At 38.0% G+C, this 144,179-nt stretch overlaps 2 protein-coding genes, 1 non-coding gene and 1 pseudogene across 13 annotated transcripts in view; 3 read left to right on the forward strand and 1 right to left on the reverse strand.

Moving 5' to 3' along the window:
* FAM168B (family with sequence similarity 168 member B) overlaps window positions 1-18,899 on the reverse strand; it is a 57,458-nt gene extending 38,559 nt beyond the window's left edge. The window contains exon 1 of one of the 4 annotated variants that reach the window (XM_039869298.1): window positions 18,780-18,899. The gene's annotated coding sequence lies outside the window, so the exon portion shown is untranslated. The other 3 variants (XM_039869296.1, XM_039869299.1, XM_039869295.1) reach the window with 3 other exon arrangements.
* Window positions 18,900-40,612: 21,713 nt separating this feature from the next.
* Window positions 40,613-109,645, forward strand: PLEKHB2 (pleckstrin homology domain containing B2). 7 transcript variants are annotated; one of them, XM_039869290.1, is made up of 9 exons: window positions 40,658-40,736; window positions 41,955-42,016; window positions 51,491-51,535; window positions 54,698-54,850; window positions 56,679-56,781; window positions 66,253-66,292; window positions 67,555-67,644; window positions 84,206-84,311; window positions 84,787-86,397. In XM_039869290.1, the coding sequence occupies exons 2-9, from the start codon at window positions 41,956-41,958 to the stop codon at window positions 84,852-84,854; spliced, it is 666 nt and encodes a 221-aa protein (XP_039725224.1). In that variant the 5' UTR covers window positions 40,658-40,736; window position 41,955; the 3' UTR covers window positions 84,855-86,397. The 7 variants fall into 7 exon arrangements, with proteins under 7 accessions (XP_039725227.1, XP_039725224.1, XP_039725225.1 ...); XM_039869292.1 differs by lacking the exon at window positions 84,787-86,397 and adding an exon at window positions 108,223-109,645 and having other exon boundaries at window positions 40,659-40,736; XM_039869288.1 differs by lacking the exon at window positions 84,787-86,397 and adding an exon at window positions 88,757-92,147 and having other exon boundaries at window positions 40,660-40,736.
* LOC120607380 (10 kDa heat shock protein, mitochondrial-like) lies at window positions 56,792-63,374 on the forward strand (annotated as a pseudogene). The gene has a single exon (XR_005654149.1). The product of XR_005654149.1 is annotated as a 10 kDa heat shock protein, mitochondrial-like (transcript).
* Window positions 75,195-75,313, forward strand: LOC120607454 (5S ribosomal RNA). Its single transcript, XR_005654160.1, has one exon. It is a non-coding gene; the product is annotated as a 5S ribosomal RNA (ribosomal RNA).
* Window positions 109,646-144,179: the final 34,534 nt, after the last annotated feature.

The raw sequence follows: 144,179 nt of genomic DNA on the forward strand, positions 1-144,179 counted from the left end.
AACAAGGATAGGAAGGCATATTACAAGTAAGCAAGAGAATCAATTGTGTATTTTTATCTCACAATTTAAGAATAAGCAAATTGGCAACTGCCAATCCCTATTATCCTGCCCTTTAACTCATTCTTGGTGGATCTACAACATAAGAATTGTGGAGTCCCTCACATATTTCATCTACTTTTCTGGTTCAACTGTCACCTCCCTGAACTCAGCCAGGGAGGAGGTCAAACTGGGAGATTCACCTTTTCACTGGTGACCTGCCAGTGCACATTGGTCACTTAATTTTCAGGCGAGTGGTTATCTACCTCTTCACGGGTCTTCATCTCTCTTGTTCTCTAACAAATCCTAGCACTAGGTCAGAAGACTCCTCCACCTCCTGGCCTCGGGTATTTCTATACTAGGGACACCCAGCTCTGAAAAGACCCCTCTCCTCTATTAGATGGATTCCTTGTCAGTGGGGACCACAAGGAGCTGTTCCCTCCCTAGAGGTTTTCCACTCGCCCTCCTCACTTTCCCTGCCGTTCTTATCCTCTTCATCATAGGGAATACACACCCCCTACACCCTCCAAAATCACCCCCCTTGGCTGCCTTTTAAGGAACCTAGAAACCTCATAAGTGTCTCATTTTCTATTATAACACTGCTTGACCATGACACAAATTAGATTATGGATCTCAATGACCTGAGAATGGCACCTTTGATTTTTAACACATTAAGACCTTGACAACTTTTGTCACTGCAACGGAAAGTGTCTGAAGTTCCCTATGTCCAGGTTTTTACTCTCCACTCCAGACTCTCTCTGTAAATCCTGCTCTACTTAAGATTTTACTTCTTCATCCCAATCCTCTTCTATTAACTCTGAAACTGACACTTCTTTCCATCCCACTGACCATGGTCCATCACCCTCTAGGCCCTCCTCATCCCCCACCCCCATATGCTCCTCTTTCAGCAGACCTCCCAGATGACTCCCCCACTCCCTCTTACCTTAACCCTTCGGCTCTCAACTTCCTCACCCCTTCCTTTAACTCCCCCCGCTCACAATGAGTCCAGCTTAGATCCCTCAGAACCCTCCTTCTCCACCGCTCAAACAAGTTCTTGGACTCACCCCCAGGAAGCTGCTACTGTTTTCCCTTTAAGGGAAGTTGCAGGAGCCTAGAGTATAGTCCACATTCATGTCCCTTCCTCTCTGGCTGATCTCTCTCAAGTTGAGAAAAAGTTAGCGTCCTTTTCCACTGACCCCACCACTTAAGTCAAAGAATCTGAATACCTAACTCAATCCTAGGATCTTACCTGGCATGAGCTCCACATAATCATTTCCTCCTCTCTTTCCACCGAAGAAAAAGAGAGTCTGGCTAGCCACTCATGGTCAGGCTGATATCCTACACTGGCAAAATAATCAACAGCTGGTTGGGGGCAGTAGCAGTCCCAACGGGATCCCAACTGGAACTATCAGACTCCCCAGGCCGCCGACACTGAAATCATATGGTACTTGACTCATAGCAGGGCTTCAAAAAGCGGCACACAAGGCAATTAACTATGAAAATCTCAAAGGAATCAGCCAAGGTCCAGATGAAAATCCTGCCCTTTTTCTGTCTCCTCTAACAGAGGCTCTCCAAAAATACACTAAACTAGACCCTTCCTCAATGGAAGGCCTCCTCTTCCAACACACTCATTTCATTTCTCAATTGGCTTCTGAAATCAGATGCAAATTACAGAGGCTGGAAGATGGCCCTCAAATCCCACAAAGGGAACTCTTAAGTGCTGCCTTTAAAGTTTTCAATAATAGAGATGAGGAAACAAAAAAAATGAACAACTTAAAAGGGATCAGGCTAAATGCCAGATGCTGGCAGCAGCTATTCAGAGCTTCCACAGAAATATACAAAGCCCTAAGGGCAAAACCTTTGAAGCCCCTCCAGAACCCTGCTTAAGTGTGGCAAGGAGGGACACTAGGCCAAAGGTTGCCCTAATCCTCGCCCTCCTCCAGGCCCTTGTCCAAGTTTCGGCAAGAAAGTTCACTGGAAAATCAACTGGAACTCAAGGGAGGGTCACATTTCTTCCTTCCAAAGTCAGAACAACTGGACCTCAACCTGCCCAGCCTTCTAGGGTTCGCCACTGAAGATTGAGGTTGCCCGGGCCCCACGGCCCCCACTCCTATCACTCCTTTGGAGCCCAGGGCAACTCTACTAGTAGCAGGTAAGCCAATCTCCTTTCTTATTGATACAGGAGCCACTTACTCTGCCATACCTGAATTTGCAGGTCCTATCTGGCCCTCCCAAATCTACACTGTCAGGGGTTGATGGTCTAATCTCCAAGTCTTTAGCTACACCCTCCTTACAATGTCTCTTCCTGGGAATATCTTTCAGTCACTCGTTTCTAGTCCTTCCTAAATGCCCAATCTCAATCCTTGGTAAAGACATTTTATCAAAATTCAGAGCCTCCTTTAGGCTTCACTCTCCCACTTCTAATTCAGACCCACCCCTCCTCCCTCTCCCTAAACCAGAACCGGATAAATTCCCCCTCTCAACTTCTCTAGTCACACTCAAAGTGTGGGATACCTCTACCCCTTCCATAGCCCAATGCCACTTTCCTATCCACATAAAACTAAAAGACCCTTCAACATACCCCTGTCAACCCCAACACTCCGTATCTTTAGAAAGCAGACAAGGCTTCCAATCCATTATATAACACCTTCTATCCCAAAACCTCCTGAGACCCACTCACTCTCCATTCAACACCCCAATCCTGCCTGTCAAGAAGCCAGATGGCTCATATTGCTTAGTTCAAAATCTCTGCATCATAAACCAGGTAATTCTCCCAACTCATCTGGTAGTACCCAACCCTGACACCCTCCTATCCCTTATTCCCCCGGACACTTCCCATTTCACTGTAACTGACCTAAAAGATGCATTCTTCACCATTCCTCTACACCCAGACTCCCAAAATCCCTTTGTTTTCACCTGGACAGATCCTGTCACCCATCAGCCCCAACTTACCTGCACTGTCCTTCCCCAAGGTGTCCAGGATAGTCCCTATTTCTTTGGACAAGCCTTAGCATCAAGTCTAGCAAAACTAGATCTCTACCCCAGCATTATTCTCCAACATGGAGATGATCTACTCCTTTGTAGTCTATTTATTCTCTCTCTTATGAACATGCAGCTAGCCTCTCAAATCATTTAGATAAAAACAGATATTGAGTCTCTCCAAAGAAGGCCTAACTTTATTACCCTCAAGTCATTTATCTCAGTCACTCTATTATCCCACAACCTGGAGCCATTACTTTAGACAGAAAAGACCTCATCGCCTCCCTCTTACCTCCCACCACAAAACACAAGCTTCTATCTTACCTTGGTTTAGCAAGATTTCTCCGTATTTGGGTTCCTAACTTCAGCATTCTAGCTCATCCTTTATGCCTAGCTTCTAAAGGTCTTTTGACCGAACCACTAGATCCCACCATTATTAGCTCTTACTTCAGGAAATTACAGCAGGCCCTTATATAGGCCCCAGCTCTTTCCTTTCCGACTTCTCCAAACTTTTTACATTTTATACTATGGAAAAGGAAGGAATAGCACTTGGACTCTTAAAACAAGTCCAGAGACCCAGACTATCAAACCAATTAGATACTAGTCAGGGGTTGGCCAGACTGCCTTAGAGCCCTGGCCGCAGCCACTTTTCTAACTCCTGAAAGTCAGAAACTCACATTCGGACAACTCATCACAGTTTATTCTTCATATAACATCTCTGACCTCACTACCCCAAATCTCCCTCCCTCTAGAATACAAACTTTTCACATAATCTTTATTGAATCTCCCTATGTTACCCTAGACAAATACCCTCTACTCAATCCTGCCACTCCTTTACCCATGCCCAACAAAGAGACTTCACACTCTTGTATAGAAATCCTCAACCTTACGACTCTCTGTTTCTCAAACATAACAGACTCTTCTTTATCCAATGCCTCACACACTTGGTTTATTGATGGTAGTGCTTTCTGCCAGATGGGAAAAAATGTTGGCAAGCTACGCAGTAGTCTCCCTCACAGAAATCATAGAATCTAGGCCCCTTCCTGTAGGGACTTCTCAAAAGGCAGAATTAACTGCCCTCACCAGAGCGTCAGTTAACCTTAGCATTTGGACAAGGGGTTAACATCTATACAGATTCCAAATATGCCTTCCATATTCTCCACTCACTACAAAAGGCTCTATTACCAATGCTCCCTTAATTCTTAAACTTCTTCAGGCTGCTCATCTTCCCAAGGCAGCAGGAGTACTTCACTGTAAGAGAACCAGGCAGGAAACAACCCCATCATAGAGGGCAATAATAAGGCAGATACAGAGGCCAAAAGGGCAGTGCAGCAATCAACCCTTTCCTCCCAACTCTTAGCTTTTCTTCATTTCGCACCACAATACTCTCCTAAAGAGTATCATTCTCTCCTCAGGCTTGGAGCAGATAAGAAAGACTTCACTAAAGATGCAAGTAAGGTATATTTTACCACAGGGTCAAGCTCAAAATATCCTGCAAGATATTCATAACTCCTTACACACTGGATTTAAACTGCTCTTACAACTCCTTAAACCCCTGATTACCTGTAATAACTTTAATACTCTCCTTCGAGATATAATGAAAAATTGCTGTATCTGCTTCATAGTCTCTCCTTACAGGTATACACACCCTCCTTCCTTTCCCACCCATCTGGCTAGGAGCAGCATCCCTGAACAGGATTGGCAAATTGACTTTACACACAAGCCTCCATCAGGAAATCCAATACTTACTAACCCTCATAGACACCTTCTCAGGATGGATTGAGGCTTTCCCCACCACCTGAGAAGTCTGCTGAAGTTACCCAGACACTACCAAAAGACATTATTCCTTGCTTTGGATTACCCACCTCATTACGATCAGATAATGGCCCAGCCTTCATATCTCAAATAACACAGGAAGTCAGCTCCACCTTAGGTGTTCGATGGAATCTACATACTTCTTCTAGACCTCAGCTCTCAGGAAAAGCTGAAAAAGCTAACTCTTTAATAAAAACCCTGTTAACTAAGCTTAGTTTAGCAATTCAGGAACCCTGGATTTCTCTCTTACCTCTTGCCCTCATGTGCATTAGGGCCTTCCTTAGAGTCCCCTCTTTCCTCAGTCCCACTGAACTCATGTACCGAAGACCTTTCCTTCTAGGGAACTTCCCAACCACAACATCCCTCTTAGGAGATTATACATCCGTACTAAATCTAGTTAGACAAATACTAAGAGAACATGCAGACCAAGTCCTGCCAAAGCCATACACAGTCACAGATCTTCCACCTACTCCTGTAATCCCAGGTGATTAGGTCCTACCTTAAGAATCTCCACTCAGATCATCTTAAACCTGGACAGCAAGGCCCTTACCGGGTACTTTTAACTACCCCAACTGCTGCTAAGATTACTGGACACCCAACATGGTTCCATCTTTCCAGGCTAAAACGAGTCTCCAATAGTTCACCAAGGGACAAAGTATGGCCAAACACCACAAAATTCCACAGCTATTCCATCAGACCTACAAAGCTTCAGCTAATCCACATTCCTGACAAAGAGGACAAATGAATAACCTTTACTGTCCCTGTCCCTTCTGTTCAGGCTCTCCTCTTCTTCCAGAAAAGATAACAAACACCACTACCCCCAACAAATTCCTTCAGCCTTAGCACAATCTCCCCTTCCTCTCCATCTCGAGATTTTAACTCTTTTTATGGGATTCACTTGTACAGATATCCTTTGATTTCTCACAGACAAGTATTACCTAATAGGCCCATGTGGTGAGATTCCTCATTATGTAGATCAGAACACCTCCCCTTGCCACCCTCTTAATTCTACTTACTTAGATCTCCCACCAATCACCTACTTCCTCTTCTGCTTCCCTACGGAGCTTTCTCAATACCATTCATCTTGAGCCTTCTCTCAATCTCACCCATTCTCTCTTAAATAAATCCAACCCTATGTTAGCCAAAGACTGCTGGCTCTGCCTTTCCCTCTCTTCCTCAGCATACTCTGCTCTCCCTGTTCCCCTCACCAATGGGACCATGTACAAATGATCTTTTCATATCGAAAAGAAAAGGGCTCCATTTTCCTTGAAAGGGCAGATACTCTCCTTGAAAGCACAGGCTAATCAAGATTCTAATCCCTTCCACAACTATACCCAATCCCTTGAAAAGGTAGCACATCCCTCCATACCAGTAATAGGACCCAATACTCTTCATACCCCTTTGATTTCCAAGGCTCCTCTTTGTTTCACAAGAACCAGTAGCAACCTATCTATAGAATGCCTACCTTCCAATCTATACAATCAGTCACAATCCAACTGCTCAGTGGATACTGGACTCAACAGATAGACTACCAAGTCTCTCCAGAAGCTAATGGCCTCTTTCTATAACCCGTCCACTCTACAGTCCTTACAATCTCTTAAAAACGTCTTTTACCACCCCCATCCCCCGTTCTTTCCTTAGATTACGACTGTCTCTGCAGTTCCTCAACACTTTTATTACAGACCTACTAATACCCTTACTCATCTATCTCCCTTTACTGGAGCTGCTGTAGCTACAACTCTTATGGCCTGGAGTTCCGAGCCTCAGAAGGGATACACTGGAACAATCTATCCTCTTACACATTTGTTCTCCATACATGTTTTCACTTGTATACCTGAATAAGGGGTCTTCTTTCCATGTGGAACTAGCACTTATCTCTGCCTTCCCACTAAGTGGACCAGAAATTGGACTCTAGTCTCTCTCTCTCCAAATATAGATACAGCCCCCAATAACCAATCTTTACCAATTCCCATTCACACACTATATAAAATATAAAAGAGGTATTCAGGTCATCCCACTATTAGTTACACTGGAGGTCCCTACCAGACTAAGCACAGGCATGGGGGACTTGCCATCACTATTTACCTATCTACCCTACTTCAAAACATTGTCCAATGATCTCCAAGAAAGCCTAGATGAGATTGCAAAAAATATAGCTCAATTATAGGATCAAACTGACTCCCTAGCAGCCATCACTTTACAAAAAACAAAGGCTAGATTTATTTAAAGTTGAAAAAGGAGGTCTCTGCCTCTTTCTAAAAGAATGTTGTTTCTATGTTAACCAATTAGAACTAGTAAGAGATGCAGCTAAAAAGCTGAAGGATAAGGTCTACGTCCATGATACCCTAAACAAGCTAAGCAGGGTCGGGCCTGGTTAGTTCTTGGATGGGAGACCACCTAGAAAGACCAGGTGCCGTAGGCATAAAAAATTTTTAAAAATAAGGGATTGTAAGCTGACAAGGTCCTTGCAATTTGTAAGGTCAACCAAGGGTTGCCTCGCCTAAAAAAAAAATAACTAAATATTAATTAATTAATTAATTAGTTAAAATAAAAATTAAAAGCTGAAGGACAAAGCCAATAAGATAAGAGAGCGCCAAACAAATTCTTGAGATACCTGGATAAAAACCAACTGAGTTACCTGGTTCTTACCCTTCATAAGGCCTCTAACCTTCATTTTTCTCATTTTGGACCTTTGGGACTTGCATACCATGCCAGATTTCTTCCCTCCTCCAGGACCATTTTTGCACGTTTTAGTCTATAGCTGAAGTCACAATACTTCACTCCGTGCCACACTATCAAGCCCTCCGGCCAGCAGAATCTACCAGTCAAAGCCACACCCCAGTTGACTATCCACTACTAAATCCCTTTCCAATAGATCTTGCAACCTCTATTCAGCAGGAAGCAGCTACAGAAAACCAAGTTGCCATCCCTATTCCATAAAACAAAAAAGGCTGGATTGTTAGGTCTAAAAGGGCCCTATCTCTACCCCTATAGCCTGGGGATTAGACTCCTTCCTTATCGTTGTATGGGAATTGCACCTTGCAACATCTGGATTGGCAATGCTACATGCTCACCTCCCATTTCACTTGACTTTCCTCCCTTCACCACCAATTTACCCACCTGAAATACGCCCACTGAAAAAGCTCACCTCGAGCCCCATGTAAGTTTCAAGTCCCCTCGCATTCAGCGCTGACGCCATCTTTGGCTCAGCCCAACTGTCACTCTGCTACAATAAACCACGCTTAAACCCCTTCCATCTTGTGCATTCATCCTTCGGCGAACCTAACAGCATTATTCATAATGGTCAAAAATTGTGAACAACTCAAATAAAGCACTAAACACAGGTTTTCCTTCCATAATGACTTGACTTAGAGTCTAAACCAATCATAAAATTCCATTCTACATGTACCACTAAAAAATTTACTGAATTGCATTTGAATTCTAAACACCATTAGTTCCAAAGTACCCAGAGGTTATCTTTCGTGAAAACACTTTTACTTCCCCAGAGACTAATAAATAGTAAATATTTCCTAAAGTGATTAAAAAGTCTTACTAAATTAAAAGTTACAGATAAAAAAATTTGGTAAAAGCATTGATGAAAAAAAATGTTGTGGTTCCCTCTTGAATTCAACAAAAGGGTTTACATTGGGAAATACAAAGACAAGGTCTCTAAACTAATGTCAAACAGCTCATTAAGTTACTTGTTCAAATGATCACAGATTCCCCCAAGATTGTGTGGCTCAAGGGCAAAGAAAACAGCTTATTCAGCCCTGTCTCCCTGCATCTCACTATTGCTTGGCACAGAGGTGGCTCATAAATATCTTCTGAATGTTCTTGAACAAAAGAACTATCCAACAGAGAACACAGGACTTTTCAAACATGATGTTAAGACATTTATTTAAAACCTAATTCAGAATTGTTGAAACATCTGTTTATTGGTTAGTGAATGTGAAAACTGACCAATCTTAAAATCCACTGATCAATCTTAACATCACTAAGAGTCAAACTACTTAACATTACGTGCATCCTCAGTTAAGGGAATTACTCTGTGTTATCCAGTGTACTGCTACAAAACACTAAAATCTGAATCTAATGGAGTCTATACATCTAACTTCTAGACAGGAGTTAGAGGAATAAGCTGAACAATACTGTGAAGCAATGAGACAAACCCAAAAGGTGGGGCTTTCTGGGACAAATGACCCAGTTTCTTCAGTAAGTCAACAGTCTGAAAAAAAGGTGGAGGGGTGGGGAGAAGGACCGTTCTAGATTAAATAAATTTACACATAAAGGCTACAGGTGGATTTTTTTTTGGATCTTAATTTACATTGAAAACATGTAAAAAGGTATTTAAATATTTGGGGATATAACTGAAAATGGGTATTAAACAACTGTTGTTAATTTTGTTGAGTGTGATAACAGTATTTTGGTTATGAAAAGATATGTCATTTTTTAGAAATACATACTAAAGCATGTAAGGATAGAAATGACATGATGTCTATAATTTAAAACATTGCTACAAAAATGGGATACTACAGGAAAATGCTAATAATTGTTACATCGAGATGTTGGGTACGGCTATACTGACTGTATTGCTATACTTTTTAAATTTATCCAAAAAAAAAAAACCACCATCGCTACTCTGCCTGAGATTCAAGCACCAGTAGGCACTCAGAAACCTCCAATTTCTCAGTCTGATTTGCTTTGGACAAAGGATCTCATTCCAGGGCTGGATCCATAGGGTTATCCCTTTAAAAAAAAAAAAAAAAAAAAGTTTCTCATTTGAAATGACTCAACTGTCAGAATTCCTACGAGTGGTTTGACACCTGCATCAGAAGACAAATCTCAGATTTACCTTTCAAAAAGATGACAGCAAAAGTCTTCAATTTGAAAATCCAATAATAATCAAAAAGAAAGTATATTTAAGACCAATCACTGAACTACTTCCCCTAGTTTCAAAACACATCATGACCAGGTTGAGCATCAGGAGGAATATCTTGGCTCTGGAGGTGCCCCTTTAAAAAGCGAGGGAACTCGGCCCACACCAGGGCTCCCCAACATACGGATTCAGTGCCGGGAAGAGGAGTTCCCACAAAATTGCTATAAAAATCAGTGAAGATTCCGACCGTCTGGGTGAGATGGAAGACTGCTAGAAGCTCAGACATCTCCTTAAAGGGCCCACACACAGACTCACAAGCACTCGCTCTGGGCTCCTGTGGAGGGACAGCAGCTGGGGGGGGGTGGTGCCAGAGACCTCGCTCAGGGCAAGGGCTAGAGGAACGGCTGCCATTATCCCTCTGTTGAGCCCTTCTCCTATGCAGCCTACAGGTAGGGGCCATCTTGCCTGTGGTGAGTCCTCCCTCTACACGGCTGAATTTAAATGCAAGCTGGCCTGGTGAAATCCTCTTCTCTACCCCTGTGACTCTTTGGGATCCTGCCCCACCCAATTAGATAATTGCCAGAGGCATATTAAAGGATGGGCCACCAGCCCCACCTAGTCCTCTGGCATGAAGCTCTTTTAGCAGCAATCAAGAGGCCTCTCCACTCACGTACTTCCTGATATAATTCAGGTGGTGGGCAACCAGCCCCAAACCAAGCCGCAGTATTTCCTGAACAAATCTGAGGAATTTGGGAGCCCAAGAAAGGCTGCAGTTAGCTCCCCTGTGATCTGAGACTTTTGTGAATAGCCACAGGCTCAGCTCTGGAACAAAATCTTAACCTGCACCAATATGGGGAAGGCTACTTGCCCCACCCTGGTGACTTCCCGGGACCTCATCTCACCCAACTCGTGTACCACCCAAGACTTCTTCAGCTGCTGGCCCTTCTAGGCACCTAGCAGGTACCCTCAGGCCTTGAAGTGTCCCCAGACTTTTTGGAAACCTGCTCTAGGCCAAGTACTGGAGGCAGCCGGCCTCAGTTAGGAGTGTAGGCTCTCCCATGTACCTCCAGGTCCAGTTCAGGCAGCAACCAACCATGGATCACTTTGTAGGTGGATTGCTTTGTAGGTAGCCCTAGGAAGTCACAGGCAGCATCAGACCTTGGCCTGAATGGGAGACCCCCCACACCCCAAAAGAACCCTAGAACCAACATAATTAGAAGCTGGCGTCAGACCGCAAAAGCGTGCCACCTGATTAGGACCACTAGCAGCATACGCAAAAGTTGTTCTCAACAGTCACAGGAACTGCTTGCACAAACCCCCACAAAACAACTCATACCCTGTGGGTGTGGCCAGTCTTCACAGCCAGTCAGCCTGAGAGTCAGTCCCACCCACTGACATGCCAAAAGCAATCAAGGCTCCATTACAGCAAGGAGTGTTGTGGCACGGATAATTCTGAGACCCACGGAGCCAATTGAGATTAATTATGAGCCTTTATTAGCCGGCCGGCGACTGACTCTCTACCACGCAGGGTTAGAGGAAATCAGCCCTGAGCTTCCCGAGCAGGCTGCTTATAAGGTTTTTCTTACTACATCTTTGAATGAACAGATTACAAGAAGCAGAAGTTAGTTGTAACTCTTTGTACACAGATAAACATATTCAGGGGAACTCCCAGCAAACAGGGCCTAACAGACAGTTTTATCATCTTTTCCTTGGAATGTTGCGCTTCTCCCTGGGGCTGGCACCCGGGGATATCACTTCCCTGAAACTGGAGAATTTCCACTTTTACGGGAGGGCACACACAACCCCACTAATGGATACTCCTGGAGCACCCAGCACAGTTGACCAGGAAGACTGAACCACTGGGTCAAACATAACACCTACTACATAAAGCCCCCCAGCCAAGACTGGAAGATGTACCAAATCTACCTAATACTAGAAACGAACACAGAGAGGCAGCCAAAATGAGAAAATAAACATGTCCTAAATGAAGGAACAGGAGAAAACTCCAGAAATACAACTAAACAAAATAAAGGAAACCTACCAGATACAAAGTTCAAAACATTAGTAATAAGGATGCTCAATAAACTTACTGAGGGGAAGAATAGATGATCTCATTTAGAATTAAGTGATAGTAAGCATTAAAAAGAACATAAAAATAAGTAAAAATAAAAATAAAACAAAAAAATAAAGAGCACATAAAAACTAAATAAGAACCAGTAAGAAATGAAGAATACAACAACTGAAATGAAGAATACACTAGAAAGAATCAATAATGGGGTAGATGAAGCAGGAGATCAAACTAGTGATTTGCAAGACAAGGTAGCAGAAAACACCCAATTAGAACGGCAAAAAAAGAATACAAAAAAATGAGGAAAGTAAGGGACCTCTGGGGCATCAAGCTTAACAACGTTTGCATCACAGAGGTATCAGAAGGAGAACAAGGGATTGAGAACTGATTTGAAGAAATAATGACGGAAAACTCCCCCACCCTGGAAACACAAACAGTCTCAAACAAGATGAATCCAAGCAGGCCCAGATCAAAACACATCATAATTAAAATGCCAAAAGTTAAAGACAAAAAGAATTCTAAAAGCAGCAATGAAAGACAACTAGTTACTTACAAGGGAGCTCCCATAAGGCCGTCAGCTGATTTCTCAATAGAAATTTGCAGGCCAGAAGAAATTGGCACAAAATATTTAAAGTGATGTAAAGCAAGGAACAACCACCAAGGTTACTCTACCCATCAAGGCTATCCATTAAAATTGAAGGTGAGATAAAGAGCTTCCCAAACAAAAAAAAAAGCTTAAAGAATTCATAACAACCAAGCCAGTATTACAAGATGTTAAAAGGACTTCATTCAGTAAATGAAAAGGGAACAAAATATGATTAATAAAATGGCAATAACTATGTACCTATCAATAATAAATTTAAATGTAAATGGAGTAAATGCTCCAATAAAAAGACATAGGGCAGCTAGATGGATAAGAAAACAAGACCCATACATATGCTGTCTACAACAGACCCACTTCAGATCAAAGACACGCGTAGAATGTAAAGGAATGGGACAGGAAAAGATATTTCAGGCAAACAAAAACAAAACAAAAAACTGGTATAGCAATACTCATATTACAAAACAGACTTTAAAACAAAGGCTATAATGAGACAAATGATATTATATAATAATAAAGGGACCAATCTAACAAGAGGATATAACTCTAGTAAACATTTATGTACCCAACATGGGAGTACCTAACTATATAAAGGAAACGCTGACAAGACACAAAAGGAGAGATCGACAGTAATATAGTAGAGGACCTGAACACCACATTGACACCAACAGACAGATCTTCCAGACAGAAAATCCAGAAAACAGTGGCCTTAAGTGACACATTAGATCGCATAGATTTATTGTTATTTTTAAGCATTTCACCCCGAAGCAGCAGAATATACATTCTTCTCAAGTGCACATGGAACATTTTCCAAGACAGACCACACGTTAGGCCACAAAACAAGTCTCAGTAAATTCCAGAAGACCGAAATTATATCAAACGTCTTATCTGGCCAAAATATGAAACTAGAAATCAATTACCAAAAAAAACCACCTCTGAAAAACATACAAACACATGGATACCAAATAACATGCTACTGAACAATGAATGGGTTAACAATGAGATCAAGAAAGAAATCAAAAGATACCTTGAGACAAATGAAAATGAAAACACAACGATTCAAAATCAAGACATAGCAGAAGCCTTCCAAGAGGGAAATTCATAGCAATACAAGCCTACTTCAAGAAACAAGAAAAAAGAAAAATCTCAATCTAATCTTACAACTAAAAGAACTAGAAAAATAAGAGCAAACAAGGCCCAAAGTGACTAGAGGGAAGGAAATAATAAAGATCAAAGCAGAAATGAATGAAATACAGGCTAAAAAAAAACCAATACAAAAGATCAATGAAAACTAAGAGCTGGTTCTTTGAAAGGATATAACAAAATTGGTAAATCTTTAACAAGACTCATCAAGAAAAAAGAGAGGACCTAAATAAATAAAATCAGAAAAGAGACGTGACAACTGACTCAACAGAAATACCAAGAATTATAAGAAAATACTATGAGCAATTGCATGACAACATACTGGAAAATCTGGATGAAATTCCTAAAAACATACTATCTCCCAAGACTAGTCAAGAAGAAACGCAAAATCTGAACTAACAGATTACTATCAAAATCAAATCAGTAATCAAATTCCCAAAAAAACAAAAGTCCTAAACTTAATGGCTTCACAGGTGAATTCTACCAAACATTCCAAGAAGAGTTAACATCTATTCTTCTCAAACCGTTCCAAAAAAAATCAAAAGGAGAAAAGGTTCCCAAGCTCATTTTACAAGGCCACCATTATTAACCTGATTCCAAAATCAAACAAAGAATTTACAAAAAAAATTATAGGCAAATATCTTTGATAAACATACATGCAAAAATCCTTAACAAAATATTAGCAAACTAAATTCAGCACTACATTAAAAAGATTATACATTATGATCATGTCAAATTTATTACTGGGATGCCAGGTTGCTTCACTAACCTTAAATCAATTAACATGATATACCAATTGAAAGATAAAAATCATATGATCATATCAATAGATGAAGAAAAAGCATTTAGGACAAAATCCAGCATATAATAAAACCTCTCAGCAAAGTGTGAACAGAGGAAACACACCTCGGCATAATAAAATGCATACATGACAAACCCACAGCTAACTCTACACTCACTAGGGAAAAGCTAAAAACATTTTCCTGAAGATTAGGAACAAGACAAGGATGTCCACTTTCACCATTTTATTCAACATAGTATTGAAAATCCTAGGCACAGCAGTTGGACAACAAAAAGAAATAAAAGACATCCAAATTGGAAATGAAGAAGTAAAACTGTCACTACTTGCAGATGACATGACACTACATATAGAGAACCCTAAAGATTCCACCACAAAACTGTTAGAACTGATCAATGAACTCAGTAAAGTAGCAAGATACAAAATTAATATTCAGAAATCAATTGTATTTTACACACCAATAATGAACTATCAAAAACAGAAATTAAAAGAATCCCATTTACAAGTGCATCAAAAACAATAAAATATTTAGGAATAAGTTTAACCAAGGACGTATAAAACCTATACTAAGAAAATTATAAGTCATTAAATAAATTGAAGCTACAAATAAATGGAAACATATACCGTGCTCAGAGATATGAAGAGTTAACATCATTAAAAAGTCCATAATACCCAAAACAATCTATAGATTCACTGTAATCCCTATCAAAATATCAATGGCATTTTTCACAGAACTAGAATAGTCTAAAAATGTATATGGAACCATAAAAGAGCCTGAATAGCCATGGCCATCTTGGGAAAGAAGAACAAAGTTGGAGGATCATGCTACCTAATATCAAACTATACTACAAGGCTATAGTAATCAAAACAGCATGGTACTGGCATAAAAACAGACACATAGATCAATGGAACAGAATACGGAGTGCTGAACTAAATCCACACCTATATGGTCATTTAATCAATGACAAAGGAGGCAGGAATATACAATGGGGTTAAAGCTAGTCTCTTCAATAAATGTTTGGAAAACTGGACAGATACACACACAAAAATGAAATTGGACCACCTTCTTACACCCTATACAAGAAAAAACTCAAAATGGATCAAAGACTTAAATGTAAAACCTGAAACCATAAAACTCCTAGATGAAAACACAGGCAGTAAACGCTGCTGTTGCTCTTAGTAATTTTTTCCTGATATATATCCTCTTGGGCAAGGGATACAAAAGAAAAAATAAATGGGACTACTTCGAACTAAAAAGGTTTTGCACAGCGAAGGAAACCAATAACAATACGAAAAGACAGCCTAGAATGGGAGAAGAAAAGTGCCTATGATATACCTAATAAGGAGTTAATATTCAAATTTATAAAGAACTCACACAACTTAATACCAAAAAAGTAACAATCCAATTAAAAATGGGCAGAGGACATGAATAGACATTTCTCCAAAAAGGACATACAGATGGCCAATAGACATATGAAAAGATGCTCAATATTACTAATCAGAGAAATGAGAATTAAAACCACAATAAGATACCATCTCACACCTGTCTAAATGGCTATCATCAATAAATCAACAAACAAGTGTTGGTGAAGATGTGGAGAAAAGGGAACTCTCATACACTGTCATTAGGACTGTATATTGGTACAGCCATTATGGAAAACAGTCTGGAGGTTTCTCAAAAAATTAAAAATAGAACTACCTTATGATGCAGCAATTGCACTTCTGGGTATTTATCCAAAGAAAACCAAAACACTTATCTAAAAAGATATATGCACCCCTGTGTTCACTGCAGTGGTATTTACAATAGCCAAGATATGGAAGCAACCTAAGTGCCCATCAATAAATGATTAAGGAAGTTATGCTGTGTGTGTATATATATACTGTGTATGTATGTATGTGTGTGTGCGCGCACACACACATACATACATACATACACAATGGAAATATTAGCCATAAAAAAATGACATCTTACCATTTGCAACAACATGGATGAACTTCGAGGGTATTATGCTAAGTAAAAGAAGTGAGAGTAAGACAAACACCATATGATTTCAGTTATACGTGGAATCTAAAGAACAAAATAAACGAACAAACGACAAAAATAGACGCACAGATACAGAGAACTGCTGGGAGGAGGGTTTGGAGGCTGAGTGAAAAAGATGAAGGGATTAAAAAGTATAAATTGGTAGTTACAAAACAGTTATGGGAAGTACAACATAGGGAATATAGTCGATAATATTGTAATAAATGTGTATGGCGCCAGGTGGATTCTAGACTAATTGGGAGACCACTCTGTAAATTATGTAAGAATCTAACTACTATACTGTACAATGTCAATTCTAATTGAAAAATAAAAATTAAAAAAGTCATGACAAAGTTCCACACAAAAGAACAATTATAAAATTTTAAAGGCCTTATATATTAGCATTTCATATCAATAAAACTAATCTCAAGGGGCTTAAATTCTATCTCTGAGACACCAATATACAAGATACAATACCCTTTAGTACAACCAACATTGGGTATTAGTAATGTCTGATATCATCAAGAAGAGCATATAAAAGGAGAAAGAGCTCAATTCCCCCAAATTTTATCTTCACTACCAAGGCTGGCCATCTATTTGGAAAAATTCATATTTCTGCATCGTACAACTGGAGAGACGTCAAAGGTATAGAACACAGACATCAGAAAAGTAACTTATTATTTCATTATACTGGTGTACTGTGTTTTAAAATTGTTCTCAACTGATCCAGGAAAAGAAGCTATTTACATAAGTCAAGTATGTACGCAAAAAGTTCCCTTTAAACTACAGAATCTATAAAAAGATATGTTTTAAATGCACTTAAGATTTTTTGTTTTTTGAATTCTAATCCTCTACTGCTGTGGCATTACAAAACTTACTGTCCCAGTGTTTGATAATTCAAACAATTTTGGCATTACAATTCCATCTAACCTTAAAATGGAAATGAGTTGAAAGGCAATTATAGAGCAGAGTAATAACTAAAAATCCTAATATAACAAGGCCTGATAAGAGGGCAAGAGCAGCAAGAGTATCATATGGTGCTTCCTCCTTCCGCCTGGGTTGCAGGCACTTACCCTACACACATAGCCCAATTCTTCCACTATTCAGAAGGGCAAGCAGCAAAAAGAGGGATGCTACCTGCTTGGCATTTCTAATCACTGCTACAAAAGTAACACCTAGCATAACACAAGGAAGCAGGCTGTCCCTAATTCTTAAAGCCTTAGGGAATCTCTACCAGATCTTAGTTTCACAGCACAACTAAACCTAGGAAACATATGCAAACATTAGCTGCAAGCCCACTTAGTTTAAGAAAAACAAAAAACATCACAATGTGCACCACGGCAGCCTCAACATTAGAAAAAATAGGCTTGAATTGTTCGACTCTTGGCTGTCACTGAAAAAATATGCCACTACTTCTTTACTTACCAATGTTTAAAAATGTGTCCCTATTTTCTGTCAAAAAACAAAAGCTTTTAATCTAGTTTTCCATATACTATTTTGGGAAATAATCTCAAAGTATTTTATTCAACGGTGACTTGAAAATATAAGGAATGAGAACTAAACAAACCTTTTCATTCTCAAAATTTTCTTGCATGCCAAAACACTGCAAAATATTTTTATGCATGACTTTAATGAAACATTAATTCATGCAATCCTTTAAATGCACTACACTTATATACACTGTAAAAGAGAAATACCGTTTTGTGGACACGTTGTAAAGGTGCACCTCTCTATTCCAAATTTAACCAAGACTGGGCCACGAAACGTCCTTTCTGAAGAAAACATTAAAAGTCTTTTAAACCAGAAAAACGAACACTAAGTTTCTGCCAGGAAAATGGAATAATCTTTACTTTGTTGGTAGACAAAGTAAATAGTTTACACATTTGAAATGATTAAAATCATAAGGACCTAAATTACAGAAACAATCGCTGCTTCCCCATTTTTCATCCATTTTCCTGATCTGATCTAATTTGAACCTTAAAAAGGCCCAGAGGACATTCTTGAGCAATGATTCCACCTGGATAGCAACACCCGCCGCCCACCGCACCGGCACGAACCCAGCTCCGCCTCTCAGGCTCCGCGTCCCAGGGCCCCATACCCTGCCCGGCCCTGAGGGACAAAGCTCAGCGGGTCCCTTCCGGGACGTGGGACCACCCCAGCGGCGGGTTCGACCTTGGCACCGCCCCAGGCCACCAGCACAAAGCACCGCACTTCCGGCCCGGCAGCAGCGCGAGCCCCCGCCCCACCCGGGGCTCCAGCCGGCACTCACCACGCCGCGATCGTTGCGCCGGCCTCGGCCACGGGGACCAGCGCTCGCTGGCCCGGGGCGGGCTTGGCGGTGGGACTTTGCGAGGGGCGAGCGCCTCGGAGGCCTGCTCCGATACGGGACTGAGTCGCGATGCCCCAGTGTTCTACGCACCCTCGGACCCGCCGGCCTACCTTCCTGTCTGCAGCCGGCGCTGCTCACCGAAGTTGCGCAGCCACGACCGCCAACCTCACTTCCGCTTGGAGCGCGCTGCTGCGGGTGCGCACGGGCACGTGACTCGACGGCGCTTTCCGGGCTCAGGTGGCGACGTGCGCGCTCCCGTCTGCGTCCGGAAAGCCCCCGGATCTAGGGATCGAGACGGCCTGGGTGCGTTGAGGAACCCTAGGGTGAGGAGCATGGAAGGCAGATATCTATAGAGGTCTATTGCGCCTGCGAGGATATCTCTGTTACCCTTTTCCAATAAACGCTCGTAGGGAATGTTTTTCTTAAAACTATTTTTGCATTCCTACTGATGCAGTAAGGAAAGAAGAACATAATGGAACATAATTATAGCGTTTTATTAACGTCTTATGAGAAAAATGTATTTGAGTACGTATTTTAAAACAGCCGCTGCCCTTCAGGAACCTTCGTGTAAACACAGATGCAAGGGCGCGATGCTGATTGGTGACCCACTTCTGGCTGTGATGCTCAATGATGACAGCTGAGCACCAGGCTCAACTCCTGCAGCCAGGGCTGATCTAGTAGGGGTGAGGGTAAATGCTGCCCCACTAAGAGCACGCTTCAGGGATGATGTGCAGGTACCACACAATGGCCACCAGCATGGACACAGTGCTCACTCTACCCATCACTTTTCAATGTAATGTATTCGTTAAGTCATAACCATTTTACAAATGAAGACATCAAGGCACAAAGAAATTGACAAACTTCTTCAAGAACACACAACTAGGAAGCTGACCCCGGATTCAAACTCCTGGCTTCAGAGTGCTTGCTCTTAAAGAATTTCTGGCTTTTAGCTTTCTCATGTTGACCACAAGAAGGAATGTATCTTCCCGAAAGGACTCCTCATGGTTAACTAGGCACAAATGCATAATCGGAGTCTAGCAGCCATTATGTACAGAAGCCTCTCGTGCACACTGCATATCAGGGAAAAGCCACAGACTGAGCTACCAAACTGCCTGCATTGCAAGCCTTCCTTCCAAGCTCAATTTTACAAAGCAGGGGTCCCCAACCCCTGGGCTGCGGACTGTTACCAGTCAGTGGCCTATTAGGAAATGGGCCTCACAGCAGTGAGTGGCAAGTGAGCACAGATTCATCTCTAGTTGCAGTTGCCCCCCAGCGCTAACATCACCACCTCAGCTCCACTTCAGATCACCAGGCATTAAATTTTCAGGAGCACAAATCCCTGATGTCAAAAAGGTTGAGGACCACTGTTATAAAGGAGTTCCTGAAATTGTATTTTGTCTAATGATCTGAGACCTTCCCTGCCAATCCAAGGGGAGGTGTGCAGCTATATTCTCATTTGCATCTTTACCGACTAATCAAAATAGCTCCATAATGACTACGAAAAACTGCTTTGGCCAAATGCACCATAAGCATAGTTAAAAGACAAATGATTAAAAAGGAGGAAATAGTTCCAACACATATTATAGACAAAAGGCTAATTTCCCTAATGTTCAAAGAGCGTCTAGAAGTCAAGAAAAATTCCTACATCTCAATAGAAAAAAAATAATTCACAGAAAAGAAAGTAAATGGCTCTTACTCAAGTGAAAAAAATTACAACCTCACTAGTAAAAAGAAAAATACAAGTTAAAACTCATTGAGATAGCATTTTTCGCTTATTTGATTGGTAAGCATCAAAAAATTGACAGTACACTCTTGATGAGGCTATGGGGAAGCAGGCACATTGCAGGATTGGAGAGGAGCCATTCGATGATGTGTATTAAGACAATTTTACACAAAACTTTTGACCCAATATTTCCACCTCTGGGATTTTGTCTACAGAGATTCTTGCTGATATGTAAAATGGAACTACTTCAAACTCATTTATCGCAGCATTGCTGAGAATAGCAAAATATTGGAAACAACCCTAGTGTGCATCGCTAAGGGATGAACTTAATAAACTGGCTCATCTATACTGTGTATTACTCTATAATTCAAAAGAGAAATGAGCAACCTTTCTGTATACTGAAATGAAAATAGTTTCAAGATAGACTGTTAAAACAACAAAGCAAAAGGTAAAACTGTTGTTATGGACCAAATTGTGTTCTCCCACCTCCAAATTCATATGGTGAAGCCCCAGACCCCAGCACCTTGGAATGTAACTGTATTTGTGGATACGGCCTTTTAACAAGGTGATTAAGGTTAAAAGAGCTCAGTAGGGTGGGCCCTAATTCAACCTGACTGGTGTCTTCATAAAAAGAGATTAGGATTCAGACAATGCAGACCCATGGACAACCATGTGAGGACGCAGAAGGTGACTATCTGCAAACAGAGGTTTCAAGAGAAAACAAACCTGTTGGTACCTTGACCAGGGACCTTCAGCCTCCAGGACTATGAGAAATTTCTGTTGTTTAAGCTGTCTTGTCTGTGATATTTGTTAGGGCAGCCCTAACCAACTAATATAACTGTGTTAAAGAACAATGTATAAAAAAGAAAACATATGTTTATATTTACTCATATACAAATACAGAAATAGTTTTAAAAATCCAAGGAACTAACAGCAGTGATTACCTGTGGTGACATTAGGTAAAGAATGGGCCCTGAGCAAGTGAGAGACAGGGGTGAGAGGATAGTTTTCTTTTTACCTAAATTTTTTAAAATAAAAAAAAGTTTTACAATTTAAGTTTCAATTTCAGTTGGCATAAAATATTGTATCAGAGTCAAGTGTACAACACAGTGATTACACATTTATATAACTTACAAAGTGATCACCTAAATAAGTCTAATACCCACCGATACCACATATAGTTATTATAATATTATTAACTATATTTCCTATGCTATACTTTACATCCCCGTGACTATTTTTTTCAACTGGCAATTTGTACTTCTTAATCTCTTTCCCACCCATCCCCCCAACCAGCCTTCCATCTGGTGACTATCAATTTTTTCTCTGTATCTTACGTTTGTTTCTGTTTTGTTCATTTATTTTGTTGTTTAGATTCCACATATAAGTGAAATCATATGGTATTTATATTTCTCTGACTTATTTAACTTAGTATAATACCTTTTAGGCCTATCCATATTGTTGCAAATGTCAAGATTTCTTATTTTGTGTGTGGCTGAGTAATAGTCTGTTGTACTTATATACCACTTCTTTATCCATTCATCTATCAATGAACACCTAGGTTGCTTCCATTTTGTGGCTATTGTAAATAATGCTGCAATGAATATGAGGATGCATATGTATTTTTAAGTTAATGTTTTGAATTTCTTCAAATAAATAGCCAGAAATGGAATTGCTGGGTCATATGATAGTTCTAGTTTTAATTTTTTGAAGCTTCAAACTATTTTCCATAGTGGCTACACCAATTTACATTTCTAGAAATAGTGAAAGAGGGTTCCCTTTTCTCCACACCCTCACCAACACTTGTTGTTTGTTAACTTATTCATGATAGTCATTCTGATAGGTGTGAAGTGATATCTCATCAGTGGCTTTAATTTGTATTTCACTGGTGATTAGTGATGTTGAGCTATCTTTTCATATGTTTGTTGGTCATCTGTATGTCATCATTGGAGAAATGTCAATTCAGATCCTCTGCCCATTTTTTAAATAGATTAGTTTTTGGTACTAAGTTGTATGAGCTCCTTATATATTTTGGATATTAACAATTATCAAATGTATCATTGGAGAATGTGCACTTCTATTCAGTAGGTTGTCGTTTCATTTTGTTGATGGTTTCCTTTACTGTACAATAACTTTAGCTTGATGTAGTCCTATTTGTTTGTTTTTTCTTTTGTTACCCTGCCCAAGGAGACATATTACAAATATATGTATATATATGTATATATATACATGCATATGTATATATATATTTATAGCTAAAGCAATGTCAAAGAGTTTACTGCCTATAATTTCTTCTAAAAGATGGTTTCAGGTCTTACATTTTTGTCTTGCATTCACTTTTAGTTTATTTTTGTATAAGGTGTAAGAAAGTGATCCACTTTCACTTTTTTTGCATGTATCTGTCCAGTTTTCCAAACACCATATACTGAAGTGACTGTCTTTACCTCATTGTATATTTTTGCCTCTTTTGTCACAGATTATTGGCCATCTATGCATTGGTTTATTTCTGGGCTCCCTATTATGTTCCTTTGATCAATGTGTCTGTTTTTATGCCAGTACCATGCTGTTTTGATTTCTATAGGTTTGCAATAGAGTTTGATATTAAGTAGCGTGATACCTCCAGCTTTGTCCTTCTTTCTCAAGATTGCTTGGGCTATTTCAAGTCTTTTGTGGTTCCATATAAATTTTAGAATTATTTTTTCTAGTTCTGTGAAAAACGCGATTGATATTTTGATAGGAATTGAATCTTTAGACTGCTTGGATGGTGCAAATATTTTAATGATGTTAATTCTTTTAATTTATGAGAATGATATATGAGAAGGATAATTTTCAGGGTTTGTTTATCTTTTTAACTATGTGAATATATCACACATTCTAAAATTAAATTACAAGTAAATAAGAATCTCACGATTTGGTTGGAATCTAAAACAACATAACCATTTTGGGAAAGTCTTGTCATTTCTTTAAAAAACTAAACTTATAGGTATCTTATCACCCAACAAAGTTAGGTATCTGCCAAAGAAAAATATAAACATATATTTATGCAAAGAACTATACAGTAATGTCCATAACAGTTTTATCGATAATAGGAAAAATTGGAATAACTCTAACCATCTATCATCAGAAGAGCAACCAAACAAGTTCAGCGATGTACCAGTGCTGCTTACAATATCTTGCTCTGGCTCCTTCCTGAAAGCCAAAAGACATGTTATCAGAAATTTAGTAAGCCATTTCTCAAGTATTGCCATTATTAAACATTAAATTATAGAGACTTCATGTTAAAAATGAAAGGAACAAATACTCAAAACTCATCTCTTCCTAATTATTTTATTTTTTGCCTGTGCCCTGAGTATCTTTGCTATACTTTGACCTGCCAATGAAAATATCCTATGACAATGAGCTGCAGGGCTCCCCTCCCATCCACTTTCAGTGACATCACATTGGTAGCCTTAAACCACCACCTTAGGAATATTACACCATGCAACTCATTAACTAATACTAATCAGGGCTTGATTTACTGTTTAGTTAACTTTACAGATGTCAACCAAAGGTTGCTGCCACCAACTCATTGCCAAAAGGAGTTCCCCAATCTGGGATGCGGTAAGAATCCAAAGGTTACCGAAAGTGTGCTTCACAAGACAAAGAGAGGTCCTCTAACATAAAGCACCCACCATAGTCCCTGATTGATTCATTTTTATGCAAATAAGGAATGCATATTTGCAGATTCGGTTGTCTAAATAATACTGTCCTAATTGGTCAGAATCATGTGTTTCGATCAATTGTTATGGAGCCACTCTGACTGGTCAGTAAAGATGCAAATGAGAATATAGCTGGCACCTCTGATTGAACAGGGCAGGTCTCAATTCACTCGTCAAAATATGTTTCCAGGAATTCTTTTGAAAGATTGGGCTCAAAAGACAGGAATGCAATGCAAGAGTCTTAACAGTTCAGTCTGTGGCTTTTTCTGGACTGGCAGTGTGCATGAGAGGCCTCTGTAAACAATGGTTGCTAGACTCTGATTATGCATTTGTGCCCAGTTAACCATGAAGAGCTCTTCTTGGCAAATATATTCTTTCTCAGGGTCCACATTTCCCCCTCTTGGATCAAAACCTGTTGACAGACAGCACTGATGATTGATCAGGTCAGTTTGTCCTGTGTCAGTGCCAGAGTGGTTTGGCCATCAGCTCTTTGTTCATCTTATCCCTTGGTGGGACTCCCATGGTTGGGCAGTAGCCAATAAAGTAACCAGGCCATTTACTTTCAAGAAGTTTCTCAGACACCTGACAAATTCAAAAGACTTTAGAGTCTCTTATAAAAGCAGCAAGAACAAGTTGGAAAAGGTTAGAAAACAAATAGACACTTAGAAAATCAAGAAAAATCAGGAGTAATTGGCCAAAGGTATTTAGCATCGAGTAAAGGTTTTAACCACCATAAATTATATAAACACAAAGGAGATGCAGTGCCTTGATAGATCATTTCTATCCTTCTTGCAAAGCTTGCTCAAGTCTTTATAGGGGGCTTAGACACCTGGTTATATAGCACATCAATAGTTTGACAGTGAAGTACATTAAACAAGTTATAACAACAATGAGTAGAACAATTCATAACCTGGACCTTAAAATAGCCCTGAGTCCAGTTGGGCACTAGCTGAAGATATCAGAAAATTTAAATCTCAACCAGCCAGTGGTACTAGAGGTGAACCTGGAATGCCCCTTAAGAGATTTGGCAGGTCTAAGACATTTGGTTATTTCTAATTCCACTTGGGATGAAGTATGTACCTAGGGACAGCAGGAATTATTAGCTATGACACAAACTCCCCGTTGGACTACAATCAAATAATCAAGAGCAACTCTATTGTTGAGAATCACTCAAACTAGAGTCTAATGATATTTGTTGAGCCTGAATGGCTCTAGTGGCTGAAATGAAAAGGGGACAATTTAATTTCTTGAACAATTTTACCCATTCTTATGAATATATTAGTTTCATTGCAGTGTTTAGGATTAGATAGGTGCTCTAAACTATCCAATGAATTAATTTCTATGTTCTAGAATATTGCTGGTATTGTACGATTAGCCTGTTTTCCTAGATTAATGATTGAGAAGTTAAGACCAGCTGCCAATGAAGTCAGATTATTCCCTAATAGTCAGATAATGGTTTAATCTTATCTACCAAATTAGAATTTCTATTGAATAGGACAAGGCTCCATTCTTTTCATGTATCCTCTACAGCACCTACTAAAATGTTGTGGACATGAAATGAAAGTCAGTGACATCAGAGGCACAGTGGAATGAGAAATGTCCCCGGATCTCTCCCCTCGAAATAACAATATTCTAAAATTCAGCGAATAACACCTAACCTGCACATGAGCATGTCTGAGCAAGTGATCTGCGCATAAGAGCTTCCAGAGGTGTGCTGTACCCGCCCTCCATGTAGTTACTACAGAGGTGGACTTTCGGGCGCTACATCCTGAAATACCTGTATGAGAAAATGGTCCAGCTGATAAATCATCATGACCTCCCAGGAGGCTATGAGATCCTGCCTCAGGTATATGAGGACTGTCTCAATGTGTTGCTCTCTAGTCCTAGTCCTTCTGGAATCATCCCTCCCCAGAGCACCACTCACACACCTCTGGCCTTGGAAACCTAGGTCACTGGGGAACACAGGTCTACAGTTTATATCTCGACCTTCAGAAGCCAGGACCCCCTTACGGTATATCACTTAAGGAGCATCGGGGAGGCCCAGTTATCTACATACATCCCACTCAAGTTGATTTTAGCAATATTTATGTCCTAAAGAATTCCTCCAGGATTCTTAACCTATATAACCAGTCCTTCACCCTGCATTATTTCAGGCACACCAGGTGTGTAGCTTGTGGGACTGTCATGTGATGAAAGTACAGCTTTGCCTAAGTCATATAGGCAGTGGCCCTATTTTCGTAACATACCTTTGAAATGATCATCAGAAGCAAAGATTTACATGGTTCAACTGCATTAAGCTGTTATTCTCATCCCCAATTCCTTTTGTTGACTAAGAAACACAATATGCAGGTAGTTTGGTAAACAAGCAACTATATTTACTATAATATCAGTTCAGGAAGATGCTTCAGGGATCTTACTGAATTGTACCTAAGCCAAGCCCCACACCTCCAGAAAACACCTTTCAAATGTCTCTGTAATTGAAAAATGTCTCTTTATATTTAATTTTAACACTTTTGGCTACAAAAAAAAATCAATAAAAAATAAAGTGTTGTGGACATGATTACCATTTGGTGGATAATATCTAAAAAAGGGGTTTTTTCTTCTGCTTTAAAGAAAACACCAATCCATCAAAGGACACACTTTAACTACAATTAAAGAACTATAAACTTTTAAAATTACATAAAATGTTATTTATACTAATAGAGATTTAAAAGGTTAAGTTTATTCTCTCCGACATCACTTGAAAGGAATTCAAATTTTGTAAACACTATTATGAGGTAGATGATAAGAAATCACAAAAGGAAGTAATCTTTAAAATACTGAACTCTATATAACTAAATTCAAGAGAAAAGTAATAAAAGATAAACCTTAAGATATTAAGGAAAAAGCAACACATACTTGAAAATATTCGTATGCAACGGTTTTTCTTAGCCATCAATTTTCTGATGTTTTTCTAAATCACCTCAATTGAGATAAAGGTCTTTTTCAATTGAATAAATGATTACATATCAATACAGGAGTTAAAATTTTTTCTAGCAAGGTAAAGTGAATGATTCACATTTGAAATTATTTATTTTTATTAAAAAATAGCAGCACTTCATTCTACCAGGATATACAAGTTTGACTTCAATGACTGGTCAGACAATGCATATAGGTCCAAAACAGCTCCTTGTACAAGGATAACGTGAGGTTATAATTTTTCCTTAATAGCTCATTATTTTCCCATTAGGTGATGGGTGAAATTATGGCAGCCTGACTCTGCGTGGCCATTTCCTGCTTGAACAAGTTCGTTCCTGACTGCCCACCACCTTCCAAGGACTCTGGCTAACATCGGTTTTCTCATAGCTTGCCGACCAATCAATATTCTTCTTTATATCTGTAGCTGTGTGGGAATGACAAGGCTGTATAAAACTGCCCATTATGTTACAATCGGGGCTCAGCCTTTGGATAAGAATCTTCTGAGCCGGTGCCGGCATCAATAAACGCTGCTTCCTGCTTATAGCCTCAGTGTCCCATCTCTCCATTTGAGAAGCCTGCAGCAAAATTACTGGAATGTCAACTTCAATGATAGAGAGGCAGGAACGTACTAAATATGGCTGTTTCCTGCCATAGTGGCTTTACAGAGAGGTATTTTGTAAAATTAAGAGTAAAGCTATAGATGGTTGAGAAATTGCTAAGCTATAGATTCACCAGAGGTAGAGGCAACCAATGAATGGCAATCCAGAATTCAGATAGGTTCCCCGAGGAGGCTAAGGCTTGAGAGTACTGTGTCAGAGTATTTATGCCAAGGTTTCCTATTTACAAGGTTTAAAATAAAAATCAGGAAGTACTGTTAATGATATGAGATGATCAAAATATACAATCTAGAACACAGGGAAAGTGACCAGCATGATGTAAGAGAATTAAGATCACTATTATACCCAGGAATATAATCATTATGACAACAACAAAATAAACATAAGGATTATGCAGAGCAGAAGTTGCCTTTACTGGCCTGGTCTTAGGTCTTGGGAAAGGCTGTCTGCTTCAAATTCTATCTGTTCTGGATAATTCTAACTTGAGGTCTCCTATAGGCTGGGAAGTGCAGTCAGGCAAGTGAGGTGCAAATGTGGAAACCTTTTTAAATGAGAAACATAAATCCAAAAATCAATACCTTTTACCTTTGTGGTGCAGGGATTGGTTAACAATGCCCTTTCAGCTAGGCTGGGGAAAATCTTTGTCAAGATGTCTTTTCAGCAGACCATATGTACGGGCTGCAGGCCATGAAGTTTGAGGTCTTCATCTTTTGAGACTGTGTTGTGAAAACATTGTTCTACAAACTTGTGTTTTTTTTGAGGGCTTTCACAAGTTCCTTACAATAGGTTATAAGATTTTCTTAATAGGGCAGGTCTGTGCATTTCCTCATCTAGTCTTATACGTTTTTCAGTAATGATGTTAAAAAGAAACCATTGATATTTACCAAAGGGAGTAGCTTTAGGTTAAGCAATACCAAGGGAAAGGCTCTAGGCCAAAGTAGATGAAAATATTCAAGTTTCACCAATTGAATTTTGACTACCTCATTAGTTCTATAAAACTAGGAGACTGAGGATGATAAGCTCAATACAAATGCTACAATATCGGCCAAATTTTGTATCCTTGGTATAGAATTTGTAAACTGGGTCCCCAATTGCTATGGAGCTCTGTGGGGATTTTCCAGCAGGAAAAATCCATTCTAGAAATATTTTACTAATTGCTTCTGTTGTAGCCCTCTGACATTTGTATGTATTCTACCCAATGAGAATACATGCAAATCATTACTAGTACATTTTTATCATCGAGGAGGAGAAAATTGGATTACAATATACTTTTCAATCCTTAGAACTCCAGCATTTCAAATAGCACTAATTACTTTAATTTCCTCTCTTTGTAAGGAGAGTCCCTTACTTTAATTATCCATTTAATCATGCTGACGATTAAAGACTTCCCAAGAAATATGGAAAGTTAAATTGATAGAAGCAAAATTTAATTATTTTAATATTACAGACTTGGTTTACTTAAGCAATCAAAGACCCAACAAATAGAATGCAGGAATAATTTTAATAAGATCTACGATCTTTAATTTCCCTTAATAATTTCTCATGAATAGAGTACCAATAGTAGAGGAAATCTTTGTCCTTTTAAAAGAGAGAGAAACCCAATTCCAATTCTGAATCAGGATACTTTTGATATTACAAGAAATTAACTTAAATATTTCAATCTTAGTTTGCTTGACCATACATAAAGTTTCTTTTTCAATATTCCTTTTTCATAACTTTCTGTAACTTCCATAACCCTTTTGCAACTTTTATAAACCTTTCAGCTTTTTATACTAACATTTCCCTTTCTCGTTCTGGAACAATCATTTTACTTTAGGACAAAATTACTTCCTTATCCTTTAACTAGAATGCATTTACTTTCCTTATACCTTCTTTAATCAACCACACATACCTTATTTTCCATATGCAATCATTTTCAATCACCATAACAACCAAATCAGGGTTTGTCAGAAGTTTCTGGATCTTAATATGAGGTAACTCATGCCCTTCTAGTCTTGCAAATGGTACACTGAGATCTCCAAATTTATTATCCTGCTTTTCCATCTGATTTGTTAGTCCCAAAGCTAGCAGAGCAATGGACAACTATATGTCTTTTGAAATTAAATCAACAACCGTAAGCTAGTTTTTATTCACTAAAAATTAATCCTAGATCACACGCACTTAAAAGCAATTGAGTTACTTTCTGTGATTCATATAAGTGCTCATTTGTTTTAAGCCAATTGGATAAGGCTCCTTTGCAATCTAATTTGAGTTTACAAATTTTGGCCATACCAGTCAGCAGTAGAAATATAACATATCTAAAACATATATACATATACATACATAAAAATAGAAATAAACACAGGCGGAGATCTCATATCTTTTATTTTACAAACATTAGTTATGTCTCAGGCACAATAATATAAAACTCAAAAAAAAAAAAAGTGGATCCAAATTATGTTCCTGGCAAATGGACTAAGTTAAGGTTTTGCTCAAATGGCTAAAGTTTTTGCATGCTGTAAGAATTACTTTGAATCTGTTTTTTAAATCAGTTTATAATCAGTTACAGAATACATTCCATTGTATCTGAGAGTGTTGAGATTCTCTCCTTTAATGGTGCTTTTAAGGTGGACTATAGACAAACATAAACAAAAGAAATAGAAAGCAAGCATGCGCAATGAAGTTGGAAAGCTCAGAAAGTATAAACGGTGGCCCCAGAAGGTCTGAATTTAAAGGCGGCAGAGAGTGCAAAACTCTGTTTTGGTTCAGCAAATAGGCCCTATTAAGGTAAAAGAAAATGTATTTTTAAAAGAATGAATCCCAAATAATCCTGGGACACATTTAAGGGTGCTATCAGCTAAGCAGACACCTTGAGACAGTTGAATACGAACGATAGAAAGCAATTTGGATGGAGCTTTCTGATTCAAGATGATACACTAAAAACACACTTCTGTCTTTTATTCTCTCCTTAGACTTCTATGAAATAGAAGCAGCACAGCCAACTTAAGCAGTAGTTAGAGGCCTTGGTGGGTTTGGGAGAGTAGGAACTCACTTTCATGTGGATAGTTCAAAAGGCAGAAAAAGCTGCAACCCAGAGCAGGTATGATTGTGGGCGTGGGGGGACAGGGAGGGAACGGGAGGGCAATTTGAGAAGAAAAAAATTCTAAGATGTTCTAAATTAAATTACAGCAAGCTAGAGGGTGTGAAGAAGAGAAAAGGAGAGCTAATCAGTTAAGAGAGCCATGGTCAGAAAAGACTGCTCACATTCCTGAATGCATGTTGAAACTTCCGATCAATTTCCAGGCCTTTATCTAGAGAGAATAGCCAACCACTAGGCACCACTGCATCCTGATTGTGCATGAACTTTCTAGACTGTTACCCACAACTAATCCAAAATAAACACACACTGCTTCCTTATGGACTATACACCTATCCCAGAACTAGCCCCACTTCACTTTTTATCGCCCCCTTTATCTTTAGCCAACGTAAATTCTTTCAAAACAACTTACATTTTTCTTCTCAAAATTCATTGCATAAAAGAGTCCCATCAATCTCAGTATGGCAGTTTGTCTTCTTTTTCTAGCCCTGCTGCTGGTGATTTAGATTGCATGCCCCAAAACCTGATTTTTTTTTTTCTGGCTGGCATATAGCTCAATAAACCCTTTCTTTAAAAAAAACTTTTCAGTCTCAAAAGTTAATTTTTAATAGGGGAAAGGAGAAAGGTATTGAGAACCAGGCCTGTAAAACGGGGGCAGTAACTGCATGGCTGCCTGTGTCACCTGAATAAAGCATCTCCTTTTTTCACACCTCTTTGGGAATTTTTGTTGACATGACTTTGGTGGCAGTGGATCTGAAGTGATACCCAACTTTCCTCCCAGTGCAATCCTGAAACAATGCATTGGTCCCTGCATGAGTCCATTAAGCTTTGTTGTTTTCTCAGCAGTGCCTGATGGTCTCAGGTAAGTCCTCTTGGATCCAAGGTGTCCTACATTTTCAGTTGAGGTCTCAGAGACTTATCTCACTTTAGGTACGGGACCCTTATCCAGTTTTAGCCTTAGTCTATATGTTTTTGGACTGAGAGGGATTCCCCCTGCCCCATATGATTTGTGTTTAGTCCATAGGTTGGCAAACCAAGGAAAGGAAACTTCATCTAGTTGTGTATTTGGCATATGTGGTGGCAGGCCTTCAGGTTTAGACTTAGCCCTTTCCAGGTTTGTGACGACACTCACGCTAAAGGCACTCAAGGGCACAATCTTCAGGAGTAATCTAAAAACAATTATTTAAAAAAAGATGGTTAACCTAGAGATAAATGGGATGAGAGTTTCTAGGTGTACTATTCGGTAAGTAGTATTCCAAAGTTCTTTGGTTACTTGAAACCTTAAAGTTTTCTAAGTTACGTTAAATGATGAATTAAATTAAACTTTAAAGAAGAGCTGAAGTTAGAAAAGGGCATCTGAAAAAAAAAAAGGGAAAAAGAAAAGGGCATCTGATTGCCCACTGATCTGCTAGCTTTTGGACTGGCAGACAGTGGAAAGGTTTAAACCTTTCACTACTTTCATAAAACTTTCAGCTTTGTCCTACTTTTTCCTCTCTTATTCTGGAACAATTATTTTACCTTAGGACAAAATTATCTTTTCCTTTAATTAAAATGCATTTCCATTTTCTCATACTTTCTTTTACCAAGCACACATATCTTATTTTTCATATGCAATTATTTTCAATCACCATTATATCCTACTCAGGCTTTGTCATAGTGTCTGGATCTTAATCTGAGGCATCTTGTGCCCTTCCAGCCTTGCAAAATTGCACACTAAGTCTCCAATCTTACATTTTTGAAAAGGAAATCTTATGTATAGTTAAATTAGCTAATATTTGAATGGATTCATTTAACTTAACTTTCTTTTAATATTGTCAAAAAATAATAAATGGAGCCACTTTAAAATGGAGCCGATGCTGCCGTGCCAGAGGAACTTCCTTGCACAACCTATGCCTCAAACTTTTGAAATGTTAAAACAGGGCAAAATTGCCTTTAGACTGGGATTAAAGCAACCTTGCGCCCCACAGAAGTGTTTGCAAGGAGAGATAACAAGAGAGCAGTGATTATGACTACTGGACTGAAGATTAAAAACATTCTTTAGAATTAGTGTCACTTTGCTATGTTGTCTGCACCAATGGAAATTCCTTTCTTCTATTGATGCAATTGTTTCTCTTCCCCTTCTCATAAATACCCCTTGCCTTTGTGTTCTAATAGGAACATCATTTGGGTATCTGCCTGAATTAGTGTTTCCCACCAGCTATTTTTTTAATCTCAAATAAATGCTTGTTGCCTCTCATTTTGAAAGGCCTTTTATTTTTAAGTTAATATCAAAAATACCTAATACAGAATTAGAATTTGGTTTTATCTCTTTGTTACAAGGATAAAGTTTTTCAGTATTACTGGTATGCTCTTAATAAGAGATTATAAAAGGAAAAACAAAGATTTTATGTTTCATTAAAATTATTTCCTGTGCTCTGCATCATCAGGCTTCTGATCGCTTGGTAACCAAAATAGTCTTAATATTAAAAGGGCCAAATTTCCTTCTAAACATTAAACTTTCTCTAATCGCCTACGATGATTTCAGTATTATTTACAGTGACCTATGATCCTTATTACCTAAGTAGATGTTTAACAAACTCACCAAATTTCATAATTTAAATAGAAACTTGATCTTTAAAGATAACTTTGAAATTCTTCACAAGGATTCCTAAAGCATTATTTCTCACTCTCTCTTTACAAAAGTGAGAAATTAAACTAATTAGACCTATTTGATATATTAGAATTTTGAATTTTGGGAAGTGGATTTTAATCCAATCAGCCCTCCTCAAGAATAAAAATGTACAAATGATGATTTGTATGTATTCTCATTGAGTAGAAGCCTTCACATACCAGAGAGCTACAGCTGCAGCCGTTACTAAAATACTTCTAAAATAGATTTTTCCTGCTGGGAAAATCTCCACAGAGCTCCATAACAATCAGGGAACCCACTTTACAAGACAAATTATCACCAGGTATTCAAAATTTGGCCGATATTGCACCATTTACATGGCACTTATCATCCCCAGTCCTCTGGTTTTATAGACTAAACTGATGAGACAATCAAAATTCAATTGGCAAAACTTGTTGAATCTTTTTAACCTGCCTTGGCCTTAAACCCTTCCCTTGGTATTTTTAACCTAAGATCTACTCTCTTTGGTAAATATCAATTGTCTCCTTTTAAAAGCATTACCAGGAGACCTATAAGACTAGATCAGGGAATGCACAAACCTGCCTTAATAAGGAAACATTCTGACTTATCATAAAAGCTTTTGAAATTAATTCCAAATGCATAGAGCAATTTTTCCACAGCACAATCCTGGAAGAAGAAAACATCAATCCTCATGGCCTATAAACCTGGAGAGGAATCTCCAGCCTTGCTGAAAAGGACTGTAGTAGGCATTGTTAACTATTTCCTGTGCTGCGAAGTTACAAGGTATTGATTCATGGATTTATGTTTTTCATTTAAAAAGGCTCCCACAGTTGCACCTCATTTGCCTGACTGCACATTCCAGCCTATAGGAGACCTCAAATTAGAGTTATCCAGAGCAGACAGAACTTGAAGTAGATGGTTTTTCCCAAGATCTGGGACTAGACCAGTAAAGTTGACTCCTGCTATGCATAATACTTATGTTTATTTCATAATTGCCATAATTATATTCCAGGATATACTGATGAGCTTAATTCTCTTGTGACAAGCTGGTTGGTCACCTTTTCTATGTTCTAGATCAGCGGTCCCCAACCTTTTTGGCACCAAGGACCAGTGCTCCTATGAGAATCTAATGCCTGATGATCTGAGGTGGAACTGAGGTGGTGATGCTAGTGCTGGGGAGTGGCTGCAGATGAAGCTTCACTGGCTCCCCTGCGGCTCACCTCCTGCTGGGTGACCCGGTTCCTAACAGACCACAGACTGGTACTGGTTCGTGGCTCAGGGGTTGGGGACCCCAATTCTAGATTGTACATTTTGATCACCTCATATCATTAACCTTTGACTATACAGTACTTTCTGATTATTGCTGTTTTAATCATTGTAAATGGAAAAACTTGGCATAAAAATATCATGATACAATACTCTCAAACTTTAGCTGTCTAGAGAAGTTGTTTAAATGCTGGATTGTCATTTAACATCTATCTCTACCTTGGAAGAACTGATGATCTCATAGTTTTTCCTGTTAGTAATTACTTGATCATTCCTACCTAACTTTCCTGTTGATTTTACAAAATCTCCCCTCTAAAGCCACCATAGCAGGAAACAGTCCTATTCAGCATGTTCTGTCTCTGTGCCATGGGAACTGACAATCCAGTAGTTTTACATACCACTTAATGGGGAAATAGTTATTAAGGAAGAATTGTAGCCTCACATTCAAATATAAGACACTTCTTTTAGATAAAGGTAATAATTTGACAGTAGCTAATCTACCAGCTTAAGGCTGTAACTTACTTTTCTAATTGTATTGAATTCAGTATTTTGAAGATGACTTCCTTGTGAGTTTTTGATCTTTTACCTCATGCCAGTGTTAAAAAATAAAATATATTTTAAGAGGTGTCATAAAGAATAAGCCTAACATTTTAAATATTTATCAGTATGGATAACATTTAATGTAATTTTAAAAGTTAGTGGTTCTATAAATTGTATTATTTAAATTAAAGTGTGCCATAAGATGAATTGGTACTTCCTCTGAGACCAAAATTTTTTCCAGCTATCATCCACTAAGTGGTACTCATGCCCATGTATATTCTCTTAGTGACTAAGAGAAAGAAATGAAGAGGCCCATTGTCTCTATTAGATGATGGTAGGAGACAAATATCTGTTCTTCAATGACAGAATCAGAGATTTACTCTGGGGACTGCCGTTGAGTGATGGATAGAACAAGGCTTCACCATCACATTCATCCCTGATTCAGTTCAAGCCTCCATCATCTATTATTTCCTTGAGTAGATATTTTTTCTTTTTTAAATGCCAGTTTATTTATTTACTTTTTCATACTATATGTACATAATTTTTTTAACATTTTATTTTTTTATTTTCCCCTCCCCGCTCCGTTCTGGTAACCACTAGTCCATTGTCCATATCCATAAGTCTCCGTTTGTTTGTCCTGTTCATTTGTTGCTTTTAGGTTTATATCCCACATATAAGTGATATCATGTGATTTTCAACTTTTTCTGTCTGGCTTATTTTGCTTAGTATGATTATTTCAAGGTCCATCCATGTTGTTGTAAATGGCAGTATATCATCTCTTTTATGGCTGAGTAACATTCCATTGTATATATGTACCACAACTTCTTAGCCAATCATCTATCATCGTAGGAGACTTCCATTGCTTCCATGTCCTGGCCACTGTGAATAATGCTGCTATGAACATTGGTGTGCAAATATCTTTTCGAATATGAGTTTTCAAGTCTTTGGGGTAAATACCTAGTAGAAGGATTGCTGGATCATATGGTAGGTCAATTCTTAGTATTTTGAGGAACCTCCATACTGTTTTCCGTAGTGGCTGGACCAATTTGCAGTTCTACCAGCAGTATATGAGGGTTCCTATTTCTCCACATCCTTTGAGCATATATTTTTGACCAACACTTAGGTGGTTCCTATAGAGGATACATTAAAAAAATGAGACTGGTCCTATTCACTAAGAAATGTAATAGAGAAGGTCAAACTTATCTGACAATTAGGGAAAAGTCTAACTTCATTGGCAGCCAGTCTTAATTTCTCATTAATACAGGAATATATTTCAACTAGAGACATGGTTTTCTGGAAGACAGGCTTATTGTACAACATCATCAATACTTTAGATTCTAGAAATTCAATTTATTGAATCCTTCAGATCACTTACCTTAGTATGCACTAAAACATATCAGATTCATGAGAATGGGTAATATTGGATAAAATTTCATCTCTTGAGAGTATGATGATGTATTGGAAAGGGAAGATAATTTAAAACATCTCTTGTAATGGGATAATTTTTAGATGAAATCATGTTAATGTTGAGATGAATGCTTAAAAATTCAGGGATATTGGATTTTTATCCTTATAAATTTGAGCTTCTTACTAATTGGTGTAATTTGCTACAGCTTGGTACTATGTTCATAAAGATTTTGTTCTATTAACTATTAAAAATTTCACAGGGGTGGCTTCATAGTGTAGTGGTTAGCATGTCTGCTTTACACACAGAAGGTCCTGGGTTTGCGCTCCCGGTGGAGCCACGGACCATACCCCCGGTGGGAGATCCAGTTCTTAAGGGGAAATGGCAACATCCATAGGTCAGGGATGGGGGAGAGGTAGAATTAAAGAGGGAGAAAAAAAATTCACAAACAGCTATTTACATGGTAAACAGATTATTATTTCTATTTGTAATTCCTGTATGATTCTGGGCCTGCATGTGTAAATGGTAATTTCCCTAAATTCCAACACTAATTTATGTATGTAGTATATAAATCTAGGTGTACAATTTTTGAATATCATCAGTAGAAAACATATAAAAGTATGTAAGACTATGATTCTAGTTTAGCTCCTTTTACTCTTCTCAGATGTAGCTGAACCTTGATTAGAAAATTTGAGATCAATAAATTTTGATCCTTAGAATTGTAGACTCATGAACTGGCTTTGGCACTGCTCAATTAGATATAATGATGTCAAATCTACCCAGAACAGTTATCAGAATAGCCCATTTAATTACTAGAGTCATCAGAGTTCAAGGAAGATTCCTTAGCTCAAGTAGTCCTTGACAACAGGAGCGCTTTAGATTATTTACTTGCAGCCCAATGAAGAGTTTTTGCGTAGCTGATACCTCTTCCTGAACCTGGATAAATACCTTTTTTTCCAGGTAGAATTAGAAAGAACTAAGCTTCCTAAACTTGCAAAATCCCTTAAGGGAAATTCCAGTTTCATTGCAAGTGACACTAACTGATTAGGCTTTAGATTTTCTGATCTTTTCAGCTGGCTCCCAACTGGGCTCAGCATTAAGGTCTGGACTACCTATGTTCTACTCATTGTTGTTCTAATTTGTTTAATTTGCTTCATTGTCAAGCCATTTGATGTTCTGTATAACCAGGTGCCTAAAACCTTCTGTAAAGACTTGCACAATGGTTGCAAGCATAGAAACCATCTATCAAGCCATTGCATCCTCCTTTGCGTTTATAATCCATGATGGTTAAAACCTTTACTCCCAAACCAAATACCTTTCACCAATTGCCCCTAGCTTTCTTGAAGTTACAAATTGAGTACCTCTATTTGTTCAAGTTCTCTCGAATTGTTCTAGCTGTTTTATAGGAAATCATAAAGAAATCCTATTCACACCGTGCTAACTCTGCATAAACCCAACTTCAGATGATTTCTTTGCGTTTAACAGATGCCTGGGAGACCTCTTGTAAGCAAATGGCCCTAGTTATTCTATTAGCTACTGCCCAACCTCAGGAGTACCACCGAGGCACTGGATGGACCTGAAGCAGGTAGCCAATCCACTCTGGCGCCCACATGGGATTGATCATCAACGCTGACTGCTAACAGGTTTTGATGACAAAGTGGGAAACTTGAATCTCGAGAAGGGGTATATCTGCCAACAAGTTCTTTTCATGGTTAACTGGGCCCAATTCATAACCAGAGTCTAGTGGCCATTACTGATGTTGTGGAAAAATCCCAAACCCAGTCCAGTGAAAAACCAAGCAGTAACTCGAAGAGAAGGAGAACTCAGGTTTATTACTCACAGTCCTAGAGGAGCTAGTGCTCTGAAGATCTGGGCAGTGTGCTCATTTGCAACATTCCTTATATACAAGAATTTTACACACGCTTATTGGTCAGTTTGAACTTGAATTGTTACAAACCTCAGTAGTTGCTATATGCAGATAGCAAGTAGTAACATTGGAGAAGGGCCTGGTTGCTAAGGGTTACCGATATTTGCAAATTGTTACAGGAAGCGGGGGATCTGCCAGGGTACAAGGTGCTATAAGAGGCGGGGGGCTGCTATGGGTACAAACAGTTACATTTACAAGTTGAGCAAGGTGCAAGTGAGCTCTTGCATGAGCTCCTGCATACAGCAAGCATATTTACAGAAGCTGAAGAAAAAGCTGATTAGTTTTTTGATGTAAATTCCTCAAATTTCCTCTTCACTGACAGAGGATTTTCACACACTGCATTTCAGGAAAAACCATAGATTGAGCTTTCAACATCCTGTACTATGCTTCTGCTCTGTGAGTCAATCATTACAGGGGAGTTCATGGTTTTATATTTTGACCATTGAACTGAGACCTGCCCTATCCAACCAAAACTAAACATTATATCCCCATTTATATCTAAATCAACCAATCAGAACTACTCTATAACAGCCAATCAGAACTGTACAAATTTGGAAAACTCATTTGCATAAAATTGAATCAATTGGGACCCTGGTTGGGGACTTTCTCTATAAAATGTGGCCTTCCCTTTGTCTTGGTGGAGTACACTTTTGGTTTCCACCGGAGGCTGATTTGCAAACTCTTCACCTGCATAAAGTCCCCTGCCACCACACCTCTTTAGGAATTTTTTTGAATATAATATATATATATTTGAAGTACATATATATATATGTGTGTGTGTGTGTGTATATATATATATATATATATAGAGAGAGAGAGAGAGAGAGAGACAGAGAGAGACAGAGAGAGACAGAGTTAGTTTACATATAGAAAAGATACCAAACCTTAAATGTTCAGGATTAGGGTTGCAGGAAGTTCCCTCAGGTCACTTCTGAGGAGGTATCCTTACCGCACCCCCAGAGGTCCCATAGGGACTTAATAGCATCTTAAAAGTTTGGCAGCCATGATAATTAAATTTCCCTTTTCCCTGTATTTTAAAAAATAAACTTTTTATGTTGGAATACTTTTAGATTTGAAGTTACAAAGATATTATACTCTTCAGTTTCCCCTAAAGCTAACATCTTACATAATCATGGCACAATTGTCAAAACAAAAAATTATTAATCATGACTATTAACTTAAATCAAGAGTTTTTGGAACTTAAAATTTTTTTCACTAACATCCTTGTTTTGGGGTTCCAGAATTTCATCTAAGATACCACATTACTTGTAGCAGTTTCTCAGTCTTTCCTTGTTTTTGATGATCTTGATAGTTTTGAGCACTACTGGTGAGGCATTTTGTGGAATATTCCTCAATTGGTATTTGTCTGATGGTTTCCTCATGGTCAGACTGGAGCTATGCTTTTTGGGGGAGAGGAAGGCCCAAGAAGACCCAGGAAAAGTGCCATTTTCATTATATCACATCAAGGGTAAATACTATCAACATGAATTATCATTGTTGATGCCAACCACGAGTGGTGTTTGTCAGGTTTCTCCATTGCAGTTATTTTTCCTCCTTTCCATAATGTACTCTTTGTACTCTACTCACAGCCGACACTCAGAGGCGTGTGGTTGGAGATTAATAGCCTCTCTGGATGGGGTATGATTAATTAGAATTCTTCTATAAGGAAGATGTATCTCTTCTCCCCATTAATTTATTTAATCATTTATTACAGAAGAATGGACTCGTATTTATTTTATATTCTGTTATAATCTAATACTATGCAACTTATTTTGTGGCTCAAAATGTTCTAGGTTTGTCCTTTAGAGAGCTCTTTCAGGTTGATGCCTGTGTCCTCTCACATGCCTCCACGCTTGTATTTTCTGAGCATTCTTCACTTCTGGTGCTCTTGGATGCTCCAGACTCAGCTCATACTTTTCCCTGCTAAGTCCTCTTTTAGTTGAAGATTATGCCTGTACTGCAGCAGGGCTGAGGCTGGCCAGGATCCTCCCCTCCGCTCCCCCCCGCTCCCCCCTCCCACCTCAGATACTCCAAAATCTACCTGCCACCACCTCAATTCCAGGGCTGCGCGCGCAGGCCGGTCTTGCGCATGCGCACTAGCGGAGGGACGCGGGCCGGCGGCCAAAGCGCAGGCGCATGGCGGGCGGAGTCGAGGATTCCGTGACGACCTTGCGCTGGTTCCGCGGTTTGGTGCGCAGCCGCAGCGGCCACCACGTCTGTACTCACAGGTGAAGGTCTCTTCTGATCCGGATGACCCCCCCCCCAGACTTCCTTGGGGTGTCCCCCGGCCTCCCGTGCCCCTTCCGCTCTTCTGAACTGGCATCGACCCCCTCCGGAACCTCCTCTGGAGCTTCCCACTTCTCCACGCCCCTCCTAGAGGTCCAACCGTCTGCTCCCGGCTTGCGCCTTCTCCTCCCGGCTCCCAAAGCCAGTTCCCCCACCCCCTCCGTCTCGCGCGTGCTCCCCGCCGGTCGCTGTTTTCCCAGGCTTGGGCCTACGGTCGTGGGATTCAGGCTCCTTTTCGGCTCTCCTCTCGCCCGTGTTTGCAGCCTCCTTTAGGATTTTGGAGTAGCGGGGCAGCTTTGCGCTCGTTGGTGGGCACGTCCCGCTTCGTTCCCCCTACTCTTGGTTTTGCAGTGTCCTTAGCTTTAGATGCATGGTTGTACATTGTTTATAGTGAATCTTTTTTTCACGTTCGATGCTCTCACCCGACTAGATTGGAACTCTGGGGGAGGTCAGAAATTTTTTATTTCGCGTCGGCACAGGTTTTTTTTTTTTAAATCAAATGTATCCTTATTTACATAGAAGAGGCTTCATAAATGAGCTTCATAATAAAGTTTCAGTTTTTCAAGCTGGAGGGAAAGGAGTGAGTTGGGACGTTTACAGTGACAAAAAATCTGAGAGAATATAGTTAATTTCAAAAGCCTTTGACCGCTGGCCTTGGAGAATCTTTGATCCTCCTCTGACTGGGACTAGGTAGAGCCACTGTCAGAGAGAAGAGCATTTATATCTAAAGGGAGGAAAGTTCCTGGGTCTCATAGTCTTGAGGAAACCACTGGTTTAATGCCAGTGCAGGAAGTGACTTGTCTTAAGTTACACAGGGACTTACAGCCCGAGCTGGAACTGTTAACTGCCTGTTTACTTTTGGCCCTCAATATTTGTCGAGCAAATCAACGTCCAAACTCTCTGTGTATACGTGCTGTGCAGTGGGAGCGCCTAAGGGCCAGACTGTGGGAATGAATGCTCCTGCTACTGGTTCATTTGTGCTCGGTTCCCTGGGTCCTGGAAGTTCCTAACCCAAGGCTGCCAGTTATTGATAAGAGGTAGGATATTGGAAATAGACCCTTTGACTGGGCAGGTGCTTGTCTGGGCTGCTCTTGTGCCTGCGGTTTGGTAGTGATTTCCTTACATGACTCCCCACCTCCACCCCCAATTTCTAAGGACAGAATGAAGCATAATTTGCAGGATCATCCTGGCACACATGATAGTGTCTGGCATGTTGTAGGTGGTAAGTAAATGCTTAACTGATGACACCAAACCGAAGAGGGTGGGCCCACTGGACCTTGCAGCAGAGCCAAACACTGGACACCAAGTTTTACAGTAGAGAAATTAGAGCTGTTTATTGGCAGGGCGCCAAGCCAGGAGAATGGGAAGCTATTGCTTAAAACTTGAACTCCCGGGTGGTTTTTAATCAAGGGTCTTTAAAGGCAGAAATTGAGGGTTAGGGGTCACGAGTCGGGTGAAGCTGATTGGTTGATTCTTGAGCTTTCCTTAGTCTGACTAATTTAGTTCCAGCCTTCATCTTGTCTGAAGCCTTTTTAACTTTCTGACCTAACAGGGTTGAGGAACCAAGATTCTACAAAGTATCTCATGATTATGTGTTAGTGATGTTATCTTTAAAGCAATTGAAACATTTAGTTAAAACTGGTACAGGTATCCCTATACTCTACGAGGTAATACCTAAACATGTTTACTGTTAACTGTCAGTTTCACTGAAGGAGGCTGCTGAAAAGAATTCAGAACCCGACAACAGTTCTTTACTAGCATTGTATTTTTAATGGTGTTAGCACATTCTGTGTATTTCCTGATAAGCTCAAGGACCGAATTTACGAAATGTGTACATCAGTGGTAGAGAAAGAACAGGTACCTCTCTTATACTCATATTTATTATTCCCTGGGAAGATAGAGGTTTTTCTTGACTCCCTCTGGAAGCTTTGCTATGCTTCCCAGCTTGCCATCCTATATTAATACTTAGTTTCTTTCTCCTTTCTTCTGACTTTTTCGTACTGGATGTCTAAATTAAAGAATTACGTTATTAGTATCAGTAACTACCCCAAACTGCACAGTACAATAATCTTTAAAAAATGTTATAAAAAGTGGACCAGTCGTACCAGTCATGTCTTATGTATTGGTTGTGTATTCTGAATTTGATCATGGTTACAGAAATTTGAACTTTTTTGCCTTTGTCTGCCCTTTGATGAGTGTTTGTTTTGGGCTTATTAAGAAGCAGTTGTTACTTGGAAATGGCCAACACCACATATGAACTGACCTCTAAATGATGATGCGTTACCCAGTCTTTTTGTCTTCTTTTTTGGAGTATACCTGGGACTTTTTGTTGCCTTTACATTACCATCCTTGAAGGAGTTTTCCTCTTTGATAAGGAAGTAACTTTTATAGCTCAAGTACAGAGAGCACTAACTAGAGGAACCAGGATATTGTGAATGAGTCAGGTGTGACCAGGTAATCCTGAATTGCAGTTCCTAGAACAAAATAGTAATGTAATTATAGCACATCTCACTTTTGAAGCATCTTCTATAGGACTCTTTGGACATATTATCTCATTTAATTCTCAATAACCCATAAAATAACTCATAATGTCTTGTCATAGAGGTAAAAAAAAAAGAGACTTAGAGACGTTTAGTATCTTGACCAGAATCATAGTAAAAGGTAAAGTGGGCTTCAAACTCAGAACCACCAGATTCCAAAGGCAATATTCTTTCCATCTGTTAAATTGGTTCTTTTTGGATTCAGTGCTTTTAAAATGATCTCAGTTCACATTTCAGATAATTTGAATTATTGAATATGGTTTATATTTTAAAACTTCTCATAGGTTTTCTTGGCATGTGAGTGCTGTGGCTATTTTACAACTAGCCTGCTAGCATTTTATTCTCTAGAGACCAAAAGTAAGACTTAGACTTCATCTGATGAGTTTTAGTTTATGTATTAGAGATCCTGCTCTAGAATATAATAGTGAAAAGTTGAGGTACGTTATGAAGAGGTGTGGAATTCAGTAAGGTAAGGCAAAGAGCCATTCCTGTGCCTTCAGAGTCTAATTGGTTATGCGTTCTGGGAAGGTTTTTGGTTTGATATTTTATTATTATTTTGCGTCTAGAGTATATATGTTTAAATTTTGACCCTCAAGAGCATCTTAACTTACTGTCTTCCAAGCCATTTGAGAAGCAGCCTGATGTACATCTGTCTTCTAGAATATTTTGGGCAAATTTTAGGTAGATAGTGAGGAAATAATAGCGGTAATAGTAGTAATAATTGCTATGGTAGCAACTACCATTTATTGAGTTTTAGTGACTGTCAGGCAGTATGCCAAGCACTTACAAATTATTTCACTCAGTTTTCCAAACATCCTGTTAAGTAGATGTTGATATTCTCCTTTTACAGATCAAGAAACTAAGGCTTGGAAAAATTAAGTAACTTGCTCAAGGTAATTTATAAGTGATCGAGCCAGGATTTAAATGCACGCCTTTTGACTCCAAAGCTGTATGTACTCTAAAGCATTAGTATCTAGAATTGAAAAAAGCATATTATCAAAGTTATACTTTATAATTTTTGGTTGCTAAAGATATACTAAATCCGCCCCTCCCCCGACCCCAGTTTAAAACAAAAACAGAGAATGTTGAAGGGTGGATTAAGTAGGTGTTAAGTAGGTGGATTTCATCTAGGGTTTTTAAAACATATTTGAGGATAATATAAATTATTGCTTACATGTTCACATATCACAATAATGCATATACATAGATTGAAAAGCCAAACAATACTTTAAACCTCAGCATAAAAAATATCAGTCTCTTGCCCATTCCCTTTCCATTAACTAGAGACAACCATTTTCACCTTTTTTAGCTGCTTTTTTAAGAGTATTTTTGTATTTCAATATATAATATTGCTATTGATTTGATGTAATCTTTAACTTCCCATCATATATGACTTTTGCCACCTTGTAAACACTTTTCAATCTACTAGAAACTTTTAGACGAAGTCAGTACTCATTTTTCTCCCTGGAGCCTGTGTCCCGCACCAATCTGGGCTGGTTTCTTTGCACAGCAGTATTTCTGGGACCTTCCTTCATCTGTGTCGGCATTTTCTTTCTCTTGGTCCCGTATTGGATCCCCTAGTTCCTCTTGGCTTATTCTCTCATTTTGGTGGAATACATTCCTTACTAGGTCCTGGAATTTACGGACAGTAAATCATTCAGCATGTGTGTAAATATCTTTATTTTATCTACTCGATTGATAATTTGGGTATGGAATTCTGGCTTGGAAATAAATTTCTCTCAGCATTTTGAACATAGCAATCCATTAGCTTCCAACCCTGTTGATAAAGATGCACTTTCCTTTCTTTCTCGATCCTTTATATATGACCTCTTCTTTTGCTCTGGGAAGTTTTTAGGTTCTATTCTTTATTGCTAGAGTTCTGAAATTTCATTCATATACGTAACCAAAGATCTTTTTAAATTCATCCTGCTGGACCCTCACTGAAGCATTTGTGTCTAAAAATCTGTCCTGTTCTGGGAAATGTTGTATAGTATTTCTTCTCCACTGTTTTCTCTGGTTTATATCTGAAACTTTCCTATAAGCAGACAATTTTATATTCCAGGCTCATCTGCTAATTTTTTTCACCTCTTAGACTTTTCTTTGATAGATATTTCCTCTATCTTGATCTTTACAATGCTCCTATTGAATTTTAAATTTTGGCTATCATTTTTACCTGAGCTCTTGTTTTCTGGATCCAGTATTGTATATCATTTCTCTGATAATAGTATTTTTTTGAAGTCATCTTTTGCTCCCTATATTGTCTCTGATTCCTGTGAGGTTTTGTTTTTAGGTTTTTAAATTTTTTTATTTCTTTAATCTCTTTTATCTCTAGACTTTCCTCAAATGCCTGATGATACATGCTATGTGTTTCTATTTAAGAGAGTTACTGAAGAACTGAAAGTGTGTGTTTAAAGTTTATCTCTTGGTGAGCTTCCCTGTAGGATGCAGAGACTTTTTATTTACTTTAGAACTTTTACAATGTTGTTAGCATCTCATCCACTTTTGTCTCTGCTGCCATTCTCTTTGTCTTTGTGGACTTACACTTTGTTTCCCCTTAACTCTCATTTTAGTTCCATTTTGGGAGGAAGTAAGAATTAGCTGCTTGTGCTCTTTATAATCCATTATTAATGTTGGAAATAGCAAATCTTGACATTATTGGTGTATCTTTTGTCCTGGATCCTTATTTTAGTGTCACTGTGTGTCTTCTGACTTTGAAAGTAACTCTCCTGTGAGTTGCATTGTTCAGTGAAAAGAAATATAGATTTTCCAGAAATGTGTAATATTTCTATATAATATAGAAGAGGAAGTGGAAAGATGGATGTTTAAAGTCTGCCTTTTTTGTTTTTTCCCCTCTGAGCACTGGTCCTAGATAACCTCAAGGCAGGGTGGGGTAGCAGAATCCAAGAGCAGGAATTGGTCTAGGCTGATTAGTGTGGTATGAATGTTAGGTGGTGGCATGCAAGTGCTCTGTAAGGCTGAGGGTAAGTAGGCTGAGTGACAGTCAGTGTCCCCTGCTCCTCTGCTTTGTGGTCAGATATCAGGATACATTGGAGGAGCCTGGCAGGGTGGGGTAGCAAACTCTAAACAGAGGGACAAACTCTAGACAGAGGTAAGATTGCTCTTGCTACCAAAGGCTGAGTCTAATAAGGCAATATGCTCTATGTGATGGTGGTGATACCAGTGTGATGCCCAACAGAAGAGGCTAGTAGACACAGACAAAAGACACCTCTCTTTAAAGGAGATAAAGAACTTATTTTCCTGTACTCAGATTACTGCTCACCTTCCAGTCTCTGCTAGAGGACGGAATGCCCTGGCCTCAGCCCCCCAATAAGATGCTATGTGGCTGCTGATATTGCCTGATCTGAGTGAAGACCTCACAAGGTGCTTTAGGAAGCTCCCATTATGGGATTTTAATATTCTCTTGACTTTTTCTGATTTTTCTGGGGACTGGCTTATAATTGCCTGTCCAGCAAGTGCAGGCAACCAAATTTGGTGCATCCCTGAGGTTCTGGGGAGTCATTTCACCTCAGCAGCCTGTTTTAGGTGAGTTTGAAGCCCGTTGCTACAGTCTCTGTGCTGCCTAAGTTTCAGTACACTTGAGTCCTTAACTCGGCCATCTCTACTTTTTGTCTTAAAAATAAATCCTAACATCTTGAACAGTAAACACAGCAAATATCTCTTAATATTAACACAATAACTATATGAATTAAGTGAGCGGAAGATATTACACAAATCAAAGTATTTCAACTTTCTTTTTTTTAACCAACTCTTTCTCCTTTACCCTTTACCCCCAGTTGTGTGAAATTGAACTAACATGGGAAGGTATATGTTTTTTCTAACATATTCTATAGTCACGTATCCAGTTTAATCATTATTTTATACTTGGGATACCTTTTAGTCTCAATTGGTTCTGATATATTATAATTATTATTTTCACGTCACAGTTTGGCCATTGGATGCCCTTTTTTCAACTGGCTGACTTCTTTATTGTTTCTAAAGGCATTCATAAAAGCATTGTTGTGTTTGACAATAATACATCTTAGGCTTTTCTTGAGGTATTCTGTCCCTGAATTGTAACCAGCTGATTTTAAAGGAGCAGTAGCTCCTTTTAGAGGAGGCCTGTACTGAAGACAAAAATCTGGGCACTAGATTACATGTAAGATTGTTCCTTATAATGACTAAGGTAGACAGAATGATACCAGATAAGAAGTTACTCAGTCCCTAGAAGAATTACCCTTTAAAAAGTCATAGGTTTTGGTTGCTAATTGTAATTTAAATTTCTTTCTCCCTTGTTATAATTCAATTTTCCCTTTCTCTGATAGTTTTGAACTATTTGATATAGGCACATCAGAGATATGTTTATAATGTAGTCCTCTAGATGAAGAATTTTTTTTTCCTTTTGGATCTTGACTGAAGTGGCCTAAAATTGATTCTCAGGTCAGCTGTGCAGTTTCCTCTTGTTGACATCCCTTGAGCCTCAGTTACCTAAAAAGTTAAAACTCAGCCTTGCTTCAAGGAAACACCAAAGAAAACATAGGCACACTATCTGGCAACTCAGATGTTGATCCAAATAATAGGTAGTAATCAGTTAACAGGAAATATGTAGGTCCTTAAAGTTTTTTTTTTTTTTGAAACTCTTTTTTTTTAACTCTATTTTCTTAGGTGCTAGTATTGTTAACCTTACTGGCACATTGTTGGACTCAGGTTCTTAATGACCTTTGAATAAATGAAGCTATTCTTAATCTCAGTTTACACTGGCCTGACATTTTGGCTATTATGAATGATAGCAGATGTAGCCAAATTAATAGTGAGTCATTAAGAGGTTTTAAAAATTTACCACAAATACTCAGGTAATTCCTTTCTGTTGCTCCACATCTTTTTACTATTCACTTGGTTTCACAACCACCAGCAAAGAACTGTCTGACATTTCAGTCAGGTTTTATATTTATGTTATAGCTAATAGCTCTTACTACCTATAAGTAATATTTGGCCTATTCCCAGATATGTTCTTTTTCACATGATATAAACTGAAAATTCATGTTATGACTAGAAATTTTAGTATATCTGGGATTTGGCATGAATGGTATATGGCATATACCTTCCAGTTTTATGTTCTAGGATAATTCATCACTGTAGAGATGTGATACTATCTGTAGTATTCCATTGCCTGTCTTTTTAATTTGTAAGTTTAACCTGTTTCTTCCACTAGAGTGTAAACTGAATGAAAGTAGGGAGCTTGGCTTGGTTACTGCTGTATCCTTAGTGCTTACTACAAGGCTGGGCACACAGTATATGCTCAAAGAATATTTGTTGAATGAAAATATGATGGTATTATTTCTCTGCCTCAAATCCTTTTAGAAGTCAATGATTGTTTTAGGATGGTTTAGGCTATAAATTGCAGGAAACTAGTTTAACCCAGTATAAATAATTTAAAAAGCTATCATTTTCTTAACAAAAAGCCTTGGATTAGAGTTGGTTTTTCAATTGGTTGAGTCATTGGCTCAGCAGAGTTAGCTTTGCTATCTCTATAGTCTGCTGCCCTCAGGCTGGTTCTCTCCTAATCAGAAAGTGGCTGCCAGCAGCAGTGAGCAGCATGCGCTTCCACTAGAAGTAGTAGAGACTGACTTTCTGGATCTAGTTCATCTGGGACTGTATGTTTGAGCACCTAAATGCATGGGACAAAGATAGGGGAGGATGAAAAAATTACTTCCTTTGTTGGTGAGGAGAGACAGCATGAATTGGCAAAAATTGCAAGGATATTAAGAACTTCAGAGTAAGAGAGTTTGGAGATGCCAGAATTCAGGATGACTAAAGGTTGCAGAGCTCTTTTTCTAAAGCTTTGGAGAGAGGTGAGAATTCAGCCATACATAGACGTAGGAAAATTAAATGAGGAAGACTCATTTGTTCTTTTAGGTGTCCACTTGGGCTTTTGCTCTGTTTTGCTAAGCTTCCAAACCTTAGTGCCTTAAGCAGGAGACATAAAAATGCTATAGAAAATAAAAGTAGCCCATAATCTCAGCCTTCAATTAATATCTGTTGATTTCAAAAAAAAAAGGCTATTGTTAAAAAATTTTTAGGTAGTATGGAAAGGTATACTGGGACTGAATAGTCATTCTCTCTTCTGATACATACACAGCATTGCCTCATTCCTTTCTTCAGAGATACCCATAGTTAACAGTTTTTATGATTCCTTCCAGAAAACAATTGTGCAAGTATCAGCTATGTGTGCTTATCAGCACATTCTGTTCTTCCTCATTCCTTTTCATATTTGCATAATGACCTGTTGTGTGGATATACTCATTAAATAGTACTCTATTGTGGGGGCACTTTGGTTGAGGCTAGTGTTTTGCTGTAGAAGCAGTGTGTGAACCTCTGCATATATATCAATGAGATATATTCCTATTAATGGTGAGATTTCTGGGTCAAATTATATGAACATTGAAAATTTTGATATATTGTTAAATTCTCCCTCTCCTCCTTCAAAAGGTTACAGCAGTTTTCATTCCTGCCATCACACCTCCTTTCTGAGTATCATAGTTTTTTTCATTTTTCATTTGCCCTTCTGATAGGCAATATTGTTAACTTCTGTTTTGTATTTTTGTCTGTTCAGTTAGGAGAGAAATTGAGTGAGTGTCTTATGAATTTATTGCCCATTCATGTTTCTTTTTCTGTGAACTGCCAGGTGACTGGTATCTCTGTTATATGTGAGCTTTGTAAGTGAAGGAAGTTAATTCCTTGCTGCTGTCTGGTTGTAAATATTTTTCCTTAATCTTTTATTGGTCATTTTGACTTTTTAATTTTTTTTTTTTTTTTTTTTTTTTTTTTTTTTTGCTACTCTGACTTTTATTTTTGTGGAGTTATGTATATTGAACTTTTTCTTCATGATTTTCGGTCTTCTGCTCTGAACTGACTCCTCCACCTGCTGACAGCAGTGCACACCTGATTGGGCTGTGTGATATCAACTGGGTATAGCTAGCTAGGATAAAAGTAAGGCAGCTGGACCCCAGAAACCCAGGATACTGGACATGTTAGGAGAAGCCACACATTCTTGACAGAGCTAAATCTTAATATGCCTGAGACTGTTTTATGCTTGTTGAGTGGAGTTAGACTCAGTAAGTTGGGCAGGGTGTTGAGACTAAAGCATAGAGTGGGAAATGGGGGGTGGGGTTGTATTGGCCCGCCCCACTGAGGAGATACTGTATTTGGTAAATGCCAGGTGGCCAATGAAGTAAAATGGCTTTGGTCTCTTCTTCAGCTGACTCTGAAAGGGATGAGGATGGAGAGTTAGACCAAATGGCTGTGTTTTTATGATTATAGTGAGAAATATGTGAACTTCTAAAACTCTTGGAATTTCCTGAGAGATAGAGGTGCTAGGAATCTTGCTATTTATGATAAATCCATTTCAGGTTTATCTTGAGTTTATGCTAATGAGATGACTTTTGTTTGGCCTCTGGACAACTTCAGCATGGGACTGGTTACCAGAGGAACCAACCTTGTGATTAGAAGGTTAAAGCTTTCAGCCCCATCCCTAGACCTCCAGGGAGGGGAGAGAGGCTGGAGATTGAGTTTAGTCACCATTGGCCAGTGATGTAAGCAATTATGCCCACGTAATGGAACTTCCTTAACCCCTAAATGACAGGGTTCCAAGAGCTTTTGTTTTAGTGATCACACAGAGGTGCTGGGTGGGAGGTGCACCAGTAGAGGGCATGAAAGCGCTCCGCTTTTCCCTCTTACCTTGCCCTGTGCATCTCTTCCAGTTGGCTGTTCTTAGGTGGTATCTTTTATAGTAAGTAAAGTGCTTTTCTGAGTTCTGTGATTCATTCTAGCAAATTATTGAATCTGAGGAGAGGAGGTGTGGGAACACCCACTTTATAGGTCAGAATAACAGGAGGCCAGGGCTTATGTTTACAGTGGGAGTACTCTTGTAGCACTGAGCCCTTAACCTGTGGAGTCTGACACTAACTCTAGATAGGTAGCATTAGAATCAAACTGAGTTGGTAGACATCCAGTTGGTGTTCTGAGAATTGGGGAATTGGTTGTTGGTGTGGAACAACCCCACCCATTTGGTGTTAGAAGTGTTGTGAGTAAAAATAGCTCAGAAGGGCAGTCCTCCTTTCTGGGTATAATTTTGAACCTGCCTGTTTCTTCTGCTGTAGGTGAAAAGATGACAGTTGTGAAGAGTGGATGGTTGCTGCGACAAAGTAAGTACATGACCATGAGCTCCTTGGTCTGGGTTTACTGTTACCTTAGGACACATCTTTATTTCTGTTGCTGAAACAAATCTATTTAAAAACAAATAGCAAAGTCTTATTAATGTTGTTGCCCTGAGTTTCCTCTTGGAAGTTTTTAGAACTCTTTGAGCTGTTTTTCTGCACAGGGAAGTCCTTGTTAATTGCTGCACTGACAGGAACCCGGGAACAGTGGTACTCCCTGCTAGTTGCTTTTCTCACTAATATGCTTTATTATTAATGGCTAACTGGTGGCCCTGCTTGACTAACCTAGCTGGGCTGATAAATTAGCATGGAGATACTGCTTTCTTTGTGGAAAATACCTGTTTTACCTGGAGATTAAAAAGTGACTGAGATTCTGAAATGCTAGAGTCTTTAATTATAGGGATAAAGATTTGACCTAAGATTATATGTTTATCTAAAACCAAACCTTTTGTACTGTAGTCTCCCTTTATCTGTAGAGGATGTGTTCTAAAATCCCCGGTTGATGCCTAAAACCACAGATGATATCAAACGTTATATATGCTATGTTTTTTCCTATATGTATATACACTTTTATGGCTTCTCTTTGGCATATCCGAATTGCTGGCATCACTACTCTTGTGCTTTGGGGCCATTATTAATAAAATAAAGGTCACTTGAACACAAGCACCATGACAGTCAATCTGATAACCAAGACCTCAACTGAGTGACTAATGGATGAGTAGTGTCTACAGCTTGGAGATGCTGGACAAAGAGAAAGTTCATGTCTCAGGTGGAGGGAGCTATACGGTGCGAGATTTCATCACTTTCCTTAGAACAGTGTGTATTTTAAAACTTTTGAATTGTTTATTTCTGGAATTTTTTATTTAATATTTTCAGACCACAGTTAACTGAAACTGGAAAGTAAAACCACGGATAAGGAGGAACTACTATATTGTTTATTATTCAGATGTGAATTTATATTTGAGGGATACCTTCAGAACTTAGTTAAAATGTAGACTAGCAGTGAAAAGTAGATTGCATACCTTAGATGGTTTATAAAAGCTATTACTTGTAGAGCTTGTTTATGTTCTTGTTATGCAGATTTCACATATATTATGTAATTATCACAGCAGCTCTGTGCAGTAGGCACAGTTATCCTAGTTACCACTTGAAGAAATTGTCTAGGTGTTGATTATGGGCAGCAAACCTGTGGTCAGACTGAGGACTGTTTCATCTCAGCATTGACTCTATTTCTCCCAGGAGACAAGCCTTCAGCCTGTCTGTTCTACTATTAGTTTTACATCCTTAGACCTGGAGCTGAGCCAAGTGTCCTTTCGAGGTCTGTGACAGTCCTGTACTAAGAATAGAATTGTGGTAATGTTGGCTTCATAACATTACAAAAGAAAGTTCTGGCATATTGTAGTCTAGCCCCAATATTTGTGTAAGTTTCCTTGTCCTTGGTTTTGTGATCTCAACCTGCCCAAAATGGCCAGGGGACATGGAAAGCCTTGCTCAGTCTTTGAGAATGTGCCTTTCTTTCTTGGCCCTTTGGATGTCATCTCGTTTTTCCTTTAGACTCTACTGCACCCTTGTTTGAGAGCAGGCTTTCCTTTGTCCACCATAACTCAGTTTAATGCTCTATCAACATTCAGTAAACAGTGACCCTTTTGACAATTTTGTGATTCCCATCAGTGCCAACCATGATGATATATACAAAATAGATGTCCTTTAAACAGATTGTACAGACTTTTCCAATGTCCTGGTTCATGGCTGTCTCAAAAGTATGTGTTCAGAAGACTTATTCAATTTTTCCTTCTCCCTGTTTGTGGGTTGATTTTCTTTCTTTGCTAAAAGCTGAAGTTTCAATCACAATTAAATAAAAGGAGGCAAGATATATTCACTGACTTATAGAGCAGCAGAGATACATATGTAGTTACATGTATGCAAAACTGTCTCCAGGACTCCTTTTTCTGCCATTGCCACATAGACCCTTAGGGTCCAGTATCTGGACTCTAGAGAATAGCCTGATTTGGGAATTTGTAGTCAGGGCTTTGATGGCAGGTGAGATACTTGGTTAAAACTCCCCAACCTGGTGATTCCACATGTCTGTTTCTCGATGGCTCTATTTGGTAGTTACTGCACAGCTCAGGTGCTTCCAATCAAATGGATGCTGGGTGTCACTTATTTATGAGTTTGGGCAAGTGTTGTGGATGCCCCTCTTAGTAAAGAGGGTAAAAGAAATTTGGAAGGCTGACATGTCGCATGTTTGGTTGATACCAGTAGCGGATATGGGAGTGTAAGGAAAGGTATGTGGAATGGCCTTTGTGCACATTGGTCAAGGACAAGGTAGGATCTTAAAGGAATAAAAGATGTAGTAGGTAGTGAGTGTATGGATGTGAGAAGGTACAGGGGTGACTTGGAGCTAAAACTGGCCTTTTACTTTTCCCTTTTGGCTAACAAAGAAATTAGAGTTTTATAAAATTAAATATCTAGTTCGATTACAAATGAAAAGATGAATTCTCTCTGACTGATAGAGACATGTGAGGTAGTTGGGTGGATGCATGCAGGGGAAGAGTAAGGCCCTGGGCCTAAAGTCATTTTCCTGGGTGTGGTATATTCATTGTCTGAGCCTGCCTCTGCATCTGCCTCATTCAGGGATACTCTCCCATGCTGTTGGCTTTAAGTGAGGTGAATGTTAGAGAAGAGTATATGTGAAAGCTCTTCAAGAAAAAGAGAAAACATTTTTCTAAGAAACGAAGGTACTGTTATTTGTGTATAGAGATTTTACAGTTCAACATTTTCTGATCAATCTAGCAAAGTTAGATACTACTGGAAAAGTTTAGGTATATGTACTGTGTGGAAAATTAAATGTTAGACATGTTTCATTAGCTCAAAATCAAGGTTTTATTGAACTTTTTTTTTTTTTAAGTTTTGGGACTTTTAAGTTGGCAATGTTCTCAGTATCTCCAGCGTGTTGCATGCAGCCCTGGTACAACTGGATATTCATGCCATTGGGGTCTATTTTCACTTTCATTTTGCTAGGCTGCTCTAGGCAGTTGTATGCAAGTATACTCATAGGGCCAGAGGAAAGTTTCCTTTGTTTCTTTTAGTGTTAATGAGGGAACATAGTCCTTGCTCTTATAGATCAAAGCCAACCTATTTTTTTTTCAGGTACTATTTTAAAGCGCTGGAAGAAGAATTGGTTTGACCTGTGGTCAGATGGTCACCTGATCTATTATGATGACCACACTCGGCAGAGTGTTGAGGATAAGGTCCATATGCCAGTGGACTGCATCAACATCCGCACAGGGCATGAATGTCGGGGTAAGAAGCTCTGTCTTGGGTCAGTTTCATCTACCCTTCCCCATTCTTGATGGGAATTGAATCCTCTGCCTCACCCATTCTGCTTTGATTAACAGACCAAGGAAAGGTTTCACGTGGGAAGAGGTAACCACAGTGAGGACCTAGACACTTAAATCATGAACCATATGGTTAGAGCAAATTAATCTTCTCATCTGAATTAGACCCACAGGTCCACATTCCGTCCTGGTTCATGGAGAAAGTGGTAGAGAACTAAGGAACCAGAGTGCTGGAAACTCCGAGAAAGATAGAACCATACTAGGCAGCATAAATTTTGTATCTCAGAAACTGGCATTCATAACAACCCCAGTCGGTTTCTTAAAATTTGTGATGTCTTGGTTTCCTGGAATTTTCTCTTATATTCATTTTAAAGGAATAGGTTTTTAGCAAGCTTCTGATAGACTTTTCTAAGTAATGGCATATGTAGACCTTCCCTGTTTGTTTTATTAGCCCCATTGCTATTTGAAATAGAGAGTCTGGTTTAGTAAGCATTGATGTTAACACTACTGTAACCATTAAACATCCTGCCCCTACATATAAGTTCTTGAAACAAAAGTCTCCATGGACCAGCTGTTGAAGTCCCTACCTAAACTAGGCTTGATGCCAGAGAGCTCAACAAGGTAGGAGTCCAAAGAGGAACACCGACTTGGAGCTCCGGTGACCAGGTTCTTGTATTATGCCGCAAGAAAGAATTCAAGGACACGACAAACAGCAAGCAGGAAAGTGCAAATTTTATTAAAGTAGAAGTACATACTTAAAAGAAAAGTTGGCAAAATTGGAGAGCGAGTTACCTCAAGCTGTCTGTTTTCTTGGGAGTTGGGGTGGCAGAGGTGGTACTTGTAATTTAGGTGCTATAAAGATATGATTAGCCAAAGCTGAACAAAAGATAAGGGAAAGACTCTGGGAGCCTTATCCTGGAGGAGAGGGGATGTCCCAGGGCAGCTATCTCCAACCCCCAGGCCACATATCGGTACCAGTCCATGGCCTGTTAGGAACCGGTCCACACGGTAGGAGGTAAGCAGCTGGCAAGCCAGCGAAGCTTCATCTGTATTTGCAGCCACTCCCCAGCACTAGCATCACTGCCTCAGCTCCATCTCAGATCATCAGGCATTAGATTCTCATAGGAGCACTGGTCCCTGGTGCCAGAAAGGTTGGGGACCGCTGTCCCAAGGCTATCCATCTTGCCTCCTGGTTCTAGCTTGTTTCTCATGCCACCTGGAAGGGAGAGGGTAGCTCAAGGCCATCTATCCTGTTTCCTGGCCTGTTTCTCACGGAGTCAAAACAGGGAGAAGTCTGAGTAAGGGACAAAGGAAAAATTCTGGGGCCATATCTTAGAAGGGACGGGGAAACATCAGTCGGCTAACTCTCTTGCTTCAGGCTCAAGTATCATCACAATTCTTATTTTTTGGTGTACAGAGATACTTTAAAAATCTGATTTTTACTTTTAAAGCAGTGATCTAATTTGATGCTTCCTGTGAGTAAAAACAGTAAATATTCTGTTATTTTATGCTTTATAACATTTTTCATTGTGTGCGGCTTATTCTTCTAATGTCTGGGCTATTCTGTACATCTCTGTATGTGCATTGTTCTCTAGAAGAGGCCTACTTGTTCTCCCTGTAGGAAGTTTAATTAAAATGGAGCTGTGATTCATGTGTTTGGTTCTGTAGAGCAGAACAAAATGTTTTATAATTGGAATGTTCTGAATTACTGGTCCTTTGCCCTTCTGAACTGTAAGAAGAAATCCTTAAAAAAACCTATTTAAATATTTCTGTATTCTATTTATTTTTTATAGATATTCAGCCTCCAGATGGGAAGCCAAAAGACTGCATGCTGCAAATTGTTTGCCGAGATGGAAAAACTATCAGTCTTTGTGCAGAAAGCATGGATGATTGTTTGTAAGTTTTTTTAAGTGTTTAATTTAAAACATATTTTCTGCTTTATTTTCCATTTATCAGGAAGGGAAAAGAATGAAAGTAGAGTTTTCCTCAGGCCTCAGAATAAGTGACTCAGAGGATGTGTGAAAGAAATGTAATGGAGTCTTATTCCATTTCTTATAACTTTGATCCTGGTTTCTGCCTCTCCAGAGCTGCCCAAACAGGATCCCAACTTATTAAGAATGGCAGAAAGTATTAACATACAGTCACTTTGTACTTTTTTTTTCATTGCTGGATGCACATTGGGTAATGGATATAATTGAATGGGTTTTTTAATCTTGTTCTTTTTTATGTAACTGTATTTTATTTTATTTATTTTGTAACTGTCTTTTTAAAAGGCATTAAATCTGTATTATGGAGCCTTCTCCTTCCTTTGATGGCTTTTACTCCTTTCTGCCATCTCTGACAAAGGGATGCGGAGCTGCAAGGAATAAAACTCAACTTTATTAATTCTCAGCCTGTTAACATTGGCATTGATGTTGGATCAGAACCTTGAAAACACTGATTGACATTTGGGGAGAATAATTTTTTTTTCTATTCACTCTGTACTACTACCATGTGTTAATTCTGGATGTTGTGAGTTCACTAACAGATGCTATTATAATATTCATATACATTAAAATATATATACATGGCATTTTCATAAAATCTAGTAGACCAGTTTGTCAGAGTGCCTGCCCCTGCATTTCACATACATGTTCATCTTCAATATAAGCATTCTATGTTAAACTCTAGCGTTTATTTTAAATTTCAGATGTTGCTTCTTTCTTTCACTCTTGTGATTTATATTAATGAATCTTAAATGATAATTTCTGGAAGAGATATGGCTTTTCTAAAGACTAGAGGAGAAATGACCATATGTCAAACCAATTCAGTACTTTTTTATGAACTGGAACTGTATTACCATTTAATAATTTATGTTGTCAATGAGAAGAAACACTGAATATCTGAAAATATTAGAAAGATTTTTATTTAAGGCCTTCCTGAGGACTATATAGCCTGAAAGCAGAGCTTCAAGAAGCCTTGAAACAGTGCTCTAACTTTGGAAAAGTGAAGGTTGCTTAAATAGAGGAATAAGCAAAAAGTACATCTGGTGTCAGAAGTTTCCATGATTAACAGTTTTACATCGAATAAATGGAATGTGCAAGAAAGCTAAGGTTGGCTCATTGTGTCCCCTGGCATCAGGAAGTCTGAGGATAGGGTCTAGTAAGAATTAAACTGCTTCAGAACTCCTTGAGGTGAATTTTTATCAGGATGTAGAAAGAACAGGCACTGTTTTCTATAATCATTGACCTTTAGTGTTGAAAACTGTAGAAGATATAATATGTGCTTACTCCCATGGTTTGTGCCTTGGTGAGGAATTTTAGGGAGGTTCATCGTTATCTCTTGGTTACTGATTAAGTCAGAGAAGCTGAAGCACCCTTTCTTTTCTCAAAGCTTATGTATATTGAGTACTTAACTCTGCACTAGACACTGTTTTAATTGCTTAACATATGTTATTTAATCCTTACCATGTCTTATAAGGTGGGTACTATTCCTATTGTTACAAGAAATTGAGGCATAGTGAGGTTAAGTAACTTCCTGTATCAGTTTTTTGATGCCCCTGTAGTAAATTATCATAGGCTTAGTGACTTCAAACAATATCAATTTACGATTAAATTTCTGGAGGTCAGAAGTCCAATAGGGGTCTCCCTGGGTCTTAGAGTAGGGCTCTGTCCCTTCTGGAGGCTCTGGTGAGGGTCTGTTTCTTGCCTTTTCCAGCTTCTAGAGATTGCTTACATTCCTTGGGTTCTGGGCTGTGCCCTTCTCATGCCATCATCTCTTTGGTTCTCTGCAGCTGCAGAAAGTTATGCGCTTTTAAGGACTCATGAGTAGTTTGGGTCAACCTGGATAATCCAGGAAAATGTCCTGATCTCAAGGTCCTTAACCTTAATTATAGCTGCAGAGTCCCTTTGCCCTGTGATGTAACACAATCACAGGTTCCGGGGATTAGGACATGGATATCTTTGTGAGGAGGGGACATAATTTTGCTTACCATACTTCCCAAGGTTTTAGAGCTAGGAGACTAGACTCAGATTTGAACCTTGTCTCCCGAGTCCTTTGTCCCTAACTGCTCTGTTCTACTCTATGCCAAGATGTCATGTATATGAAATGTTCATAAGTAGTAGTGGAAAAAATATCTGAAACTAAAATTTTAGAGTATTTTAACAAAGTGTGAGAGGTTTTGACATAGAAGAGGGAGAAGTAGTAAAACTATGTTGAAGGACTTACCTTGTTTTGCCTGGAAAAAGTCAGATGAGGCTGACTTTTTCTTAACCTATATGGGAAAATGGAGATTTATATATGTGTCTAATTTTAAGTACATGTTAGGGAAGATAGCAATGGAAGATAAAAAGCTAGAAGATAAAAAGTTAGAAGAATAAAAAGGAATAGAAAACATTCCTCATAAAAAAATAAAATAGCAGGAAAACTTAATGCGTGACAGGAAATGAACTAAACCAATTAAACCAATGATATTGATGCTTGCGGTAAATATGAATTGGTTAAATTAATCTTAAAAAGAATAAGACCTTGCTGGACTGAAGGTGTTTCCTTGCTGCGGCAGTGTATGAACTGTGGCAGTGTACGAACTGCGGCAGTTCAGTTCATGGCAGGACAGGCAGTTAGAAAGTTTGTTCCTCTCTTTGATTAAGTATTACTTGAAAGGAGTGCTGCCAAAACTAGCCAAAGAAGACATTATGCTTCCAGAAAAACTTCAGGAAAAGTATTGCAAGCAACATTAGTAGCTGTTGGATCGGGCTCTAAAGGATAGGGTGGGGAGATTCAACCAGTTAGCATGAATCTCTCCAGAATATGGAGGCAAAGTTGTTCTAGATGACAAAGATTATTTCTTATTTAGAGATGGTGACATTCTTGGAAAGTATGTAGATGGAAATAAATCACTATTCAAATCACATCTCATGAAGAGTATATATAATTTCCACATCTCTTTCATATATATAATTTCCATGTCTCTTTTATAATTAATTATATCTAAATTAAAAAAATAAAAATAGACTAGGATCTGAGATTGGGCACGAAATACAAAGTCTAGTACAAATTCTGTTGATAGGCACACTTGAAATAAAATGACACAGAAAGGTAAAAAAGTGAAGAATAGGAAACTGTTAGTTTCATGTGGCCGCTGTAACAAAGTGCCACAAACTGGGTGACTTAAAACAACAGAAATTTATTCTCTCACAGTTCTGGAAGCTAGAAGTCTGAAATCAATATGTCAGCAACTTAAAACAACAGAAATTTATTCTCTCACAGTTCTGGAAGCTAGAAGTCTGAAATCAATATGTCAGCAGAGCCATGCTTCTTCTGAGTCTCTGGGTAGGATCCCTCCTTGCCTCTTTCCTGTGATCCTTGGTGTTTCTTGGCTTGCAGTTGCATCATTCCAATCTCTGCCTCTATTGTAACATGGCATTATCCCTGTGTGTCTGTGTCTAAATTTCCTCTTCTTATAAGGATACCAATGATATTAGAGTAAGGACCCACCTTAATTCAGTATGACCTCATCTTAATTTGATTCCATCTGCAAAAACCTATTTCTAAATAATTTACAGGACTGGGGAATCAGGAGTTGATCTTTTGTCAGGAGACACAGTTCAGCCCATAACAGAGACCACTGAGTAAAAATGTTGAAATGGATCCAGATCTATTTTCTCAACTACCTAGTGAAATGAATGGAAAATATTTTAGCAGCAATAGCCAAATAAAGAAATTCAACTTAAAGCACAGACTACAGAGAATGACAGCCAAAGAAAGAATTATAAAATTCTGTTGAGATGTATCACTGTTTTTAACCTCCCCCAACTCCCAGAAGCAGTAACAAGATGAGTTAATTAAATCTTGCAATTTTTGGTAATACTCTGCAGTCTTGAGGGATGCTGAGATTAAGGGAGTAATGTACTTTTTTGAAAAGCTAAGGAAAACCCTTTGAGAATATGATATCCTTGGGCCCTCAGCAAAAACTGGAAGATTCCCCAGGGGTTGTCATTCCAGAGCACTAGAAGGCATTGAAGCTCACAGGAGTAAGATAATTCTCTGGTTGGTTTGCATGAGACAGTCAAAGGAATATGCTCAGAGGGGTATAGAACCCAGATTTTTCAGAACACACTTACTCAGTCCCACAAGAAAATTTCTTTTCTCTCATCCTTATGCCCTCAGGTTATAGAAACATGATTGAGGGTAACATCTTTGTCACCAAACCTGTTGCTAGAGTCGAGTGAGCTGGGGCTACCAATTGATGCCAGACTAGGTAGGGAGAATGTCAAGAAAATATGCCACATACCAAGTCAGAGCAAAGAGAAGTTTTGGATATCACTTCCCATGTTAAACATGAGAATTAGCTTGGCAGATATGCAAATATAAAGGAAAAATAAAAGGAAAATGCAAGTCTCAGATAGAGCTTCTAGTCTGTAGGAAAATAAAACCTAAGAAATAAGTGGATTTTCCAAAATGCTTTTTTGGCTGCCATATTTAAAATTATAATTCACATTGCACCATATACACACATACATGCTTACCATCTAACCAACTGTTTATCTTGTTTTTCATCTCCTTTCATTAGAACTTAAACTGCATGAGAGTAGGTATTTATGTTTCTTTTGTGCCCTTTTGCATTTCTATAGCCAAGAAGGCCTGTCATGGGGTATACATTACTGTTAATTTTATAATCTAATGTAAAAGAGTAAATTTTATACCCCTTTCCTGGGGTACAAGCTCAACTGAAAACAATTGCTGGCATGGAGGAAAGACTTGACATACTTTTAGTGACTGCAGGGGAAAAAGGTCAAAGAATTTACAGAAAAGATCAGATCTATGTTAGAAAGACTAAAAGAGTTTATGAGAAAGATTATCGATGTCTGGAAAGAATACAGCACAAAAAGGTAGATAGTAATTTAATGCAAGGCATTTTGTGAAATTCTAGAACTAAATTTGCAGAGGAAATGCCATACTAAACTCTCCCACCTGAAACAGTAACAACAAAAAAATCCAGATACAATATGTGAACAATCCAATATGATACCCTCTAACAAAATTTAAAAAGCTTTTAACTCAAAATTATAGGAAAATGACAATAAAATGTAAAAGGAACTGATAAAGAGAAATGGGGAGTAAGTAAGAAAGGTGAAGGGATGAAGGAGGGAGGGAGAGCAGAAAATTCATGAGAGTGAAGATTTAGGTATCTAGTTTTTGTGATCATGCAGGGGAAAGTGATCATGTAGGAATAGAATTTGTTCCAACCTTTTTCCAGGGCCATTGGCAGTACCACTGAAATAAATTGTATTAGTATCTCTTGACCCAGCTGTTTCACTCTTTGGAATGTGTCTTTATAATTGTTTACATAAGGATACAGATGTAATAAGGATGCTAACAGATGCATTATTTTTATGTATGTGCATGAAAACCCAAACCCAAAGCTAACATCATCTTCAACAGTGAAAGACTGAAAACCTTTCCTCTGAGAACAGAAACAAGACATGAGTGCCTGATCTCACCACTTTTATTCAACATAGTGCTGGAAGTCTTAGCCAGAGCATCAGGCAAGAAAAGCAAATAAGATATCCAATTCAGTTCCCTTTATGGGAAGGGAGGAAATATAATTGTCTCTATTTACAGATGATATCATATATATGTATATATATATATGAAACTCTAAAGATTCTACCAGAAATTCTTAGAACTAATAAATTGAGTAAAGCTGCAGGACACAAAATCAACATACTCAGGAATAAATTTAATCAAGAAGGTGAAAGGTCTACACTGAAAATTACAAGATACTGGCGAAAGAAATTGAAGAAGATAGAAACAACTGGAAAGATGTCCCATGTTCGTGGATTGGAATAATTAATATGGTTACAATGTCCATACTAACCAAAGCCTCTGTAGATTCAATGCAATTCCTATTAAAATTTCAATGGCATTTTTCGCAGAAATAGAAAAAACAATCCTAAAATTAGTGTGGAATTACAAAAGACCCCGAACAGCGAAAACGATCTTGAGAAAAAACAAAGCCAGAGAGATCCACTTCCTGATTTCAGACTTTTATTACAAAGCTGTAGTAATTAAAACATTATGGTTTTGGCATAAAAATAGACACATAGACCGATGGAACAGAATTGAGAGCCCAAAAATACACATATGTGTATATGATCAACTAATATTTGACAAGGGAACCAAGAATGCTCAATAGGGAAAGGATAATCTCTTCAATAAGTGGTGTTGGGAAAACTGGATATTCACATGCAAAATAATGAAATTGGACCTATATTTTAGGCCACTCATGAAAATAAACTTGAAATGGAATAAAGACTTAACCGTAAGACCCTAAACTGTAAAACTATTAGAAGAAAACATTAGGGAGGAAGGTCTTTGTCATTAGTCTTGGCAGTGATTTTTTGGATATAACACCAAAAGCATGAGCAACAAAAGCAAAAGTAAACAAGCAGAACTACATCGAAATAAAAAGCCGCAGCACAGCAAAAGAAACAATTAGAAAAATGAAAAAATATCTACAGAATGGGAAAAAATTTGTAAATTATGTGATGAGGGGTTAATATCCAAAATATTTAAGGAACTCGTACAACTCCGTAGCAAAAAACAATCCAATTTAAAAATGAACAAAGGACTTGAATAGATGTTTTTCAGAAGAAGACAACAAGTACACGTAAAGGTGCTTGCCATCACTAATTATCAGGGAAATGCAAATCAGAACCATGGTGAGATCACCTTATACCTCATAGAATGGCTATTTTCAAAAGACAAAAGATAAGTGTTGGTGAAGATGTAGAGAAATGGGAACTCTGGTGCATTGTTGGTGAGAATGTAAGGTGAGCATGTAAATTATGGTGGTTCCTCTAAAAAGACTAAAAATAGAACTACCATATGATCCAGCAATCCCATCTGGGTATATGTCCAAAGGAAATCAGATTATTATCTCAAATAGATATTTGCACCCCTGTGTTCATTACAGCATTATTCACTGTAGCCAAGACATGGAAACAACCTAAGTGTCTGGTCATGGTGTATATACACACACAATGGAATATTCTTTCATTCCAGCAATTAAAAAGAAGGAGATCCTGCTTTTTGCAACAGGATGGATGAAACTTGAGGGCATTATGTTTAGTGAAATAAGTCAGAGGAAGACAAATATTGTATGTTCTCATTTATATGTAAAATCTAAAAGAGCTGAACTCATAGAAGTAGAGAGTAGAATGGTGGTTGCCCGGGGCTGGGAGTTATGGGACATGGGGACATATTGGTCAAAGAGTACAAACTTCTAGCTATAAGATGAGTTTCTGGGCATCTAATGTATAGCATGGAGACTACAATTTACAGTGCTATATTATATACTTGAAAATTAAGAGAGTATATCTTAAATGTTATCACCAGAAAAAAAAATTATGTGAAGGGATGGAGGTGTTAACTTATTGTGGTAATCATTTCACAATGTATGTATATCATGATCACATTGTACACCTTAAACTTAGGTATGTTGTATGTCAGTTTCTTAAGCTGGCAAAAAAACAAAAAAAACCAGCATTATTATTTTTTAAAATAAATGTATTGGGGTGACATTGGTTAATAAAATTATATAGGTTTCAAGTGTACAGCTCAGTAATACATCATCTGTATATTGTATCATGTGTTTACCAACCAAAATCAAATCTTCCATCACCATATATTTGACCCCCTTTACCCTTATCTACCTCTCTCTCTCCCCGTTCCCCTGCAGGTAACCACTAAACTTGTCTGTGTCTGTGAGTTTTTGTCTTGTTTGTTTGTTGCTTTCAGTTTTATATTTCACACGAGTGAGATCATATGGTTCTCAGCTTTTTCTGTTTGACTTTTTTTGCTTAGCTTGATAATCTTAGGAGCTATCAATGTCGCAAATGTCAATATTTCATCTTATGGTTGAGTAATATTCCATTGTATATATGCACCACATCTTCTTTATCCAGTCATCTATCAAGGGACATTTTGGTTGTTTCCATGTCTTAGCTGCCGTGAATAGTGCTGCAGTGAACGCTGGAGTGCGTATATCTTTATGGATAAATGTTTTCAAATTTTGGGGGTAGATACCCAGAAGAGGGACTGCTGGATCACCTAGTAATTTTATTCTTAATTTCTTGAGGAACCTCCATACCGTTTTCCATCATAGCTATGCCAATTTACATTTCCACCAGTAGTGTATGAGAGTTCATTTTCCCTGACAACCTCTCCACCACTTGTTATTACTCGTCTTGTTGATAATAGCCGTTCTTACAGGTGTGAGGTGGTATCCCATTGTGATTTGGATTTACATTTCCCTAATAGCTGGTGAAGTTGAGCATCTTTCCCTATGTCTGTTGGCCATTTGTATGTCTTGGGAGACGTGTCTGTTCAGGTCCTCTGCCCATTTTTTAATTGGATTTTTTTTTGTTGTGGTTGTTATTGTTGAGTTGTATGAGTTCTTTGTATATTTTGGATATTAGCCCCTTATTGGAGGCATTGTTTGCAAGTATCTCCCATTTGGGTTGCCTTATTGTTTTGTTGATGGTTTCTTTTTCTTCGCAGAAGCTTTTTAGTTTGGTATAGTCTCATTCATTTACTTTTGTTTTTACTTCCCTTGCCTTTGAGGTCAAATTCATAAAATCTTCTCTAAATCTAAGGTCCATGAGTTTAGTACTTATGTTTTCTTCTATACAATTTATCGTTTCAGGTCTTAGTATATATAAAACTTTGGTCTACTTTGAGTTAATTTTGGTATATGCTGACAGAAAGCAGTTTTGTTTCATTCTTTTGCATGTGGCTTTCTAATTTTCCCACTATTTTCCCATTTATTGAAGAGACTTTCTTTTTCTCCATTGTATGTTTTTGGCTCCTTTGTCGAAAATTATTTGCCCGTATATATGTGGGTTTATTTCTGGGCTCTCAATTCTGTTTCATTGGTTAGTGTGTCTTTTTTTTTTTCTTCTACCAATACTTACTAGCATTAATTTTAACTGCAAAAAATTGCCTAGTCTGTATCTCATATCATGAAACATTATGTAGCCATTAAAAATGAAGTAGATCTGTGTGTATGACATGAACTAATAAAACAAGTTGCTGTATAATTAAGTATGGTACGCTTTACATTTATTAAGAAGTAAAGCAAGCTGTGTAGTATAGATTATGCTATACATATTATATATAATATATAATATAGATGTATTTTTCACATGTTATATATTTCTAGTGCATGTCTCAAATAAGTTGATCATGTGGATCTTGGGTCAAGGACTGAACAGCTATTTTCAAAAACAACCTTTCTCAGAAATTCTGATGCCAACATATATTTGAGAATTAGTAAGATATATTTTGGATTGCCACAAATAAAGTACCCCTTTCTCTTTTCTCCAGGGCCTGGAAATTTACACTCCAGGATTCCAGGACTAACACAGTAAGTTGATAATGGCAACCACCAGTCGTGTTTTCATGGTCTTGCTATAACAAATAGGAGAATAGAAGATTAGGAAAGGGAAATGGGGAAGATGGGCATCTTGGCCATCCAGCCATTGATGAGCCAGCAGAACTGGGCAGGGTGCCTTTCCCTGACAGTGAGCAAACTAGACTTTGCCAAATATTTTGGCATGAGGAGCCCTTCTAACAGAGGCACACTGATTCCATTGTTTTTTTGTTTTTTTGTTTTTTTCTAAAAAAATGTTTGTATTGCACAAAGATTTATAACACTTTGAATTCTGCTGTGGTTCACAGGGAAGGCCCAGAAAGGAACACAGGGTCCTTTTTATGCATCCCATCTCAGCCTTGTGAAACAAACATGTCTGGGACTTGTACTTGCCTCTAGTTCTGCTTCTGACCTTAAGAGGTTGCTGAAATAGTCAACTCCATTTGTAAAGACTAATAATGTCATCTTTGTGTCTGTCAGGGAATCAAGGCAACTTCTCTGCCATCAACATTATTATTCTTCAGATAGGATTTTAGTTTTTTTCTTTTTTCTCTTTAGGAAGAAAAAAAAAGGTTGATGGAACTTATAAAAGAATTTGTACAGGTGGAAAGAGAAAATAAAAAAGACTACTATACAAATGTCATTGTTTCCTACTCTTGTTAGCCCAAGACATTTCTCCCTCAAATTTACTCTATGGTTACCTTTTCTTTCATGAACATCCTTTTTTTGGATGAAATTAGTACTAATGATCCATATAGTTAGGGGCAAGATGCCAAGATGATTCTTTTTATGGATTTTAAAAAAATAATGCATATAATTTTCTTTTTTTCCATTGGTAAGTAATTTAAAGAAGGATTTTTTTAAATGCAAAAAACATACTGTGTGTACAGTGTATCTTTGCTACATTTCAGATTATAGGATTTTTATTTGTGAAGAGTTGAGAGTGGTGTAACATCTTTTAAAAGGCCTGGGTAATAGTGGAAGCTCTGTGGCCTTTTTGGGCCTGAGAACTCTGCTCCTGCCATGTACTGGTGGCTGAGGATGACCACTTCCTCCTGAATTAAAGAACACCAGAATGCAGGGTGGTGAAGTGGGGAGGGATATTCCTTCTGCCATTCACTGCTTCTCAGAGAGCTGTTGTATTTGCTGTTCAAAGATTAAATTTTTGGCTGTAAATAAAAAAGATATATATAAATCATAAAGGCCTATAGTTGTTCTGTGGTGACTCTCTTTTATACCTTCTCTCCTCTTAATAGGCTTATGTTGGCTCAAAAGTCACGTATGATGACACAGCTGTGGCTTCTTCCCCACCTCCTTATACAGCCTATGTGGCACCAAACCCTGAGGTAGGAGCAAATCTTCACATTATAGAATGTAAATGAGGAGAAGTTGGAGTCTCTGTTCTACTGTCCTTTTAAAAAATAATAAAAATTGAGGGAGATCTTTGGAAACATGGCAGAGTAAGAGACATCCTCAGATCTCTCCCCTTGAAACAACAATAAGCTGAACTTCTAAAACTCAACAAAAGACACCCGAACTGCACACCAGCATGTCAGAATGTGGTATCTGTGCATAAGAATTCCAGGTGTTGGGCGGTGGACTGGTAGTAATAAGGAAGCTGCCTCTCTCAGCCACTGGAGCTCCCTGCAGGAGGAGGGGGAGGAAAGAAGGAGTGTCGAGTTCCTGCAGCGAGTTCCCTGAACATTCCTGCCTGGGATAGTTGTGGCTGCAGGGCCCAGTCATCAGGGCAGAAAGCAGAAAAGTGGGACAGGACTGCAGAGGAACAACAGCTGATTTTTGCCGACTGCGGTTGTAAAACTGAAGCTGAGCTGCAGCCCCATTCCCAATCCCAAACCCAGAGGTTCTCTTTCCCCATATTGTCTGAAACCCATCACCGCAGAGCCCCAGGGGAACTGGAGCAAACACTGCCGAAACTGTCACTGATATTGACAGGGACTGAAACTTAAGGCAGCGAGCGTAATTAAATATTGACAAGAAAATGTAAAAATCCTTGTTAAGACTTTATGTAAAGCAGGGATCCAAAAGGCTTAGACGCCACCTACTGGAAACCAAAAGAAAAGCACCTTCTTTGCAACAGGCTAAAGAGAGACATTTATATAATAAATCTTCTTTCTGGAAAAATAGCAGAATGCTCTTTCATTAATCCTCAGGTGGTGAAATAGTCCATTAAACACCATGAACAACTAGGGTGACAAGACATCTGAGAAAGAGAAAAATCATCAGAAAATAAGCTTACAGACATAGAAATATGCAACTTAAATGACAGAATTCAGGATGGTACTTCTGAAAAAACAAAATGAGATCCAAAAAAATTCTTATCACCAATTTCAGGAATTGAAATAAAAACTCGATGAGCAGAGCATGGACATTGAAACCCTCAAAAAGAACCAAATAGAACTTCTGGAGATGAAGAACACACTGCAAGAGTTGAAAAATAAAATATCAAGCTTAGGAAATAGAGTTGACCAAATGGAGGAAAGGATCAGTGTTATTGAAGACAGAAATCTATAAATAAATCAGAAGGAAGAAGAAATCGAAGAATGAAAAATAATGAAAAACATTCAAGAACTAGCTGATACCATCGGGAGAGGAAACAAATTGGCATTATCAAAGGCGAGGAAAAGGAACAGGGATTAGAAAGCATTTTCAGTTAAATAGTTGACGAGAATTTCCTAAATCTAAGCAATGAGCTTGGAGCTTGGAATTCAAAAAGTCAGCAGAACACCCAATTATCTTAACCCCAGAATGCCTTCATCAAGACACATTGTATTAAAATTATCAAAAATCAGTGACAAAGATAGAATTCTTAATGCTGTCAGGGAGAAAAAAATGGTTACTTATAAAGGAAAAACCATTAGATTATCCTCGGACTTAGTGCAAACCTTACAAGCTAGAAAGGAATAGAATGAAATATTTAAACTATTAAGTGAAAGAAACTACTAGCCTAGACTAATGTATCTAGCTAAGCTTTCCTTTAGATATGAATGAAAAATTAAGAGTTTTCCAGAAGTAGAAAAATTGAGAGAATTCTCCACTACGAGGCCTGCACTATAGGAAGTATTGAAAGGGGTCAGTTCACCTGAAACAAAATGACAAAAAAATAATACATAATTAGGAGAAAAGTGACTATAGGGTAAATAGAAGCAGAGGAGTGCAACTTTTACTAAGAACAGGGCATTATAAGCTTAATGAGAAAAGAATTGTTATGACAAGATAGTAATGAATGTTCATCATACATAGGAACAAATTGAGAGAACAATGACTGAAAAAGGGTATTCAAAGATTCACATTTGTAAAGAGGAGTAGAGATAAGGCATGTACAGAAGAAAATGGACAACTATATATAACTGTCCTTTACATATTCATAATGGTAACCACACACCAAAGATTTAGAACTGTTGTATATAACGTGAAACAAGGACCAGAGAGAAAACCCAGAAAAGCCAACCAAAATAAATCAGAAACACAAGGAGAAGGAAGCAATGGAAACACCGAGCTACCAGAAAGCAAAACATAAAATGGCTATAAGAAGACCTCATATTTCAATAATTACCCTAAATGGCTGAACTCACCAATAAAAGGCAAAGAGTTGCAGAATGGATCAGAAAACAAAACCCAACTATATGCTGCCTTCAGGAGACACATCTCAGCTCCAAAGACAAATATAGACTCAAAGTGAAAGGGTGGAAAATGATATTTCAAGCAAATGGCATTCAGAGAAAAGCGAGAGTAGTGGTATGAATATCAGACGGAATAGACTTCTAAATAAAGTTAAAGATACTGAGGGACACTTCATAATGAGAAAGGGAATCATGCACCAAGAAGACATAATACTTATTAATATCTATGTTCCCAATCCCAGAGCCGCAAAATATGTAAAGCAATTACTAACAGAACTAAAGAGAGAACAGACAAAACACTGTCATAGTAGGGGACCTAAATACCGCACTGTTGGATATGGACAGATCATCCAATCTGAAAATAAGGAAATAACATCCTTAAATGACACATTAGACCAACTGGACATAATTGATATTTACAGAGCCTTTCATCCCAGAACAGCTGCTTAGCCATTCTTCTTTAGTGCACGTGGAACATTCCCAAGAATCGAATACATATTAGACACAGAGATAGCCTCAACAAATATAAGAGGGTTGAAATTATACCAACCATATTCTCTGATCATAATGCTTTGAACTAGAGATCAACTACAGAAAGAAATCAGGAAGAACCACAAATACAGGGAGATTAAACATTCTACTGAAGAATAACTGGGTCAGAGAATAAATAAAAAGAGATCAAGAGATACATAGAAATGAATGATAATGATAGTACAACATATCAAAACTTTTGGGATATGGCAAAAGCGGTCATAAGAGGAAAGTTCATATCATTACAGGCCTGCCTACCTCCGAAAACAAGAACTAGCCTAAATAAACAATGTGACGCTTCATCTTAAAAATCTGGAAAAGGAAGAACAAATGAGGCCTAAAGTTAGCAGAAGGAAAAAAATAATCAAAATTAGAGCAGAAATTCGAGCAGAAATAAATGAGATTGAAAATGTAAACACTATAGAAAAAAGCAACAAAGAGCTGGTTCTTTGAGAAGGTTAATAAAATTGACAACCTCCTGGCTAGACTCACTAAAGAACAAAAAGAAAAGACACAGATAAAGTTAGGGATGAAGAGGGGGAAATTACGACTGACACCACAGAAACACAAAGGATCATACATGAATACTATGAAAAAGTATATAATACCCAATTTAATAACCTAGAAAAAATGGAACACTACTTAGAAAATACAACTTTCCTAGACTGAATCAAGAAGAACTTGAAAATCTAATTAGATCGATCAGCAGTATGGAAATTGAAACAATCATCAAAAACTTACCAAAAAGTAAAAGTCCAGGACCAGATGGCTTCACCAGTGAATTCTGTCAAACATTCAAAGAAGATTTAATACCTATTCTCCTCAAACTCTTCCAAAAAATCGAAGAGGTGGCAATACTTCCCAACACATTTTATGAGGCCAATATTACTCTGATTCCAAAACGTGGTAAAGATAACACAAAAAAAGAAAACTACAGACCGGTATCTTTCATGGACACAGATGCAAAAATCCTAAATAAGATACTAGCGAACCGAATACAGCAACCTATTGAAAAGATTATGCACTACGATCAAGTGGGCTTTATCCCAGGGGCACAGGGATGGTTCAACATACGCAAATCAATTAATGTGATACACCACACAAACAAATTAAAAAATAATCATATTTTATACCAGATGCGGAAAAAGCCTTTGAGAAGATACAACATCCAAAATATACAAAGAACTTGAACAACTCAATAGCAACAAAAATTAAATGATCCAATCGAAAAATAGGCAGAGGACCTGAACAGACACTTCTCCCTAGAGGACATACAAATGGGCAACAAATACATGAAAAGATGCTCAATACCACTAGCTATTAGGGAAATGCTTATCAAAACAACAATGAGGTACCATCTCACACCTGTTAGCTATAATCAACAGGACAAGTACTAACAATTGTTGGAGAGGATGTGGAGAAAAAGGAACCCTATACAGTGCTGGTGGGACTACAAATTGGTACAACCACTACGGAAAACAGTATGGAGTTTCTTCAAAAAACTAACAGTTGATCTACCATATGATCCAGCAATCCCTCTGATGAGTATTTACCCCAAAGACTTGAAAACCCATATCTAAAAAGATATTTGCACCTCAATGTTCATAGCTGCATTATTCTCAGTGGCCAGGACATGGAAGCAACTGAAGTGTCCTACTATAGACGACTGGCTAAAGAAGCTGTGGTACATATATACAATGGAATATTACTCAGCCATAAGAAGAGATGAAATACTGCCGTTTGCGACAACATGGATGGACCTCGAGATAATCATGCTAAGTGAAATAAGCCAGACAGAAAAATTTGAAGATCACGTGATATTATTTATATGTGGGATATACACCTAAAAGCAACAAATGAGCAAGACAAACAAGTAGAGACTCATGGGCATGGACTATAGGCTAGTGGTTACCACACACACCAAAATTAACTCAAAATTGATTGAGTACTACATACTGAGTAGTGGTTACTATTGGGTGCTGGTGGAGGGGGTAGGTAGATGTGGTAAAGGAAGTCAAATATAGGGTTTAGGGATAAGGTGAAGTGGGTAAAGGGGATCAAATATCTGGTAGGTGAAGAAAATGGACTTTGGGTGGTAAACAATAGAATATACAGGTGTCAAATGATAATGTACACCTGAAAATTATATAATTGTGTTAACCAATGTTACCCCAATAAACTTAATTAAAAATTAAATTTAAAAAATAATAAAAATAATAAGTTAAAAGAAAAAACAGTTTGAGGCAGTATCAGAGAAATTAGAAATGCACTCTAAACCCTTTTCTTGTTTAACAGATTATCACCTTTTGCTTTCATAAAATAAAGCACTGCTTTATAATCTTCACGTTCATAATATGTTTTTAAGATAGGCCTAAAAATGAATAATGTCAATGGTAGTTGCTTTGGCAATTTGATTTCGATGATTTATAGTGTATACTTGATGAATTACTTGAATTCTCTTTAAAATCAGAAAAAAAGTTTTGCTTTTTTTGAAAAAACAAAAGTTAAAAAAAAAATAAAATCACATGCCAAATACCCAATAACTTGGTACCAAGTGTTCACTGCTACATATTGAAGTCTCTGTTGTGGGAGGCACTCCTTTTTTTTTTTTTAACTTTTAATTTGGTAATAATTATAGATTACCAGAAGTTTTCAAAGATAATATGGAGAGATCTCATGTACTCTTCTCTTAGTTCCACAGTTGTTACATGTTAGATAAAAACAAAACCAGGAATTTGAATGATACAATGTTTATGTCTGGTTCTGTGTTATTTTATCACTTGTAGATTTGTATTAACAACCACCTCAATCAAGATAAAAAACTTAATAAAATCTTCCTCTTGCTACACCCTTTTATAGTCACATCTTCCCTCCCCTTCCCTAACTCCTGTCAACTACTGATTTGTTCTCCATCTATATAATTTTGTCATTTCCACAACGTTATATAAATGGAATTTTACAGCATTTGATCTTTTGAGTTTGGTTTTTCACTTAGCACAATGCCCTTAAAAGCAATCCAAATTGTTGCATTATCAATATTCTGTTCCTTTTTATTGCTGAGTAGTATTCCATGGAATGATGTACTACATTATGTATTGAGGGACATTTACTTATTGGGGGACATTTTGGTTTCTTCAGATATTGGCTATTATCAGTAAAGCCACTGTGAACATGCACATGTACAGATTTTCGTGCAGACATAATGTATCATTTCTCTGAAATGAATGCCCAAAAATGTAATTTTTGGGTCCAGTGGTATGATAAGTATATGGTTAGTTAAAAAAAAAAATGACAAACTACTTTATTGAGTGACAATTATTTTGCTTTCCCACAAGTACTGTATGTGTCCCAGTTTCTCTGCATCCTCACCAGCATAGTGTGTTGTCGCTATTTTTTATTTTAACTTTTCTAATATTTCATTCTAATATTTCATGTAGTAATTTTTCATTGTGATCTTCATTTGCATTTCCCTAATAGCTGTTGAACATGTTTTTATGTACCTATTTGCCATCGTATATCCTATTCAGTAAGATTTCTCTTCGTGTGTTATGCTTATTCTCTAACTATTGTTATTATTATTTTTTGGCTATATTTAAAAATAATAGACAGTTAGTTCTTATATTTACACTGTACAATTCAATGAGTTTTTTTTTCAATTATAGTTGGCATATAATAATATACCAGTTTCAGTTGTACAGCATAGTGATCAGAGATCCACATAACTAGCAAAGCGATCACCACGCTAAATTTAGTACCCTTCTTCCCCCTTACATATTTATTACAACATTATTAAACATCTTCCCCATTCTGTATTCTACATCTCCATGTCTGTTCTTCAACTATTCATTGTACCTCTTAATCCCTTTGCCTTTTTTTTGTTTTGCTATCTCCCAACCTCTCTCCCATCTAGTAGCTCTCAAAATATTCTCTTTCCGCTTTTGTTGTTGTTGATTTTGTTTTTTAGATTTCACATGCACGTGAAATCATGCGATATTTGTCTTTCTCTGTCCAACCCATTTCATTCAGTGCAATATCCTCTATGTCCATCACGCCAATATCTTTTTCCATTCCCTTCCTTTGAGCCTGTGTGTGTCTTTTAATCTGAAGGGAGTCTTTTATAGGCAGCATATGTAGGGGTCTTGTTTTCTTATCCATTCAGCCATTCTGTTTTGTTTGGAGCACTTAATTCTTTTCCATATGAGGTACTTGTTGATAGGAATGTAGTTATTACCATTCTTTATTCCTGTTTTTTTGATACATGTTTTTTCTTCGTAAAGAAGTCCCTGCAACATTTCCTGGCTTGGTGTTGATAAATTCCTTTAGCTTATTTTTGTCTAGAAGGCTCTTTATGTATCCTTTGACCCTAAACGATAACTTTGTGGAATAAAGTATTCTTGGTTGTAGATCCTGGGTTTTCTTCATGTCAGATACTTTGTACCAAGCCCTTCTGTCCTGCATAGTTTCTTTTGAGAAATCAGCTACCAGTCTTATGGGTGCTCTGTAGGTAACTAACTTTTTTTTCCTCTTGCTGGTGTTAAGGGTCTCTCTTTGTATTTAACCTTTGGCATTTTAATTGTGATGTGTCTTGGTGTAGGCCTCTTTGGTTTCCTCTTCTTTGAGACTCTCGGATGAGGGAAGTGTTCCATCATTATTTCTTCAAATAGCTCTTCAACGTCTTGTTTTCCTTAAAGTATCCCTACGACACATATTTAATAGTGTCCCTTGTCTACGGCCATGCCACCCTGAACAAACCCGATCCCGTCTGATCTTGGGAGCTAAGCAGGGTTGGGCCTGGTTAGTACTTGGATGGGAGACCACTTAGGAAGGCCAGGTGCTGTAGGCGTTAAAAAAAAATTGATTGTGAACTGACAAGGTCCTTGCAATCCATGAGGTCAACCAAGGGTTGTCTTGCCTAAAAAGTATATATATACACACACATGTATATATAGTAAAAAAAACAAAGACCAAAAAACTGGCATTTATAAAAACAATAATAGTGTCCCATAGGGTCCTTAAATTGTTATTATAGTCTTGGCTTCTTTTTTCTTGCCATTCTGATTGTGTATCTTTGGCCTCACCATCCTCTATATCAGTTGTTCGATCCTCTTCTTTATCTACTCTGTTGATTCCCTCTAATGTATTCTTCATCTCAGGTGTGTTCTTCATTTCTGACTGGTTCCCTTTTGTAATTTCCATTTCCATTTTTATGTTTATTTTCTCTTTGTTAAAGTTCTCACTGAATTCCTACACTTCCCCTAAGTTCATTGAGCATCTTTATCACCATCTCTGTATATTTTGAACTCTACATCTGTTAGATTGCTTGACTTCATTATTCCTAGATTTCTGTTCTGTTCTCTTATATGGTTTCTGCTTCTTTGTCTTCTCATTTTGTTGGCTTTTTGTACTAAGCAAAGCTCCTAAGTCTCCAAGTCTTATTAGTGTGGATTTGTGTAGTTGGTGTCCAGTGGCACAGTCTTGAGAGGCGTTCAGCTGCAGGCCAAGTTTAGCCCCAGCCTGTGCTGCTCTGGGGACACCTGTTAAGATTCAGCAAGCAGTCCACAGATGCTGTGCTTATAGATGCTATGCCTCAAGAAACCAGGCCTGAAAATGAAATCAGCTGCCACCAGTGTGAGTCTTGGTGCTGCTTAGCAAGGAGCACCTACCTTACCAAGGACACACCTGGATGTGGCTTGAGAGGGTTTGGGAGTCAAGGGAGGCAGAATTCCAGGTAATCTTCTGGGCGGAGTGACCTGTGTTATCCATTTTGATGACATCTCAGCTATGGCGGTGCTGAGTCCGTGCACTGGGAATGGGGAGGGCTCAACAGAAGAACAATGGATATTACCTGCACTTTTGCGCAGGAGAGAGCCTTGCCTCAGGCCCTCACTCCGACAACCCAGTGTCCCTCTGTAAGTCCCTGTGCCCCTGCTCGCAGCCGACCGGGTGCTGGTGCTCAGAATGAGCAGGTCCGTCACCGCAAAAATCCACTTGTGCACATGGCCCCTTTAAGAGGTGTCTACAGCTGCCGCAGCCTCTGTCTCATTCAGCTACCCGGGTAGAGTAGCCTTGCGTCTTCGCCTTGTCCTACCTTCTCCTGTTGCAGGGTGATTTCTTCTTTCTCTCCCTAGGTGTAGGGCTTGTTTATCTAGATCCCAGGTGACTGTGCTTGCTGTTTGCTCTGCGTTTCTGTCTCAACTTTGATTTGTTTGCAAGAGGGATGATCAAAGCCTCTGTCACTTCTTTTCCAATTGTATTATTTTTTTAATGTTGAGTTTTGAGAGTTCTGTGTATGTTTGAGATCGTCCTTTGTCAGATATGTGATCTGCAGCATTTCTTTTCATCCTTTAACCAGTGCCTTTCACAGGTGTTAATTTTGATGCTGTCTCTTTTACTCATTTTTCTTTTTATGAATTGTGCTTTTGTTGTCATGTTTAATACTTTACCTAGACCAAGTTTCCTAAGATTTTTCTGTTATATCCTGAACGTTTGATAGCTCTAGGATTTACACTTAAGTCTTTTCCATTGTGAGTTAATTTTTTATAAAATGTGAGAGTTCAGTTGAGGTTTATTGATTTGCGTATCATCTAGTTGTTCCACCACTGTTTTTTGAAAAGACTGTTATTCCTTTCTGGAATTGCTTTTGTATCTCTCAGAATTAGTTGGCTGTATTTTTGTGTGTCTGTCTGGGTTCTCTGTTCCATTCCATTGATTTCTGTGTGTGTGTGTTTTTTTTCCTCTGATAATATACAAACTTGATTACTGTAGATGTGTAAGAAATCTTGAAATTGGGTAGACTTGATTCCCCTGCTTTATTCTTCCTTTTCAGAATTCTTTTAATTATTCAATTCCATTTTATTTCCAATTTAATTTGTCCAAATCTACAACAGAATCTTTCTGAGATTTTGATAGACATTGTTTTAAACCTGTGTATCAGGTTTTGGGGGGAGAATTGACATCTTTATGATATAGAGTTTCTCATTTCATGAACGTGGACTATATCTAGTTCCTCTTCGATTTCTTTTGCTAGCATTTGTACTTTTCAGTGTAAAAATCTTGCATACGTTTTGTTAGATCTATATTTAAGTATTTATTTTTTTTGAGTATTGGTATATGGAATTGTATTTTAAATTTCATATTTATTGCTAGTGTATAGAAGCACAATTAATTTTTGTATGTTGATCCCATAGCCTGTGAACTTACTAAACTCACTAGTTTTAGAGGTTTTTTGTTTTTTTTTGTAGATTCTTGAGTTTACAGTACAATCATGTTATGTACAAATAGGGTATCTTATTTCTTCCTTCTCAGTCTGTGTCTCTTCTATTCCTTGGCTTGCCTTATTGCCTTGATTAGAACCTGCAATATTATGTTGAATAGCAGTGGTGAGAGCAGGCCTCCTTGTCTTGTTCCTGATTTTCGGAGGAATACATTCAGTTTTTTTGCATTAAATATGATGTTAGCTTTAGGTTTTTGTAAGTGTTCTTTGTCAAGTTCTTTATCAAGAAGTTCCTTCATTTTCTAGTATGCTGAACATTTTGTTTTTAATCATGAGTGGTGTTGGATTTTTGTCAAGTACTTTTTCTGCATCAATTGATATAGTCATGTTTTTTTTTTTTTTTCACCCTACTAATATGGTAGATTACGTTGATCGATTTTCAGATATTAAACCAGCCTTGCATCCCTGGAATAAACTTCAGTTTTGTTTGGTTGTGGTGTGTCATTCTTTTTATTTATGCTGAATTCTGGGGTCACTAAGACTTGTTAAGAATTTTTACATCTATACTCATGAAGGATATTGGTCTGTAGGTTTCTTTTTCTGTACTCTCTTTGTCTTATTTTGGAATCAGATAATCCTGGCTTTGTAGAATGAGTTTGGAAGGTGTTCTCTGCTCTTCCATTTTCTAGAAAAGATTGTGTAGAATTGGTGTTAATTTTTCTTCAAACATTTAGTAGAAATTTCCAGTAAAATTATTTGGGCCTGGAGATTTCTCTTTGGGGGTATATATAATTACAAATTTTGGATTTTTAAAAAGTAGTTATAGGGCAATTTATTTCCTATTCCCTATTGAATGGATTGTGGTACTTTGTGCCTTTTGAGGAATTGGTCCTTCCCATGTAAGTTGTCTAATTTATGTGTGTAACTCTGTCATTTGGTCCATATACACTTATATTTTCTTGGTGGATTAACCCTATTATCATTATGTAATGCCTTTCTCTGTTTCTGGTAATTTTCTTTAGTCTGATGTCTACTCTATCTGATACTAATATAGCCACTTATGCTTGCTTTTTATTAGTGTTTGCATGGTATCTCTTTTCCCATATTTTTTCTTTCAGTCTACATATGTCATTACATTTGAAGTGAGTTTCTTATAGACAACAATAGTTATGTCATTCCCCCCAAACCTCCATTCTGAAAAATCTCTATCTTGTGACTGGTATATTTCGATGATTCACATTTAGTGTAATTTTTGATATGGTAAATTTAAGTGTATATTTTTTTTGGTTTTCTTTTGGTTCTGTTTTTTTATTTTTTTATGTTCTTTTACTTAAGTTTTTTTGTGAGTTACTCGAACATGTTTTAGAATGGCATTTCGATTTGTCTGTAACGTTTCTGACTGTATCTCTTTGTATTCCTTTTTTAGTGGTTGCTGTAGTTATTACATTATACATATGTACATATTTTTCAAAGTCAAATGTTCACATTTTAGTAGGTTCAGGTCAAACCATTACTTCTAAGTTCCTTTTTTCACCCTCCACTTTATTATATGATTTTATTAAATATTTCTTTTGTATACATTGATAATAACCACATTAATAGTGTTATAAATTTTGTTTTAGCTGTCATACTTATTAGAAAAAATCAAGATGTGAAGGAAAGTATATTATATTTACATATATTTCTGCTCTGATCATATTTTCTTACTTGCTGTTATTTCAGGATTCCTTCTTTTAACATTTACTTCCTTGATAGTGAACTTCTTTTTGCCATTCGCTTAGGTCTGTTGGCAACAAATTCTTAATTTTTCTTCATCTAAGAATGTCTTGACTTCTTTATTTCTGAATATTTTTATTAGTATAGAATTCTGAATTGATATTTTTTCAGCACTTGGTCAAGAAATGTGCCATCATACAAAATTTTTTTTCCCCCATATATGTAGTGTATTGTTTGTTTCTGGCTACTTTCTTTGTCTTTAGCTTTCAGAAGTTTGACTATGAATTGATGTGGATTTTTTTTTTTGTGTGGATTTTTTTTTTTGGTGTTCCTTCAGTTTCTTGAGTATATAGGTTTATGTTTCTTGCTAAATTTGGGGAATTTTAGGTTGTCATTTCTAGAATCTTTTTCTCTTCTGAAACTGAGACATGGATGATAAATGTCTCACATGTCTTAGAGATTCTATTAATTTTTTAAATTAATTTTTATTTTCTCTCTGTTCCAATTGGGTAATTTCTACTCTTCATGTTCCTGTTCACTGATTCCTTTTTTATGATCTCTATTCTGTTGCTGAGCCCATTCACTGAATTATTTATATTAGTTACATATTTTTTAGTTCCAGAATTTTCATTTGTTTTTTTTTTTATATTTTGATATATATGAATATGTATATAGTATTCCTAGATTTTCTGTTTTCTTATATATATACATATTTGAAATATGTTCATAATTGCCAGTTGAAATATTTTTTGAAAGCTGCTTTAAAATCCTTTCTAGATGATTCCAACATTTTGGTCATCTTGGTGTTTTTCTCTTTTGTTGTCTTTTCTCGTTCAGTTTGAGATCTTCCTGGTTCTTGGTCTGACTAGTGATTTTTTAATTAAAACTTGGACTTTTTAAGTATTATAAGACTGAATCTTATTTAAATCCTGTATGTTTGCAGGCTTTCTTCTGATGCTGTTCTGGTGGGTGAAGAGGGGGGCTACTTCATCACCGCCATGTAAGGGTGGAAGTTCAAGTTCTCCACTGGGTCACAGTAGGTTCCTTGTCACTGCTGGGAGGGTTGGGAATTTAGATCTTCCTTTGGGTCTCTGTTGATGCCAGCCTTTCTGGGAATTGGAGGGGCTCCCCACTAACCTCCACTGATACTGCAGTTACAGATGAGAGGTCACGAAGGTATTCACTCTCCTTTAGGTCTCTCTGCTAATCCTACCCCAGTGGGACAGGCACCTTGTTTCTGCTGGGCAGAAATTGGAGTTATGTCCTCCTACATGGTTTCTACTGACACCATGGCATAAGACTAGAGGTGTCTTGTTTCCATTCAGCAGGATGAAATTCCAGGCTCCCTACTCAGCCTTCTCTAACACTACCTGAGATGAGGGGTGTGAGAGTGCTTTGTTACAGTCCACTAAATGTGATAGTTCAGACTTTCCATACTTTACCTTTGCTGGTAGGAGTGGAGGCACAATTATTTCTGTGGTGTTTATCAAATTACCCATTTCCATCCTAGTTCTTCAGATGGAGAAAGCAGGCTTTTCTTGGGGCCTTTTTAACCTGCATTTATTAGCATTTCTGGGTTGCTGGCTTCTCTTTTGTTCAGTCTAAGATACACAAGGCAAAAATGAAACCCAGGGAACTCACCATGTGTCTGTAGGGTTCTGTGTTCCCTAGCTAATCTGCCACCTTCTAACCTTTCAGAGTCTCCTTATGTCTATTTTATATATAATATCCAGGGTTTTCAGCTGTACTGAGCAGAAATAGGGGAAACAATGTCTGCATCTACAGTAGTCTCCACTTATTTGTGGAGGATATGTTCCAGGACCCCTTGTGACTGCCTAAAGCTGCAGATAGGACCGAACTTAATATATGCTACGTTTTTTCCTATACATACATATACTTTACAGCTTCTCTTTGGCATATCTGAATTGCCAACATCAATACTCTTATACTTTGGGGCCATTATTACATAAAAAGTTAGGATTACTTGAACACAAGCACTGTGATACTGTGATAGTCTGTTGAATATGCTAGACAAAGGGATGATTTACATCCTTGGTGGGGTGGCATGGGACAACACAGGATTTCATTATTTTACTCGGAATGGCACACAATTTAAAACTTAGCAATTATTTATTTCTCGAATTTTTCGTGTAGTAGTTTCAGACTGCAATCAACCATGGGTAACTAACCATGGAGAGCAAAACCAAGGATAGGTTGAGGGGAGTACTGTATTCCATCTTCCAGAAGCGTAAGTCCTGTTTCTTGCCTTTATAAGAGAGCAGGTAATCTCTATACATGTATTTGCCTGACTACAGCTCCCTGTTCTCCCCTGTGCCACAGCACTTGTCACATAATGACAGTAATTGTAATGTTTTTAAACATACCTGTCCCCTACCTGTGAGTTCACAAAGTAGGTTAGGCCTTTTATCTCCATTTTTCTCAGGACATTTGGGCAGTGGAGGCGGGTTCACTGCCCATTTCTAGCAGTGCTCTTTTATAGGCCTGTGCTGCTGGAAAACTGCCAGCTACTTGCTCAGTTCTCAGACTTCAGGGTTCTTCTGCCCCCCAACGTTCCCAGTCTTTCATATTATCTTGCTTGAAACTGCTGAAAATTGGGCTGGGGAAGGTTCTGCTGCTAGGCTGGTTTCACCAAGAGAATACTGTTTTTGGATGAATCTCATATATTACCTGGTCTAACCTGATCATTTTAGAGATTAGCAAAACAATGCCCTGAATAGATAGGTGACTTACTGAAGGTCAAGTTAATGGTAGAGCTCAATTGAAATTCATACAGTTCTCTTTTTTTTGTTGCATTTTTCTGCCTTCTTCATTTTATATCCTCCAGTTGTGGGTTTGTTTTTGTTAAATCTTAAAACAAAATTTTTAAAAAGGCATAACCACACTGTCTTATGTTATTTATTTTTATTGACTTTTAAATTGTATTTACTATAACTTGGAGAGTCAATTTTAATCTTACCAGGGGTTTGAAATTGTATTTTTTAAAATTGAGGTGTAATTGACATACAACATTATATTAGTTTCAGTTGTACAACGTAATGATTTGATATTTGTAGTGCAAAACAATCACCACAGTAAATCTAGTTAACATCCATCACTATACATACTTACAGAATTTTTTTGTTGTTGTGATGAGAACTTTTAAGATTTACTCTCAATAGCTTTCAAATATGGAACACAGTATTATTAACTGTAGTCACATGCTGCACATTACATCCATGAGTTATTTTTTAGCTGGAAGTGTGTACGTTTTGACTCCTTTCACCCAAGTCTTCCACCTCCCAACCCCGACCTCTGGCATCCACCGAGTTATGCTTTTATTTGCGGACTGTGTTTGTTTTAGATTCACATATAAGTGAGATCATATAGTATTTATCTTTCTCTGTCTGACTTATTTCACTTAGCATAATGCCCATAGGTTCCATCCATGTTGCAGATGGCAAGATTTAATTCTATTTTTATGGATGAATAATATTTCGTTGTATATATACACCACATTTTCTTTATCCATTCATCTGTGGTGGACACATACATTGTTTTCATGTCTTGGCTATTGTAAATGTTGCAATAAAAATGGGGGTGCACATATCTTTTTGAGTTAGTGTTTTTGTTTTCTTTGAATAACTACTCAGAAGTGGAATAGCTAGATCATATTTTTATTCTATTTTTAATTTTTAATTAAAATTTTTTTTGAGGAACCTCCATATTGTTTCTCATAGTGGCTGCACCAATTTACATTCTCATTAAGAGTGTACAAGGATTCCCTTTTATCTACATCCTTACCAACACTTGTTAGTTCTTATCTCTTTGATAATAGCCATGCTCACAGTTATGAGGTGATATCTCATTGTGATTTGGATTGCATTTCCCTGATGATTAGTGATGCTGAGCATCCTTTCACGTGTCTGTTCCATTGATATCTGCATCTGTTTTTATGCCAATACCATACTGCTTTGATTGCTATAGCCTTGTAATATAGTTTGAAATCAGGAAACATGATGCCTCTAGCTTTGTTCTTTCTCAAGATTGCTGTGGCTATTTGGGATCTTTTGTGGTTCTATATAAATTTTAGAATTGTTTTTTCTCTCTGTGAAAAACACCATTGGTATTTTGATTGAGATTGCACTGAATCTATAGATTGCTTTGGTAGTATGGACATTTTAACAATATTTTTCTAATTCATGAGCATGGACTATCCATTTATTTGTGTCTTCTTCAGTTTCTTTCATCAGTGTCTTATGGCTTTCAGTGTACAAGTCTTTCACTTCCTTGGGTGAATTTATTTCTAGATATTTTATTTTTTTGATGATGTAAATGGAATTGTTTTCTTAATTTCTCATTTTGATAGTTCATCATTAGTGTATAGAAACACAATAGATTTCTGTATATTTATTTTGTATCCTGCAATCTTACTGAATTCATTTATTAGTTCTAACAGCCTTTAAGGTTTTCCATATATGATATCTTGTCATCTGCAAATAGTGACAGTTTTACTTCTTTCCAATTTGGATCCCTTTTATTTCTCTTGTCTAATTGCTCTGGCTAGGACTTTCAGTACTATGTCGACTAAAAGTAACGAGAATGGATATCTTTATCTTGTTACTGTTCTTAGAGGAACAACTTTTAGCTTTTCACCATTGAGTATGATGTTAGGCGTGGCTTGTCAAAAATGGCCTTTATTATGTTGAGGTACATTTCCTATATAACCACTGTGGTGAGATTTTTAAATTATAAATAGATGTTGCATTTCAAAATTATATTTCTAATGAGCCTGTTTCTTTTCAACAGGCATATGGCTATGGTCCATACAGTGGTGCATACCCACCAGGAACTCAAGTTGTTTATGCTGAGAATGGACAGGCTTATGCTGTATCCTACCAGTACCCATATGCAGGTAAGTCATGGAACCCTTCCATTCCTTGTTTCTCTTCATTTAGGGGGTAGATCAATAAAGGCTGAAGGATTTTTATTTCTCAATTTAAGGATAAGTGAGCTATGTTTCCTGATTATAGACCACAAATCACTCTGCTACTATGCTTTTTTTTTTTTAAAGCATTATGTATTTTCACATTGCTTTACAAAGCTAGAGTAGTAGGCTCGATTTTTAAAACTTCACTATCGTATCCAGATTTGTTCTAAAGAAGAGAATTTGTACATACTGGGATTTACTTACATTAAGCAACCAAACGAACAGGCCCCTTTTAAAGCATAAGTAGTATTCTTTCCTTCTGGTAGCATCCTTCAAATATTATCCCTGCTGAGGTGATGTTCTATTTTGCAAGGGAAGTGAGGCTTGGAAAGTGCTTATATTATTCTGGGCTTTTGATGTGCTTCTTTCCATTTTTCACCTCACCTAAAACAAATTGTAGGTTTGAGTGACTTGCTTGTGTTGGTAAGATCAAGTTTTGGGTGCACCCTGGTCATGGTGGAGATATAAGAGAATGCTTGTCATCAGCTGGAGCCTACAGCTAGGATGAGGAGGACCAGAGCCATGTGACTGATGAACTAAAGAACAGGTGAAGTCAGGCAGGGGCAGTTTGCAGTGGGCATTGCATGTCAGATCGACTCACAAGAGAATGAGCCGGGGAATAGACTGGAATGGAAATCCAGAGCTCACGGAGAGATTGCAACTCTGAGGGACTGTGAGCAAACCTGGTGGAGTGGCCTGAGAATCTGTTACCAGAAAGGTAAGTGATCAGTGATGTTATAGCCACAGAGAAGTCAAGGGGGCTATCATTGGGTCTCTGGATTTGGTTGGCCCCAGAGTCAGTGTGTCCTTCTAGTTTGGGGTGGTTACTTTGATTTCTCATACATTAGTGCTTAGTACAAGAGAGAGTTTTTATACTCATCTGTTCCTGATATCTCTTACAGTTGAGATTAGTTAACTAGCATTGACTGTGGAAGATTCTGCCTTGCTTGGCTTTTTTTCATCTCAAAATTGAAAACCAATAAAATAACGATGGAAAAAAATGGAGTATTTGTCCAATGACTGAGAGCCTAGCACAACCATTTTTGTTTGAATTACTTTCCTCATATAAAATCTTTATAACTTTACATTGCTTTTTGCATTTCCTTCTCATTTTAAAATTTATATATTTTGTCTAGGGTGATATATAATCTTAAAAAGTATTTTTAATGATTTCATATTATGTTGTATGATATATTATTAGTTAAGTCTTCTAGTATTGGCTGTTTATTCTTTTCTTTTTTTGCTTGGTTTGGACATCTCTAGTCATTTTTTTTTTCATTCCTGTTAAATATGCTGTAGCATTTCTCATTTCTGTATATTAAATTAATATGTCAAGGGGCATAGACATTTTTGTTTCTTTTGATACCACTAGAAATTATAAAAGTTTTTAAACATACGAAAGTAGAGACAATAGTATAATGAACTGTCACTTGCCTATTACTAGCCTCAGTGATTTACCACATCATGGCTAATCTTGTTTCATTTCCTCTCCCCACCTCTGGATTTTTTTAAGGGAAATCCAGACTTTATTATTTTATCTGACAATATTACAGTAAGTCTTGATACCATTTACCAAACTGATTTCTAGAACAGTTTACCAATTTACATTGTCAGGAGTTAATGGTATGCTGATTTTTCTGTAGTCCCGTAAAGATTGCCTATTGTTATACTCTAAAAGTTTTGATAACCTCCTTAGTCACAAATATGTTTACAAATTAGATTTACTCTTGTATGAATTATTTTTCTTTGCCCATTTATTTTGGAGTTGGTGGTGGGTTTTTAATCTCTAGCCTTAACCACACCATGAGAGCCAGCCTCTTATTCAGCTTTCAGGCCACAGACTGGCATAACCTCAGCAGTTTCTTATCATATAGAAGAGCAGAAGTTCTGCAGAAGTGCTTATAAAGGGAATTTCTATAAATCAGATTCCATCCTGCCCTTGATTTTCCTCATTAAAAAAAAAAAAAAAAGGCACTCTCATGAGGAACCTCAGAATTCTTGCTGTAGCGGGTAGATATTCAGCATTAGCATTGTGACCAACCAGCAGGTGTGCTTGCTGTGGAAGGCCTGAGTTGGTTTGTGGTCATCCCACAGCAACATTGTGCTAATAACCAGACAAGCTCTTTAGTCAGCCTTTCTAAGACAACCCAGTGGTTTGCCAGCTTCATGGCACACTGCCTTCCAGTGTTTGTAGAGATCCTCATTATGCATAGAGCTGGTTAAAGGCCTTCTCTTTAATATAATTGAGACTCGTGGTCAGCCAATTAAAAAAGTACAAAGAGTGCTGTATATGTACTGTAAGTATTCTGTTTTAATTCACCCTCTTTAGTGGACATTTTTTCAGCTGTCTTTTGATTTGGCTTGAGGGCTTTGCTTTGAGTTGGCTCCCTTGTTTGGGGTCCCAATTTCCGTCCTGTAGAGATCATACTCATGACAAATTATTGCAGTGCAGTTTCCAAGGGTAAATCCAAGAGCAAACCTCCAGATTTTGGTTCTAGGCTCCCCATTCCCCATCTTTTATAATTTACTCAATTCCTTGGTTTCATCATAATTCATAAAAGTTACCTGCTTTTTAATCATTCCTCAAGTATCTAACTTTGTTGTCATAGAAAAATATTTGTCTTTTTCACATTCACATTTTGACCAAACGCTTAGTTAAATTAGATAATTAAAGTAAGTACTGCTTGGAAATATCCTTAGCTGACTTTGGTAAGGACTTAGGGGCACAGGTAAGCAGGAGCCGCAGGAGAGAGGTCTCCTGGTCATGTAGTGAGGGTATTCTTTGCTGTGACCTATAGAAGGAATGCAGATTTAGATTTTTTCAGATCTTTTAATTAGGTCAGCTTATAATTTTCTGCAGTATTATATTTAACTAGTTGGAACTCCCTAATTGAAATTTCAAGGCTGTGAAAGTGAATGCTACAATTCATCAGTTTTGAAATTTAAACATGGCATAATCATTTGCTTCTAATACTGTTTGCTACCTGATCCACTCTTAGAGGTTTATAGTGGTCTCATTATTTCTACTCTGTGGCTTGATTTTTCTCTCCATCATATTTGAGGCACTAGTGGTTAAGTGTGCAAGGTAGCCTGAGGGCCTATGTTTGCCCTTACTCCCTTAACCCCCATATGTAACCCCTTTATGCTCATCTGTAAGATGGAAGATGGAATAATAAACTCATCTCATAGGGTAGATGTGGGGATTAAGTGAGTCACTGTGTGTAAATGCTTTTACCACTGTAAATGCTTAGACTGGGAAGTAATATTAATGTTAGTCTTCATTATCACTGTTGGCTTCACTTCATTCTTCATCTATATGTTAACATTACCATTAGACTAGTTTCTAGCTCTCTTAGAGTTGAACTATTAAAAGACTAGCAGGTCAAGGAGAAATATTAACACTATATGTGAGCAATTTTAAAGCTAATTAGTTATTAGACAATATAGTTGTGATGTATAGAAGAGAACAAGCACTACATTTCTAGTTGTAAACTTTAATAATGCAAATAAGATATTAAGGAAAGCCGGGGGAGGTAGATAAGGGTAAAGGGGGTTAAATTAAATATACAGTGTCGGAAGGAAATTTAACTTTGCATAGTGAACGCACAATGCAATATACATATGACATATTATTGAATTGTACAGTTGAAACCTATATAATTTTATTAACCAATGTCACCGTAATAAATTTAATTAAAAATAAATTAAATTTGTTTAAAAGTTTGTATTTTAGAAGATTTTTCTCTAACATACTTTCCCTATAAAGATTTATGTTTAAAAATGAAAAGCAGAACTTTATGGTTATATTAGTACATTTAAGGTTTCATTTAAAAAATGGTTTGCATGAATTGTAAGAAGCTAATTAGCTTTTAGATAGTATTTTCATTTTTAGCTTTTAATGGGTATTCTCAACTTGACTTTCCCATTGTCTACAGGCTCTATGTATCTCCTCAGCTGTTCCCCATTTTCCTGTCATCCTGATAAGCATGATATAGAGGCCTGAAGTAGAAATTGGAGGCTGAAGTTTATATCTTCATCAGGATTTTGCTCTCTGCAGTGTTTGGGACTTTAGACCTTAGAAAGCTGTGCATCTTGATTTTCTTTTGCTGCAATCTTAGAAATGGAGGTGTTCTCACTAGGCCTAGTCTGGTCACCTTAGCCTGTTGTGGTGCAGGAGAACTGAGGAGCACTCACTGCAGCCACCCTACCAATTCTCCAGGGGAAGACAAGGCTATAGGAGGAGGGACGCAAATGCATGGAGCAATGACCTTGATTATTCTCAGAAAGGGTCCCAGTTGAGTGAGCCATCTTTTTGAGTTAGACTTCACAAACTGTTTCTTAGAGATCTATTCCTCCCCTTTTTTTTTTAGGACTTTATGGACAACAGCCTGCCAACCAAGTCATCATTCGTGAGCGGTATCAAGACAACGACAGTGATCTGGCGCTGGGCATGCTGGCAGGAGCAGCCACAGGCATGGCCTTAGGATCCCTGTTCTGGGTCTTCTAGAGTCCTTGCAGTCAATTTACATATAGCTCCTGCTACCCTTGTGTAATAATATCATTTGCAGGGCATTTTAGTTTATGATAAATGTTTTCAGTAATAGTTTTAATAGTTCTTTTCAAAGTAGTGACATCATAGTTATAAGTAATCCACGTAAGTGGACTGCTCTTTAGGCAGAACATGAACTCTTTGACAGCACTAGCTCATTCTATAGTTTCCTTATGGAACTCTTGAAATACCTTATTTAAACATACATGTTTTGAAAGGCATTTTCTTTTTAGAGTTAGACGTAGCCCTTAAGGGATAAGTTATTTAGTGTTATGCTAGTAGTATGATGATATGTATGAATGAGTGAGTGAGTGACTGTGGCAAGAAAAACTGTAGATTCTTTTGGTTTAACATCAAACATTCAAACCTGAAACCAGAACCTGGCTAGGCTACATGTTACTTGGCTGTAAGCCACCAGGGAACTACCCTGAGGCAGTGGTATGATAGCCCCAGGACCTCTAAGGCTTTGCAGGCCTCCAGCAAGGCTGACTTCTCAGGGTCATGGGTGGGGACAGGACAGTAGCTCCCGTTAAAATGATGCTTTTCCTGTTTGGTCCTCCTTGTTTGTTTTTGTTAGCAATCCTTGGAAAAAATACCAAATTTGAAATCAACTTGAACCTTAAAGTTTTAGAGCTTTATCTTTTAAATCTTGAAGAAGGCAAAACAATTGCAAACAAGTATGTGGAGATTTGCTTTATTTGGAGACATTATGTTTTTAGTGTCAGCTTAGAGTATTTTTATTGCCACCTCAGCCTAGTTATAGCTTATTTTTCTACCTGCGGAGAAAGTAATATTAAAAGAATAGTGAGAAAAATAGAATGAGAGCCATAGTTACAGTGTTACTGTTTCAGGCCTTCCTGGGACTGCACGGCACAGAAGATTCTCTTTTCCATCCTTTTGAAGGCTTTTAAAGAGCAGATTTCCTGTCTTGTAGGACTGGGGCACTGTGGCTGTCCCTTGAGTACAGGGAAGTGTGCAGCCTTGGTGGTGGCATGGTGAGGGCTGGTGGTGGTACTGAAACGAAAGGAGTCCATCTGCCTGTGCACGTCTGAGTCAAGGAAAAAAATATGTGCAGGTTTTGCAGCAAAGAAAGTAAGGATTTATTTTAGAGAGTTGCAAGTCCTGGAGATGCAGGGTGAGCTAATGGTCTTAACCAGTTCCCCACCACCACCCACGTCCCCTGCATCTCAGGAGTAGTACAAATTATATAGGGAAAAATCAGTAGTCATGGAAACTAAAGGATTTGGGGCTGGGTGTTACTGATTGGACGATTGGATGGGGCTGGGTAATTGATTACTACATTCATTTCTGGAATCAGTCCAACGCCATCCTGTCCAGTCCCCTGGCCAGTGGGGTTCTGCCTCGGTGGGGCTGAAACACATCTACAGCTAAGATGTTATCCTTAGTGTAACCAGAAATTATTGTCCTCATGATTATAGACCTGAGACTCGATAAACTCTATGTCCTAAGGCTTAATAAATAAAGGAGCAGGCACACACAGGTAGAGGGAGAAAAGGTGGAATAAGCAACCAGTTTGAATCAGAAAAAGCTATATTAAAGAAATGAAGTTAGTATACATGCAGTTCAGCGCAGTTACAGTGGGACCATGACTATTGTGGAGTCTCTGGGAATAGATGGGATATGAGACCTCAGGACATGAATCACCTGTTCAAGATCCACTCAACTTGACCAGGACACCAGCCTGGTTTTTATTCCTGACTCAAATGTCATAGAGAAGCTTAAACCATTTAATTTTGAACCCTATGTGTGAGGTCTGGAAAACCCACATTTTTGCATTGTCGTTATTTCTTATTTCTTTAACTGTGTGAATTTTAAAGCTCGTAATTATCCCAGTTTTCTGTCCTACATGCTTTAAAAATGTACTTTTACAAATGCAGATTAATATGGTGAGGTTCTCTATGCTTCCATGCCATGTGGCCCTATTTTCAATAAAATATACTCCTAGTAGTACAAATTCTGTTTTTATTCTGTGTGGCTGTTTACATACATACTCTTATTTTACTGTTCAACTGACTCCATCTCTGAGGCTGACATAAATAGATCTCCATGTGAAACGATGCCAAATGAACTTTGTGGTGACTACAGATCTATTTTCGTAGTCAATTCGAGTGGACTTTTTGACAGCGGAGAGTCTGTTTTCAGTTGAAAGAAAGTGTACTTGACTATCCTCTCTTTGGATGTTTGACATGGTGGAAAATTGCCAAATGTGATACGTGACAACACTAGTTTTTATAGCTAAAAATGTTGCTTTTATGATTTTATGTGCTATGTAATAAGAATGGCTTTTCAGATGGTAATTTTTAAACCTGTATGTTTTACTTACAGAAATGAAACAGTTTTTAATGTTGTAATAGAGTATTAATTTTGAACTTGGAGCTGTTAGAACCACAGACTATTGAGTTATGTCATTGAGATGCCCTTGATACAGTCGTGCTTTGTTCCCTTGGCTGCCTTCCAACTGAAGGGTGAGAGCTGTGGACTGATGCCCCCATCCCTTTTCATCAGTGGGGCAACCATAGTTGAAACTCAAAATTCACTCACTAGAAACTTGATTCTGATATGAAATGTATACTGAATATAAAGATGAACTGAGATATTTCATTTCCCTAGCCTCAGCTCTTAAAGATGCCAACTTTTTGATTGCTTCACTTAGTTAATCCTAAATCAAGAAGTTTAGGTGAGTTGGAATTAACTTGTTTAGGTCTGAGTAAGCATTTTACTTGCATGTGTATTTTTAAATAATGTACGTGGAAGAAGTTGACCATTGACATTGTACACATACCAATCTGATTGTTTTTTGGCTCTGTTCTTTAAATTCATTGAGCTAACTTTAAGGACTTAGATGGTAAAGAAGAAGAGACCAGTGGCTGTATTTCAGATTATCATTCGTGAAACAGGCCAGACCAGAAGCCAAGATCTGGATTATAAGGAGAAGTTCTTGTTGAGACAGAATGACCCGATTATTTTCTACATCAGTTGTGATCATGTGTAATCTTTTTCTCCTTCTCAAGTTTATGTAGACTCAGGCATGGAATGAAGTTTCATTTTTAACCCCTTAGAGTTGATTTTTTTGTCCGATTTTTTCCCTTTCTCTCGTATTCTGTTGTGCCCACAGAATCTATTTTTCACTGTATATGCAAATCGTATGTTTAAAAGTGAAAATGAAAACATTAAATGATGTTAACCTTAAAGCATATTTCATTGTGATTTCTGTTGGTTTTAAAAATCAAATTATTTAAACTAAAAAATACAAACAAAAATACCTTGCCAATTTCTTTTACTTCCCTCTACCTCTGGCAACTACCACCAATCTGTTTGTTTTTTTTTTTAAACTACTTTGTAGTAACATACTGTCAGCCTTTTCTGCTGTATTGTAGGCAACAAGAATGCCATTTTTGGAACATTCCTTAAGTGCTAGGGAATGTATTAGGAAAAAATAACTTATTAAATTCTTATAATAAGGCTGATATTAGCCAAGGTACACTGGAAGAAACAGGCTCAAAAGTTGAATACTTTCCTCAGGAGCAGATAGGTAGTAAGTGAAATAAGTTTATATCTGATATTAAAACTTTTTTTTTCCTCTATACCATGTTCATATAAGAATGTAATTTCCACAAGAACATGTGGCTGGCATGTATAGTCATAATTTTAAGATGACTATTAGAAAACTGACAGTATCTTTTTCAACCAGATCCACTTGGCAGTTGGATCCAATAACTACAATATCTCTGGGTACATGACTTCTTGTTTTTGTTGTTTTTAAAAATTCTTTTAAATTTTCTTTAAAAATTTCAAGTTCCTGAATTATACCTCAGTTTTCTCTAGGTTAGCTTTTCTGTTTATCTTACATGTTGCAGACTTTGAATGATGATGCATGGTTGCCTGTTATAGTTTAAGATGAGAAGTCTCATACTAGAAGCTCTTTGGGTCTCTTTGTTTCATTTTTTTTAAATTCACGAATTAATTGGTTAATTTATTGGTTAATGAAATCCAGTAAGATTCAGGTGTGCAATTCAACAGTAAGGCATATTGCATTGTGAGTTCACCAGGTTTCATTTCTTTAGAGAAGAATCCTCTAATATTTTGCCTGAAGATAGTTATTTCTAGATGTGGGGGAGGGCAGACACTCCACACATACTTTGTGGCCCTTCCCCTTTCAGCCTGACTTCATTCCCACCTGTCATTGCTGACTCCTAGCCTCTACCATTTTTCTTTGAACTGAATTTTTTGATTTATATGTAGCTCCAAAATAATAATTAAAAAGATTGAGTAAAAGGTCTTCTGTCTTACCATTCCCTACAATCTTTGCTTAATCACTGGTTTATTTATCCTTTCTGAGTTACTTTATGCATATACAAGCTAGTACAAAGATATATTTTTATTTTCTCCCTTTTTTACTGTGAAGAGTAGCATATACACCAATGGCACTCAAACTTTTTGCTCTCAGGATCCTTTTACAGTATTCAATTAAAAAAATATTTTTCAACTTAAATATTGACATTCGATATTATTATATGTTAATTTCAGGCATACAACATAGTGCTTAGACATTTATATAACTTACAACATGATCCAATAAGTCTAGGACCCACCCAACACCATATAGTTATTACAATATTGTCGACTATGTTCCATATGCTATATTTTACATCCCTATGACTATTTTCTTTTTTTTTTTTTTAATTTTAATATGGAGCCCATGACTATTTTCTAACTAGAAATTTGTACTTCTTAATCCTTCACCTTTTTTACTCAGCCCTCCAACCCTCACCCCCCTGGAAACCTGTTTATTCTCTGTATCTATAAGTTTGTTTCTGTTTTGTTTGTTTGTTTATTTTCTTTAGATTCCACATGTAAGTGAGATCATACAGTATTTCTCATTTTTTGTTTGACTGATTTCATTTAGCATAATACCCTCAGGTCCATCTGGTTGTTATAAATGGTAAGATTTCATTATTTTTATGGCTGAATAATATTCCATTGTGTATATGTACCACATTTTCTTTATCTAATTGACTATTGATAGACACTTAGGTTGCTTCCATACCTTAGGTATTGTAAATAAAGCTGCAGTGAACATAAGGAGCATGTATCTTTTTTAATTGGTGTTTGGGATTTCTGGAAAAATACCCAGAAGTGGAATTGCTGTCATAATGCAGTTCTACTTCTAATTTTTTGAGGAACCTCCAGACTTTTTCATAGTGACTGTACCAATTTGCAATCCCACCGACAGTGATGGTTCTCTTTTCTCCACTCCCTCACCAAAACTTGTTTGTTGATTTATTGCTGATAGCCATTCAGACAGGTGTGAGGTGATATCTCATTGTGGTTTTAATTGCACTTCTCTGATGATTAGTGATATTGAGCATCTTTTCATGTCTTTTGGCCATCAATACGTCCTCTTTGGAGAAATGTCTATTCAGATTGTCTGCCCTTTTTTAAATTGAATTACTTGTTTTTTCGGTGTTAAGTTGCATGAATATAAATTTTGAATATTAACCCTGTATCAGATATATCATTGGCAAATATCTTCTCCCATTGAGTAGGTGCTCTTTTCATTTCGTTGATAGTTTCCTTTGTTGTGCAAACCTTTAGTTTGATGTAGTCTCATTGTTTCTCTTGCCCAAGGAGTTAGATCCAAAAAAATTTATTCAGAGTAATGTCAGAGTTTACTGCCTGTATTTTCTTCTAGGACTTTTGTGGTTTCAGGTCTTAAAATTTAAGTCTTTAATCCATTTTGAGTTTATTCTCATATATGGTGTAAGAAGGTGGTCCAGTTTCATTTTTTTGCATATATCTGTCCAGTTTCCCATCACCATTTATAGAAGAGACTGTCTTTGCCCCAGTTCATATTCTTGCCTCCATTGTCATACGTTAAATGACCATATAGGCATGGATTTATTTCTGGGCTCTGTATTCTGTTCCTTTGATCTATGTCTGTTTTTATGCCAGCACTGTGCTGTTTTGATTACTGTAGCCTTGTAGTATAGTTTGATATTCAGGTAGGTGATACTTCCAATTTTGTTCTTTCTCAAGATTGCTGTGGCTATTCAAGGTCTTTGTGGTTGCATATAAATTTTAGGATTAGTTGTTCTAGTTCTGTGAAAAATCTCATTGATATTTTGTTAGAGATTGCATTGAATCTGTAGATTGATTGCTTTGGGTAGTATGGATATTTTAACAATGTTAATTATTCCTATTTATGAGCATAGTATTTGTGTATTTATTTGTATATTCAGTTTCTTCAGTGTCCTATAATTTTCTGAGAACAGGTCTTTTACCTCTTTCCTTAAATTTATTCCTAGGTATTTTATTTTTTTGATACACTTGTAAATGGGATTGTTTTCTTAATTTGTCTTTTTGATACTTTGTTACCGATGTATAGAAATGCAACCAATTTCTGAATACTAATTTTATATCCTGCTACTTTACTGGGTTCATTTATCAGTTCTAAAGTTTTTTGGTCAAATCTTTAGGATTCTCTCTCTATATATTATGTCATCTGTAAGTAATAACAGTTTTACTTCTTCCTTTTCAAATTGGATGCCTTTTATTTATTTTTCTTGTCTGATTGCTGTGGGTAGGACTTCCAATACTGTGTTGAATAAGAGCGCTGAAAGTGAACATCTTTCTCTTGTTCCTGATCTTAAGGAAAACACTTTTAGCTTTTTCACATTGAGTATGATGTTAGCTGTGGGTTTGTCATATATGACCTTTATAATAATGAGGTATGTTCCCTTTATTCCCATTTTGCTGAGAATTTTCATTAGAAATGGATGCTGGATTTTGTCAAGATTTTTCTGCATGTTTTGAAATGGTCATATGATTTTTATCTTTCATTTAAAAAAATTTTTAAATTAAGTTTATTGGGGTAACATTGGTTAATACAATTATATAATTTTCAGAGGTACATTATCATTTGACATCTGCATATTGTGTGTTTACCACCCAAAGTCCAGTTTCCTTCAGCTACCATATATTTGATCTCCTTTACTCACTTCACCATCCCCCTAAACCCTATATTTGACCCCCTTTATCCTGTCTACCTCCCCTTTCACCCCCACCTCACTAGTAACCACTAGTCTATAGTCCATGTCCATGAGTCTCTGTTTGTTTGTCCTGCTCATTTGTTGTTTTTAGGTTTATATCCCACATATAAGTGATATCATGGGATTTTCAATTTTTTCTGTCTGACTTATTTTGCTTAGTATGATTATTTCAAGGTCCATCCATGTTGTTGCAAATGGCAGTATTTCATCTCTTCTTATGGCTGAGTAATATTCCATTGTATATATGTACCACAGCTTCTTTAGCCAGTCGTCTACAGTAGGACACTTCAGTTGCTTCCATGTCCTGGCCACTGAGAATAATGCAGCTATGAACATTGAGGTGCAAATATCTTTTTGGATATGGGTTTTCAAGTCTTTGGGGTAAATACCCAGTAGAGAGATTACTGAATCATATGGTAGATCAATTGTTAGTTTTTTGAGGAACCTCCATACTCTTTTCCATAGTGGCTGTACCAATTTGTAGTCCCACCAGCATTGTATAGGGTTCCTTTTTCTCCACATCCTCTCCAACAATTGTTAGTACTTGTCCTGTTGATTATAGCTAACAGGTGTGAGATGGTACCTCATTGTTGTTTTGATTAGCATTTCCCTAATAGCTAGTGGTATTGAGCATCTTTTCATGTATTTGTTGTCCATTTGTATGTCCTCTAGGGAGAAGTGTCTGTTCAGGTCCTCTGCCTATTTTTCAATTGGATCATTTAATTTTCGTTGCTATTGAGTTGTTCGAGTTCTTTGTATATTTTGGATATTAGGCCCTTATCGGAGGTGTTGCTTGCAAATATATTTTCCCATTCAGATGGTCCTCTCTTTATCTTGTTGATGATTACTTTTGCTGAGCAGAAGCTTTTTAGTTTGATGTAGTCCCATTCGTTTATTTTAGCTTTTACTTCCCTTGCTTTTGAGGTCAAATTCATAAAATCCTCTTTAAAACCAAGGTCCTTGAGTTTCTTTCGTTCCTTTGTTTTCTTCTATGCATTTTATTGTTTCAGGTCTTATATGGCAGAGTCATGCCTCCAGCCTCGTTCTTTTTTCTCAGGATGGCTTTGGCAATTTGGGGTCTTTTGTGCTTCCATACAAATCTGATGACTTTTTGTTCTATTTCTTTAAAAAATGCCGGTAGGTTTTTGATAGAGATTGCATTAAATCTGTATAATGCTTTAGATAATATGGTCATTTTAACTATGTTGGTTCTTCCAATATAAGAACACAGGATATTTTTCCATTTCTTCATATCTCCTTCGATTTCTTTTAATAGGGTCTTATAGTTTTCATTATATAGGTCTTTCACATGTTTCGTTAGATTTATTCCTAGATATTTTATTTTTTTGTTGTTGTAATTGCAACAGGAATTTTCCACTTCTTTTTCTGACACTTCGTTATTAGAGTATAGGAACGCTATGTATTTTTTAAATTGATTTTGTATCCAGAGACTTTGCTGTATTTGCTTATTATTTCTGGTAGTGTTCTTGTGGAGTCTTTAGAGTTTTCTATATAGAGAATCATGTCATCCACAAATAGTGACAGTTTGACTTCTTCGTTTCCTATTTGGATGCCTTTTATATCTTTCTCTTGCCTGATTGCACTCGCTAGGACCTCCAATGTTATATTTAATAATGGTGGTGATAGTGGACAGCCTTGCCTTGTTCCTGATCTTAGAGGAAAGGTTTTTAGTTTTTCATCATTAAGTATAATGTTGGCTGAGGGTTTGTCTTAGATGGCCTTTATTATGTTAAGGTACTTTCCTTCTATACCAATTTTGTTAAGTGTTTTGATCATAAATGGGTGCTGCATCTTGTCAAAGGCTTTTTCTGCATCTATTGATATGATCATATGATTCTTATTTTTTAATTTGTTTGTGTGGTGTATCACATTAATTGATTTGAATATGTGGAACCATCCCTCTGCCCCTGGGATAAAGCCCACTTGATCGTGGTGTATAGACTTTTTAGTATACTGCTATATTCGGTTCACTAGTATCTTATTTAGAATTTTTGCACCTGTATTCATGAGAGATATTGGTCTGTAGTTTTCTTTTTTTGTGTTATCTTTACCAGGTTTTGGTATCAGAGTAATATTGGCCTCATAAAATGAGTTGGGAAGTATTGCCTGCTCTTCGATTTTTGGAAAGAGTTTGAGGAGAATAGGTATTAAATCTTCTTTGAATGTTTGGTAGATTTCACTGGCGAAGCCATCTGGACTATAACTTTTGGTAGGTTTTTGATGATTGTTTCAATTTCCATACTGCTGATCGGTCTTTTTAGATTTTCCAGTTCTTCTTGATTCATTCTGGGAAGATTGTATTTTTTAAGTACTGGTCCATTTCTTTTAGGTTATTAAATTAGGTATTATATACTTTTTCATAGTGTTCTTGTATGATCCTTTGTATTTCTGCAGTGTCTGTTGTAATTTCCCCTCTTTCACCCCTGATTTTGTTTGTGTCCTTTCTCTTTTTTCTTTAGTGAGTCTAGCCAGGGGTTTGTCAATTTTTTTAAGCTTCTCAAAGAACCAGCTCTTTGTTTTATTTATTTTTTCTATAGTTTTTTTGGTTGTTGGTTTCATTTATTTCTGCTCTAATTTTGATGAGATCTCTCCTTCTGCTGACTTTAGGCCTCATTTTTTCTTCCTTTTCTAGTTTTTAAAGATGAAGCATTAGGTTGTTTATTTGGTATCGTTCTTGTTTTTGGTAGTAGGCCTGTAATGATATGGACTTTCCTCTTATGACCAGTTTTGCCATGTCCCAAAAGTTTTAATATGTTGTACTGTCATTATCATTCGTTTCTATGTATCTTTTGATCTCCCTTTTTATTTCTTCTGTGACCCAATTATTCTTCAGTATTATGTTGTTTAATCTCTATTTATTTGTGGTTCTTTCCACTTTCTTTTTACAGTTGATCTCTAGTTTCAAAGCATTATGATCAGAGAATATGGTTGTTATGATTTCAACCCTCTTATATTTGTTGAGGCTATCTCTGTGTCCCAGTATGTGGTCAATCCTTTAAAATGTTCCATGTGCACTAGAGAAGAATTATAAGCAGCTGGTCTGGGATGGAATGCTCTGTAAATGTCAGTTATGTTTAGTTGGTCTAATGCCATTTAAAAATGTTATTTCCTTATTGATTTTCTGTTTGGATGATCTATACATATCTGACAGTGGGGTATTTAGGTCCCCTACTACGATAGTGTTTTGGTCCGTTTCTCCTTTTAGTTCTGTTAGTAATTGCTTTACATATTTTGGGGCTCCCTGATTGGCAACATAGATATTAATAAGTATTATGTCTTCTTGGTGCATGATTCCCTTTTTCATTATGAAGTGTTCCTCAGTATCTTTCTTTACCTTTTTTATTTAGAAGTCTATTTCGTTTGATATTCGTACTGCTACTCCTGCTTTTCTCTGAATGCCATTTGCTTGAAATATCCTTTTCCACCCTTTCACTTTGAGTCTATATTTGTCTTTAGAGCTGAGATATATCTCCTGACGGCAGCGTATGGTTGGGTTTTGTTTTTTGATTCACTCTCTAACTCTGTGCCTTTTTATTGGTGAGTTCAGTCCTTTTACATTTAGGATGATTTTATAGCCATTTTATGTTTTGCTTTCTGGTAGCTCGGTGTTTCCATTGCGTCCTTATCCTTGTGTTGTTTTTTTTTTTTTCCTTTATTTTTGTCTTTGTGGATTTTCCCTCAGGTCCTTCTTGTTTTATGTTACATACAAGGGTTCTGAATCTTTGGCATGTGGTTACCATTACGAATATGTAAAGGATAGTTATATATATACACAGCCGTCCACTTTCTTCTGAGCATGCCTTATCTCCATTCCTCTTTGCGATTTTGGATCTTTGATTGCCCCCGTTTTCAGTCATTGTTATCTCAGTTTGTTCCTATGTATGACGAATGTTCATTGCTATCTTGTCATAACAGTTCTCTTATTACTTAAGCTTATAATGCCCTGTCCTTAGTAAGAGTTGCAGTCTTCTGCTTCTGTTTACCCTATAGTCACATTACTCCTAATTATGTATTACTTTTTTTTTTTTTGGTCATTTTGTTTCAGGTGAACTGACCCCTTTCAGTATTTCCTGTAGTGCAGGCTCATAGTGGAGAATTCCGTCAACTTTCGTATGTCTGGAAAAGTCTTAATTTCTCCTTCACATCTAAAGGAGAGCTTAGCTGGATACATTATTCTAGGCTAGTAGTTCCTTTCACTTAATAGTTTAAATATTTGATTCTATTCCTTTGTAGCTTGTAAGGTTTGCACTAAGTCCGAGGATAATATAATGGGTTTTCCTTCATAAGTTACCATTTTTTTTCTCCCCGGCCGCCTTGAGAATTCTGTCTTTGTCGTTGATTTTTGATAATTTTAATATAATGTCTTGGTGAAGGCCTTTTGGGTTGAGATAATTGGGTGTTTTGTTGACTTCTTGAATTCCAATCTCCAGTTCATTCCTTAGATTTGGGAAATTCTCGTCAACTATTTGACTGAAAATGCTTTCTAATCCCTGTTCCTTTTCCTCACCTTCAATAATGCTGTTATTTTTGTTTCCTCTTCTGATGGTATCAGCTAGTTCTTGAATTTCTCTTTCATTATTTTTCATTCTTCAGTTTCTTCTTCCTTCTGATTTATTTCTAGATTTCTGTCTTCGATATCACCGATCCTTTCCTCCATTTGGTCAACTCTATTTCCCAAGCTTGGTATTTCATTTTTAATCTCTTGCAGTGTGTTCCTTATCTCCATAATTTTTATTCTATTCTTTTTGAAGGTTTCAATCTCCTTGCTAAAGAACTCATTCTGCTCATCTACTTGTTTTTTTCAGTTCCTGAAATTGTTGATAAGAATTTTTTCGGATCTCAGTGAGTTTTTTCAGAAGTACCATCCTGAATTCTCTGTCATTTAAGTTGTATATTTCTATGTCTGTAAGTTTATTTTCTGGAGATTTTTCTCTTTCTGAGCTGCCTTCAACAGCCTTGGTTGTTCATGGTGTTTAATGGACTATTTCTCCACCTGGGCATTAATGGAATTGTATTCTGCTTCTTTTCCAGAAAGAATATTTATTATATAATAGTCTCTGTAGCCTGTTGCAATGAAGGCTCTTTTCTTTTGGTTTGTGGTTTGTGGCATCTAAGCCTCATGGATTCCTGCTTATATAATGTCTTAATGCCTTTTTTTTTCCCTTATAGATGTTTAATCACGCTTACTACCCCCAGTCTCAGTCTGTCAGTGTTACTGACATTTTCAGTAGCATTTGCTCACATTCCCTGGGGATTCCGGTGTTCGTTCTTGGAGAGTATGGGTTAGTGACCCTCTATGTTGGGGGATGGGATACTGCGGCTCAGCCTCAGTTTTGCAACTGTGGCTGGTAAAATTCACTCCTCTGCTTTCTACCCTTATGACCGGGCCCTGCCATCGGCTGTGTGGATCTCACAGCTCTACCTGGGCAGGGTTGTTCAGAGAACTTTCTGGACTTTCTCCTCTCCCTGCTCCTTCTACAGGGAGCTCTGGCCGTGAAAGGCAGCTTCTTTGTTTCTCCCAGTCCACTGCCCGACTGCTGGGGTCTTATCTGTGGTAGCTCTTATGCGAAGATCCCACGCTTAGAAGTGGTGGTGTGCAGTTTGGGTGTTTTATTGAGGTTTAGATGTTACGCTTATTATTGCTTCAAGGGGAGAGATCTGGGGATGTTTCTCACTCTGCCATGTTTCTGAAGTTACTCCCTGTTACACTTTTTAAAAACCAGCTCTTAGTTTTATTGATCTTTTTATATTTTTTTTAATATATTTTTTAAGACTATTTTGTTTATTTCTGCTCTGATTTTTATTTTTCCTCTTTCTCACTTTTGGGCTTTGTTCTTTTTCTAGTTCCTTTAGGTGTTTTCTTGTTTCTTGAGTCTCGAGGTAGGCCTGCAGTGCTATGAATTTCCTTCTTCGGGCAGTTTTTGCAGTGTCTTACAGATTTTGGATGATTGTATTTTAATTTTTATTTTCTCAAGATATCTTTAGATTTATTCCTTGAGGTCAGTGTTAACCCATTCATTGTCTGCTGTCTGGAAGGATCCCACAGACCCCTACACTCCTGGGACACAGTATTGCAAGTCTCGCAGGCAGCAGAGGTTTGCCTGCCACTGATTTCAGTCCATTGCCCATCCCTATGCTAGCCAAAGTTTGTTTCCTGTGTGAATTGGGAGATCAGGGAAGGGCAGGGGCAGAGAGCTATGGCAGTTCACTGTCAGTGGGCTGCCTGGGGCAATTTGTGGGTAGGGTGGGGCGAGATCTGAGAGAGATGGTGGCAGTCAGATTCATACAGCCTGTCTTGCAGCAAGTTTGGTAACTGCCCGTTCCTGCAAAAGTCCCAGATCATAGCAGGACCAACTGCTGTCTGGGACTGGTCCACAGATCCCCAATATCCGCCCAAGTTCGTGTTGACAGCAGTGATCTGCCAGACCCTGTCTTGGAAATACGGCTCACAGCGCTGGCTGCCTGGTGGGAGTGGAAACGGCTCACAGCACTGGCCGCCAGCTGTGAATGCTTGGCTCTGAATCTGTGCAAGGCTCGGCAGCCATCCAGCAACAAAAGCCCCATGCAATCTGCAGGTTGGGTGGTGAGGGCTGATCCCTCTGGCCAGGGCTTCCTAACGGCTCTGTGGGAGGAGTCTGCAAAGTCAAGCTGGCACTGTCTGTAGATTGCCTAGTATGGGGGACGGGGGACGGACTAAGGCACAATGGTGACTCCCTTTCCAGCCCTGTTTTGGTGCTAGGTAATGCAGACTTTCTCAGAATGAATCCCTCACGAGCCTCTGACCCACCTGCTGGCACCCCACGAGAGTGTCCTCAGGTCAGAAAGCCTGTGTGCGCAGGTCCTTCAAAGGGGAGTCTAGGGTTTCAGTCTCCCTCCTTCTCACCCACATGGCTGGAATCTCCTCTGGTTTTTACAGTCAGTTATTGGAATCGCCTCTTCCCTGGACTGGGACCCTGGGCTGGGGAGCCCCCAGATGAGACCAGGAACCCCTTCTCCTTCAGGGGAGCCACTGCAGCCTCGCTCTACCTCCCAGTGTTCCTGCACTACCCACAGGTGCAGGTCCAGCTCTATTCACAAATTTGCCCTTACCAGCTTCGATGTGGCTCCCTTATATTATCAGATGTAGGCGTTACCATCAACTGGACTTCAATTGATTCTCCTTGTTGAGTATTTTATAATTTGGTTGTAATTTCAATGCAGACCTGGGAGGAGATGAACCCTGCTTTTACCTAGTCCGCCAGCTTCCTCCAAAAAATAGTCTTTCTTTTAAGTCTATTTTGTCTGATATGAGTATGGATACCCCAGCTTTTTATTTCCATTTCATTTATATTTTTTTCCATCTCTTTACTTTCAGTCTGTGTCTTTCAATCATAAGTGGATATCTTGTAGATAGCATATGTATGGGTCTTGTTTTCTTATCTGTTAAGCCACCTTGTGTCTTTTGATTGGCGCATTTAATCTATTTACATTTAAAGTGTTTATTGATAGGTACATAGTTATTGCCATTTTATTATTCATATTTATGTTCTTTTTTCCCCCTCTTCTTCCTCTTAAAAAAGCCCCTTTAACATTTCTTTTAATACTAGTTTGGCGATGATAGATTCCTTGAGCTTTTTCCTGTCTGTAAGCTCTTTATCTGTCTTTCAATTTTAAATGATAGTCTTGCTGGGTAGAGCAGTCTTGGCTGGAGGTTCTTGTTTTTCATCACTTCGAATATTTCATGCCACTTCCTTTTGGCTTGTAAAGTGTCTGTTGAGAAATCAGCTGACAGTCCTATGGGAGCTACCTTTTAGGTAACTATTGCTTCTCTCTTGCTGCTTTTAAGATTCTCCCTTTGTCTTTAACCTTTGGCATTTTAATTATGTTTGTTAGTGGGCTTCTGGGTTCATTTTGTTTGGGACTGTACTTCCTAGACTTGTATGTCTATTTCCTTCACCTCGTTAGGGAAGTTTTCAGTCATTATTTTTTCAAATAGCTTCTCAATCCCTTTTTCTCCCTCTTCTTCTGGTACTCCTATGATGTGAGTGTTGTTTCACCTGTAGTTTTCTCAGAGGTCCCTTTAACTATTCTTATACTTTAAATTTCTTTTTCTTTTTGTGGTTCTGATTGGGTGTTTTCTGCTACCTTGTCTTTCAAATCACTAATTCATTCCTCTGCTTCATCTCATCTGCTGTTGATTTTTTCTAGTGTATTCTTCAGTTCAGTTATTGTAGTCTTCATTTCTGACTTGTTCTTTTTTATGACTATGTTCTTTTTATGCTTATTATCTCTTTGAAGTTTTAAGTCTCTTAAGCATCTTTATAACCATTGTTTTGAACTCTGTATCTGATGGATTGCTTGCCTTCATTTCATTTAGTTCTTTTTCTGGAATTTTCCTCTGTTCTTTCATTTGAGACATGTTTCTTTGTTTCCTCATTTTGGCTGCCTGTCTGTGTTTCTATGTATTAGGTAAATCTGGTACATCTCCCAATCTTAGCTGGGTGGCCTTTTTTTTAGATGTCTTGTGGGGCCCAGTGGCACTGTCTTTCTGGTAACCTGCAATAGGAGCTCCAGGAGTATCCCTTATGTGGGTTATGTGCCCTCCTGTTGTAGTTTGCTGTTGCGCTGTCTGTGGGTATGATCGACTCTCAGGCTGACTGGTTGTGAGGAATGGCCACAACCATAGCGTAAGAGCTGCTGTGCAGTAGGCTCTAGTGCCTGTTGAGACCACCCTTTGTATGTACCACTTGTCGGGCATACTGGGTGGTGTTCTGTTGTCGTCTAAAGCCAGATACCAGGTGTGCTGGTTCTTGGGCCTCTTAGGAGGGGCTTCCACGCAGGCTGAGGTCAGCTGCTGTCTTAGACCAGCCAGGACTACCTGGTAGGAGCTACAAAGTGATCTGCAGTTGGTTGCTACCTGTGCTGGACGTGGATACCGTGAGAGAGACCACACTGTGAACTGAGGCCTGTGGCCACCCAGCAAAAGGCTTAGGGTACCCTTAGGCTTTTCTTTTTCTTATTGAGTTACCTTGTTTTCTTGGTTATTTATGGTAGCTGAATTTTTTCTCTGCCTAGGCATTTATGATAATGACATTTACGTTTTAAAAAAGTGTGATACTTCACTATTTTAGGTTGATAGGTAGAGGTCTTTTTTTTTTTCCGGTGAAGAGGAATTTCCATTCAAAAGGCTAATCAATAGCTCAATGTTCTGCTTCTGTAAATATGCTTGCTGCATGGACTGTACTCGAAATTGACTAAAGACTCACCCTCTCTTTTTGTTTTGATCTGTCTAAGCTACAAATATACCTGTGTTTGTACCCCCTAGCAGCTCCTGTGCTTTGTAACAGTTTGTAACTGCCAGTAACCCAAGCAACTCCCACCCTTGTAATGCAATGTAACTACCTGCAACCATACCAACTCCCGCTGCTTTGTAGTGGCCTGAGTTCAAATTATCCAATCAGGCTGTGCCAAAAAGGTCTATATAAGGAATGTTGCAACTAAGCTTAGTGCCCAGATCTTCAGAGCACTAGCTCCTCTGGATCCACCAGCATAGTAAAACTGAATTCTCCAACTCTCCGAATGCTTCTTGGTTTCTCATTGGTCTGATTTTGGATCTTACCGCAACAGTGGTGCTAGAGTGCAAGTTTTTATTTTCTCTTTCTTGCACTACTGGGGCTTCTAGGGTCTCTGTAAAGTGGTGTTGCATCTGCTGTGGAAAATGCCCCATATTCCCTGTGGAGGTTGGCATCCGCTCTGCAACCTGCAACCTGGTTACAGAGCGGATGCCAACCTCCACAGGGAATATGGGGCATTTTCTATAGTAGGTGCTGGGTCTCAGGGCTCCACCCTTGTGTAGAATGTAGCGGGTGATGGGGCGCCAGGCCTGCTAGATCCTAGTTGCCTCCTGCAACTAGATGCTGCCAGCAGTGCTTGCTAACTGAGGTGTCGCAGGTACCTTCACTGGGCTCCACTGGGACAATTCATGCATTTATGTTCTTGTCCTCCTCCCAGTAGTCGTGGCTTCCAGACCTCAGCTGTCACACCTGTGTATCTCAGCTCTTGTCACTAGGTTTAGCCAAAGTGTATGACTCCTGCTGAGGGAAAAACATTTCTGCCCCTCCAGTTCTCAGATCTGCCGAGAGTGTGTGCTGTTTCCTGACGCTTCTGCTGCTACAGCATCTGCTGGGACCACTTCTCTGGGAGGGTTAGGAGAGGTAGCTACACATCTGGGGCTTTGTTTTCTGCATTGTCATGGTTCCTGCTAGACCACAGCTGCCATACCTTTATATTCCTTCTCTGCCCCTGTTACTGGGTTCAGCTGCTGTATGTGCTGACTACTCAGGCGAGATGTTGATTCTAGTCCTCTAATCCTTAGGGCTGCAGAGTATGTGCACTATTACCTGACTCTTACCCTGCTCCTGAGTCTTCTGGAGCTGCCATGGTCTATGGGCTGCACTTATTGCACCTATCTCTGTCCTTACCCCTTCCTTCCTCTCCTTTCCCTCAGATATGCCTACCCTTCAGATATTTCATTGCAAGGATCTCTCAGGCATATTTGTGTGTTGAGCAGGGAATCCTTTGTTGAATTATAGTTGTCCAACTTGTTATAACTTCAAGGGAGAGACCTGGAGGGCCTCTCACATTGCCATGCTTCTGACATCACTCACCGTTTAATATTGAATAACCTTAAAAATATGTTCTAATTTTTTGCCATTAAAGTTACCTAAATATGTAATAAAATTGTCAGTACTAATGGCAAAGTCATTTTTTAATTTGATGTATGTTAATTGCCAAGTAGTTTTTGTATTGTGTATAAGTTCAGGTTCCCCTGAAAGAAGTCTTTACAGGGTTCTTTCCCTGTAAAGTAAGAGCCTGCCAACTTTGTCAGTGCCCCTAGTCCTTTGTGCCCAGCCAGAAGACTGTGGGATTGAGGATAGAAGTGATGATACTGAGGGAGGTGTTAGATCCACCTTTTATTGAATTTTTTTCTGATTTCTGATTGCTTTTCTTCCTCTGGCTACTACTTTGACCTAGGGCACAAACAACCAAGAGATATTTCAATATATGAGTGTTTAAAAATGTTGGTACCTCCCTATCATGTAATACTCCTCAACAATACAAAGAAATTATTGACACATGCAACAATGTGGATGGATCTTAAAAGAGTTATACTGAGTGAAAAATGTCAAAACCCAAATGATACATACTTCATGATGCAAGTTATATACCACTTTTGAAATGTCAAATTTATAGAAGTATAGGTCAGATAATAAATTAATGGTTAATAATTAAAATGTGGGTGAGAGCTTTAGGGACATGATGGAAATAAAACCTGAATGGTGCTTGTGATGAAGAACCTCAGGAAGGGGCACATGGGGTTATTGTGCATTATTTCTGATGAGAAAAAATTCTTACATGTTCTAAGTTAAATGACAGTGGCTGGAGAGTGAGAGAAAGATATAAGAATAATTAACCAATAAAATATCTGTGGGCCAATTACAAAAGACTGCTTACATTCCTGAATGTATGTTGGAGCTTTGAATCAACCTCTAGCTGTCTATTAGCCAACTGCTAGATGCCACTGCATCCTGCATATGCATGAACTTTTAGGACTGTTGCCTATAACCAATGAACAGTAAATATTTTTCCTTACATACTGTGCACCTACCATAGAACTGCCTCCACTCCACTTTAATTGCTCCCCTGATCTGTAGCCAATGTAAATTCTTTTATAACAACTTAAAATCTTCCACAAAACAATATATAAGAGTGCCTGTCAACTCCAGGACTGTGGAAATGTTGCCTTCTCTAACTAGCCATGCTGTTGGTGATTTAGACTTCATGTTCCAGGACCTGGTCCTTTTCTAGCTAGAATATAGCTCAATAAATCCTCTTTCAGAAAAGCTTTCAATTGTGGAAGTTAAGTTTTTTGTTTAACATTTCTTATAGCAGTATTGAATTCAAAATCAATTGAAATAAAGTTTCATTAAATATTAAATTGGTGAATATATATACATATATGTGTGTATAATTCAGTAAAGACAATATATCAATATCAAATTGGAATCATTCCAGAAATTGAAGGCTGATTCAATATATTAAAATAAAGGTAATTTACCATATTAACAAACTTTAAAACAATTAACTATTTCAATAGATTAAGGAAAAGAATAGAACAAAATTCAGCATCCAATCATTGTGTATACTTTAATTACAGTGGAAAAAGAAGAGAACTCTATAATCTGATCAAGTGAATTTCAATAAAGCTCACAGCCAACAGCACACTTAATGGTGAAAGACAGCTTCCCCGTGAGATCTGGCACTTGACAAGGATGCTCTCTCACCACAACCAAGCAGGGGATGCTTTGAAAGTGAGAGGTGACCAATAAGAAGGACTTTTGGAGTGCCTTCTGGGACCCTGCCCTCCTGAGTCCCTGCAGTTACCAGCTTCAGATGAGTTACTGTTTATCAATTGTTTCTTGGACTCTGCATTTTTCTTTTTCTTCATATTCTCTTCTCATGTTTTCTTGGGTCATTTGTAGCTTTCTTGTATTGGTTTGAAGATTTTTAAAAAGATATTCTATAAATTAATCCTTTATTGGCCTTTTTTTCTTGTAGATACTTATTTTCTAGTCCAGTCTTACTCATTTGATTTTATTTTCTATTTTGTTCTTGCTGGTTCACAGTAATTATTTAATTTTATATACTGAAATTCATTTATTAATTGTTATCATTTGTACTGTGATGGATAGTCCACGTAAAGTGTCATTAGCACATAATAATGATTTCATTATTTAAAAGTTGATCTTTATGACTTACTTTTTTTTTTTCTTTTAACGCCCTGACTATACCTTCAGTATAGAATTGAATAGAAATACAGTAGTAAAAGCTGGCAACTTTGTGTTTTTGCTTCCAGGGAAATGGCTTTCAGTAATTCTAGATTAATTACTATGTTTGCTTATGTTCATTTTAGATAATAAAATGTTTTACATGACTTATTGAGTTTTAACCATGGTTACATATTCTAATATATTTCACTTGATATTGATCTATTCTGTTTTTCTATAGCTTAATTCACGTAATGATGGTTTGTTTAGAATATCTATATCCCTTTATGAAAGACACGACGTAAACTTTGCTTGCTTTTTAATGTCCTGGTATGATTATGGTGTCAATGTAATGGTGGCATCACTAAAGAAATTGAAAAATATGCCTGGTTTTTCTCTACATTGGGCAAACTTAGGTAATTTAGGTGGTTTTATTTTTAATTGCTTGAAATATTTCATAATTTCTGGTCTAGAGTTTTGCTTGTGGAAAGGTTTTGTTGGTTAGTTGGTTTGCTTTTTATATTTGAATCAATTAGTAGATATATGAGTATTTTTTATTATATGTTATTTTTGTGTGTCAGTTTTGGTATGTTGGTTTTTATAACATGGTGAATTTTGACTTCTGTTTAATTATTAGTCCTAAGTATTTCATAAAATCCTTTAAGTGTCTTGTTAAAGTCTAAGGTCTGTGGAGAGAGTAATTCTTATTCAATTTCTGATACTGGTCATTTGTGTTTATTCTCTTGATCTTTTCTTTAATCAGTTTTGTTAGCAATTTATTAACTTTATTAATATAAAAAACTTTCAGTCTGATTCATTTCTTTGTATTTTTCCCTCTTTTATTGATTCTTATCTTTATTATTGCTTTTATTCTGTATTTTTATTTGGTTATTCTATTTAAATTTTTGAGATGGAAACTGATATTATTGATTTTATCTTCCTTTTCTTTAATACATTTATTTAAAACTACATAATTTTTTTCTAATCACAGATTTAGCTGGCATCTCTTATCTTCTCTAGTGTATTTTCAAACTCTATGCCTGAAGCCAAGTCCTTCACATGTCTCTAGCCCAGGCATGTGCATCCATGTCAACATGTCTCTAAGCACATATTTCTGTCCAGCATCACCATATTGTATAACTGTGTTCCATGTCTGCCTTTTTGTGTTGTCAAGTTTTTCTATTCCCTCTGTCCATGGTGTCTGTCAGAAGTCTCTATTCCTTGTTCCTTCAGCCCATGCCAACCCAAATGAGTCTTCTCCTGTGTGTAAAACTCATGTCAAGCAACTAGTGTCACTTTCTCCTGTGTCTCCAGAATATATCTTACCTTAGGTCTATCTCCTGTTTCCGCATCTGATACCAGCCCTCAAATATCTCATTCTGTTTGTCTGCATCCTATTTTATCCCTTGACTTTGTGTTTCAGCCTATAGTAGCTCATGTTTATCTGTATTCTTTGTGCCTTTAGTCTATATAGACAACCAGTGTTTTACTTACTATTTCCTCTAGCCCCTGTCTTGTTTCCTTATCCTGTGCCTGTAGCCCCTGTGTACCACAAGTGTCTCCATTCACTGTACCACATTTGGTTGTCAGTCACCTATTAAAGATCATCTTGTTTCCTTCTAGGTTTTGGCTACTGAATAAATCTGCTATGTTTTTTCTTTTATATGGATGTATGTTTTGACAACAGTTGGGCAAATACACTGGGGCACAATTGATGCATCATATGGTGACACTATACTTAGCTTCATAAGAATCTGGCAAGATGTCTTTTCAAGAGATTGTACTATTTGTATTTCTATCAACCATGAATGAGATTTCATGTTGTCACACATTTTCACCAGCAATTGGTATTGTCTGGTTTTGGTTTTTAGCTATTCCAATAGATAGGCAGGTTATCTCATTGTTATTTTAATTTGCTTTTCACTAATGTACAATGAATTTCATTTTCCACTAATTCCCCAATGTCATTCACTTTGTATATGCTTATTTTCTATGCATTTATATTTTTTGATAAGGTGTTTATTCATCTATAGGTCTATGTATTTTAATTTGGGGAATTGTTTTCTTTTTATGGAGTTTTATAGTTCTTTGAATATTTTGAATGCAGGTGTTTTTCAGATACATGTTTTGTAAAGCTCCTAGTCAGGGGCTTGCCTTTCCATTCTTTGAACATTGTCTTTCACAGAGTGGACATTTTATATTTAATAGAGTTCACCTTATAAATTTGTTTCTTTTAAGGATTGTGCTTTTTTGTGTGTTTAAGTGAAAATTAATCCTCAAACTCTAATTCATGTAGATTTTCTGCTAAGTTTTGCATTTTATTTTGTATATTTTTGCATTTTACATTTAAGTCAGTGAGTGATTTTGAGTAAGTTTATATCTAAGGTATAAAGTTTGTGTCTTTTTTCTTTATTTCCACATGGTCATCCATTTGTACCATTGATGACTAAAGGCTAAAAGACCAGAGATTAGAGACCAAAAACTAAATACCATCTTTTCTGTGTTGAAGCACCTTTGTTGGACTTTGTCCAAAGTCCAGGTGTCTGTCTATGCATAAGTCTATTCGTGGACTCTCTATTCTGTTCCATTTATCTGTGTATCTATTTGTTTTAAAATAACATGCTCTCTTGATTATTGTAGCTTTGTAATTAATTTTTAAATTGAGAAGTGTGAGTTCATCACCTTGTTCATTAGCAGTATTGTCTATACTATTCAAACTTTGTCCAAATCTCCAAAATGTGGTGATATTTTTATTGGGATTTCACTGGATCATTAGATTAATTTAAGAAGGATTGACTAAATAATAATATTGTGTCTTTTGATTATAATAATATATTGCATTTAACTTATTTTTATTGCTTTCAGAAGTATTTCATAATTTTTCTACAGAAATCTGTAAATATTTTGTTAAATTTATACTTGATGATTTCTTATTGTTTCTTTTTTGAATATTAAAATATTAAAATTTAAATGGTATTTTTTATTTCATATTTTAATTATTTATAAGTGTTATATAAAAAAACTGAATTTTGTATATTGTCTTTAAACTTAGTTTTGTGTTATGTCTATAAATCCCCACCTGGGCACAGAACAATGTGTTCATCTCTTTGAGAACTTCTTCAATCATGGCATTGATAATCTGAACATTGAATTTCAGCAGTTCATCCAGGCCCTCCAAGAAAGGGCACAGCCAGTGCAGAACAACTTGATTTGAGCTTGCTGTACTGCACCCTTTTGGCTATCAAGGAGCGAATGACCCATAATATTTGGGCCACGTTCAGTATGCATGGTCTGTCAGCATAAGTCAGCACAGAATCTTAAGGAAAAGTAATTGTTTCCTCCTTGGCTTCAGGACAACTTGGGGTCAAGTCCACAGGGAGGAGAAAACTGCTTCAGGGCCTTGACAGCTGAGGGGGAGCTTTACCACTGTTTTCTCTTGGTTTCTCACTATTTTCTAAATAATTAGTATAGAACCTTTTATTTTATAGAATGTTAAAGAATGTTATTCTTTACTTTCTCATGTAATATTTTTTCATTTATTTCCTTGTTGATATTGTAAAATTAATATACAAGATTATATATATTTTAGATGTATAACATTATAATTTGATATTTGTTTACACTGTATAGTCTTTATCATTGTAAGTCTTGTTAACCATCTGTCACCATACAATTAATCCCCTTTACCCTATCACCTTCCTCCAACCCCTTTCTTGTATAATAATTTTGCAAGAATTAATTTTGTATTTATGACTGGCTTATGAGAAGATATCAAACATAGAAATACTCAAATCTGAAAATGAGACAACTTAAAAAGGGAATATTAAAGCATTGTTGACAAGTTAGCTTCTTTAAAGCCAGAAGAGTTAGTGAATAATAAATTCTGGTTTGGGTATAAATAAAATATTAAAATTTAAAATGATGTAAATTTTAATATCCTTTTCCATTTATGAATAACTTTAAAGTTGTAGAGAAATTAACAGTATAAATAAGTATAAGAATGTATCGGGGTACAACATTTCCTCTTTGCCTATGGATCTGCAGAAGATGGGCTGGTTTCAGTTTTGTTTTGTTTTTTCATTTAAGTATACTTGGTATACAATATTATATTAGTTATGTTTCAGGTGTATAATATAGGGATTTGACATTTTTACATCTTAAAATGTGATCACCTCACTAATTCTAGTAACCATCTGTCTCATGCAAATTTTTTTTTTTTATTTTTCAATTATAGTTGGCATGCAATGTTATAGTAGTTTTAGGTGTACAACATAGTTATTAGACATCTATATAACTCACAAAGTGATCACCCAATAAATCTAGTACTCATCTGACACCGTATATAGTTATTACAATACTATTGACTATATTCCTTATGCGTACTCTATATCTCCATGACTATTTTGTAACTACCAGTTTATACTTCTTAATCTCTTCCCCCCTTTTCACTGATTCCTCAACTCCCTTTTCATATGATAACCCTCAAAATGTTCTCTGTATCTATGAATTTGTTTCTGTTTGTTTGTTTATTTACTTTATTCTTTAGTTTCCACATGTATGTGAAATCATATGGCTTTGTCTTTTTCCATTTGACTTACTGCACTCAGCACAATACCCTCTAGGTCCATCATCTTCTTCCATTTCTTTACTTTCAGTCTGTGTATGTCTTTTAATCTGAAGTGAGTCTTTTGTAGGCATCCTATGTAAGGGTCTTGTTTTCTTATCCGTTCAGCTACCCTATCTTTTGATTGGAGCATGTAATTCTTTTTCATTTGAAGTACTCATTGATAAATATCTAGTTATTGTCATTCTTTATTCATATATTTGATAGATTTTTTTTTCTTTTTCTTAAAGAAGTCCCTCCAACATTTCCTGTAATACTGGCTTGTTGGTGATGAACCCCTTTAGCTTTTTTCTGTCTGGGAAGCTCTTTATCTGTCCTTAGATTCTAACTGATAACTTTGCTGGGTAGAGTAGTCTTGGTTGTAGGTCCTTTCTTTTCATCACTTTGAATATTTTGTGCCAAGCCCTTCTGCCCTGCAAAGTTTCTGTTGAGAAATCAGCTGACAGCCCTATGTGAGCTCCCTTGTATGTAACTAATTGCTTTTCTCTTGCTGCTTTTAAAATTCTCTCTTTGTATTTAACCTTTGGCATTTTGTGATATGTCTTGGTGTGGTTTTCTTTGGGTTCATCTTGTTTGAGACTCTGTGCTTTCTGAGGTTATATGTCTATTTCCTTCACCAGGTTAGGGAAGTTTTCTGTCATTATCTCTTCAAACAGGTTTTCAATTTCTTGCTCTCTCTCTTCTCCTTCTAGTACCCCTATGAGGCAAATGTGGTTATGCTTGATATTGTCCCAGATGCTCCTTAAACTATCTTTGTTTTCCAAAATTCCTTTTTCTTGTTGCTGCTCTGATTGCGTGTCCTTGCTACCCCATCCTCTAAATTGCTGATTTGATCCTCTGCTTCATCTAATCCTTTGAGTCCCTCTAGTGTAGTCTTCATCTCAGATATTGTATTTTTCATTTCTGACTGGTTCCCTTTTATGTTTTCTATCTCTTTTTATATTTTCTATCTCTTAAAGTTTTCACTTAGTTCATCTATTCTTCCCCAAAGTTCATCGAGCATTCTTATAACCCATGTTTTGAACTCTGCATTTGGTAGATTGTCTCCATTTTGTTGAGGTCTTTTTTTGGAGCTTTGTTTCATTCTTTCATATGGTACATGTTTCTTTGTCTCCCCATTTTGGCTACTTCCCTGTGTCTGTTTTTATGTATTTGGTAGGGCTCCTAAGTCTCCAGGTCTTAGTAGAGTGGCTTTATACATAAGATTGGTGTCCTTTGGGATCTAATGGCACAGTTGTCCCTTGTCCCCTGAAGGAAGTGCTGAAGGTGGGCCCTTGTGTGGGTTGTATGTACCCTCCTGTCGTAGTTGAGCCTTGGTTGCTATTTGCATGTCATTGGGAGGGATTGACCCTTGGGCTGATTGATTGTGAAGATTGGCTGGTGAGGGGCTGACCCTTCGGGACATAATTCACTTTAGCAGCGTTCTTGTTCCTGCCAAGTCTGCATCGGGTACATCCTCCATAGATGCAGCTCTGGATGGTGCTCAGGCTTGGTGATGCTTGAAGCAGCCACTGAGTATGCTAGCCTAAGGGCCTCCTGGAATTGGCCCAGCTGCAGGCAAAGTTCATCTGCAGCCTGTGCACTTCCGAGGCCACCTGGTAAGTGTCACCAAACAATCTGCAGATGGATGTCACCCATGCTGGGCTTATAGGTGCCTCGATAAACCTAGCCAAGAACTGAGGCTGGCTGCTGCTAATACGGAGCTTGGGGCTGCTCAGCAAGAGGTATAGGGCTCGCCATGGCCAGAAGCTGCTTCTTTGGGTTTTGTGAGCCTTTGAGAGATTTTAGGAAAGTTCGCAAGAGCCAAAACAGGCCATTGTGTGGAATAAACCCCTGTAGGTAGCTTGGATGGGACTGCAATTTGGGAGAGATGGAGTCTCAGGGAATCACCTGGCGGAGCGACCTGTGTTTTTCAGGTTGATTGAGACTCAGATATGCCGGTGCCTGCGTCCACACCCTGGGAGAGGGAAGGGCTCAGTAAAGGAACAATGGATACTGTCAGTACTTCTGTCCCAGAGAAAGTCCTCCAGCCCTCGCCCTGAGGCCCAGTAAGTCATTGTCTCCCCGTATGTCTCTGGTGATCCTCAAGTACCTGCTCCAGCACTGTAGCTCAAAGCGAGTGAGTCTGTCAGCAAGTAAGTCTGGGCATGGGCCCTTTAAGAGGAACATCTGTGATTGCCACAGCCCTCTGTCTCACTCAGCTACAACCTCTGCTGGTTTTCACAGCCTGAAGTTGTGGGGACTTCTCTTTCAGGTACTGGAACCCTGGGTGGGGAGCCTACTGTGGGGCTGGGACCCCTCACTCCTCAGGGTTGGAGGGGGCTCTGCAGCCAAGATATCCTTCTTGATTCTTGATTGCCACATGCGGTTGTAGGACTGGGCCATTTCGCATCTCCACACCTCCTATTAAGTCTTAAGGTGACCTCTTATGTATGTTCCCAGTTGTAGGACTTCTGTTCAGCCAGATCTCAGGCAACTCCCCATGATGGTTGCTCTGTAGTTTCCATATATTTTGAGTGTGGCCACGAGAAAAGGTGTGCACAGCATCTACCTTGTATCCCATGTTGACTGTTCCCCCGTCACCATGCAAATTTATTACAATATTATTGTTTCTGTTTCCCTTCACCTTTGTCATTCACCATCCATTCTTTCCCCTCTGGCAATCATCCCTTTGATCTCTATTTCTGAGTCTTTTTTTGTTTTGTGGTGTTATTCATTTTTTAAAAATTTCACATGTAAGTGAAACCGTGTGATATTTATCTTTCTCTGTCTGACTTATTTTATTTAGCATAATACCCTTTAGTTCCATCATGTTGTTACAAATAGCAAGATTTTATTTTTTATTGTTGTATAATTTATACACACACACGCGCTCGCAGACATATATAAATACACACACAAAGACACATATACCACAACTTCTTCATCCATTCATCTATTAATGGATACCTATGTTGCTTCCATATCTTAGCTATTGTAAATAATATTGCAGTGAACATAGGGGTGCATATATTCTTTTGAATTAGTGTCTTCATTTTCTTTGAATAAATATCAGAAGTAGAATTGCTGAGTCATATGGTATAGATCTATTTTTAGTTTTTAAAGGAACTGCCATACCGATCTGATTTTAGCATAATGTATTTTCTCGTTCAAAGTGGCTTCTCTTGAGACATTTTTGTTAACTAGCGAGTATAGAACATAAAATTTATGGATTGTTTCCATGTGTTTTATTCATTAGTTTCTCTTATACTGTTACCAAGACTTTTTACAATAGTATCCACGTGTTAATGATTCTGACAAGTAATCATAGCATGATATAATATTTTTTACTGATTCAGAATTGTTTCTGGAAAGAAAACTTGATACGAATTCACAGAAAGGAGAAATAGATACACAGTTTGGGAATTTCCAGTTGATTTGTAGACATAGCGAGTGTCTGATTATGGGAGACAAATATGCCTTTCTGCATGCTTTTATTTATTCTCTAAGTGGTTAATTTCCAATGGCATTGATGTAATTGAAAATATATTGAAAAGTTGGAGTAGATGTATTATTTTCACAGTGTAATATTTTGTTTATTGTTTAATTTATTGTTTTGATTAATTTATTACTTTCATTTTCAAATTCAGAAAGTATATTCATATGTTTTGTTAAAGTTTTATGTTCATTCAACATATTTTCGAACTTGCTTTTTATCAGATTATGAAAAATGATTAACCATCTAATAGCCATGCTGCTTTTAAAACTCTTGTGTGTGTGTGTGTGTTGTGTGTGTGTGTGTGTGTGAGTGAGTGCCTCTGTGTGTGTGTGTGTATGTGTTGGTTTGTGTTTACATACTTATTTTACACCTAATGTGTGAAGTACACTAATGTGGCTAAGACCTGGGTCTTTCTGGAGAGAAGTTTTAAGGACAAGGAGCTCAAGGTGATTTAGGACCAGCTCTATTTTTGTATTCATTAGTATGCCTTGCATTTTAGGAACCAGGACCATATTTTCCTTAGACCCAATTTGTTATGAGAAGGCCATTTTAGTCATTGGAAAAGTTCATTGTGAGGATACCTACTGGTGCCATAGTTTGGAGCACCTAGCCCTTGTTTTGAAAGGATAGTGTATACTTGTGAAATGTAGGCTTCCTTGGACTGTAGAAACTGAGATTCAGAGTCTTCTTCACTCGACTGGTTTATTATTATCGACTTGTATGGATTCTTTATATATTTGAATTTAACTCTCTTTCCATTAAACGATTTGCAGATATTTCTTCCATCCTGAAATTTTTCATTGTCTTATTTCTTTAGCTATGCAGAAGGTTTTATGTTTGATGTAGTCCCACTTGTTAATTTTATTTTTTTGCTTGTGCTTTTGATGTCATATCCAGAAAATTGTTACCAAGACCAATAACATGAAATTTTTTTCCTAAGAGTTTTACAGTTTTGGGTCTTACATTTAAGTTGTAATCCATTTTGAGTCAATTTTGAGAGTGGTGTAAGCTAGAGGATCAGTTTTATTTTTCTTTATGTGGTTATCTAGTTTTTCCCAACACCATTTACTGATGAGACTAATTTCCCATTGAGTATTCTTGGCTTCCTTGTCAAATAATAGTTGACTGTATGTGTGGAGGCTTATATCAAAACTCTCCATTCTGTTCCATTGGTGTATGTGCCTATTATCATGTCAGTACAATACTGTTTTAATTACTATAACTGTAGTATAGTTTGAAATCAGGAAATGTGATGCTTCTGGCTTTGTTCTTTTTTCTTCAGAATTACTTTGACTATTTGGGGTCTTCTGTGGTTTCATATAAATTTTAAGTTTTATTTTCATTTCTGTGAATAATTTCATTGGGATTTTGATAGGGATTGCTTTAAATCTATAGAAGGCTTTGAGTCGAATGGACATTTTTATTCTTCAGATCCATGAATATGGGATATTTTTCCATTTTTGTGTCTTTGATTACTTTCAACAACATCTTGTAGTTTTTATTGTACATGTCTTTCACTTCTTGGTTAAATTTATTTCTAGGTATTTTATTGTTCTGATGCTATTGTGAATAGTGTGGTTTCTTTATTTCTTTTTCATACATTACATTATTAGTGTATAGAAATGCAACTGATATAATATATGTTGATTTTATATCCTGCACCTTTACTGAAAATTTTCATTAGTTCCAAAAGATTTTTGGTTGAGTCTTTGGAATCTTTTATATATAAAATAATACCTTCAAGTATTATTAATTTTACTTCTTCCTTTCTAATTTGGGCATATTTTGTTTGTCTTGTCTAAATGCTCTAGCCAGGACTTTCAGTACTATATTGAATAAGAATGGTGAGAGCAGGTATTCCTGATCTTAGAGAAGCTTTCAGATTTTCACTGTTGAGTATAATGTTAGGTGTGAGTTTGTTGTATATGGCCTTTTTTATACTGAGGTATGTTTCTATACGCAATCTGTTGAGATTTTTTTTCATAAAATGATGTGTTTTGTCAAGTGTTATTCTGTATCTGTTGAGGTAATCATGTGATTATCTTTCATTCTATTAATATTGTGCATCATATTAATCAGTTTGCTTATGTCGAACCATCCTTGCATCACAGGAATAAATCTCACTTGGTCATGGTGTATAATCTTATCATATGTCCTTGAATTTAGTTTGCTAATATTTTATTGAGAAATTTTACACCTGTATTTATCAGGGATATTGGCTTATAGTTTGTTTGTTTTTTTTTTCTTATAGTGTCCTTATATGGCTTGATATCAGGATAATGCTGACCTTGTAGAATGAGTTTGGAAGTTTCCCCTTCTCTTGATTTTTTTGGAAATTTTGAGAAGGATTGACAGTTTTTCTTAATTGTTTGGTAGAATATTCCATCAAAGCTGCCTATTCCTGGGGTTTTCTGTATAACTAGAATTTTTATAAACTTTCTTTATACTAGTGTGTTAAGTACAACACAGTGTATTGAATACATCTATTCACTGAAATAACACATATACAGCCACCATTCTTAGAAACATCTTTGATACTAATGCCTTTACAGAGTGCATTGAATGCAATACCTTTATGAACCTATATGTACCTTGATGCTATTATATTCTATCACTTTTAAAGAAAATCTTTTAACATCTGTAACATATAGTATATTCTATGCACCACAGTGTGATGGACACATTAAGTATATATATGTATATATATATATGTATGTCTGTGTATACACACACACACACTTATTTACATAGTCATTCCTAGAAACATATTTTATACATGTGCCTTCATAACAGGTATTAAATGCATCACAAATGATTCATATATACAAACATCACTTTCAGAAATATTTTCTTTATGTTTCTTTACGAAATGTTTAAATGTAGTGTAGTGTACTTAAAACATTATTTCACTGAAACATCTGCACAGGCAATGAATTTCTATCATCCTCAGAAGCATCATTTATGTATGTGATATCACATAATGTTTGCCATGCATTACAGTATGGTGAAAATATTCTTTTAAGGAAATAATAACAATGCATTTATTCGTACATATAACTGTCATTCTTGGAAACATTTTATGCATGTGACTTTATGGAATGTTTTAAATGTATTTCAATGTCATGAACACAGTCATTCACTGACAAAACACTTTTCTTATTCACATATACTTTTAGGATTATTATAAGCATCTTTTATACTCAGGCCTCTACAGAGAGTATTAATAATGCAGCTCATGTAGTGAACATATTCTTTCACTGACAAAAAAATTACTCAGATATAACAGTTATACTACTCTTTGAAACATCTTTCACATCTTTTATTATATGTAACACAGTGTGTGACTACCACTTTAATGAAATAACTGACATCTTATAAACATTTTTTATATCAAAGATTTTATAGAAGATATGAAATGCAACATGGAAACACATTCTTTCACTGAGATAACACTACTTAATGTAACCAAATTTTATTACTCTTAGAAACTTTTTTTACCTTTTGACCCCTTTCACCCATTTCTCCCACTCCTCACTCCCACCTCTGGTATCCATCAATCTTTTTTCTGTACACACACACACACACACACACACACACACACACACGCTAAAATTCTTTCACTTTAGATACATGTTTTATACATGTTACATATATAGTGTATTCTATGCACCATAAAATGGTGAATATATCTTTAATGAAATGATACTGTATTTATTCACATAGACAACTAGCAGTTGTATAAACATCTTCTATTCTTGGGCATTTATACAGTATATAAAATCATCCATTGTTGTGAAGAAATTCTTTCACAGAAACAAAGCAATTTAATTACAACAAAATGCTATAACTCTTAGAATATATATTTAAAACTTCTGATATTACCTAATGTATTCCATGCAACACAGCATTTTGAACATAGTCTTTCAATTAAGTAGCTTTCTTAGAGCAACTTTTAAAATACTACCTTCAAAGAGTGAATTAAATAAAGCAATTATGATGAAAACATTCTTTGACTGAAATATCACTGAAGTCCTATCACTTACAGAAGCACCTTTTATATATGTGACTTCACATACAATGTGTTTCACACACCATTATTTGGATATCACTTTCTTTTAATAAAATAACAGTACTTATTCATTTATATAGCACTAGCATTTTAAAAACATTTTATACATATGAATTTACAGAGTTTATTAAATGTAGCACATTGTGGTGAATACATACTTTAACAAGTATGCAACTAAATTCTATTACACTTAGGAACATATTTTACACATGCACTTTTAAGTAGTTTTTTTAATTTTTCAATTAGAGTTGACAGTTGATATTATTTTATATTCATTTCAGGTGTATAATAGTGGTTAGACATTTATATAATTTACAAAGTGATCTCCCCAATTAGTCTAGTACCTATCTGACACCATACATAGTTATTACAATATAATCTAGTATATTCCCTATGCTGCACTTTACAACCTCATGACTTTTTTGTAACTACCAATTTGTAGTTTATAATCACTTCACCTTTTTCACAGCCCTCCAACCCCAACCCCAAAATCTGGCAATCACAAGATTGTTCTTTGTGTCTATGAGTCTGTATTCGTTTTGCTGGTTCATTAATTTTGTTCCTTATATTCTACATTTAAGTGAAATTATATAGTATTTGTCTTTCTCTGTCTTCCACTTAATATAATACACTCTAGGACCATTCATGTCATTGTAAATAGTAAGATTTCAGTTTTATGGCTGAGTTATATTCCATTGTATATATGTACCACATCTTCCTTATCTAGTCCTCTATTGATGGGCACATAGATTGCTTCCATATCTTGGCTAATGTATATACTGCTGCAGTGAACATAGAAGTACATATATCTTTTCAAATTAGTATTTTGGTTTTCTTTGAATAAATATTTTGGGGAATTGCTGGGTCATAAGGTAGATCTAATTTTAATTTTGGGGGGAACTTCCAAACTGTATTTTATAGTGGCTGTACCATTTTGCAATCACACCAACAGTGCAAGCAGGTTCTCCTTTCTCCACATCCTTGCCAACACTTGCTTGTTGATTTATTGATGATAGTCGTTCTGACAGGTGTGAGGTGATATCTTATTGTGGTTTTAATTTGCATTTCTCTGATAATTAGTGACATTGAGCATCTTTTCATGTGACTGTTGACCATCTGTATTTCCTCTTTATTGAAATGTCTATTTGGGTCCTCTGCCCATTTTTAATTAGACTGTTTGCTTTTTTGGTGTTGAGGTGCATGAGTTCTTTATAAACTTTGGATATTAGTCCTTTATTGGATATATTATTGGGAAATATCTTCTCCCATTCAGTAGGAGGTCTTTTCATTTTGTCGATGGTTACCTTTGTTGTGCAAAACGTTTTTAGTTTGATGTAGTCCCAGTTTTTATTTTTCTTTCATTTCCCTTGCCTGAGGAGATAGATCATAAAAAATGTTACTAAGAGCAATGTCAAACAGTTTATTGCCTAATGTTTTCTTCTAGGACTTTTATGGTTTCAGGTCTTAAAATTTAAGTCTTTAATCTATTTTGAGTTTATTCTTATGTCTGGTGTAAGAGGGTGGTCCAGTTTCATTTTTTTTTTTGCATTTATCTGTCCAGTTTTCCCAACACCATTTATTAAAGAGACTGTCTTTATCTCAATTTATATTTCGACTTCCTTTGTCATAGATTAATTGACTATGTAGGAATGGGTTTATTTCTGGGCTCTCTATATCTGTTCCTTTGATCTATGTGTCTGTTTTTATGCTAGTACCATGCTATTTTCAGTACTATATCTTTGTAGTATAGTTGGATAGCATGTAGTGTGATACTTCCAATTTTGTTTTTTTCCCCTCAAGATTGCTGTGGTTATTCAGGATTATATATGGTTCCATATACAGTTTTGGATTATTTGTTCTTGTTCTGTGAAAAATGCCACTGGTATTTTGTTAGGGATTGCATTGAATCTATAGATTGCTTTGTGTAGTCATGGATATTTTAACAATGTAATTCTTTCTATCCATGAACACAGTATATGTTTCCATTTTTTTGTATCTTCAATTTTTTTTCAATGAAATATAATTCTTTGAGTATAGGTCTTTAACCTCCTCCATTAAATTTATTCCTAGGTATATTTTATTTATTTTAATGTGATTGTAAATGAGATTGTTTTAGTAATTTCTCTTTCTAATAGTTCATCACTAGTGTATATAAATGCAACCAATTTTTGAATATTAATTTTGTATTCTGCCACTTTACTGAATTCATTAATCAGTTTTAACAGTTTTGGGGTGGAATCTTTAGTGTTCTCTATATATAGTATCACGTCATCTGTAAGTAATAAGAGTTTTACTTTTTCCTTTCTAATTTGGATGCCATTTATTTCTTTTTGTCTGATTGCTGTGGCTAGGACTTCCAATACTACGTTGAATAAAAGTGGTGAAAGTGGACACCCTTGTCTTGTTCTTCATCTTAAGGAAAAGGCTTTTAGCTTTTCCCCATTGATTCTGATGTTAGCTGTGAGTTTGTCATATATAGCCTTTATTATGTTGAGGCATGTTTCCTCTATTTGCTGAGAGTTTTTATAGTAAGTGGATGCTGGATTTTGTCAAATGCTTTTCTCCATCTATTGATATGATCATATGATTTTTATTTTTCAATTTGTTTATGTATTAGTTAATTTGTGCATAGTGAACCAACCTTGCATCCTAAGGAAAAATCCATCTTGATCAGGCGTATGATCTTTTTAATGTATTGCTGAATTTGGTTTGCTAATATTTTGTTGAAGATTTTTGCATCTATCAGGGATATTAGCCTATAATTTAATTTTTTTTTGTAATGCCTTTCTCTGGTTTTGGAATCAGGGTAACGGTGGACTTGTAAAATGAGCTTGGGAGTCTTCTCTCCTTTTGCGTTTTTTGGAATAGTTTGAGAAGAATAGATGTTAATTCTTCTTTAAATGGTTGGTAGAATTCACCTGTAAAGCCATCTAGTCTCAGACGTTTTTGTTGGGAGTTATTTGATTACTAATTCTATTTCATTAGTACTAATTGGTTGGTTTAGATTTTCTGCTTCTTCTACTCAGTCTTGGGAGATTGTATGTTTTAATGAATATATCTATTCTTCTAGATTGTCCAATTGGCTGGCATACATTTGCTCCTAGTATTTTCTTATAATTCGTTGTATTTCTGTGGAGTCAGTTGTCACTTCTCCTTTCATTTCTGATTTTATTTATTTAGATTCTCTCTCTCTCACTCGCTTTTTTTTCCCCCCTTGATGAGTCTGGTTAAAGGTTTATAAATTTTGTTTATCTTCTCAAAGAACCAACCAGCTTTTAGTTTCATTGATCTTTTGTATTGGACTCTATTTTGTTTATTTTTGCTCTGATTTTTATTATTTCCTCAGTCATACTCACTTTGGGCCTTTGCTGTTTTTTTCTAGTCCTTTAGTGTAAGGTTAGATTGTTTATTTGTTGAAATTCTCACTGAGCTCATCCATTTTCCCCCTAAGGTCATTGAGGATCTTTATAACCTGTGTTTTCAACCCTATCTGGTAGGTTGCTTACCTCCATCTCAGTTATTTTTTTGTTTTCTTCTGTTCTTTCATTTGGAATATGTTTCCTTGTTATCTCATTTTGGCTACCTCTCTGTATTTGTTTCTAAGTATTAGGTAGATTTGCTATGTCTTCCAGTCTTAGCCTGGTGGCCTTATGTAGTAGGTGTCCTGTGGGGCCTAGTTTCTTTGATTCAGATTTTGTGTCAGTGCTTAGCCTGTGGCCTCTCACAAAAGTCTCAGATCACATAAAGGCCAGCTGTTGCCTGCCTTGGGACCACAGACACCCAAGATTTGTTCAAGAAATACTGTAGCTTGGGCCAGGGCTGGTTGCTCTCATGGAAATTTTATCTGGAGTTGGCTTGAGCTGAGGCCTATTGATTCTTGCTAATAGAGCCTCTTGCTCAGAGGGCTGGGTGGGGCTGGTTACCCAGCCACAAATATGCCTCCAGGAATTCTCAGGTTTGGTGGGGTGGGTCCAAGAGAGTCATGGAGGTAAAACAGATGGATTTCACTAAGCCAATGCAGATTCAGATTTGATACCAGTGCTGAGCCTATGGCCACTTGCGAAAGTCTTAAATTACACGGAGGGAGGCCAGCTGCTGCCTGCTTTAGGTCATACACACCTGAGATTTATTCAAGAGATATTGCAACTCTGGCCAGGTCTGGTTGCCTGCCACCAAAATTGTCTCCTAAGGTGTAGGAGCAGAGGCCTATTTATTACCGTTGATGTACCCTCCTGCCGATAGCATGGGGTAGTGCTTGTTGCTGAGCAACAAAATTGTCAGGGGCAATTTGCAAGTTGGGTGAGATGGAGTATCCGGGATTCACTGGGATGGAGAGAACACATCTTGCTAGGCCAATGCAGATTCATAATCTGCCATGTTGAGGGAGGGCTCAACACAGGCAAGATGGCATTCACCTGTAGGCTGCACGGGAGGACAGCTCAACAAAGGGACAATGGTGGCTGTCCCTTCAGCCCTCATCCTGAAGCCACATAATTCAGTCTTTCCCTGTATGTCTCTGGTGCCTCTCAAGCTGCCATTTCTCCATTGGAGCCCAAAGTAGGTGCCTGTGAGTGAGACTGTGCACAGGCCCCTTAAGGGAACGTCTGGATTTCCAGCTTCCTCCATCTCACCTAGATGATTGGAATCCCCTCTGATTTTCACAGCCCAATTTTGTGGGGACTCCTCTTCCTGTCTTTGGATCCCTGGGCTAGGGAGCCCCAGTATGGGGCTGGGGCCCCTTGCTCCTCCTGATGCTCAGCCACCACTCGTGGGTACAGGTCCAGCCCATTTCATGTCTCTGCTCCTTCTACTAATCTCAATGTGACCTCTTCTTTATATCCTTAGTTATAGTACTCATGTTCTGCTAGTCTTCCAGTGGTTCTCCAGGTTGACTCTTTTATAACTTAGTTATAATTTTAATGTGGTCATGGGAAGAGGCATGTACAGCATTTACCTCCCCCGCAATCTTGACCAGAACCCACAATTCAAGAAGTTAATGATGTTAGGTCAGACATGAGTGACAGGGGAACAAAACAGAGGCACTGCCGAGGACTGCCCAAAGAATACCCCACTGGTAGTTAAAGAATCCCTCCTGCATCCCCCAGAAACAAAGGACGAGAGGGCCATAACCTATAGCTGGTTTAATCCTGTTTTAATCCTGCCACAGACACATGCACAGAAGGTACTACCCTAACCTGTCCACAACCTCAGCCTCATTATACCACCATTATAATACCATGTTTATGCCCGGAAGTTCATGAATCTAATTATAACACTTCGAATTTGGGATAAGCACTTGTGCACTAGGCAAAGAGTTATATAGCAGCCAAGTGTCAGTTAAAATGACCTTCCATGCCAATCACCTACGAATGCCTTTGTAACCGCTCACCACAGCCCAACTATATTACAGACCTTCTCACTTCTGTGTTACAGCTCTCTTGGCTGAAAACCCTTAGGGCATACTCTGTCTTTTACTTCTTTTATCTTTTCACCTCCAAAATTCCACAGAGCTGCAGCATTCCTTAGCATGGCCCATCTCCTAAAATATACCTTTAGTAAATCTTACTTTTTCTGAATCTTGCTGACCTGTAATTCTTTGCTGTGCTAGTGGATAAGAACTGGGGAAAAATCGAATTGCACTTCTGTGTCATCACCCCCTCATGCTGCTGGGGCGACACTGGAGTTCAAAAATCACTCTAAATGGTAACGATGAGAAAATTTTAGATTGTCTCTGAACTAAAATAGGCTTCTGAAGTTACTCAGTGCCAGCACTTCACTTCCCCTCTTTTTCAACTGCACCATTATGTCCTTTACTTTTTGAGTTTCCTCGTTCAGACTTGCCTTTCCTGCCTCCTTCCCCTTCTCTCTGCTCTACACATCCTCCACCACTTCCTACAAACCTAGAGGAAACTAAGAATAGAAAGGCAGACCAGGATAGAATAGAAAAAACAGAAATTCTGGAAGCTCTCATTTGGGAAAAGTTAACCTTAGGAAAAAGGGAACTAGCAATAATTTGCACTCTTTGAACTAGAACAAAAAATTAAGGAATCTAAAGATTTTCCTGATTTTCTCCAATCCCTATTGGGTCCTCAAAGGAATTTGATGTAACTGTTATATAATCCTGGTTATTCTGTCCTACTCTAACTAATAGACCTATTGCTTTCTTACAGCAAAGGAGCAGAATGGCTAAGGTTTGCTGGGAAATTTCAATTGCAGACTTTTTAAAACAAAGAGAAACTCACTAGGAAAATGCAGGGAATTAGCTCACTACATTTACCAAGCCATTTCTGTGATTTTCCCCCAGAAAATGGGCTGGACTCAAATCCAGCAATGTAAATGAAGATCTGATGAAACCATTCTTGATTTCTTTGAAAGTTTTGAGAAAATTTTCAAACAGAATTCAAGACTTTCTCAAGATAGTTTTAAAGATCATCAAAATGATCCATTGCTAAATTAAGCATTTTGAAAGAATTAGATAAGGAGCTTGTAAATTCTGATTAAACAACCAGTTTAATTTAAACTGGCCAACCATGCATACTGATAAACTAGAATTTTGGCCAATAAATTACATAAAACTACCCCAAAGTAATAAAAATGTAAAGCTACTAACCATGAATTTACACCTTCAGCAATTAAGTAATCAGGTCAGATCTTTTCAAAGGCCTTTCTGACAAGGGGAAATGGGAGTCTGCTTTTATAGTAAAACTCCAGGTTATCTCAAGAAGGATTGTAAAAAACTGAAATAGGATTTAGAAAAAGAAGAAACAGAAGAAAGTTTAGGGCTTCTCTGAGGGTTACAAGAGGCTATTTCCCCTTTTCTTTACCAATGCTTTAGGAGAAATTAAAATTACCATAAAATGGGAAACTACTAAGTCCCTTGTAAATACTAGGACTACTTTATCTGATCTTAACCAACCCAATTAAGTCATTCTAAGTAAAGCTACTGTGCAAATGATAAGGATATCAAATCAACTAATATCTATTTCTAAATCAGAACCTATTCCCTTCCAACTAGGAAATGTTATGGGGCTACATGTATTTTACTAGTCAAAATCTTCCCTAACTTACCTGATAGGGTTAAACTTCAGGGGTAACCTAAAATATCCAGAATTCCTCCTTAAATTGATTCTTCATCCTAGTAATCCTGTCTAAACTCTGTTTCTACTCTGAATAAGAGTTACCTTTTAAAATAAAACCAACTGAGGCCACAGATACCCCTTCTCAAGTATCTTTCAGTCCTAGGCCAATATAAGGTTATAATTTTAAATAACTTTTTAATCCAGGGAGAATCCCCAAAAGGTTTTGTAAATGGGTTATCTCCTGAGGCCAGCAGGAGAGAAAAATGGAGTTTCACATTGTCCCTTCCTTTCCAACTCCAGGCCAATTGGTTATTGATGCTGTCTTTGTTGTAGGGTTATTGGTGTGCTCGTTAGTGGTAGCTGTCCGGAATTCATGGTCTCCAAAAACCAGAAGAATGAGGTCATGGACGCAAGGGACGAGATAAAGTGATAGGATTTATTAAAGCACAGAGTTACAGTTCTCTTGCAAGCGGGGGTACCTGAAAGTAGGATACTTCCCAAAGAGAAAAAAGCTTCTTTTATGGGTTTCTATGCTAGCTACTTGTTCTGGTCTGATGAGATGTAGTGCGACAGGACGTGCATCTTTCCAATTGGTTGGTTTAAAGGTCTCTATGTGCTTTTTTTCCTGATTGGTTGACACGTTCCCACCCCGACCCCTCCAGGGTGTGGGGCAGGGCTCAGGCAGGTAGGTATGTGGCTGGGTATGTCCACAAACTACCTGTTTCTACCGTGGACTGCCCTGTTCTGCCTCATAGTTACTAACTTTTCTATCATCTCTACCAGGGATAACTATTCTCTTCTTGCTTATCTCATTTTCAGTTGGTTCTTTCTTGTGGCTTTGTTTAGGAGTGACTGGATCTTGGGAAGGTAGTAACTTTACACTCTCTTGGGTCCATGGGGTTTTTTAATATTGGCAGAAATGTTTACTATTTGTCCCAGCTGAAACCTGACAATACAGTTGAAGAGATTTAATACTTTTTTTTTTTAATCAGAAACAAACTTGAAACTAACATCAGAGCGTGATAGAATTAAAATTTTATGCCCTCTTCCCTAACCTAAAATGAAACTATGTAAAAGTATTTACCAAGATAAAAGAGATAGATAAATGTTTCAACCTATGATGTCATTTAGGTGGCAGTCCAATTATTTGAGGTATTAAAAATAGCTGTCCTTTTTTCTAAGTTTAGTCTTTACAGAATCAGAGGTGTCCTCCAGAAACAATTCAAAGCCCATCAGTTATTTTTACCATCCCCAAACCTTCCCTATTCATATCAAAAGTAAATATTGGCCTTAGAAACCAAAGTCCTTCTAAGAGGAGCTTGAATTTCTTTCCCTGTGCCTTTGACATGTAAATACCTAGTCTTCTCCAAGAACTCTTATCTAGTCCATCTTTAAAACTGCAAATTTCAGGAAGGTGATCCTTATTAAAGCAAAACAAAACAAGAGGGGTAACATCATGTCATTTGAAACTTGACTTGTCAAGGACAGATACAAATATGTGTCTTCTTATTACAACTGCCAAAACAAAATTTGAATCCAACTGTTGTTTTATTGTAGCAGGAAGCGACACCTGACGGAGGAAATTAGACGCTCAGACAACTTTGGTAGAGGAAAGAGAATTTATTGCCGGCAGAGCACGTGAGGCTTTAAACAGCACAAAAGCACAAGCTCCCCTTGGTTAGATTTCTTACAGCTTATATACCCCTGTAAGTGTCCATGCAAGGGGCACGTGATTCCTTTGAGGTTGAGTGCACCTTGTGACTAAAAATGGGGAGGGGAAGTTTCAGCTGAGGGCTGGAAGGGGGAAGGAATTCCTGGACCACCAGTCCTATCTATTTACAGATCATTTGTCTTATAGGTGTGGCAAGAGTTTCCAGAAGGCCATTCAGAGATCTATAGGGTGTGGTTAATCTCTAACTGGCTGAGTCGGTCATTTCTGCAAGCTTTTCCCTTTGCATTTCTCAGATGCCTCCTCTTTTATTATAAACTAGTCAGTTTTGTGTTATTGTGCCTGTCTCATGGCTAAAAGGTCTGTGTATATATATGTATGTAGTAAATGTGAGATAATTTCCTACCTCTGGATGGTATTGCTAATTTGAAAAAAGTCTTAAAAACAAATAAGCACTTGTAAAAATTGGCTATTCTAATATTCTCAGAAATATAGAACCTAAACCATATTCTTTTCAAGTTCAAATAATCTAAGATTATTTTTTAGTAAATGTTAATTTAAGTTGGTCAGTTTAAGTAAAATACATGTCTTTGGAGTTATCAACATTTAAATATAATATTTTTATTTAACTTTAATAAAGATGAACTGGAAGTTTAAGCAAATATAATTATTTGGGAAGGTCTATGGGAGAACATAGGGCTTATGGAAGTTCTCACGCTCTGCATAATCATGAGAACAATATTAGAGAACCCTAAAGGAAGAACACTTTGTTTATATTAAAGGTTTATGATTTTATCTTACCCTTCTGTTGACTTCCTTTTTTCCTTATATAAATACCCCTCCTCCTTGGCATATGAGCCAGAGTGTGCACATGGCTTGCCATGTCTGCATGCTCTGGGTTGCAATCTTTTCTTTTTCTCAAATAAATCCTTTTGGTGATGAAACTCTGAATTGATATTATTTCCAGTAGATGTTTTGGGGGTTTGTCTAGGATTCCAGGGAACAGTCAACAACTTCTTGGCAGGTGAGCAACCAGATACTGGCACCTTTACATAGAGCCACCTGGGCTCATGGATTCCACTCTGATTTAGAAGCTTAGGGTAAACTTCTGCTTTTTACTTTTTGAAGCTCCACCTGTGTGGTCAACTTGCCTTTCATTACCACCTTCCTCACCTTCTGTTCCACCGCTGGTTCCTACTTTTTCTTTCTCTGAACTTATCAATCTTTTTACATTTCAGATTAAACCCTCTGGGGATCCTGACAGACTCCAAGTTTCAGTTTAGTCCCCAGGACTAAAGCTGAGTTATGAGCCTTTATAAAGGAATTCCCTAAAGTAACTGAGGATCCTCACAAGTTTGCTGAGGAATTTGATATTATGATTCAGAACTATCAGCCTGGGTTTTTCTGATTTATATCAGCCAATTCATATCAGTTGGTGAAGGCCAGGCTCAACACTGAATGAGAATTGCTGAAAGAGAACATTGTAACCGTACAAATCTTCACTTTTTTAAAATGACTTTTTCTCTTCTCTTTCTCTTTGATTCAAACTGGCTTTGGGCTCACTTGCTTCTTTTCTTTCCTTATCCTTCTGTATACTGTATGACCACTCCCTTAATCATTAAGCCCTTAGGTCAGCATCAAACAATCTTAGGAACAAAGCCTAGGTCTGTTGACCACAGAAATGAGTTTTAGTCATACTTAAAGTAACATGTTGCAGCTCCACACCTATGAAGGTAGAATGACCTTATGGATATTCCCTTGAAACCAGACAGAACAATGCCACGACTGACATCAGGAACTGATGCAGTGATCGTTTTTTTCCTACCCTAGCCCTGACCAATCAGCAGAGCTCACGATTCCAACTCCCATAACTACCATAGCTAAAAATGAGTTACTACCATGACTAAAGCTGCATTACTAGCCTTTGTAAAGGAATTCCTCTATATAACCTGTTCCCTAGAGGCCATGAAGGAGCCAGGTATTTGAGTACTAGCTCACTTGTGTCTCTGGGCTTGGTGCCATTTCCTTAAATAAACCTCTATTTTCTTTGCATACCATGACTAAAACATATTTATATCCATGAGATGGGAAAATTTTATAAAATCTATTTGCCAAACCTCAAACGGTTCATTAGGCAATTTAAAATGTCCAGGGGAGGTGCAAACAGGCTTTTTGGTAGGACTATGTTATTTTGTCTGAACCAGAGCTTTCTCTTACCAAACCAGCAACTGTTGGATTTCCAATCTTGTTTTTCTTTTTCTGAAGCTCAGCAAAGCTTCTCTGTCTAGTTTTTCTAAGTTATCAACTGGTCGTTATTCCATTGCCATTTGGTAAGGGTTATCAATGTGTTCTTGTTGATATATGTATATATTATGGATAGGTTGAAGCCTTCCCCCACAATGGCTCACAGAGTTTTTAACCATTATACTGTTTGCCTTAAATATTGCCCAGAAAACCGGTGAATGTGTCCTAGGAAAAAATTCCCTTACTCCTGAACCTTTGAGATAATGGCAAATGAATTGTATCAAAATGCAGCTGTTGCGGGATTCTCGAACAGAGAGACGGGACACCAAGGCAGGAAGCAGCATTTATTGATACTGGCATCAGCTCAGTGGACTTTTATCCAAAGGCTGAGCCCCGATTGTAACATGGTGGGCAGTTTTATATAATCTTTTACTTTTGCATTCCTATACAGCAGTAGATATTTTATAGAAGGAAGGAGAACATAAGGAGAATTCAATTGGCTGCCAAACTGTAAGGAAACAGGCTTAATAATTTAAGCAGGTTTTCTGACTGCCCCATCAGCCATAGAGTCTTGGGGAGTGGGGGTGTTACAGTCAAGAATTAACTTGTTCGAGCAGGAAATGGTCCGGCAGAGTCAGGCTGCAACATTCCCCCTTATGATGCTCGGACCCAGGACTAGGTCAGAGTATCATCCTTCTAATTCTTGGTTCAGAGGCTGGTACTTCCCTTGCAGGAGGACGTTTGCTGCAGTTTTTCTTTCTACTATGGCCTATATGAGGGAGGCAGTTCACTGGACAACAAGAGGCAATAGGCACAGGAGGAGGAGGCAGGTCCTGAGGAGGAGTACTACCCCAAGTAAGCCCCGAAAGTGGAGAACTAGCCTCCAGAGAGGTTACTAGGGTCCCATTCTGATGAGACGTTGTCCTCAGGCTTCTGTCACGTGTAGATTGGTCAGATTCTGCTGTGACCAAAGCAGGGCCGTTGTCTTACCCTGTTGGCGCAGTTGGTGTATTCTTCTGGAGGGTTGCCTTGAAGAGCTCAGAAGAGTCTGGAACACATTCTCACTCTGCAGCTGCAGGTTTAAGTCTGCTGTGATGTATCTAGGGTGTTATTTCAGCAACTTTAACTGCAATGGGGGTAGACAAAATGACAGTAAAAGTGCCTCTCCACAGGATTTTTAGGGGCCGAATGTTCCACTCTTTTACCCAGACAGAGTCTCCTGGACTTAAAGGAATGAACTTCAGTGATTAAACTGTCAGGGAGCCTTTCCCTAACCCATTGGTTGAGAATCTGGAAAGTGGTCCCTAAGGCCTAAAGCTGTTGTTTCAAGAGTCAATTCATCTATTTCCTTGAGGTCTCCTCGTAGTCCTTTGATGAATGGTGGTGGCCACCCATACAGGATCTCATAGGGGGAGAACCCAGTCTTCTTGTTTGAGGCTGACCTGATTCTTAATAGTGCCATGGGGCGGGGGGACTTCATCCCAATGTAGATGTGTCCCTTGGCATAGTTTTCCCAACTGAGTCTTAAGGGTCCTGTTTATGCATTCCACCTGTCCCGAATGGTGGTATGTAATTTCCATTTAATGTTTAAATTTTTGGCCAGTAGCCACACTATTTCTGCTATAAAGGCTGGCCCATTATCTGAGCCAAAGGTAATTGGTAGGCCAAATCATGGAACAATTTCTCAGAGGAGCAGTCTGGCTACTTCTCGGGCCTTCTTAGTTCTGGTAGGGTAAGCCTCTACCCAACTGGAATAGGTTCATACAAAGACCAAGAAATACTTGAGGCCCCGTGATCAAGGCATTTCAGTGACGTCTACTTCGAGTTCCTCAGAGGGGATGCCACCAACACTTTGGACCTCCGATGGGGCACACAGCGCTTTGCCTGGGGTTGTTGTAGGCACAGACTTTGCACTGTTCACACACCACTCTAGAGATGCTAGACAGCTGGGGGACGTAGAAGTACTGGCCCAAAGTGGTTTCTAGGGCAATGTGACCAAGGTGAGTCCTCTGGTGAAACTACTTGAAAAAGCTAGGGCCAGGGTCTCAGGGACTGCAATTTGCCCATCTCTGAACTTTCACCATCCACTGGGGAGGAGAGGCTCCCCTCTGCAGTCTTAAACCAGGCTTCTTCTTGAGGATAGTACTTGGGGTCTCATTCGGCTAAAGGGCTGGGAAACAGGGAAGCAGTTACAGCCGTAGGGCTGGCCATCTCCTCTGCTGCTGCCAGTTTGGCAACATGGGCTGCCTTGCGGTTACCTTGGGCCATTATGGCGTCCCCTTTTCGATGTCTTCTGCAGTGCATGACTGCTACTTTCTTGGGGGCCCACACAGCATCTAAGAGTTCTAGAATTTCCTTTCCATATTTTATGTCCATATTCTCCCAGAATTGATTAGACCCTTTTTTTTTTGTATAGGGCTCCATGTACATGAAGGGTGGTGAAGACATACTTAGAGTCAGTGTATATGTTAGCACACACTCCTGCCGCTAGCTGAAGGGCGCAGGTCAAGGCGATGAGCTCTGCCTTCTGTGCTGAGGTTCCCCTAGGCAGAGGTTTTGCCTCAATGGTGGAATGAAGGTTCACCACAGCCTATCCTGCAAGGTGTTCTCCTCCCTTCACAAAGCTGCTAACATCAGTGTAATATTCTACATCAGGGTCCTTGAGGGGCTGGTCTGTCAAGTCAGGGTGACTGGTAAACACCTCATCCATGACTTTAATGCAATCTTGCTCTGGCTTGTCAGGCCCAATGAGTAGCAAGGTGGCTGGGTTCAAGGTCTGTACTACTTCTACACAGATGCGTGGATTCTTGCACAGCATTCCTTAGTATCTGACCATCTGGGCATTGGTTAGCCAATATTGTTTCTTGTACTCTAGTAATGTTATTACAGAATGAGGTACTCGAACTGTCTGTTCTTTCTCCATAATCAGTTTGTCGGCCTTTGACACAAGGAGGGCCGTGGCTGCGAGTGCTTGCAAGCAGGGTGGCCTGCCCTGGGCAACAGAGTCAAGCTGTTTGGAGAGATAAGCCATGGGATGGTGCCAAGATCCTAGCAGCTGGGTTAAGACCCCTACTGCGACACCCATTCGCTCGTGTACGTACAGAAAGAAAGATTTGTTAAGTCTAGGCATCCTAGTTCGGGGGCCGTTAGTGAGTGCCCATTTGATTTCTTCAAAGGCCTTCTGTTGTGTAGATTCCCAGAGTAGGGGCTCCCGTTCTCCCCCTGCTTACCCGCTTTGTGGCTTCATAGAGGGGTTTGGCCAGAATGGAGAAATTAGGTATCCAGATTCTGCAGAAGCCAGCTGCATCGAGGAATTCACAGACTCGTTGCCAGGTGATAGAGACGGGAATTGAGATGACCGTTTATTTCCTTTCTGGGCAGAGTTGGCGCTGTCCTTTCGACAAGTGGAAGCCGAGGTATTTGACTCTTTCTTGGCAGATTTGAGCATTCCTTTTAGAATGTTTGAAACCCACTTCCCAGAGGAGATTGAGGAATAGATGCATTCCTTTCATACATTCTTCATAGGTCTTTCCTGCTAAGAGGAGGTCATCTACATAATGGAGTAACATACAGCTTTCTTGGCCTGCCGGGAAAGCCTTTAATCCGAGGCTAGAGCTGTTGCAAAGATGCTTGGGAAGTTTTTGAACCCCGGAGGTAGTCGTGTCCATGTCAACTGGCCCTTGTCTCTGCCTTCAGGGCTTTCCCGTAGGGAGGCAAAGATTGGCTGACCCTGAGGAGCTGAGCGAATGCAGAAGAAGGCATCTTTGAGGTCCAGACAGGTGAAATAGGTTGCCTCAGTGATCATGAGGCCGAGGGGTATATGGGTTAGGGATGACATGGTGCAGGATGACAGTTGCCTGATTGACTGCTCGTAAATCTTGGATTGGCCTGTATTCATTGGTCCCTGTCTTCTGAACTGGCAGGAATAGCGAATTCTAGGATTTTTGGGCAGGGATGGAGAATTTTATACTTCAGAGGTCTCTGTAATGTTTTTGCATCCCCACTTGTGTCTTATGGGGGATGAAATACTGTTTTTGGCGGGCTCGCTCAGCTCCTGGTTTTAACTCCACCAACATTGGAGGAATGTGTCGGCCAGTTCCAGAGGGTTGTCTTCTGCCCACACTTCAGGCACTTTGAAGGGAAACTCAGATTCCTGTTGGGACCCTCCTATGAGACTATAGAGGCACCACCCTTCTCCTTGGGGACTGTGAGTGACATAATCCTTCTGGTTCCCCCAAGGTTAGGGCTGCTTGGCCACATGAGTCAAAGGTAATTTGAGCCTGTAGTTTTCCTAAAAGGTTTCGTCCCATCAGTGCTACGGGGCAGTTGGGCAGATATAGAAATTCATGGATGACTTCTCTTCCTCCTAGGTTGCACCAGCGGGGCTGCAGGAAGGGGCAGTGTACTTGTCCCCCAGTTGCTCCCATATAGTAGCTTGTTTTTGAGAAAAGGGCCCCACAGGCTGAGTTATAACTGAGTGTTCAGCTCCGGTGTCAACCATAAAGTCAATAAGTCGGCCCCCAACTATCGTTTGGACCATAGGTTCCTGGGGGCTTAGCAGAATGGAGCCCGGTCTGGCCTAGTCATCTTTGAACTCTTCCAGGGCAGCAAGGCCAACAAAGTCGTCACTAGGAGAACTTGATGATGGGCAAGTCGGCTGATAGCGCCCTTGTACGACTTGGCCATGCTTAAAGGGGCAGGGAGCCACTGATGGCCCACTTGGTCGTTGGAGACACTTGTTTTTCCAGTGGCCCTGCTGGCAGAAGTTTGCATATTGGTTTCTTCCCAGTCTCATTTTCAGGACAGGGGATCTCCCTGGTTGATCTTCCCCCTGGTTTGTCCCCGAACTCATGGGGTACTTCTAGGGGACCTGGACTGCTCTACCAGAGCAACGGCAAGCAGATTGACTTTCTTCTTAATCTTTTCTTCAGCCTCTTGGTGGACGTTTTAGTCACAATTACGAAGACTTGGTCACGACTTCAAAGAGTTGGCTGATGTTCATAACAGTGAAGCCTTCCAGTTTTTGCAGTTTACACTGAATGTCTCCTTGGGCCTGCCTGACAAAAGCTGCATTCACCATCCTCTGGTTTTTGGCTGCTTCTGGGTCAAAGCGGGTGTAGAGACAGAATGCCTCACAAAACCTCTCATAGAACTGGCTTGGACTCTCTGCTGGTCCTTGGAGGACCTCTGAAGTCTTGCTCATGGCCTTCTTCCCGCCTTCCTTCAGACCACCTAGGAGAGCCTCCAGGTGTCATGCTAACATCTGAAGTCCCCTGTCATCATTGGGGTCTCACCGGGGGTCTTCTTCAGGAAACTGATTCTGGGTGTAGATTTGCATGTTCAAGGTTCCTTCTGGGGCATGTTCCTCTAGCCATTTCAAGGCAGCCTGGGTGACACGCTGGTGCTCTTCAGTGTCGAAGAAGGTCAGGAGTTGGCAATTGGCCCAAGTGGGTTTGTGGATACCAATTGATTGGAGGAAGTCAATCATGGTCTGAGGTTTCTCAGTGAAGGAGGGGGTATGATTCTTTCAGTTCAGGAGGTCAGTAGTGGTGAAGGGTTGATAGATGAAGGTACACCAGCCTCCCTGAATCTGACTGTCCTGATCATAATAGATGCAGGCTCAGGTTTCCAGCAAGGGCAACTGAAGCGCTTCCCACCTGCCTGGAGACACCTTAGGCTGGGCTCCAGCAGGGCCGCAGGGAGTCAAGACAGGTGGTAGTGGTGAGTCAGTGGAAACTGGCGTGGATAGGGTTCCAAGAGAAGTCGAAGGGGCCAAGGTGGACTGCTTTAAAGGAGCAGCTGGCTGTTCAGAGGCCTTCAGAAGGGGCGAATAAATGGGTGTGTAAGGCAGTGGGACTTCCACTGGGTCTGCCGGCAACACAGGCTTCTTTTCCTTCAACTGACCTTGGGAGGGTGCCAAGGCCTGGGCTCGGAGGATCCTCAACCAAGGGGATCAGGTGTGAACTACTGCTTCCTAAGAATTGATATAAGGGAATTGGTCTGGGTGGCCAGGTTGATGGTAATGACTTCCCTAAAGAGAGACCCCTCTGCTGGTCACCCAATGCCAAAAGAGAGCCAGTCATTCTCATAAAAGGTATGGAGTTTATGTGGGGTGAGTTTAACTCCATAATCTCTTTTTGAAATTCTTAAGCATACAACCTAAAGGTGTCTGTTTACTCTCTTGTCCACCCATCCTTCCACCCCATGGCTCATGCACTCAGAAATTCGCTTTACTCGTCTCTGGCCACTCCCATTGCAGGGATTTTTCAGGTGCCTCTTAGCAATTGGTGGGTCAGTATAAACCCCTGACTTGGATCACTGGAGGAGACTCCTCACAGAGATCCAGTGACACCACCCTAAGCTGTGTGAGGTTCGCCATGGACCTACAGATAGGGGCTCAACTCTTGCTTCATAGCAAGGCCACGTCTCAGTCACACGCAAACACACACTAAACACACTCTACCCTCCACCCTATGGACCCTCTGCCCTATGGTTTCCTCTAACAAATGTAGAGTAATCAGGTGACCTCTGGAGTTGATCAGTCTCCCCTTCTGTCCTCTAACAGACAGGATGTTCCCAGGTCCTTACCACTCAGTCAGAAGGTGCTCCTTGGCTGGTTCCTGTGCCTCTCTGGGTTCCATTGTGCTCTCGGAGCCGCCGCCCTGGTCCACTGGAAGAATAGTCCTTCCCTATAGACAATAGGTTTGCTGGCATGCCAGGCGAAGTTTGCTTCTCTGTGTCCCAGGGGCCAGACCCTGAACACAAGGGAGGCGAAAAACCACCATCTCTGCATCCCGGACAAGCCCTCAGAAATGTTGCGGGATTCTCAAATGGAGAGATGGGACACCAAGGCTATAAGCAGGAAGCAGCATTTATTGGTGCCGGCAGCAGCTCAGAAGATTCTTATCCAAAGGCTGAGTCCTGATTGTAACAGTTTTATACCATCTTGTACGTCCGCATTCCTACACAGCTATAGATATTACATATAAGGAAGAAGAACACAAGGAGAACATTGATTAGCTGCCAAACTATATGGAAACTGGCTTAATCATTTAAGCAGGTTTTCAGACTGCTGTGTCAGCCCGAGAGTGCTGGAGTAGGGGATCGTGAAGTCAGGAACTAACTTATTCGAGCAGGAAATGATTCGGCAGGGTCAGGCTGCCACACCACCATCTCAAGGACTTAAATATGTATTAGTATTAATTTGTATGTTCTCACACTGAGTTGAGGCATTTCATTGCAGGAGAACAATAGTGCAAACTGTAGGAAAATTTTATTGAAAAAAATTATTTCTATATGGGGAATTTCCTATTAGCTATACAGTGAAAAGGGACTCATTTTACCAGACAACTAAATCTATATCTGAAATTTGGTCCATACTGCAACATTTCTATTGTGTTTATCACCCCTAATCTTCAGGATCAGTGGAGCAAACCAATAAAAAAGAAAAAATAGACTCAATTGTCAAAATTAACAGATGCTTTTAATCTTCTGTGACCAAAAGCTCTCCCTTTGGTAATCTTCAACCTATGATCCACCCTTTTTGGGAAATATCAGCTGTCACCTTTGAAATTAAAGGTATTTCTAAGCTGACAGTATTGAAAAAAGATGTTTAAAACCATTACCAAGTTTTAATTAAAAAAACCTCTAGAAAATGGCAAACATTGAACAACTTTGCATCCTTGGAATAAATCTAACTCAAACTTGGGGTATGATCTTTTTAATATATTGCTGAATTTGGTAATATTTCGTTGAGGATTTTTGGATCTATATTCATCAGGGAGATTGACCTATAATTTTTTTAAAAAATAACTTCTTTGCATGATTTTGGAATCAAGCTAATGGTAGCTTATAAATTAGCTTGGTAGCATTCCCTCCTCTTGAAGTTTTGGAAATAGTTTGAGAATGTTAATTTGTCTTTGAATATTTGGTAAAATACACCTGTGAAACCATCAGGCCCAGGACTTTTTTTGTTAGAAGTTTTTTGATTACTGATTTGATTTTGTAAGTAATAATCGTTCTTTTCAAGTTTTCTGTTTCTTCTTGACTCAATGTTGGAAGATTGTATATTTCTAAAAAATTTATTGATTTCTTCTAGGTTGTCTAATTTGTTGGCATATAATTATTCATATCATTTCCATATAATCCTTTGTATTTCTGTGGTGTCAGTTGTCACTTTGCTTTCATTTCTAATTTTATTTATTTGGGTCTAATGTCGGGAGGAGGCAAGAGAATTAAAATGTTAATCAAGCCACATTCAGAGACTGATGAATATACAGCAATATACTGATCAGCCCTGCAGCCAGACCAGGAACAAAGGAAGATTTCTACCGGGTTTGCTAACAGCCCATTCACCATTCCTTTGAAGGGAAAACAGGAACCAATAGAGTCATTCCCTATCGCTAAAACCATGGGGAACCTATGGATTAAAGGCAGGAAACTGCCAGCAGGCCTTTGACTCTACTTATTCTTACCTTTTCACGCTACATACTTTCTCCTTCCTCACTGTATGTCCACATCAAAGGAAATGAGAACTAAAGAATGACATATAAATGGAATCCCCTGAACACTCAGGGTCCCTCTCACTGGCCCTCTCACTATCTTTCAATATTGTTTACTCTGTCCCTCTTACTGCCCCTCTCACTGTCCCTCTCACTGCCTTTCCATAACCCTCTCACTGTCCCTTTCACTGTCTCGGTATTCTGTACTCTCTCTTCCTCTCACTGTCCCTCTCACTCTCTGCCTCTGAGAGGAGACCACTCTGTGACGTGTTGCCCCTTTTCTTATGAACTTTCCTTTTGACTCTGAATTTGGTGTGCATGCTGAATTCTTTCTATACTCTCAACCAAAGGACCCTCTTCTCTCAGTGCAGGGCTCGATCTCTCCCCAACCAACCGGGGAAATTTGCCCTGTCCTGCATCAAGTCCTGTCTCTCTTTTATCTTGATGAGTCTGGTGAAAGGTTTATCAATTTTGTTTAGCATTTCAAAGAACCAGCTCTTGGTGACATTGATCGTTTGAGGGTTTTTTTTTAGCCTGTATTTTATTTATTTCCTCTTCGATATTTATTATTTCCTTCCTTCTACTCACTTCAGACTTTGCTTGATGTTATTTTTCTAGTTCCTTTAATTGTAAGGAATTAAATTAGATTTAGATTGTTCGAGATTTTTCTTGTTCCTTGAGGTAGGCTTATATTTCTATGAATTTCCCTTTTAGGACTGCTTCTGCTGTGCCCCAAAGATTTTGGGTCATTGTGTTTTCATTTCATTTGTCTCAAGGTATCTTTTGATTTCTTTCTTGATCTCATTGTTAACCCATTTATTGTTTAGTAGCATGTTATTTAGCTCCCATGCATTTGTGTGTTTTTCATGGGTTTTTTGTAATTGATTTCTAATTTCATATATTGTGGCCAGAGAAGATGTTTGATATAATTTCAATATTTTTGAATTTACTGAGACTTGTTTTGTGGCCTAACATGTGGTCTGTCCTGGAAAATGAGCCATGTGCATTTGAAAAAAAATGTATATTCTGCTGCTCTGGAGTGAAATGCTCTTCAAATATCAATTAAATTTATCTGGTCTAGTGTGTCATTTAAGGCCACCGTTTCCTTTCTGATTTTCATCTGGAAGATCTGTCCACTAGTATCAATGGGGTGTTAAAGTCGCCTACTATGACTGTATTATTGTCGATCTCTTCTTTTATGTTGGTCAATATTTGCTTTATTTATATACTTAGGTGCTCCTCTGTTGGGCACATAAATGTTTACTAGAGGTATGTCCTCTTGTTGGATTGATCCCTCTATTATTATGTAATATCCTTTGTCTCTTCTTACAGCCTTTGTTTTAAAGTCTATTTTGTCTGATATAAGTATTGCTACCCTAGTTTTTTTTGTTTATTTGTTTCCATTTGCATGAAAATTTTTTCCCATCCTTTTACTTTCAGTCTATGTGTGAAATTTGATCTGATGTGGGTTTCTTGTAGGCAGCATATGCATGAGTCTTGTTTCCTTATCCATTCAGCTAGCCTATATCTTTTGATTGGAGCATTTCTTTTACATTCAAAGTAATTATTGAGTTTTTGAATTATTGTTTACCAGACTAATGCAGATTCCGATTTGGTCATTTTGTGAGAGGGCTCAACACCAATAGATGGCACTCACCCACTGGCTGTGTAGGAGGAAGGCTCAACATAGGGACAATGGCAGCTCTCCCTCCAGCCCTAGCCCTGAAGCCACACCACTCAGTTTCTCCCTATATGTTCCTGGTGACTTCCAAGCTGCTGTTTCTCAGCCAGAGCCCAGGGCGAGTGCCTGCAAGTGAGTCTGTATGCAGGCCCATTAAGAGGATGCCAAGGTTTCCAGCAGCCTTCCACCACACCCAGAAGAATAGAATTCCTGCTGTTTTCCAGAGCTAGATGTTGTGGGGGCTCTTCTTCCCAGCACGGTGCTCTGGGCTGGAAAACCCAGTGTAGGTGTGGGAGCCCTCACTCCTCAGGGTGGGGGAACTTCTGCAGCTGAGATATCCTTCCCAATTTTCAATTTCTACATGCATGTGGTGGGCCTGCCCGTTTTGCATCTCCACTCCTCTGACTAGTTTTGACATGGCTTCTTTAAAACTTTAGTTATAGGACTTCTTTTCAGCCAGTCTTCAGATGGTTATTCAGGTTGAATATTCTATAATTTAGTTATAATTTTAATGTGGTCATGTGAATACCAAGCCAATGTTTACCAACTCTACTATCTTGACTAGAACTCTCTCTGGATTCACATTTCTTATCTTCGAAAGGTATGTAACTGCAAATGGACATCTACCCTTGTCTCTGCCACTTGCTTCCACCTATAACAGATATCAAAGACTCCTCAAGGATGAGAAGCCACCAACATCAGAGGTAGACAGCTATCACAAGATGTCAACAGGGCCTGTGTACTTACAGAATAATATGAACTCAGAAAACATTTGATTATGTTTACTTATATGATGATGATGATGATGATGATGATGATGATGATGATGATGATATACTTGTTCTCTGGACTTTTTTCAAATCTCATTCTTATGTTGCCCAGCTGTTAATAATTGCTGAAGATGTATAAAATAAGCTTTAATTCTCTTTATTGCTTCTCTTTTGAAATAATATCTGTCTTTCTAATATCCTCCCTTATTAGACTCAAATTCCATTTCTGGAATTACCTATATCCCCTTAAACTTGATATGGGGAACTCAACATTTGGGTCCATAACATATACTAATTACTCTCAGGCTGTAACTATTTAATGGCAACAGCACATCTATAATGGCTACTGAGGCACAGAAAATTTATTTATAGGTTACTGTCCCCATGGCCTCTGGAATTTTTAGATGATAACTAACTTACCCTGTTGTGTTCTTATATCATTAGCCCTGATTAAACCTTAAAATTACAGTTCCCAATTGTACTAGCAAGAATTGGATTAATAATGAATGACACTCAAGAGTTTCCAAAAAGAAATGGAAAAAATAACAAGCAATGGGAATGCATCTCATTGTCAGATTGTAAAAGCCAAAGAAGTGAATAGTTATGCCTTCAAATTATGTGTAAATGTGCTAGATGTAAAATACCAAAAAAAAAAAAAAATGTGAGACAGACCGTAAAAGTTGGATCATGAAAGCTTATAGGTTAGAAATGATCCAGTGTATTTTTTCACAATAAAGGCCCATAATACCTGCATCCCATTTACCTGCCTTTCCTTTCTGAGAAAATTTGGCCTCAAGTCACATCCCACAGTTATGGTATTGTCCCATCCCCCATGGTCCACCATTTCAACAAGACAATGTTGATACTGAAACTTCCTAGTAATGAGCTTTCCCAGTGATGTGGGACTACATTATTGAACCAAAGTTTGGTCATCAGTGCATCCTTTGGATTTATTTATGACCAAAAAGGGGAACTTTAATTGAAAAAAAAAAATAGCTACTTGGCAGGCCTGACAGACTCAGTGACTATAAGTAACCACATAGGATGATCTGATCATAAATCCCTAACTGGGCAGGTATGGTGGCTAGTCATGCTCCAGGCCTATAGCTTCCTTAGTAACAATTTAATCTTTGACTTAAGTGAGCCCTGTCCATTGTTCTTGTATATCTATGTTAACATACCTTTGTAATGCCATAGTAATGATCTTTTCCAGAACCCTCATAGGTATAGCG

This window comes from Pteropus medius, unplaced genomic scaffold, assembly GCF_902729225.1.
Source record: "Pteropus medius unplaced genomic scaffold, Ma_sr-lr_union100, whole genome shotgun sequence".
Taxonomy (NCBI): Eukaryota; Metazoa; Chordata; class Mammalia; order Chiroptera; family Pteropodidae; genus Pteropus; species Pteropus medius.

What these genes read in the sequence shown, in the direction of transcription:
- PLEKHB2 (XM_039869289.1), top strand. Translation starts at nt 41,749, where the DNA reads ATGCTCCTGCTACTGGTTCATTTGTGCTCGGTTCCCTGGGTCCTGGAA. An exon ending in TGGATGGTTGCTGCGACAAA is followed by an intron (nt 51,536 to 54,697) that starts GTAAGTACATGA and finishes TTTTTTTTTCAG; the next exon opens with GTACTATTTTAAAGCGCTGG. An exon ending in ATGTGGCACCAAACCCTGAG is followed by an intron (nt 67,645 to 84,205) that starts GTAGGAGCAAAT and finishes TCTTTTCAACAG; the next exon opens with GCATATGGCTATGGTCCATA.